The 144179-nt window shown below is 39.1% G+C and overlaps 1 protein-coding gene and 1 long non-coding RNA gene across 8 annotated transcripts; one reads left to right on the forward strand and one right to left on the reverse strand.

Moving 5' to 3' along the window:
• Positions 1-9130: 9130 nt before the first annotated feature.
• On the reverse strand, positions 9131-103702 carry LOC128945988 (uncharacterized). 6 transcript variants are annotated; one of them, XR_008483912.1, is made up of 7 exons: positions 23215-23257; positions 22333-22378; positions 19337-19450; positions 17736-17885; positions 17356-17435; positions 11831-12017; positions 9131-10172 (listed from the first exon to the last, which is right to left on the reverse strand). It is a non-coding gene; the product is annotated as an uncharacterized LOC128945988 (long non-coding RNA). The 6 variants fall into 6 exon arrangements; XR_008483911.1 differs by having other exon boundaries at positions 9131-10187; XR_008483910.1 differs by lacking the exons at positions 9131-10172; positions 23215-23257 and adding exons at positions 10529-11535; positions 103617-103702.
• On the forward strand, positions 33824-39611 carry SLITRK2 (SLIT and NTRK like family member 2). 2 transcript variants are annotated; one of them, XM_054289923.1, is made up of 2 exons: positions 33824-33955; positions 34970-39611. In XM_054289923.1, exon 2 carries the CDS (start codon positions 35013-35015, stop codon positions 37581-37583), a length of 2571 nt encoding a protein of 856 aa, XP_054145898.1. In that variant the 5' UTR covers positions 33824-33955; positions 34970-35012; the 3' UTR covers positions 37584-39611. The 2 variants fall into 2 exon arrangements, with proteins under 2 accessions (XP_054145898.1, XP_054145897.1); XM_054289922.1 differs by lacking the exon at positions 33824-33955 and adding an exon at positions 34359-34439.
• Positions 103703-144179: the final 40477 nt, after the last annotated feature.

Genomic DNA, 144179 nt, shown 5'->3' on the forward strand with positions numbered 1-144179 from the left:
GTTGGGAGGGCAGCAGTGATATAAACATGTTCATCTTCTTTCTCTTTTATCAAAAAGAACACATATAAAAAATTAGATAAATTAGAAGATGGAGTTGAGGGGATTATTGTAACAGATACTAACTTCAAATAGCTCAGAAATTGCAAACGTAAAGAGGCTTTTGTTCCTAACAAAACTGTCTATGCCTTGCCATGAACTGATGCACCTCTTTGTAGTGTTTGTAGTGTTCCCTTCAAATATAAATTTAGAAATAGAAAACATTCTGCAACACCACCACCATGAAAGTGTGCTGCTTAAATCTGTAAAGCTGGGCACAGAGTAATAATAACCCTGTGTAGCCTAGAAATACTGCACAAACCAGCAGCTGTGTATTAATAGAAATATGTTTGCCTCCAAAATTATTTCAGTGATCCAGCAAAGCCTCAAGTTGCCATGATTATTACTATACCAAAGTCAGATCAGAATGTGAATAACTTCAGTTTTTCACTTAAAAAAACCCAAACCTCACATTTTCTCACAGTTGGAAAATCAAGAGATAAGGTAGTTCAATGTGAAGGATATGACCCAGCTGGCTTTTTCATTTTTTCTTCATGAAGAAATGTTGCTAAATGTCTGGGTGTCAGCAATGAAAACAATTGTGTGAAGAAACTGAATGTCTTTGAAGAAAACCCTGCTAGTTGAGGGAAATTGTCAGTCTGCAAACAGCCATGGTCAGAATGCTGGACCTCCTCAATTTCACAGTTTGGGGATTTATTTTCAACAGGTTTGTGAAGGGTGGTCCAGCACAGTTCTTGTAATAACTCTTACAACGGCTTTGAGTGGAAACTGGAGGGCAAAACCACCAGCAGTGATGAAAGGAGGTGGAATAACATGTCAGCACATTTCCTGACAAAACAAAGCCTCATGGGGGCCACACTTGACCCCTGTTAACAGAGACAAAGGATAATGTGATTGTGTAGGCAATGTGCTTGTAAACCTGCAGGCAAATGAGACAGGGAACCCACAGCTTTGCCTCTCTGCAATGCTGACTTGAGAGAAAAATAGAAACGCATGAGAACACTTTGCAGCCTGGCAGGCCAGCATAAAGAGGCAGAGTCTGAGAGCAAAGACAATACTTCTTATTGTTTGATTCCTTCAGCATTCAGGGAAATAGGTCTGTGTTCTCTGAAAATAACAACAGGTCTGCTTCAAAGAGCTTCTGGTGTTGCACACATATTTCTTCTAAGCTGAAAACCCTGCAAAGTCCTGAAAGTGTGGCTGAATGCTCAGGTCAAAGGAGCAATTGTTACTTTCAAGTTGCCTTGAAAGTGCCATCTAAGTGACATCACTGAGACCAGGGCCTCTGAAGGATCCTGGCACCAGGGAGCTCCCACAGCTCCTGGGAAGGAATCAAAGCACTTGTCCAAGGAGGAGTTTAATGATATTTCCCTTTCTGAAGTGAAGAGCCCCCTCCTGACCTTCTAGCTGCTCATATTAATTCCAGCACTGCTATAACACATGCATCTGCCCTCGGGGGAAAGAAGGTGCCTTCACTGGAACATTTCCATACAGAGACTCTAAATGCAAATGGTTTGGGCTTGGGAGTGAAAGCCATGCATTAGAAACCTGCTCATCTACAACCCTTCCTCTCCTCTGGGCATAAATACCCCTTCTCTGACAGGGTCCTGCAAGCCCTAAATCCTGTGGGGCTGTGTCAGAGTGTCAGAGCTGTGAGCTACAGCCCAGTGTGTGCCACACAGCAGCCAGACCCAGCACAGCGCTGAGGAATTGCACTGCTGTGCCCAGCTGTCCTGCAATGATGTAGCACATCATAAAACCAAGGCAGGTACTGAAGAAAAATGGCTCTTAGGAAAGATGTCAGGACTTCTTTTGGAACTTCTTTAGTTCCTTACCAAATGGAAAATGTGTCAAAACTAGAAGGGATATAAGCAGCAATTAAAAAAATTACCATTTTTCTCTTTAATGAAGGGTATTGACTATTTCTCTATGGATATGCACTTTTATGTAGGCTCTTGTCTGGCTCTTACAGGCCCTGGATAAATAAGTGACAGGTATGTGACAATTTAATATACAATCAACATCTTCATATAGATTACTTTCCTTGATATCACATAATTCATAATCTTTATTGTAGACCATTCATCTCCTACCTAACCTTCATAAAAAATAATCCTGAATATTATTCTACCATCTTGCCTACATCAGAAGCAGAGCAAGGCTGAAACTAATTTGGGACCCAGAGTCCAAGACATGCCTTTAGGATTAGGCAGGACTTAATAGAACCGGCACGTCTGTGCTGCTAGGGATGACCTCTGGGCTATTTGTCAAGGAATGTGGGAAGCAGAGTGAAATAGATCTCATTCTGTGCCAGCCAGGACAGGAGGGGAGGTTGGGATGGTGCTTCCCTGTCCCAGGGCTCCAGCATCGAGGCCCCACCTTTACAGGACCATGCAGGAGCCCCTCAGCAGCACAGCTGAGCTCTGGGCATCCTGGTTGGACCCTCTGCTCAAGAAACTGCAAGGAAACAACCTCAAAAATGCACCATTGGAGGAGCTCTCAATATCTAACTCCATTCACCTCTCTTTTTTTAAAAAAGTTTTTGCTAAGTGTGTAATGGTGTTTGGAAGCAGAAGTTCAGATTCTCCTTCTGCCAAGAATTCTTTTCTTTATTTTGGTCAGAACTGAAAGCTAATTATTTCCTGCTTCAAGAGCAATAGAGTGTTTATTGGAATGTTCCCTACAAACCTATCAGAAATGTTATTGCTCGGTAATAAGTGAGCTTCCAATTAATTAAATTTAGCTCTCCATATAGACAGATCACTCCAGAAACTGTTTCTTTTTTTCCTCCTTCTGTATCAACATGAGTTCTACAAAGTAGGAAGGAGACATTCACCGGAGTTTAATATAAAATACCATGATCGCAGAATGTTAAACTCATGGTGAAACTCATCCTTAATGAATTAATGTTTAAAACTAAATAGATATATTATTAGTTTCACTCTTAAAATGTAATTTATTTTGGTACAGACTTTTCACTCACTTATTTTTTCATTTAAGTATTCTAAAATTGGCAGAGTAAAATTGGAACTTCCATCATCCTATAATTTATGCTGGGGAACATAATTCAGAGCAAAAATTAACAACAGCAGCCCCTGTAGATCGTGTGGTCAAACTGATCCAGATTTTTGTTAATGGCCCTCTCATCTGATTTACCATTGTACATGATCCTGTCATTCTCACATGCACCCTCTGCTGCCTGTCCAGATGGGAAATTTCAGATTTGTTCAGAGTGGCAGAGTTGGAAGGACACATCTGCTCAAATTCAAAAACAGAACAGCAGCAAAACTAAGAACTGGATGTAAAATTTAATCCAGGGTTTTAAGCATATGTTCTGTCTAGAGTTTGGTAAAGATAGTAGTTGTTGATTACTTGAAGTTTTACTAATGTTGGAGTAACATGGGTAAAATTACTGGATTGCTTTCTGGGATGCAAACTGAGTCACTTGTGGGCATGCTCATACTGTACTTACTGTACTTGCTTTCCAAGATCATGCCAGGTAAAAATAAGAATGCATAAATATTTATGCAGAATATTGCTAAAGGAGGCACAGCCAGAGCATTACACAAGCATTTGTATCAACACAAGTTCAGGGCACACTCATCCCATGAAAGGCTGCTGCTTGTGAGATAAAAGAGGAGATTTGGTCTCTGCAATTCTTCAGGTCTCCATTATCCGGGTGTTTCTTCAGCCCCACACCCACAGTTAGCAGGAGTGGTTATACTGTGGTCACAGAATTTATCAGGCATACAGAGATATTAGTCATACACATAAGATATAGAGCCCTTTATTAAAACCTGTTAGTGGGAAATTAAGTTTTGTAGATTTTTAAATTTTTATCTTTTAAATCCAGGTGAATTTGAAATGCCTGGTACTTTTAGAAGTTATGGCTTAGCTGTGTGCAGTCCTACCAGCCAGGCCATAATGCAGAATGACATTTGGGTTAGAGAAGAGCTGGTACTGCACCAATTGTCCATATAGATTTTCATTGAATAAGCTCCATTTCAGTGTCTATATACATTGACATCAACTATTTCAACTTTAAATGCTCTGTCCAGAAGATTACAAAGGCTGATGATATTTAATATGACATTTTAAAGACAAAAGGCAGCCATGCTGCGCCAAAGTAATGGGTTAGGAGAAGGACACCAGAGTGACACCATTAGTTAAATGTTAAAAAATAAAAGCTACTTTGTGACACATTCATGCAGAATAACAGGGATGCTTGTTACCTTCTGAATTACTGGGTTCATAGAGTCTACAAATTATAAGGTTTATAAGGCTTAATCTAAAGCATTAGATGGTTTTGCTGAGTTGAATTTTGCTCGCATTACAGCATGCCTCTAAGAAAAAAAAAAAAAAAACTTTAAAAAATCCTAAAGTCCTTAAGAAATCCAGAAAAGGCTGCCAGTAATGTGAAATGTGAAAGATATTACCTCTTTTCCTCTGTCTCTCTCTCCCTCCCCCTCCCCAGCTCAGATATGTGGAAGGTCCAAGAGTCTGCAATTCTCTGCCAGGTATCAAAGGGGAGCTCCCCCATCTGAGAGCAGGAGTGCTGAGCATGATTCAGCTGGGAGGAAACATCCTCTGTGCCATCATCAAATGATGAAAGCTGTGGCTCTGGATTGTACCAGCCTTTGAATCTCCTGCTTTCAACCCTTTTGAGGGAAAGGCTTCGTGTATTTGTGACCCCACAGGCATGTCCTTTGGAGCTGTAAAGGTTGTAGATGATTTTCATGCTGCACAAGTTTTGTGTGACTTAAATTCACTACCATGAATGCCTGGGAAGTGAATGCTTGGGACTAGAAATAAAACTGATGCCGAGAGTCCAGCTAGATAATAACTGTGTAGGACTTCAAACCCACAGAGTGTGCTTAGAAGCATCTTACAATGGACCACAATTTTTTTTTAATCACTTTCACTTTGTCCCTTGTGCAGCCCTACAATTAAAAAGTAGGTTATTATCCCTCTCAAAAACATATCAGAGGTAGCAGGAAGGGATACTGTTATATAGCAGAGGGAATGGGTAGAGTAGGATAAAAGAGAAACCCATCTCAATGCTGCTCTTCAGGTCTCAATGAATGTGAATGGAGATTTTGGGGACTTGGCAGTGTTTTGTTCTGAAGGTCAGCATGCAAGCTACTGGGTGACCTTTCTGTTTAATTCACTTGGATATTTTGCAGATCTGATTTTGTACTGAGGCTAGAAGAAGCTGAAATATGTAAAGATAAATGGCATATAATCTAAAGCCATGCAACAAGCAGCTGTTTCCAAGGTCCACCCAGTTTTGTTAGCTCTCCACTGCCTTCCTTGCTCCTAAACCATTTCAATGCCACTGTGCAGACCAACAGAAAGGTCTGACTATCAGTGCAACATGACTGCATCAATCAAAGTTGTGTTTCATTAAACTAAACCTGGGAATGACTAGAAATAACTCCATCATTTCACATTGCGGTGTGGAATTCATTGCAGATATTTGAAAAAATATTCTTGATAACAAATATGAAAGAGAGATTACTAAGAAAGCAGATGCAAATGCTACTTCATTGCTTTCTTAAGCCTTGGTAGTGAAGAGTCAACAACTAATACAAGTGCAATTAAAATTGGGAGTCATACTTATCAAAAGAGTGAAGCCTCCAAAATTGGCATCAAAGCAGTCCCTGCTCAGTGGGTCCCCAATGTCAAGGATTCAGCCTTTGAACATAAAACACAGAGTAAATGGGATTGTAAACAACTGGCACACAAAGAACACAACAGGCAAAAGCCAGGGTGTCCCTGACCCAGATGGAGGTGTATGTGCACAGCAGTGTGGCCCATAGCATTCCAGCACAGTTCTATATGTTTCATTGATTAGAATAAAAAGACAAAAATCGTAAGCCTTGTGATCCTGAATTTTGAAATGTTTCAGACTAGAAACACTCTTATTTGAAGGGGAACTCTGATGCAACACTTCCATTTTTGTGGTACATCACCCAGTGTTACTTGGACATCATAAAAATAATTTTGTTTTCTCAAAATATTTTTCAGAGATTCAGCTTGAAACTGCAAGCTGATGTTCAGATTTTTTTTCCTCTAGAATGTGGCTGCTATGAAGAAGCAGAGTTTATTTTGTGTTCTGTTGATCACCATAGTAACCTGTGCTCTCTGTATTTAATAGGGAACAAAAAGTTATTTATTTGACAGGGATGGAGTTCTGGGAAGCAATGGTTTATGAACACTGGCAAAATATTTTAATGGGACTATTTACTTCTCAAGTTGTTAATGTGTACCAGTAATTTGCTCTTTATCTGTCATGAAGACCTCAGAAGATGGAATTGATTGTAGTTAAAAGGTGTTCATTAGAGTTACAGCTATTTTTTACTCTTAGCGGTTTTTAAATAAAGCTGGACAGTGCCCTGTTGAGTCCTGATTGTTTTCTTATATGAAAGGCACAATAAAGGTATCTTGCTTGCTTTTGGGTTTCTTTTGTATTCTCAGGAACCAAAGGGATTCCTAAACTGCAAACAAAAGAACAACTGACAGATATTTATTAAAATCATGCTGTTTCACATCAGCACAGATCTATTTTTTTCAAGCCCAAAGGGTGAGATTGCCCACTAGTTTTTAATTGCTCCTTTATTGGTGCAAATTGATTTATTTTATGAAATGACTTTCAGTGTGCTAATTGATCTTTTTGCCTGCTTACTCTTAACAGGGATCAATCCATTGATCTGCCTCACAGAAGCGGCCCCACAAAATGCAGAGGTGGCACAGATGTGGCAATAACTGGAATCCAGTGTGGGGCAGAGGAACCTGAAGTGATTTTTTTACCCATCCCCTTGTTATGTGGGACTGGAATCAACTCTGCCTTCTTACTGAAACTTTCCTTGAGCAAATTCTGTCCCAGGGGGAAGCTGTAGGAAAGCAGGGTGGCTGCCCATGCAGGTTTTCCTTTGTGAAGAGAATTTCTGCACTTTCAGTACCCTATGGAAACACACCATGATGTGACATCTTCCCCAAAAGGTTTATAAAGGAATCCATCAGGAAAAGGTGTGCTCATTACACTTCTCGTCTCTACCTGCAATGAATACTTCATTATCAAATATCATTGTTATATAGCTATAAACCACTTAATTTTTCCTACCTTTACAACTTACCTAAACCACAATTACAAACACATATTTTTAGGCAATTTCCAGTCCCTCATATACTCTTATATTTTACCTATCTTTTCTTAAGCATTTTATCATTCTGCAGTGAACCATATTTTACAGTGAACAAAATTTTAAAGCTTGAATTTCACCAGTCCTATAGAAATTGTTTTACCCAGAAGACTGAATTTATTTCTTCTAACTCAGGAAGAATTTTGATGTTAACTCTGAGATATTAAAAGTATCAAAAAAAAGAAAAGGAAAGTACAGCTATTAATTCAGAATTTTCATTTTATTGGAAGCACAGGTCCAGTAATTAATATACTTATTTTATACAGTTAAACATACATTATACCCTGCAGAAGCAGATGCAATCAATACCAAGCAGCAAGCAGAATGTGAGTATTGATTGTACAAAAACCCTTTTCACACTCATGTTATCAAGGAGCTTTTCAAACCTCTATTCTTAGGAACACCATTTGGAGGATTGTGCATATGCATGTGTAAAATGAACTGCTATTATGACTTCATCTGTGCGTGTGTTGGCACTGCAGACAGTTTTGCTGAAGTAATAATTTGGTGGTATCAAGAGGCAGAAAATCGAATCACGGAAGCACAATTCAGATGGAATTGCTGAGTAAGTGCATTGTGGTTTTTTCTCTCTTGTAAAGAGATTAAGTACTATACCTGGATAATATTTCATAAATACCACACACAGAGTACTTATGAGACAGATAAGGCAAGGCTGGTAGCACAAGCAAAAATGAGAAGAAATGTTACCTGTGATAGATGCATTTTTCTACCACAAGGAGCTCACTGGGAATGCAGAGGTTTTGCCTCAAAAACCAGTTAAGTAAAATTTTAGCAATGCTTTTTAATTCCAAAACCTGCAGAATGCAGGGGTCTGGGTACGGTGTGATTGATGGTTTAACTTCAGAGACCAGGTTCAGAATTTTCAGTGGCTTTATAGCAACCTAATACTGCACCAACTCCACTCTAAATGTTCAAAGATACATAGGTCTAATTTTCAGATTTATTTAGGGCAAGTCTATGTAGGCAGGTGCACAAGGAGGCTTTCACTGGGTTCACTTTGAGATGGCCACCACAAACTGGTTCTGAACGACAGTCCAGAGCAATCATTCAAGATCACAAATCATTCATGAACAATATAACTTTTCTTAAAATATTAAGTCTGGCTGAGCTTACCAAACAGTCAGGACCAGTCCAAACACTTCAGCCAAGTGCACAAGCACAAGATACTTGTCTAACTTAAAGCACAGACAGGTAAAATTTCAATTGTCCTTGCAGCTTTATCTGAAAAACAGGATTTCAAAATCTACCTTTCACAAATCTGGGATGCATTTAAATTATGTGATATTGGATACATTGGATACAATATTAAAATCTTGGATGGGAAACTTCATAAATGCAAAGCATTAAATCATTAAAGCCCACTGTTTATGCTCTCAGATTCTGATGATCAATGTATGCCTATATCCTTTTTCCATAAAATAAAATATTTATTCCTGAGGTAACAGTGAACAGCTTGTAGAGAACTCACATATAGGAGTTGTGTATAAATTATGCAGCAAAGAATTTACAGATATTTCATTTCCTTTGCAAATGTCATCATTGGAGAACACTGGTGACAGATATCACACACAATCCACCTTTTGTTAATTTACACAGAGCCATAGTACACAGGTCACACATACCAAAGAGAAGACTTTTGCTCAAGAAAAGAAATACAACTGTAAAATGGATTTGCTTGCACAAAGGCATAGAAGTTATCAAATAAAGCAGGAAAGCAATATTGATTTTGATATAGGCACCCCTGAAGATACAGGCTTTGCAGAGTCAATAGTGTCTTGATTTAGGTTCTAACCCAACCCCAAAGTCTCAGACTCGGCTCCATCCACTTATTGATTTGTCTGGCATGCTGGTTTGTTTTTTTTTTTTTTTCCAGAAATGCTTTTCTGCTCTCAAATTTTAGCTAGCTCTCCCAGAAGAATGTCTAATACAGTCACAAAGAGCAATTCTGTTCCTTACAACTACGCTATTGACTATCTTAATAAAAAGGAAAGACAGAAGTCATGTCAGCTTAGCTTCTCACAGGACCCCACAGTGCTCCTTCATTCAAAAACAATTATGTAATCAACAAGCAATGGGTAATGAATTGCAAAATATCAGCAGCCCTTAATTTTCTATCAGGTATGATAAAAACTTTATAAAGTTGGGCACTTCTTGAGAAATAAAACACTTTGTAACTACCACCAATGCATCAGTTCTTTGATATTTTGCTACAATATCTCTTCTATTTTATTTTTTTTCTCTCTAGCTACCTGACATCTAAATGTCTATAATTCTAGATATAAAGACCACATGTCAGAAAAAAAAAAAAAAACACCCACAGAAAGAGAGCTTCAAGATGTTATTTTTTCCATTTGTAGGCAATAGTTTACCTGATGTGCATCTTCAACACCTTTGTCTTTATATGGGGAGGAAGGGGTTTAGATGAAAGACCACAAAGAGACAGTACAGCTCCTTTAACAAGCCTTAACAAATTTGTTTCTATTAAATTTCTACACTAAAATTGAAAACCTTTAGGTAGGGGCAAAAAAGCCTTGATGATGAAATATCAAGGAAACCGATAGAGGAAATAAAGCCATGCTTAGAAGAGATGAAACAAGTCATAAAGTTTTTCATAAAAGTAGGATGCAGGAAATAGAAGGAGACATAAGTGATTGATTGAGGTGCAAATGTATGTGTGGGCAGGAGGAAAGCAAAGGGTAAATTTGTCTGGGGAGTAAATCCATTTAGGTCATTATAGTTCAATATGGCCATGATCCAGCAAAACACTTGAGCATATGCTTGGTTTTAACATGACTCACTCCCAAAAGCTGCGCTCTGCTGACTTTTCAGACTCAGGTTTGAGTGTGATTTCATCAGCATCCTCTCTTGAATTGTGTCACCCCCCTTGAAAGCCTGTAAGACAACAAACTGAAAGATGGAATGGCTTTGGATGGGTTATCCACCTGAAGAATCCATTCTGGACACAGCAAACTGCACACTGCTTTCTGTAATGGAACGAGCTTAGAAATGGAAACCTATTTTTGCAAACAGAGAGGCAGAAAAAGAGGAATGTCAATTGCAGCCACAGGGGATGGGACATCAGGATTTTGCAAGCTTTTATTTAATGGAAAACCATGCTGAAATTTTGAGATGTGGCACAGGATAAGCTGATGTAAATGGCCCAAAATTACCATGCCTTTACCAACCACACTTATTTGTGTGGTTCCATCAGTGGTGCCTGTGCTTGCAGGACCACCACCTGTGCCACAGGAGTGCCCCAGGACAGGGCAGAGCAGCTCCCCTCTCCACAGTGCCTCTCTGAAGATACTTTATGCTGCAGTCATTAACTGCTGATAACAAGAAATTCATTCTTTGATTGTTCTCTCTACCCTAAGTTTTGGTGAGATTTCTGGCCAGGGCAGAGGAATTCTTTTTGGAAGCAGTCTTACTAAATCCCTGGCTCTGAACCATTAATTTGAGCTGATTATATCATGAAAAGACCACAAGTTTAAATTTTTAACCCATCTTCTCATCTGTAGGAGTTCATTCTTTTTCCTCTCTAAGCTCCAATGTTACATTTTCTAGGGCAGAAAGAAATAGCATCCTGGCTTTTCAGAAATGAACAAAGCAGAAAAGATTAGATACACAAGTCAGCATCACCAGGTACCATATTTATTTTTCTTAACTCTCTTTCCTGGGAAATGGAAATAGAAAGATCATAGCTTTCATTAAACAATAAAATTAATTTATAATTCTCAAGATTTCACAGAAAAGCATTAAAACATAATTATTGTAATGTCACCACAAATTTCACTTTGACTTCTTGAATTTTCCTCACTTTTGAGTAGCCTCTGAGGATGCAACAACTGACTTATATTAGTAATTTGTAGAATAGAGAGACCTGCTCATCTAACATGTCTCAGAGTTCATTTTCCTCTAGGAAGCTTTGCTTATACACAGGAGCAAACATCTACATAATAATAAAACCAGTATGTTCACAAGGTATTTTTTCAATTTTATTAATAAGCTACTAAGTAAAAGGTTTCTTTGAAACAATTCAGCAGTTGAAATTAAAAATGGTGTGTCATTTTCAGCATTTTTATGTTTCATTTATTTGTCAGACTCTCAGTCAGCAAGATGAGGTGGGGGATAATTATTCAGGGTTGCCAATTAACCTACTTAGCAGGTCACACAGGTAACTGGCATAGATTGTGTCAAATCTCATTACTGGGATAATAATTTAATCACTCAGTGCATTGACTGAAGGCCAGAGAATCTGGAGAATAAATTAAACAGGAAAATAAAATTAGTAGCTAGAGAGACATTATATTTAAATACATGAAAACAGTAAAATTGTAAAGCATACTGCTCACTAGTAGAAACCCAGTAAAGTCTGGAATGGGAGCTGGGGGTATTGAGAGTGGGGATTTTCAACCACAACTTCCAGCTTGAGTATAAAAATGGGTTATATGTCACCTTGCTCCTATGGATAAAAGACAGTTTAAGCCATGAGGAGGCTGCGAACACGTGTGTTATTCTTTAGCATTTAAATGGATATGCAATGCAATTACCTTGGCTGCAGTGTGGGAGCCCAGACCTGGCCAGGCACACCTGCTCTGGCAGCTCTGGGTGACAATCCTGGCCTCTCCCCTCCTCTGCATCCCAGCCTTCCTCAGCTCTTTGTGCCTGCATTCAGAACAATGACAAAGGAATGTCAAGTAAGAAGGTCACATAATGGATAACATAATCTTGCAGGATCTGTCAAAAAGGACAGGAGAGATGGAAAAATTACAATAAGTAATTGTCAAAGTCATGGAGTCTGTGAAAAAGCTTCTTCTGTACAATAATGCTCTGCATTTACAAGGTGACTGAGTACATAAGAGATAAGAACATAAGAGTCTGCCTGACAGTGGAAAAACATTTTATGTGCAGATGGAGAAAAAACTACTGGAAGGAACAATAACATCTTTCACGGTGGTTTTATACATACAGGTTACATACGAGTTTGAAGCTTGTATCTGCTTTAGAAAGAAATATAACCTTTTCTAGAAATTATCAAAGTTTCATAATTCAAAATATAGACTGGAGGAAAAAAACCCCACAAAACACTATTAATGCCAAGACTTAGCTAGTCCTGAATGTGTGAGGTGTGAGGCGTCCCACAGCGCAGACAAAAGTACATGCAACTCCAGGAAAGATGAGAATATGGTGAACTTGCCCTTGTCTTCATGGTCTATTTCAATGGTTTACTGTCTGCAAGAACAAGAGGGCCATAAAAGAAGCCGTCACTCCTCTGAGCAGTGGATCATTCAGTTTAAACATATCTCATAGATGTTATAGCCAAGAATTACAGCACACTGAGCACTGCTCCAGGACTTGTAATTTATTCACTCAGTAGGGAAAAAAGTGACTTCCATAGCAGCACTTTATAGGCCTGTAAAATAAAAAACAACCAGCATGAAAAAATAGCCACTGGGCCAGGAATGAGTGTTGGTTTGGCAAGGAATGAAAATTTGGTTTGGTTTTTCATAACAATGACCAAAACCACATGCTTAAGTTGGTGGATGTGACCAGATCACTCATTTATGCTGTCAAATATATTATTTTTTATCATAAATTGTCTTGTTACTGAAAGATTGTACACTAAAGCAGAAAGGCTTAGCATATCTATCCCAGTTCTGGAATTACAGAAACAACATGCAGCTCTTAAATGTCATTTTACTTGTTTCCATAGAATGTAAATGCTACAGTAGTCAAAAACTTCTTAGACCTTCTCTTTTGTTTTTTGAAAATACTAAAGCAGGGCAGGACTATTTGTGGATGCTACTCACTAGCTCAGGAGTGCCAGATAACAGAAACTGCATGCAGAAGAAAAATCACTTTCACCTAATTAGTAGAAAACTTAACACTGATGAGCTAAACTTTCTCATTAAAGTTTTCCCTGATAAAAAAGCAAAAAGCTTAAAGATAATAGATTTATTTATTTATTTAAACATAAAGCAAAAGTCCTGGATAAATTCAGTGTAAGGGCCTCTCAGGAGATATCAGCAGTTACAGAAGATCCACAGCTACCAGTCTGCTTTTCTGGTTCTTGTGAATATTTTCAGTGTTTTCAGCTCATTGCTATTTTTTATATATTATGTACAAAAACAATAAATGGCTAATTAAATTACACAGGCTACAGTCACAGACAAGAGTGACAGTGGGTTAGGAAACTCCATCAGAATACTGAATATTTCATTACCTAGGTATCTAGAAAAATCAGATGTTATAAATGCTTTGACAAGGCAAAAGCATTGTTGACTCACTCATTTCCATGACGATCTAGTGAGCCTTCCTTACAGAGGTTAGCTCAGGGCACTAATACATCCTCAGCAGAATAATTCCCATTTTGGGAAGTCAGGCTATATCCTGAGCAGGGTTTCAAGCCCAAGAGTGAGCACCAGTGTGGGTCTAGAGGTGCCTGCTCTGCTCTGCTGTCAGGGACCACTGCAGAGACTGGACACACAGGAACTGCATCTTCTTCAAAGGTGGATTTTTCAGCATCAGAGCAGCTCTGAGCGATCTCTGGAGAAAGGATCAATTAGATACTTTGGCTTCTCTTCATTTATTTCATTTTCTATTGAAATAATGTTTCCCATTGTTCTCTCATTTATAATTCACAGTCAGTAATTGTGATGAGCAGTAACCCCATTAGGCTGTTGTCTTAGTACCATGTTACAACATTCCATTTTAAAATAGTGCTTTCCAAGGACACCATTATCCTTCAGTTGCAACAATCACCTGTGTATTTGTTAACTAAAAATATAATGAGAAGTATTATCCCATATTAAAGTACAATAGTACAGTGTCAGAGCATTTTGGACAGACCTGGACTGGTTGAAATGTTACTCTACACCTCCTCCCAGCAGTGTGCAGGCTTGAATATTCCTGCTTAATGCCACCCTCCTTCATTCCCTTCCTTACTCAGACAAACCCTGACTTTCATTCACGTGTAGAGGTGACACTAATTCCTGGATGCCTGCAGAAATTGAACCATATACCCCTGGGACACTTTGGGCCAGGGAATGGCTGCTTGTCCGTCTGCTGAAAATGGCAACTGCTCACTGCTCCTAATTTCCACTGCAAGGAAAAAGGCAGGCTTTAATCAGAATAGGGCAGACAAAGGAAGAAGTTCTGAGCCTCCCCAGGGCTAAAGCAACACCTCCCCAGGGAAGGTAATGCAATGGTTACCCCAGCCCACCCCAAAACAGGACTGAAAGGGCTGCAGGGCAGCCGCTGTGCCCTGCTGCCCCTGCCAGCTCTCAGCCTCACCCCTCCTTCGGGAGTGCTGTCTCACTGCTCTCATCAGCTGCAACCTTGGGGACCCTTGGCAGAGCATCCACCCAAATGCCACGGCTGGAGGGCAGGGCACACTGCTTTTTTCTCCCCCTGTCATGATTGCCTGTTTCTCTGGACAGCAAAATGGGTTTAAATCACTGCAAGCTGCGATGAGCCTGGACCACTCTCTCCCACTCCCTAGGCAAGCATTTTATCACCAGGCTGTATTTTTTACAAATAGATACCATATATTATACTCAACACAGGGCACAGCAATTCCTCTTCAAGCCCTGGTGAGAAGAGCAGTGCTGGAACCTTGGTCTAGGACACAAATTATTCCCATATAACTTTCCATGCTGAAGGTGTCACTGGCTGCCTGCAACTGTGCTGGGCACTTCTGGCTCAAGAAGTGACAAGTCTTTTGGTTCAGGGCTGCAGAACATGGCTGGTTTTTTGTTTGCCTCTGTGGCTTTCCCACTGCTCACAGAAGAAAGCCTTTATCCCTCAGTAAATGCAGAGCTGAACTAATACATTGTCAAGGATTCCTTGCAAAAGCACAGTTTACTTCTCAAGATAATGCTAAAGATTCCCAAGTGTAAGAGCCTGAAACAAAATGTTGCTCATTTTAAATATAATGCAGTGAATAACCACGGACTTTCCGTAACTATCATCATTTAGTGAATGTATAAAAAGAATAAAAGCAATATTGAAGCAAATAAATGACCTCTGACACCAAGAACGGATTGCATTTCATATTACTTTACTTAACTGCCCCCTCCTTCCCCCACCAAACAGAAGCTTTATTGACAAAATGTGCTCTGGTGATTTGGTCTGTAGACTTAAAGAATGTGCAACTCTGGGAAAAACTGAATTATGGATTCTATTTGTCAGACAAGGAATGGCATGTAATAACTTAATGAACTAGAAGCTTATTAGTTGTAAAAGAGAGAAAGCGTTGTCTATCAATCTCTTTTATTTTTTTTAACTCAGAAATGTTCAGGTGGATAAGCATCAAACCCATTTCACATTTATTATCTTATGAATACCAGTACGTGCTAGAATCTCAGCAAGCTACAAAAATATATCTCAGCCTCTAGTTTAATGTGCATTTTATTAGTCAGTTTTGGAGGCTCTATTTGAAACCCAAGCCATTAGAATACGTGCTCACATATTTGGCACTTGCACACAAGAGCTACCCAGATTTCATCAAAACTGTGGAGTGAAAGGAATTCAAACACAGTGACAGTGACACTGACAGTAACAACTGTGTTTCAATAGCTATTTATTGCTCTGTGGACACATAAATACAAAAGGACAGTAAGATAATTTTAACAAGAAACTTGTAGAGAAACCAACCAGCCTAATATAAAATGAAATAATTGAATCCTTGGTTGTTAAAGAAGTTTTCTCCACTTTGAAAAGTACAATAATTTACCTCACTTATACTTTCCTGTGGACCTATTTATTCTGCACAATGGAGTGACATTCGAATCGTGATATTATGTGTGAATATGCACAAAAATTACAGCAATAAGGGAGTTTAAAATCCATTAGATGCTTCTCCCAATCTTAGCTGATATTATGTCTTAAAAATACATGATAACAAAAAGGAATTAGCCCTAAAAAATATATAAAATACATGTGCAAGTAAAAAAAAAAGGGCAGAAAGCAGGAAATTCCAAGTTCAAGCTAACGCATACAGAGATATATGTAGAACAAAGCAGTCAGGTTCTGATCTATCAGCCCAAATATTTCATGTGCTGCATAGATCCCTATGTAATTGCAATTTTAACCCTGCACAAGATCGATCTGCTTGCTTTGATTTTCTTTTCCAGAAATAAAAATAAGCAAGGAAAGAGAATCTGCATTAATTTATGCCTCTCGTAGGCTCCTGTGGATGCCTTTTTTGGTTTATTGGTTTGTTGGGGTTTTTTTTGTGTGGCCAGTCTAGCAGCAGATGCCTTACCTCCATCAGGCTGTTTAGAAGAACAGTCCTAGCCATTCCACTTAATCAGGTAATAGCACACTATTGACATATTAGACCAATTTAATACATTTGTTTTCTTTATCCATTTACATTTCATCTCAAAGGTCTCCAGTACAATGGGATTTTGAACTATTTGCGCTGAGCGCAATCGAAGGGCCAGTAATCCAATAATTTGATTTTCTTGCTGCAGAGACCAGGAGAGAGGGAAAACCATCTTTCTCTTGCTCCAGCAAGTGAGCTGCAGGCCTGCATTAGGCTTTTAGCTTCCTGTGTAAAACATACCCCAAGGGCAACAGAAGGCCACTTAAACACAGCTTGGAGGGCACCACTGGAACATGGCTGTGGCACGTTGGCTTGCTGCCCAGGAGTAAATTCCAACCATTAGCATCAAACACTCATCCTGAAGCTCTCCAACTGAAATTAAATGCCATCTATCAAATGAATAAACAATAATAAAGTAGCACAAGTAAATTAAAAAAATAAATTGCAGTAATTTATACAGTGGATCATCTGTTCTGGGTTGCTGCTCCAGACTGTTCGCCTCAGATTATCTTTCGGCCTATTTTTTCACTATTGGATTTTTGTACATGTAAAACAGCCCTTGATACACAAATTGAATTTATTAATACTCAATGCTACTCCTACTAAAAAACAATTTTAAATAAGGCTTGTTTTTCCTATGCAAATAATTTTGTTTAATTCTGCTAGTCATCAGTTGAGTCTACATGAGTTGTGTCTCATACAGACACAAGAATACAAACAACAACAATTAAACAAGCAAAAATGTACCTTTAGATATCTTAGCTGGAACTGCACATTCTGGTTTAGGCAGTCCAGGAAAATTTCAGACGGCTTCAGAATTTGGAAAGCTGTGAATTTAAAGTGAATTATCCCTTTAAAAGTGCTCAAAGGAAAAGCAACCATTAGTTTGGGACAGATTTTAAAAGGGAAATTTTTAATAAGCAGAATTTTATTACCTAACTGAAATTTTTGCCATAGTGACTGGGCTAAAACTTCACTTTTTGTGAAAAACAAGAAAAAAACCCAAAAACCAACTCTGGGAAATGATTATGCTTTGTCTGAATTGCAGCTATTACAGCAATAAATTCAGCCTTGTGCTGAGATGGGACAGTATTGCAAAAGAGAGCAAAGGGAAATATCTCACTTACTGAATATTAGTCTCATTTCCCAAAACAAGTTGACTCTTCCCAGGAACTTCTTTGCCAAAATTTCCTTAGGGCATGAAATAATTGGCTATTAACCAGTGTGTTCTTGACCCAAAGAATGGAGCAGAAAACATGCAAGTCTTGTCTGGATTACTAGAAGAAAGAAAAGAGAAATTAGAGTAGATACGCACTGCCGGAGCCCGTGGCTCTCTTCATTTTGCTCGTTGTGACTGGAGGCTTTTACCTGCATTTATAGTGGGGCGAAAGACCTGAGGAAAAGAGCAGGCAGGAAAGAGGGGACGGGAAGCTAGAACAACACAACCTTCTCCCATTTCAGATTTATTTTCCCCGGCCTGCTTGCCCTGCATTTAGTGTGGGGCTGTGAAAAAGGAAGGCTGCCAGCTCCATGGCATCATATTGCCAGCATAAAGGGCATCCTGTCTCAACTCGAGGCAGCAGAGAACTTATGAAAAAGGGCCTGCACACCAAGAGGAAAAAACAGCAAAATCTTACTTATCATAAATCCTGTGCACAGTCTTCGGAACAAGTGACAGTTTCCTTTTTTTCCTGTTGTACATGGGATCACCTGTAACCCACCAAAACCTCCGAGGTGCCCTGGGGCAGCCCACGGGAGGAGTGGCTGAGGACGCAGCGTGTGAGGACAATTCCCATGGCCTGGAAGGATCAAAACAAGTCGTTAGTATGCGCCAGGCAGAGCCAAGGGCTGAGCCTGCTGCTAACGAGTGCTGCACTGAGGGATCAGGTCATGGTTTTGCTAAATCCTGGGCTCTTGGTACACCTGGAAACACCACACCAACAGGCAGTGGGGCTCACACACCTGCCCGAGAGCTGGGGCAGGTGTTTGAGCCACTGGGAAAGTGTCTGCCCCTCGATGTCAGTGCTTCAGTGGAGCTGTGCAAGTCAAGAAGTCCTTCTGGGGCTGGTTGGCCTCTGTTGTACCTGCCCTGCTCCTGGACAGGTGTGTCTGGGCAGGGTGCCAAGCCTGGTGCTGGTTCATCGTGGTTCACAATGATCCCCAGTAATTCCCTGTACACTACAGGGGACAAACAGCAGCCACAAAGGTTCTGGGATGGGCTGTGATCTCGCTGGCATCACAGCAAAGTTGTGTAAGAAAGGAAGGGGAGTGGTCAGCTGTCATGGAGGGCTGCCAGGGATGGATCTTTAGGAAGCACAGGACAGGACATTAAAGCTGAAGAGATCCCCTGATGTGAGAGAGCAGCTGGGGCACACGGAGCTTGTCTGTGCCTTGGGGCAGGTGATGAGCCAGCTGACAGCTGGCAGCCAGGAGCAGAGGGCAGCCCATGGTGGGTGACACTGTGGTCAGTGTCTGCTACAGGCCACCTGATCAGGAAGAAGTAGATGAGGCAAAAAACTGAAAGCATCCTCATGCTCACAGGATAGCAAAGGTCAGAGCAGTGGAGGCACACCGAGTGCTGTTAATGAAGCAGCAGAACACACACACCCTCCACAATATGCTGCTGCTGGACCCTAGCTTGGCTCTAGCTGCCTTAAACAGGGGCTCTCATCCCCTGAATAACCACTCCTGTGCCCTTCAGAGGATGGTGAGCACTCCCTGTACAGACCTCCTCAGCAGTTTCCATATTTTCTCGTTGTCTTACACCCCACCTGAATGTTCTGCGGCAAAAGGAAAGTTTCAGTTCCCTCCAGCCTAAGCCTGCTGATCACTCTTTGATGCCCTGAAAATGTAACAGATGCAAACAGGGTGTATTAGCTGCAAATTTAAAGAAAACATTTCTTTTCATGTGGGCAAAGAGGAGATTGTTGGTGTAGGAAGTTGTGTTTACATAAATAAAGCTCCTCTATGATTCCAGGTTAGATTTCACTCTATTTCAAAAGCCTTCACCTTCCATATATCCCAAAGTGATATAGCGGTTTGGAAAAACTTTGCTGACTACTGTAAAAAGAGGAATAGTATCCCAAAGCTTGTGCTTCCCCATTCCTACACCTGTGTAGCAGGAGTTCCTCTGATTTTGTTCAGTCAGAATTCCCTGTATCACAGAATGTGGCCTGCAGAACCCATCTTGTCTCAGTTTATAAACAGTTTTACAATATCTTATGTGGTGGAAAGATTCCACAGCAATCAGAAAGTCCTATGCTATGTTCTAGGGATGTGGGATGATTTCTAGAGAATTTCAGGGAGGAACTTCAATATATTGGGAAGAGCTTATAACTTCAAACTCAAATTAGGACACTTAATTTTCTTTAAACCCTATGTCCAACTGTTCAGAGTCCATGAGTGCCTCAGGATCTTTCATCACAATACTCTTGCACACACCTACATAATACCAGTGTTCTGCTTGTTCTGTATTTCAGTAACTTAAATATATGACAAATTCTCTCATGGTGCAAATTTATCTTCATTGAGCTATCTTTTGATCTTGGGCATTAACTCTGATCAGCACTAAGGCAGAGGCAGTCTATCCAATTAGCAGATGAAGTCTCAGAAACTCAGGACACAGCACCTCTGTTCCACTGCCTTCCAGGAGATTTGACCTCAACAAACACATGAGATGAACCCAGCCACAGCTGGCCTGCTCAGGTGGCATTTTGCCAGTTAGCAAGGTAAAATCTGTTTTTGGGAGGTGCCAGAAAAGGATGGCTTTAGGTCCATAACTTGCTAAGTCTGTTAATACAGCTTTCTTCTGACTCTAAGCAATCACATTAAACACCTTGACTTTCTTAGCATAAAAGCAGCTCCTTATCAGACACTCCCTTGTATGGAATCAAAATAACAAATAACCAGCTTGTTTTCCAATACCGGCAAAAACAAATTATCTTTCAAAAGAGGTTGGATTTGTGCCCTTGTGTTATGCTGCCAATGTCATCAAGGAAACTTTCACTCAATAGTTACACTTGGAGCAATGAGCACCTTATTCTGTGTTTTCCCCTGCTCAGAGGGAAGGGGCTTCTGAGCCATTGTCAAGGTTCCTGAGCATAAATACCAAATTTAGTTCTGCATTGAATGTCAAATAAACCCACCACTTTGTTTCGTCAACAATTTCAAAGGCACAGGGGCAATCCATGACTCAGCTGCCATTAAAATTCACTATATGTGAACAATCATACCTCAGTGCTTTGCACCTCCAGTTAATCTGTTTGTGTCTGTTTGTGTCAACTGACTCCTGCAGCACCCCAAAGCTATGAGAGCAGGAATGGCAGGATTTGAAGATGTTCTGAAGGCTGGCTGAAATCAGTGACTATCCAGATGTGCTTGGATGCCTGAAACAGCATCAAATGAAGCTGTATTGAAGAACTCTAAGGTGACAGCAAGTATGAAATGCCTCAGTGTATTTCACAGGAGTGAAACACAGCTGGATGGACAAGGAAAGCTACAAGATCTAGTAATGGTCCCAATAATTTCTGAAGCTAAGCTTGACTGACTGTGTGGCTTCATTGACTCAGCACCTCCAGCGGGTCATTAGGGCTGAACCCAGTGGGTGCTCATGTAAACAGAGCACTGAAAGAAAAATGCAAGGACCTGTGTTCTAACAGCAGCTTCTGCTTGCCTGCCTTTTCCCCATTGGGAATCACCACACTGTGGCTTTGAGGGTCTGTAACAAGAGAGTTTGTGGGTATCAGACATGACAGAAGAGTGGGATCTTCAAACCACGCTCTAAAACTGGAGTTTACCCCACTTTTCTTCAGCATTCCTGCAGCAGTCCCTCCTCTGTGCTTCTTCCAGTCTGACTGCTATTTTTATTAATATTTTTGGTGTGACATGATTGATCAGAAGTCTACCTTGTTCAGTCTCTGTTCATTCTTGCTCTTTCCAAGCATTTTACATTCAGTACAACAGATACAAAACCAAGAGCCAGAGCTAAGATGAGAAGAAAGGGATCATAAGAAGAAAAGAATCAAGAAGAAAATCCTGCAGTCCATGGAGAACATTGCCATTTCGTGACTGAAGTGTGTTGTACAGCAACAGTAAAAAAGTCACAGAAAACTTCTTTAATCTAACAAGGAGCAAGGAATGCCATTAGAATGAGAAGAGCCATGTTATTATGCTGACATTGTAGGGCCTTTCTTGCACTTGCTCAAAACCCCTCCTGCCTGGATTATTGCTAAGGGTTAAGAGAATTGAATTCTACTAAAAATAACTGAAAACTCAGTTATTTCTGAAGAGATGTGGGAGAAAGGGCTGGAAGTGAACGCAACACAAGGAAACCTGGAATGGGGAGGAGGACTACAAATACAAATTTACTCCCCTGCAAAATCAATTCATCTAAAATTGAGTAAAAGAACAAGATGATATCTCCCTCCTCCCTCCTACAACACATTCTATTCTTCATGTATATTGACATTGAAGGGTAAGCATGATAAATAGCTCTATTTTCAGTAACAAAAAGAAGAAAGTTATGAGACTGACTCCAGCCTCAAACCTTGCATGCTCTTCTACAAGGAGACTGTTTCTGCTGGCAGTGTTAGGCAGGTTTTAGGGACCTCTTTAGGGGCACAGAGGGGATTTTTTTGCTGGCCCACAGGCAGGTCACTTAACTATTGTTATCATATCTATACAGAAATGTTTTCCTGTAGCCAAAAGCCAAAGGAGAGAATTTACCTTTCTGGATCAGCAGTAGGGTCCACAGCAGATTCATTATGGAAACCTGAAAATAAAATTAAAAAAAAAAAAAATTGGCTTCTGAAATTGCCACTTCCACCAAAAAATTTTTAAATGATTATGCCCTAAACTATTTTTTCCTTTACTCTCCAAACACAGTGTAGCCAACTGAAAATCAAATTCTCATTTAGTGCTTAAACAGTGAATAATGTTAGCAGTCGTTCAAACAAAAATAAAGATTAACTGTACAACTCACATTAATATATAGTAATATATTTTATATGCCTAAATTTTAACACAATGTCAAGCACTATGCTCATTCTTGTTTAAAATTAGAATTAGAGTCTGTCTATCAAAATGGCTTTAATAAACTCAAAAGTACATAAAATTTTTCCTGTAAAGGGAAAAGTGTATCTGAATATGCCAACAAAGATGAAGGTAATTTAAAAGCTTTTTAAAAATAGGATAAAAAAATATACATAAAATAAATCCAGTTAATCCTTTTCGGGACCTAATTAACCTTAAAAACGAAGTCTCCAGCCTTTCCCATGGATTTCAATGCAAGGGAGAATGTCCCAGGGAGAATGCCACAAACTATAGGTCCGATTTAATGGAGTTTTGATTGAGGATAAAGGCAGAAGAGTCAGCCTATGGTACCCTCTCTTTGCACTGAAAAGTGTCCAATTCCAAAGACAAATGCACTGAGCTCAGCCATCCCAATTAAAGTGTCAGATGCTATTCAGCATAAGCAAGGATAGCACAAAGAATGCAAAAGAATCAGCCAGGGCAGCATATTCACAAAGGCAGCACAGCAATTGGTGTTGGTTAGGGGACAGCAAAGCACAACACCTGTTATTTAAACAAACAGATGTACATACTTACATGTATATATTTGCTCATACAGAGCTAACACAGATATATATATATATATATATATATCACAAAAAAAAATGTATAAAAAGAAGTAAAATCACTTTGCTTTCTCTAGGATATTCTCTTGAATCTTTGTATGAACAGTAGTGGAACTCCAGCTGAAGCTGCTGTATCTTGATGTTGAAATAGTGTCTTCTTGCTGCAAGTAAAAAGTGTTAAAAAGAAATATTCAAAGACCAATTTTTTTTCACAGGCAGCTACAACAACTCATCAGGTATGCACAGCACACATACACCCTGATCTTACACTGCTGTCAGCCTGCCAAAACCCCTCATGGCTCTGGAGGAATTTCTGTGCTGAGATCGGGATCCCACAGGGTCATTCCCTGCAGTGGTGCCTGGCACACATCTCCCACTGCCCTCTCTGGAGGTTCTGCCTCAGTGCTCATGGCACTCTGCTGCATTCAGCTTAAATCACCTGAAAGCTCCAGCTTCCTCTCTTCCCAATGCCTACTACTTACTGTATTTTTATCAGAGAGGATGAGAGTGACAGAGAAATCCCCTGCCAAAGGTTATCTCTGAGTTCATGGTGTGTGTCCTTCTGCTGCCACATCCAATCAAGCATTAACACTGTTCCAGGCATTCTTCCCTGGGACTGCTCCTGTGGGGCCAGCAGGAATTTCTGCTGCAACAGGGAGGACAAGCTGGGCTGCCACCACAGCTCCATGTGGACACGGTCAGCCTTCAAATGGCTGTGAAATGATCTTCCAACTCCAGCTTTCCAGAGCTGCTGTTGTTTCCAAGAACTAAAGAGACACAGCCCATCGGGCTCTGCTCAGCAAGAACAAAGCTCACCCAGAGCAGTGGGAATCCCCCCAAATCCTCTGTGCTGGTTTGAAATGTCCCAGAGAAAGGCCAGGGATGCTCTGCTCCTCCCAGCCTCCCTGGGGCTCACTGAAGGAGGCTCTCTGGGGGATTTGGACTATTGTGCTCACACTGAAGGAACTTCAGCCCCTTCTGCAGCCCATGTGCATCAAAATTACAGGGGAGGCTGCAGTGTAATGCAGGGTCATTTCTGCTTCCTCTTATCTGACAGGAAATTCATTCCCAAAGCTAACACAAGACATTCATAAAGTCCTTCTTAAGCTCTTGAAGATCCACCTCAATTTCCTCTACAACAGCTGGTGTGAGTTTACAATAAATGAGAATAAACTGGTACACAGCCCATGCTCTTGTAATTGGCACAGTGATGGACTTGGAGCCCTTTTCAACATTTGAGAAGCCAGATAACCCAAGTTAGCAGCAAGAGGATCACCATGAAGCATAATTATTTTATAGCCCCTATTTAATTTTTGGAATATCAAAATTTATGACAATCACTAAAGCAGACTGATTAAACCCTAAGCGTAAACACACCATGAAACAGAAGTTGTTTTGCTGTCACCCCAAGTAAGCATCTATTTGCAAAGTACATGGCAATATCAAAGAGCTCTCTATTGATTAAACTTTGAAAATAAAATTGCACCACTTATCATATGCTGTTTGCAAAAATGCCAATCATTATAATACTCACATAAGCATACTGCGTCTTCCCCCTGAACTCGTTAAATTTATTACTGAGACTCTATCCTGAGCTGCCTACATGTGGAAAAAATATCATTCAGATAACGCATTAACATTTATAACCAGTATTTAAAGCTGTGCATGGTGCCATCTCAAATGATAAGGGTCTTGTCAGCATTTCCAGTATAAGCCTCATTTCAGGGAATGGAAGAAGGGAGGGAGTGGCAACTCTGCGTTTCAGCAATTTTAAATGACACCAACAAGAAGCCTGACATACAAGTTGTCAATCTAATTGTACTTATCTTTCAGAGATAGGTGCATCTTTCATGTCCACATTCAGTTTAAAAAATAGCAAAATTCTTACTACATCATTGTAAGCTACCTGGCAAGCGCTGTCATTCTGCTTGTGCATACAACATCCCACACAATTATAATTCTAGATCTAAGCCTTCATATTACAAAAGCTCTTAAGGTATGGAACAAAAATGATATGACCTCTCCTCACAGTTATACTTGCTCTCTAGAGGAGAAAGAAAGAGATAAGCAAAACAGCTAACAATACAACAATGAGGGCTGGTTCATGACTCATGTTATCAGATGTTCCCGCAGTATCAAAATACTAATGCTGAATACAAATTTTAATGCCAGAAAAGATAAAAAATAACAACAAGAATTTTTGGGGTGAGAAACTCGTAGGTGCAATGCATCTGACATGAGCCCAATTCTGCTACAGGTAGCATGTTAGCTGTGATTTGCCGAATGACACCTGTTAGCTGTTGAGGTTTAAGTATTCTGCCAAAAGAAAAGATGTTTAAGATATTTGTATTAGTACAAAAAAAAATGTCAAAAGACAAAGGCAAGAGAGGCTTCTGAAAGACACATCTCTAAAAAGGAAGGTATTGAAGTGCTTATACCTGAGATGATCTGGACCACTGGACAGGTCATAAGTAAATATATGCAAAGGAGGGACCTCAGACCAATAGAATTCTAAGTGCATCAGTAACACCTGCTAGAAATAATAAAGCCAAACACTTCTGTGTGCAAAAGCAAGAATATTTCTAATCAGAAAGCTCAAATGCTAACCAGTGTAATGGTTGTAAAGCAAAAACACTCTGAGCAAATATGCGTGCAAATGAATTTTCCAGATTCCAAGGTGCAGTTGATTACCAAGGCTAACTGAGCTGTCCTCTTCTCTCCCAGCTTTACTTGCTGCTCAGGCACACACTGGACATAAAAATCTCCTGCTGTGCAAAGGATTTTATTGCTTTACAGGAAAAAGACTAATAGATGATAAAACAGAGGCCATATAAAGGATGGGCAGTTGTTCAAGAATTATATGCTTTGGAATGGAAAGAAATGCCATAAGAGCTATGGAATGCATACACACACTTCATATTGAGGCCAAAACTGCTCCACTTCACATGGAATCTCAGGGGCTGGAAAGGCACCACACAAAGAACCAGGTCCATGCTGTGCAGCATTGGGGCACACACTCATCCATGGAATATCCCACCGACTCAGGTGTCCCCCACCACCCCCTGGCATTTAGGCTGGAAAGCAGCTGACTAAATATCTTCAGCATCCAGATTCCAATGACTGCAATAAAGCAGAGATATTATCCTAACTCCTTCCCTTCCTATCGTCCTTTCAGTTAATGTGCACATTTGGCATATTTCTGATTTGTTTTGGAATTAATCCATCAAAGTAGAGATGATTCTGAGGACCGCAGGAAAGCAACTCCAAGGCCAGGTAAACAGCAATATTAGAAATTTTGACATCAAGCAGTTTTAAACACCATCAGAGTTTGACCACTGTCAGTAGCTGAGGAGAATCTGAGTATGCCTATTTTCTACCCAAGCACCTACATCTCATCATAACACATCCTACTAGATACTCAGGATTTGTGTGTCTGTGTAATCCCCAGGGCAGAAGCCAGCTGGAACCCTGGCCCCATGAAGCCAAAGGGAGATTTGTCTGTGGCTGAAGTCTGGGTCAGGATTTTATGTATGTTTATTTTGTGCTTTGTGCAATAACAACTCAGGGAGCTACTTCAGATGCCAAATAAATTTTGAGGTTTCTGTGGAATTTGAAATACTTTATAAGTGATTCTCCCCGAAAAATTAATGCAGCCACCATTCTCACAAGTTCTAATTGTCTCATCAATTTCTTTTCATGCCACTTGCAGTTATACATCATGCTTCAAAGTCAGCATGTGTACAACCAGCCTCCACAAGACAAATATTATAGGGTATTTTTCAGGTAAATGATTACTGCTCAGAGACAGTGAAGTTACTGGCTAGAGTGATGTGGAAAAGACTGCGGAAAAGCAGAGAATGTTTTGCTTTACTTTAAAATTGAAGTATTTAATTCTCAGAGAATTACATTTTTTATCATTGTAAAAACTTGTGGGTCAAGATAATAGAAAAGTGGTTTACTAAAGCAAAGCGACAGGCTGCATGTGGAAAAAAAAGAAAACAAAAGATTTCTTCTCAGTACAGTGGTGCGGTCCAGCCACTTGCTAGGATGTAGGTCTTCATTAGTGGCTGCTCTAGAAAACAAACATCCTTGTAACAAATGTCATCTCCTCCCTCTCTTAGCTTTTAGTGCGGAGCAGACATCACGTTGTGTGGAATATCCCTTTGGCCAGGTCACAGAATCACAGAATAATGAGGTTGGAAGAGACCTCTAAGATCATCGAGCCCAACCTATGCCCTAACAACTCAACTAGACTATAGCACCGAGTGCCATGTCCAGCTGGGGCCAGCTGCCCTGGCTGTGTGCTCTCCCCAGAACCCTCCTCCTGCCCAGCCCAGTGAGGGCAGAATGTTGGAGAGACAGCCCCGAGGCTGTGGGAACACTGCTCAGCAGCAGCCAAAGCTCTGGTGAATTATTCACTCCCCTGGCTGCCAGTGCCCAGCCCAGCGCTGCAGGGGAAATGAGCCCCAGCTCAGCCATACCCGGCTGAAATCTCCCACCCACCTGGGGCAATCCTCACTCACTTCTCCACTGACGAGTGGGGAACTAAAATTGCTCAGAGCAGCACCTTTCAGCAGATTTGGTTCCAAACTTTTGTGAAGGGGGAGGACCTTGACTGACAGCCAGGCATGCACACGCCCTGTGCACATGCAGAATTACACTCATCTTAGAAACCAGGTGAAAAAACAAAAGCCAATGATTACCCAATTCTTTCTTCAGTGGGCAGCTATTCACAAACATCTCATGGAATTAATTTAATGGAAGGAACTTTTGGGAACACATGGAGTCAGAAAAAAATGCTGTTTCTTTTCTACTCATCTCATTTTTTTCTGAAGCAAAACCAGAACTACGTGACCTCTGTGCATAATGACAACTCAATGACACAGCTCTCATTCTGAATGTGGAATAAGAAATGCTCACTATGAACTGCTCAAAAATAATCCTCAGGCCATGATTATTCATAGAAATTATTTGGTGAGTAATTTCAATTAAATAAATTCAAGGAATCAAGAAAAATAGGCTAAACTAATAGAATGCATTATTTATGATGAATAATTCATTTGGAGGAACTTTCTCCCACTATTGCAGAAAGCCAGCTCAAGGCACAGGGCACTGAAGTCTCACTTAAGCCCTGTTTTGAGGTCTTAATTGGGGGCTTTCATGATGAATCACTCCAGGCTGGCCCTCTGCCCAGGATTGAATTTCACCCATTGCTCCTGCTCCTCACATATTTCTAGATATGTCATTAGCACAGTGGAATCTGTATTCTTTCAACTTCATTGCCATAAAAATGATGATATGGAGAGATTTCTTTATGTTCCTTTTACTACTAAAAACTAAAGAGAAAAAACTTCTCACATCTCCTCACCAGACTTTCAACAGTGAAAGTTCATCATACCCATACATCAACTGCATTATGCAAATATGAGCCCCCTGTCCACTGAAGTAAGGCAAGAAGACACAATAATTTAAACAAGACTCTCCAAATCATTAAAAACACTTGTGTGCACTTGTGCTTACATGATGGGACATTTCCAGTCAAAAACATTCACAGTATGCAACACATAGATTATGACTCTGAGGAAAGCTGAAAAAATGTACTTGTAAATGGTAATGGTAGAAATTACTGTGGACACACATTTGAAACACAATAAATAATACATCCATTGTTGTTTTAAGGATGGGAAAATAAAACCCCACACTTCTCTTTTCTTTTTTTTTTTTTTTTTTTTTTTTGTTCTTGTAGCTTAGCAATGCCAGCACAGAATATCTATCATCAGGAAGATTCATCTCATTGTTCCTATCAGAGGAAAAGAGCCATTGACATGATGAAACAAAGCACTTCCAAAAATATTTAAAGCACTCAATAAAACCTAAGTGCTGACTTTGAAGCTAAGTATTTGTTCAAAGATCTGATCCAAATCCCACTGAAATCAGTCGGAGTCCTTCCACTGACACCAAAGGGCTTTGGATCAGACATCCTACTTTCCTGAGTAGGATGAAGACACCCATAAATATTAATTGTCTCACAGTGCTCTGCTGGGTCCTTTGATAAAAGGTGCGAGTGGATATTTGTTTTTCTAGGCAAGAGAGAAAAAATCTGGGCTAAATCTAAACTAATGATCAATTCTTAATTGCACAGTGGTGAGTCTGTCAGTATCCCCAAAGCACAGGCTACCAGGGATGCCTTCTGAAAGACAGCTTCTTTATCGCATTTCCTGCTGAAACCGATGTTTCTGCCATTATAACACACTAAATTCTCTTCTTAAGACAGTCAGGATTAATGATACAAAAAATCAGAAGCTGGTAGTTCTGCTGTTGCAGTTTTTACCACCAGGGTAGAATCACACTGTGCTGTTATGAAACAGATTACCCCAGATCTATTGAAACAAATAATGATGTATTCTCCTTGCAAAAAAAAATCATGTTGGAGTTAGATAACGGGTCTCAAAAATGCCTAACCTTGGCCAGGGTCTGAGTCCTTGCAGGAAGCAAAAACTGAGGGAAGAGTTAGAAAGCACATTAATTTTAAGTCATAGTTCATTAAATTCTTTCATTTTTACAATAGGTAGTCATGAAGTGTCAGTGAACAGTACTCTGAAGTAGGCCAGCCCTCCATATGTTTGCATGGTTGGGAGAAATGGAGCTAAAAAGCACATCTGGAAACCAGAGAAATTCCTTACAGCTGATGGCACAGGCAGCCACTGATTGCCAGCAAAAGGCAACTCAGCAGACCCAGTCTGGAGTGTCCCTCTGCCCCCACACTGCCTCATCCAGCAGCTCTCCTTCCACCAAGGCTTCACCCCAAGGGTCTCCCTCCTCTGCCTCTCTTGGCACATGGGGCGGTGGCTGGGCAGCCCGGGATGGACACAGGGCCAGGAGGGCACAGGCTGCCCTCCCTGCCTCTCCTTCGTCCCTGCCTCTCCTGCTCACCCTCCTTCACCCTCCCCTGCTCATTCCTTGCCCAAAGAAAGGGGAAGCCAGAGACTCCTCTTTCATCCTGTCCTTTACAGCACTTCCCAGTGCTGCTGGATGAGATGAAACTGTGGATTACAAGTAACAATTATTTTGCATATTGTTCACTACTAAATCTGGGAACTTAAGAATTCCTTAAGAATTCCTTTTAAGTGATGGTCAAAAATTCACTTTACAGTATAGGAAAGACCACAAAAATGTACATAGTTATGGAAGTAGAATATCTCCAGCTACATGGAGATACACACATGCACAGAGAAAGCCAGAATACAAGATATTGTTGAAGACTGGTGATGATTATCTCAGAACCCTAAAAGCTTACATGGAGTAGGCATCTCATGTGCAGTTCAGGATTACAGGATGAGGAACATATGAGATCAGCAAACACCTACATTCACAAATTCCCATTGTCTTACTGCATGACCCATCATGTTGTGTCCATAGAAATCAATATTGGCTTCTACTTATACTATGTGAATAAACACTTCTTTACTTGCCAGCAGCATCTAGGCTACCTTAATAGATTCTAATGACCAGTAAGACTTATATCCTACCCTCCATCCAGCTCACAGAGTTTTTGCTTTGTTTCTTGTTGCCTTCATTTCTTTATTCCATAAGACTTGGTGGATATGTTTGTTCCTTCATTTATATACAGAGAAGCAAACCCAGAAAAACTGATAGGTAAAGATGTATAAGTAGTGTTTAGCATCCACCTGCAGATACAATGTGAAGAAAGAAAATTATCTCCACATTTTTCCAGACTTTTTCTTCTCTTTGATATTTACTCTCCCAGAAGGACAACAGCATGATGTGCACTAGGCAGGAAGGGTAATGATCTGTGCCAAATTTTATGTGCTTATGCTTCATGCTGTGGTCTGGCTTTTTTTTCCCCTGCCAGCAGACAGATAAAGTGGTGGCTTCAGGACTGTGCAGGAGCCAAGAGCTGCACTGGTGTATGGAAGAGCACAGGACTGACAGACTGTTTGAAGCAGGGTAAGGCTGGCACCAGGCAAGTATTCAGTTCATACTTGCTCTGCAGCTGTCTGGGAGTGTCCCCATGGGAAACAGGTAGGGGATAATTAAGGGCTCTTAAGCCAGCAGACAAGGATATTACAAGGATAAACATTTCCAACTGAAGACAGTTAGATGCAGAGTTGTAGAGAAAGCCCAGTCTTTTACCTGTGGGGGATGAAACCTATTGGAACAATTTACTGAACACGATGGCAGATTTTCACCATAGGCAATTGCTAAAATATGCCTGGCTATGTTATTGGGTTTCATTTTTTTTCTTTTTCCTATGAAGTGTGATCTAGTTTGAACAGGAATTAATTCAAATTTAGCTGATGGCCTGGGTTATGCAAGATTCAAAAGTCACAATGGTTCTATTAAGTCTCATAATCTATGCAACTGTACTGAGTCTTCATGACTCTGCACAAAAAGGAGCATTGAGGGAACACAGCTAAATATTTGGGACCTCCACAATGCTTACAAATCAGGCATAACCTTGAGTTTCCCCAAGCCCTCATGGGCTGCTGTACCAACCTGCCTCCTGGCCTTTTATCCCTGGAGGCTCCCAGATAGTCACAAACTAGAAATGTTCCTCCATTCAACATATAAAATAAAAAGGCCTTAAAACAGGTGGAGGAAAAAAGCTGTTCTTTTACACTCTGTTTTTAATTGAAGGGATTATAAAACACTTCAGGCATGCTGAGAAATCAGGACTTTGTTCCTAAATAAAAAGCTGAAGCTATTATTTTTTTTTTAATCCTTGTTCCTCCTCCTACAACCATGGTTATTATATGCATGCATTTGCAGTGTAATAGAATCAGTATCATCTCTGTGTCTTATTACTGTTGCAATCCCCTAACATGCTGTTCCTTCCATCCCACATGAATCTGGTAATTACTGCTGAGGCATGCCATGTGTACGCTCTCCCTTCCCAGGCAGCATCAGCAGTGCCACAAACACATTTCCCACCTATCAGTAAACACAAGCAAGTGGGATAGTGCATGTTGCCTCATAAGCCAGTTCCAGGACATGGTCCTTGCTCACCAGAAAGATGCACCTGGCTGAAACTCATGGACATTAAACAAATGTACACTCTGAGACAAGGGAAAATTGCACTGGAGTTACTTGTGCCTTCATTTTTGCCGTGTTGGAGTGAGCCCTGTGCTGGGCTGCTCAGGTGAGATGTGATGGAGGGAGGTTACAGGAGCCTCTATGTGCCCCTGTGTGGGCCAGGTGTGTATGAATATGCTCCTTTCTGAAAACAAAACAAAAAAAAAAATCAACCTGGGTCTCCTTTTACCTTCTCTTTTTAGGCTCATGCCCCCAGACTATGTTAGAAAGAGCTGAAAACAGGATTTGCTACAGCCTGTAACTAGTCCAATTTTGCTCCCCAAACACCATATCCTCATGTTTAGAGCAGAAAATAAGCAAAAAATCTCACAGAATAATAATCTGGCTGCTGGTGTATTAGTGTTGTAAAGCAGCAGATCTGCCACACAGATCTTTCCTGATCGTAGCAATTTTCGTTCCTGAATTCAGCTGGATAAAGAGTCAGAATGGAGCAGCTCTGAGTTCATTTCAGAATCCCAATCTTGTTGAAATTTACATAGCACCGCACCAAAAGTGTGCTCCAGTGTGGGATGCTCCTGCTCTTGTCACAACCTCTCCAAATTTTAGATAGGAAAACTGCAACTGTTTCAATCCCAAATGCAAACTCCAGCACTATTCCTGTCCAGGAGCACTGCAAAGGCATCTGTGCTGGCTGCTGCAGGATGTTACCTTTTCCAGCCTCAAGAAGAGAGATAAAAATAGAGAGTACATTTCTGCTGCTCCTAAAATGTGGGCTCTGATACATAATGGCTAAAGAATACCACGAGATGACAGTATCACTTTTGCCAATTTCAGAACTCTTTTGGCAGCAAACCTTTACATTCTAGAGACTAAGTGCATATAATACCCTATAAGAATCTGGCAATAATGCACCCTGCCCTGCTAGCACTGTAAAAATTCCCTGTAGAGTGCCTTTTTGTCCCCTCCCCGCAGTGTGAACCCAAAGTTTTACCTTTAGATAGAGACCAAGAGCAGCCATCCTTTCCCATCACATAGGAGCCCAGGACATGGAGCTTAAGCAAAGTCACAATAACCCAGATCCAACATCTTGCTCTTTTTAAAGGCAGCCAAACGCTACACCACAACATTTCAATGGGGCAGTGGGGCTAATCCAGCCAGTGGGAATGATGGTGTTAGATGTGGTTAAATCTGGCTGCTCAGTACTCGGGGCAGCGTTCCAGAGGGTGCAGGGGTTCAGGCTTGGGACTGCCGCTGCCTGGCAGCCCGGTTTGGTGGAAGGTGTTGAACTTCCCTGAACGTGTAGAGCACTAATGTGCAGGGCAGAGCTCGGCACGGCAGTTTGGGAAGGGGGCTGGCTGCTCCAGCCGGAGCGGGGGATCGATGCTGATGCCAGATCAGGATTTGCAGCACCGCTGCTCGGAGAGCCAGATTGTGCATGTGTGTGATGTGCGATGTGTTCTGTGCGATGTGCGATGTGCGCGTCTGTGCGGCGTGTGCGGAGGATGTGTGCGGGCTGTGCGTGTGTCCCTGTGCGGTGTGCGTGAGTGTGCGGTGCGTGCGCGGTGCCGGCTGGCTTTTGCCAAAGGAGCTGCTTGACTTGCTCTCTGTTTTGAGGGCGCGGATTCAGGGACTCGGGGCCAAGAATTCTCCGGACCCAGGTAAATCCGCTCGTTACCTTATTCCCCTTCCCGGCTCCGAGTGCCCGCGCTGTCCTGCAGGTGCTGTCAGAGCGCTCCCGCGAAGAGCGGCCGAGCCGGGAGCGGAGCCGGCTGCGAGAGCCACCAAGGGAAGGGGGGACGGCGACTGGGACAGGGGGGCTGGGAAAAACGTGTCCCCCCCGCCCCCGGCTGACGTCAGCGCGGCTCCGCGCGGGGCACCCGGCAAAAGCGCCGCGCCGCGCCGCGCCCCGCGCACTGCCCGCGCTCCCGCAGCGCCGCCGCTCTCGGCCCGCGCCCGGCCCAACTTCCCGCACAGCGGCGGCCGGGACGGGCCCGGCCGGGACGGGACGGCGGCGCCCCGCTGGGCTCCTGCTGAGGCGTGAGCGGGCGATGCCGCTCGCCGCCGGGCGCCTGGCTCCCGGGGCGCGGCGGCTCTCGGCGGCGGGCGCTGCCCCCACTGCCCCCTCGGGCGCCCCGAGAGCAGGTACGGGCGCGGGGGCGGCGCGGGGAGCGCGGGCTGGGGGCGCCGCTGCGGCGGGGAGGGTGTGCTGGCAGTCCGTGTGAACCCCGGGTTAAGACGCTGGCAGTCCGTGTGTTCCCCGGGTTAAGATGCTGGCAGTCCGTGTGTTCCCCGGTTTAAGATGCTGGCAGCAGCCGGGCGCGCCGTGACCGTGGGACGGGCAGCGGGGACGGGATCGAGATCGTGCTGCCGGCGGCCGCCGGGGCGGAGGCGGCGGCCGCGACGGGCGGGGGATCGGGCGGAGAGCCCAGCGCTAGGGACCCGGGTTTGGGGAGCTCCCCGACGGGGCTTCCCCCGCAGCGGCTCCGCAGGCGCTTTCCGAGAGGAAAAGAAGGGAGGAGTAGGGGGGGATTCCAGAGGAGTTGGGAAGTCGCTGCCTTGCAGCTCCCCTTCCCCCCAAGCCTTCCGACCTGCCTTCGCTCTCCCCGTGCAGCCCCTGCTCCCGGCAGTGTTCACTGGGGATTTCTTCTTTCTCTCTTTACCTGTCTCAAAAGGTTTGACTGTAGGTACCAAAGCGGGGATCGACGGCGCATAAAGATGCTGAAGGGTGCTTGGTTGCTCAGTTTGTTAACAGTGGCTGGGATCTCGTGGACAGAGAGTCGCAAACCTGCCAAAGACATTTGCAGCAAGAGCCGCTGCCCTTGCGAGGAGAAGGAGAACGTGCTGAACATTAATTGTGAAAACAAGGGATTTACAACCGTCAGCCTCCTCCTGCCGCCCCCGTCCAAGATCTACCAGCTGTTTCTCAATGGGAACGCACTGACCCGCCTGTTCCCCAATGAGTTCGTCAACTATTCCAACGCCGTGACCCTGCACCTGGGCAACAACGACATGCAGGAGATCCGCACGGGGGCCTTCAGCGGCCTCCGCACCCTCAAGAGGCTGCACCTCAACAACAACAAGCTGGAAGTGCTGAAGGAAGACACCTTCCTGGGCTTGGAGAGTCTGGAGTACCTGCAGGCTGATTACAATTACATCAGTGCCATTGAAGCGGGGGCATTCAGCAAGCTGAACAAGCTCAAGGTGCTGATCCTCAATGACAACCTCCTGCTGTCCCTGCCCAGCAATGTCTTCCGCTTTGTGCTCCTCACTCACCTCGACCTGCGGGGCAACCGGCTGAAGATGATGCCTTTTGCCGGTGTGCTGGAGCACATTGGAGGCATCATGGAAATCCAGCTGGAGGAAAACCCTTGGAACTGCACCTGCGACTTGCTGCCACTCAAGGCCTGGCTAGACACCATCACCGTGTTTGTGGGCGAGATAGTCTGTGAAACCCCCTTCAGGCTTCATGGGAAAGATGTGACCCAGCTCACCAGGCAAGATCTCTGCCCTAGGAAAAGCTCCAGCGATTCAAACCAGAGGGAAAAACACCCTGTCCTCTCAGACCCACACGTCTCGAGGCTATCGCCCACAGCCAACTCTGCCATCAATCCCACCAGGGCCCCAAAAGCCAGCCGGCCACCCAAAACTAGGAACCGCCCCACCCCCCGTGTCTCTGTGTCAAAAGACAGGCAAATATTTGGACCTATCATGGTTTACCAGACAAAGTCTCCTGTGCCCATCACCTGCCCAGCTGGCTGCATCTGTACGTCCCAGAGCTCAGACAATGGCCTAAATGTTAACTGCCAAGAGAAGAAGATAAGTAACATCTCTGATCTGCACCCCAGGCCAACCAGTCCAAAGAAACTTTACCTTACCAGTAACTATCTGCAAGTCATTTATAGAACCGATCTCACAGAGTACAGCTCGCTGGATTTGCTGCATCTAGGAAATAACAGAATTGCAGTGATACAAGAAGGTGCCTTTACAAACCTCACAAGTTTACGCAGACTTTACCTTAATGGCAACTACCTTGAGGTTCTGTACCGATCCATGTTTGAAGGGCTGCACAGCCTGCAATATCTCTACCTAGAGTACAATGTCATCAAGGAGATCCTGCCACGCACATTTGATGCTCTGAGCAATCTTCATCTGTTGTTTCTCAATAACAACCTGCTCAGATCCTTGCCTGATAATGTCTTTGGAGGCACTTCCCTCACCAGGCTCAACCTTAGGAACAACCATTTCTCATACCTGCCTGTGAGAGGAGTCTTGGACCAGCTCTCGGCTCTGATTCAGATAGACCTCCAAGAGAACCCTTGGGACTGCACGTGTGACATCCTGGGGCTGAGGAACTGGATAGAGAAAGTCACTGACCAGAACAACCAGCAGTCAAATCCCCCTGTAGTTATCAATGAAGTAATCTGCGAATCTCCCACCAAGCACTCTGGAGAGCATCTGAAATTCCTGAGCAAAGAAGCCATCTGCCCAGAGAACCCCAACTTGTCAGATTCTTCTGTCCTCTCCATGAACCAGAACACTGATACCCCCCATGTCGGTGCCTCACCCAGCTCCTACCCAGAGTTACACACCGAAGTTCCGCTGTCTGTCCTAATTTTAGGCTTGCTGGTTGTGTTTATCCTGTCAGTTTGTTTTGGAGCAGGTCTGTTTGTCTTTGTCCTTAAGCGCCGGAAGGGGGTGCAGAGCATGCCCACCAGTGCCAACAATGTAGATATAAGTTCATTTCAGCTCCAGTATGGGTCTTACAACACTGAGACCCACGATAAAACTGAAGGACATGTTTATAACTACATTCCCCCTCCCGTTGGACAGATGTGCCAAAACCCAATCTACATGCAAAAGGAAGGGGATCCAGTTGCCTATTACAGGAATCTCCATGAGTTTAGCTATAGCAGTCTTGACCACAAAAAAGAAGACCCTACCAGTCTTGCATTTACCATCAGTGCAGCTGAATTGCTGGAAAAGCAGTCCTCACCAAGGGAACCAGAGCTCCTGTATCAAAATATTGCAGAAAGGGTCAAGGAACTCCCCACCGGAGGATTAGTTCATTATAACTTTTGTACCTTACCCAAAAGGCAGTTTGCCCCTTCATATGAATCCAGACGCCAAAACCAGGACAGGATAAATAAAACTGTTTTATATGGAACTCCCAGGAAATATTTTGCAGAACAGTCTAAACCTGAGCATCCTTTACTCCAAGGAAAGCTACAAACAGAACCAGACTACCTCGAAGTTCTGGAAAAACAAACTGCAATCAGTCAGCTGTGAGGGGGGAGGTGGGAGACAAAAGAAAATTTTTTAAATGAGCTCAGCATCATATTTCTTTGAGTCTGAACTCAGTACTGATGTCATCTGTCGCATTCCCAACATCTCCACTTTTTTAAAATCAGAGAAGGAATGAGAGAGAAAAGGAACCCTTGCAGCATAGCAGGGATGTGGTGTTGCTTTTACAACGTTCCCTTTAAGTTATTTCTATATCTCTCTCCTTTTGACCCTTCTCTAGGAACTGTCATTGCAAATGTATCTTTCTGAAATAGATCTTGCATAATTTTTTTTGATTTTGAAGGAAATGAGGAAGGGGTCTTTGGGATTTCTGTTTTTTTTTTTTCTTTTCATTTCAAAATGGAAATTTAATGTATTATGTAGAAGATCTCCAAAGATCTTTTTTTCCTGGACTATGACTTTCTTTTGTAAATAATAATATACAGTACTGCTGTTTCAATTACCAACTATAGCCACTGGGCGTCACTTTTTTGTGTTAAAGTGCCTTTGCACTTTAAGTACATTATTACTTAATTGTTGCTCTTAGCTTTGATAAATTGAACCTATTTTAATGTGTTGTATTTTTGAAATTAAAAAAAAAATTGTAAAATAGATCTATATGTCAGCTGCATTAAATCAGAAGGTTTGATTTATAGGAAAGCTGCCCTTCTTTAAATGACTCTAGTTCTAGGACCTTACAGACTCAAATGTAAATTATTGGGGTGTTTTTTCCCTCTAGGTTTGTTTAGAGTGACTCACAGAAATCAACTGAGAGGATTTAGCAATGGACTAGAGGTTATCAAATGCCTCAGCCGGGAATAACAGCTCATTAATAAAAGATGTTTAACACAATGTCATAGTGAACTGAACAATTAATGTCCTTCTTAATACATTGCATTGCAGCTCTAACACAGTAATGTTCAATGGCTTAAGATTATTTTCATACTTAACAGAACATTACTCATAATATTTTATGCATTGGATTAGGTATTTTTATACATTTTAGGACAGAGTTTATATTTGTAACTTTTTGGACTGAAATTAACATGTCCTCTTCTTGCCAGATACATATTTTTTTCATAAGCAGGGACACCAGCAGGGGTCATCCCACACCTCATTAAATTTATTAACATACAGGCAAATGAACCAATGCCAAAGGTAAAATTTGAACCCAGGACTCCAGAGTCCTCCAACTGAAATCAGTGCGTGCATCCCACTAACTTTTGGTAGTCTGAATTGTGTCATTGTCTGTGCTTTTTGTCTCTAAAGCTGAAGTAATACCGCAATAATTCTAATCTGTTAGAGAAAATCACCTTTAAGTTCAGTGTCTTAAATGTTATAAAATGTTTGAAGTTAATTGAATTCCATTCTCAGCACTGGTTTTCTTTAGCCCATCAGTGAACAAATGCAATGAGTCTTCTCCTTTCCCATTAACTCAGGCCTGTTTTGCTTCAAGCTTTATGTTATCACCTTCAATTTGCTTTTCCTTCATGGAAAATATTGAAACCATTTTTATTAACAAGTATACAGTCAAACTTTATTAAACCTTATTAGCTTCTAAATAATTTTTAGATGCAAACATTATTGTGCAATTTAAACAAACAGCCCTTATTTACAACAAAAACAGTTTTGTTTTGTCTGTTCTAAATCCTTATGCAACTGGGATGGTGATCTGCATATAAAGTAGGCCAGGCTTTTCAATTCCTTATTAAAGCAATTGATGGGGTCTGAAAGAAGCACACTGTTTCCTTTTCATAAATAGGTTACTGCACATAATAATCCTTTATTATCATGCAGAGATTGAAGTGGCCTCTGCTGACTGATTTTTAGAGCTTTGCTATAGTTAATAATACAGTATCTACAACTTGGAGAAATTGTCAGCAATAGCATTTAAGCTATAAATAACTACAATCAATGTTGTTCTAATCAGGACTTTGCCAAAAGGAAGTTGCTTTATATTTAAGAGCTAAAGAAGCTTTGCATGTGTATTGCTAGATATCTGAGTCACTTAGTAAAATGCCTTCTAATGATTTATGTGACATCTGGGTACATTAATATGCTAACATGTCAATTCTTTATGTTTAGAATCCATAGCATCTATGGCTGTTCATTAGATCAGGTTTAAAATTGAAGTGCTACACTGAACTACTGAAGAATCAGTCTCCAAAATGGTTTCACATCAAGAGGGAGGTGAAATGGTATCACTTTAGTTGAACCTGGAACATTTGACTGGAATTGCATCCATCTTTGAGCAAGGTACTTGCTTGAAAGCTTCCAGTACTGATTGTCTTATTATGGCTCCTTCTCTTGGGTAATTAAAAGCATTTATTACTGAAACACTGAGAAAAGTATAAGTATTATTTTAAAGTTATTAACTCTTTCCAGGTACAAATTTAGTATTGCCTGCAGAACAAGTACCATGTTACATCTGGCAGCAGCTAGGATAATGTTATTAATTATACTCCAGTAAGCAAGAACCACTTACAAAGGTTTATTCCCTCAGAAAAAAAAGCTAATTTTTTCAACAGAAGTGTTTTCAGTGTTCTAGTGCTGGCAAACAACAAAGATAGGGAATTGATTCTGTTAGTAACATTACATTGTTTGGGTTTAGTTCTTTAGTCTCAGTTCTTTGATGTTTGCTTTGGTGGCTCAGCCATACTTTACAGAGCTTGCTGTTGCTTTACATTTCCTTAGGTTTCCTAGTGGAATTTATTTAATGACTAGATTTTATTCTACATCACCAGTGCAAGCTAAAAAATTATTATTGCTGTAGATCTTTTAGGTTTGTTTTTATACCCTTCAGCTGACATCTTTTAGGCAATTCTTTTCATAGAGTGTCTAGGTGAAAGAGATTTTTTTCAGTTACACTTAAAGAGATTTGTTTAACAGGGAAAGTGTGTCGGCAGCTGCTGGATAGAAGGTCTCCACATTTCTTCAGCTGTGCTGCCCTGGAAGCTGCTGCTTGTTAGGGGAGAGCTGCTTGCCTGAGTCGTGGCTTGATAATGAGTCTGAAAAAAAATTTCTTTCACAGTTTGAAAAGTTGAACTGTGAAAATTATGTAACCAGGTTAGCAAAGTTGTTTTTATTCCCTCAGGAAAATGGGGTGCAAATAGTTTTCTTTCTTCATAAGTTTTTTGTTGTGAAAGTGAACTTAATGACCTTTACAGAAACAGTAACAGTGCAGACTGAAGCACTGTTCAAACTATGCAATTATATGTAGTGAAAATGAGGAGTTCTACACTTCCAAAGCATGAATACTTTTTTTTTTTTTGAGACCTTTCTGGGTAAGTATTAGATAAAGTTTATCTAAAGTTTATCTTTATTAGATAAAGTTTATTTCCCTTTTTCTCCTCAGTGACAAAAAATGTCACTTTTTGGAAAAAGTGTTCTTTGTGTCCTCAGGCCTGCCACAGTGCCCTCCTGGTGGGTCCTCCATTCTGCAGTCTGTCTTCCACCAGATTTCACCTTTTTGGGCTCCAGCATTATCAGCTCCTACCCCACCTCTGTTACCTGCTTCCAAAGCCCTCACCATGCCCCAATCTTTCCGCTTGCCTCTGTCCCTGTAGGTTCTCCATTCCTTCCCTAGCAAGCTCTGCAGGACCCATTTCAGCTCTGAAGGGAGCTGCTGTCCCTGCTCCCCCCTGAGGTCAGTCCTCGCCTCCTGCCTTGCCATTGCTGAGTTGCCCTGTGTCAAATGAGACACCTGGTCACAGTGGTTTTCCTGGGAGCTGTGCTGGAGGAAACTCTGCTTAGCTGTTCCCTCTTCCCCTCACTGAACAGAGAACAGAAGCCGAAAATCACAGAGGGTTTCGGTTTCCACTCAGGATTCCCCGTGTGCCAGCCTCGGGAAGGTGCCATAACCTGTGTCCAAGCAAGAGCAAAGGGATGAGCTTGCTGAAACCACTGCCATCACATCACTCTTGGCTGGCATTTTGGTGAGCTGTCTTCAGCATGAGTTAATCTTGCCAAAATTAGCTACTAAAATTTTAAACTCAAACTGGTTGTGTGGTGTCTCTAGAGTAAATAGCAAAGATACCAGGCCATTCAAAGGGGATTTATTCCTGCTCACAACACAAGGTGTGAATTGGGCTACAGATATGCCTGCTTTCTTCCAGGAAGTGTAGAGAGGATAGATAATGAGTGCTGATAACAGCTAATTCCCACATAGAAAATGGTCAGGCTAGGCTGCCTGCAGCTAGCACACCCACATACAACATCCATGCCCTGCTGAGTATCTGCCTGTCTCTACTCCAAGACATTTTTTTCCTGTCCATGAGAGAATCATTCCCTGTGGAGTTTAAACCCTGCTTTGGTCAAATGCACTGACTTTTTATAACACCACCTTGTGCTATACAGTAGGGATTAGTTTGGGTTTCTTTTTCTTCCCACCACCACTTGAATTTGTAAAATAAAAGTCGCACTTATTAAAAGTTTGAAGGTGTAATTAGTAATGTCAAAATAAGGATACCAACAAGTTAAATTGCCTACAAAAAGTCTTATAGAATACTGAGCTTGTATAGGAATACAATAATTTTAAACTGCTCATGAGTGAAATGAGATACTGGAAATGTTAATGAAGCTTCTTAGGCTCTTACAGGCTAATCACTGATACAGTTTGTGATTTTTCATATTACTGTTTTTGCAGACAATAAACGTCATTTAACAGAGAAGAAGAAGAAAAAAAACTATTTCCCAAAGACCTCCCATAACTGTAGAACTTCAAAATAACATAAATTAACTTATGCAGATGATGTGACACTTCTTGTGCATTTCCCATCACTTTCTCTAAGTGTTCCAAAGTACAAAAGTTATTCTTTTCTAAGAGGATCATTAAGTCTGTTTGGATTATTGATCTCATAGCTTTTCTGGGCACAAGGCCAATCATTTTGACTAAGGTTTTTAATCCTAGCTAATGAGGGAGGTGGATTAAGGAGAAGGTTTTTGTTGTTGTTCTTTTGTTCTTGAAGGATTGGTTGGATTTCTTGAACCAGTAGATTGACATGTTTATGAATACAGATGAATAGATCGTTTTGAATGAAAGAAATGTTGGAGTGGCAGTCAGAGATGCAGTCATTCTCAAGACCAAATAGGCTCAAGAGTATGAGTGAAGTTTGAAAAACAGGACATCATAAAAGTGGCTTTCTTCCTGAGATCATAAACACAGAGGACACCGCTGTGAATACAGCAGCAGATCCTGGTACATGCTCTTAACCATTTGGAGGGATGAAATTAGAGGCCAGATGCACCTCCATTATCCTTGAGGAAGTGTTCAGGATTTGTTCTCATCCCTGGCTGGTACCCTGTGTGCACCCACCTATATTAGCACTGCTTCTGCATTACTTTGAGAAAGTAAACAAGGTGAAGTTTGGAGGGGCAGAACTATTTGCAGTATTTCTGAATGGCTCTTATTTCTGGCCTTTAAAATGAAATTAATTAACCATTGGTGCATTTAATGCCATGAGACTTTTAAATTCTCAAGTCCTTTGTAAACTAAGTTCCCAGCAAACTTTTTGGGTCAGTGAATGTAGCTACTTGCAAGTGAACAACACAAGAGATTGTGGATGATCTTAAGAAGGAAGTAGTCAAGGTAATGTAAATACATATTAGCAGTATAACAAATTACATCAGCATTACAAAGTTATGCAATATAATAACATCAGGATTATTTATGGTGACAGAGCAAGTGTAGATTTGTGTCTTGAAAACACAGGTTGTGTCTTCTTGCCCTGCTTGTGCATTGCTCACCAGAGCCAGAACTGTTAATCACCGGTTATCTTGAGAGAAGGAGGTAGAACAGCCTTTCTAAAAATGAACTCTGCATTGGAAAAAGCACAGCTAATGTATATAGACCTGTTGCAGTTATCTCCTCTTGAGATAAGACATATTTCCATACAAAAGCCTGGAAAAAAATCCCCTTGAGATTGCTGATTATGTGACAGAGTCTATTTTAGAACATCTTGATTCTAGTTCTGAAAGCCTCTCATCTGAGAGTTGGAGTTAAGGCATTTTTTTGCCATGCTATGAAGTTTTGTCCTTTTCCCGGGGGATTTGTTACAGATTTGATGCATGCCAGCATCTTAGCCAGAGAGCTGAAATGAACACAAATTTTTTTGGAGAACTGTGAAAATGTAATGACTACATAAATTTTCTTCTAATAACAGAAGAACATAAAACATGATGAGGAAGCAAAGCTGTCAGAGAGGCTTTTAAAGATTCCAGGGTACAGTCAAATCTGAGGAATTCAGGTGTAGCTGCAGAGTACATTTATTGTTTTACACCTGAGTGCCTTCTGTGGGATGCCCTGGGATTGGCAGAGTGACAGGAATCTCACTAAATAAGAATAATCCCATTGAGCTGCCCAGCTGTGAGTGGCAGAGGGGAGAGAAAAATGCCTATGTCCTTCTTGCCATCACTTAAAATGCCATTTGGGAGTTTTCCAGACTCAATACTCATTCCCATAAATCTGAAGTCAGCACACTCCAAGTTTGTGTTTCAAGATTATATTTTCAGTAATGTTTGAGTGATGCAACCTTTTGGCTATCACATCTCTTACTCCTGGGTGAGGCTTTACTTAGAACCTTTGGTTTATTCTGTCGCTTCTAAATTTTAATTCTTAATTATTCCTGACTGTGTTCTTTCTATGGAAGTCAAATAGAATCAGCAAAGTATTTGGTTTTTCTTTATCTTATTCACAAGTAGCCAAGTTCCTCATGTATCAGGCAGCTGAGACTTGAACAAGTCAGAAGTTTCAGAAGCTCATTGATCCACTCAAGTGAGCAAAGCTTTACCCACCAAAGCCTTACTGCTCCCATCACATCTGCTGTGTTCTGCTAAGCTGCTGATTTTATTCAGATGAATTCCAATTTGAAACACATACACACTAATAAGTATCTGTGTAAAACCCTATAATATTCAGCTTATAATAGAAAAAAGAGAGGGAGTTAGAGGTTGGGAAAAGCCTTTCAAAATTCTGGGGTTTTTTCCTGAAGGTTTCAGAGGGATTTATTATGATTACTAGGGAATCAAAAGGAATTCTAACAACAGTGTTGTGTAGGGGGGTTTTTTTGTGCTTTTTGTGTAAGATAGTGGAGGTGGGGGAATGAGGGAGAAAAAGGTAGATTATAGTTGTTTTAACTGTCAAGATGTTAACAGGAGACTACCAGAAAACTAAGGAGTTCAGAGTTTATGACTCAAAGAGCTTACAAAAATGCCTACTTTTCTGTGGAACATCTGAAGGGAAATGGTTCACAGGCTGCTTTCCTGAGGGCTGAGGGAACTAGACAGGCTTCCTTGGAGAGCTGAGAAATCCCAGCCTTAAAGTTAGAGCAGATTTACTGTCATTCAGATATAAGCATGGCTTATGTGAAGAGATAATGGAAGTGGGGAAAATGCTTCATGCTGCAGTTCACTCCTTAATTAGTAGCATGGTTTGTAGCCTGTATTTTCTGTAACCATATTTACCATCACATCCAACTCATAAGCTACTTACCAGAGCTGAGTAGATAATTCTTATATTTATTGATGTGGCCTTCCTTTCTGTAATGCAATGTTTACAAATTTGTTTGATGGTGGCTTAAGTTTGCCATGGCTTCTTTTTGCTCTCCAAATAATGCTTGGGGATAATTCCTAACAGTAGAGTCCTAATGGATATTTCATAGTGAAAGCCTAAAATTGAGCTACCAAGGACTTTGTTTATGTTATTTTTTTTTTTGTTTGTTTTGTTTTGTTTTATTTTGTTTTGTAGGTATTGAAGCAGTGGCCCTTGTTAAAAGCTCATTTGCTGGGAACTGAAAATAATGTTCTCTTTTCAGTTCTACCAGTGACCTTGCACAAGGCATACCTGTGTCCCCATGCTTTAATTTCTGCATCATTAAATAAGGAGGAGGATACTTTCTGCTTTAGTCTGGTGGGATTTACTGATGAGAAATGTTAAGTATAATTGTTTTTCAAAGTCTTTATAGCTTCATCTAAATGCAGTAACAGTGTACAGCTTTTTTTCCTTGGCATATGTTTTTCTGATCTAAGAATGTGGTGTCGACATGTCAGATTTACTTTTGTTTTCTGTCTTTGCAGTTAAAAACAGACCATGAAGATTACCTTGTACAGGGAAAAGATACTGTCTCCTTGTAAAATAATATGAGATATATGGAATAAAATGGGGAGGCAAAAGCTACAGTTTGTTTTTAAACCTTTGAAAATACATAGCTCCCCATCTCCTCAGTTTTCCCTCTCTGGCTGAGTTGAATCACCTTGCTTGTTTCTGCCCTATAGAATCCCTTCAAAAATAGTTCTCAGCATACCAGTCATTTTTTTTATTCACCTTTTTCTGTGTGAAGTCAGTTGGGCTATTGCTGACAGTTTTTATGCTGGCAAGCGAGCCAAGAGAGGCTCTGAGTGGCAGACAGCTGCTGAAATAAGAGCCTGGCACTCTGGGGAAACAAAGAAATTCATTCAACTTTCCTTGTCAGCCTCTTCCCTTCCTCTTTAACTTCTTTCTTTCTACTCTATAGTTACCATAATAATTCTCTTGTCCACTGAATGCAGACTGTGGGCATATTTTTCCATATATAGCCCAACCACATACTGTAAAATCCAGCCATGTGTAGGAAAGCCCAGCATTTTCCACAGCTAATCTTCCATGGCACGATGCTTCCATGAAAGAGAGCTGATTTCTAAATGTAGGACTAAAGAATCTGTGGCACCACATCCATTCAACACAACAGAGAATATAACTTCACCTCAGCTTTTAAATTTGCTTTTGATTAACCTGCTAAAATTCATTCACTGGCTAGGCCTTTTGTTCTTCCTTATGTTTGGATACTATGCCCATTTAAATTTTGAGAGTGCTAAGAATGATGCTCTCCTTTTCTTGCTGATCTATAAAGTGGGATGTGAACAATGTTCATATCAACATCAACAAAGGTTTTCCTGGTTTCTACTCTGCAAATGACTTGGGGTTTTTTGTCTGGATGGGGCAAGTGCTCTGATCCTATGCAAGTGCTGATCCAAGTGCTCTGATCCAATTTCATACTTTCACACTTCTAGATTATTGGCAATTGTTTAGAGGCTATTTATGTAGAACATAAGATACTTGGTACACCCACATTATTTCTGGCTGTGCAAGGTAAACCATCTGTCCTGGACCATCAGAAATACATCTAAAGAGGTAATTCAAAGTAGTCCTTAAAAATACTTGGTTTTCTTAAATTCTGAGAGAAATCTGAATCAAGGAAAATAAATATTCAGTGATCCTTTTAACATGTTCATCTTCAGCACTCTAGGAGATTATTTTCTCTCCTTAGAAAACAGAGTTTATTATTTAAGGAAGGATATCCAGAGCCTCACCTGCTGTAAACAGTGTTTCCTTCCATAAACATCACAGAACTGGTTTACAGTAGCTGAGGATCAGCTGTTTTGTTTTGTTAACCCCTTCACTTGAGCAATCAGCATTTATTCCAATAATGGACTGGTGCTGTCAGTGCACTCTGTTGTTCTTTTTGATTCCACTGCTGTAGAACCAGTGCAGTTTGCCACTGCCTTGGAATTTTTAGTCACATTTGAAAAGAAAGAGATCTTTGAAAGTTCAGCACCTAGTTCATTTTGGGATCTAAATGAATAATTTCTGTACTAAAACTCTTTGGCTGATATATTTATACCCTTGGTGCTTCACAAACCCTTTTAATTTTCAGACCTTAAGAGTTAGTAATACAACACAGTTAGGCAGCCAGGCATATTTTGTGTTCTCTTTTGGGACTTTTCACTTATTCCTAAAGATAAAAGCTTTTTAGCAGCTCTTGCATCCCTATTCTGCCACCCTCAGAATTTGGATGAGTCTGTAGCCAATTGTAATTGCACTGTAACCGTAAATGTCCTTTTTCAAAGAAAACCAGCAGCAGAGTCCTGAGATGCACAAAGTCACATCCAGAAAGTCACATTTTACCAAGGAAGGCCACAGCTGTCTCTTTTTCTTTGTGAGCAATACATTGACTTAATCTAAAATACATTACCTTATTATCATGCAAATATTTATGCCACATTAGAATCAGACAGGCTTTCTTTGCCATAGATAAGCTTCCTGTGTTACTGCAGATAATGAAAATCCAATTTCTGAAAATGTTCTCTTATTGTTTCTTTTTTCCTTTGCTTTTTATTAGTGAAGAACTTGCAATTATTTGCTCTTATTCAGATGTTCCAGAGGAAGAATTGAAGTCATATTTCCCACACATTAAGATTCTGATAATTGAAATTCACTGCTTTCTCTTCTTTCTATTGCCTTTAAATAAAGGAATGTACTAGGGAAAAAGACTCAGCTCAGTCTGGAATGATACAAGTGCAAGTCAGGAATAACTGAAAACAGTTTTGATCACCCTTTGAAATCCTCGATTAAGCAATTTTGCTAACATTCAAAGAAATTCACTGGAACCTTTTGATTTATTGCACAATAGGTAGAAAGCTGCTTTTCTTCTTCTTCTGGCTCTTACCCTGCCAATGGATATTTGTTCTGTAAGTAGCACTGACATGAAAAGTCTGAAGTTGTCCACTTTTCTCCCTTTGACCAAAGTTCCCTTGGTAAACAGAGTGCCATGAGGAGAGCGGCGTTAATCCTCTAAGTTTAGCTTTGTGAAAAAGCCACACTGAAAGCTGTGAAAGCTTTGAGGGAAATGAGCAAAACTTTGTAAGTCTTGCCAGCATCTTTCCAGAACACTTCCCATTATATGAGATTCCAATTTAATAATACCCTTAACAGTTTCTTCCATATTAATAAAATATGAGCATGGAAATAACAATGGCACATCCCCTTCACCGAAGGAACTCCGTTTAGCAACATGGATTGTGATGTTGATTGCAATGCCAGCTCTCTGATCTGTTGAATTTTGCTTATTAACTGAATTAATTGAACAGATAAATTGAATTTTGCAGCCTCTGGGCTGAGTAGTCAGGCTGAGTAACTGCTAGGCTGCTTCTGCAAAGGGGAAGGAAGGGACAGAAGAGGAGCTGTGGGGACGCAAGAAGGAACAGAAGGCAGACACAGAAGCAAAGTCTTGAAGAGGTGTTGAGGCCACAAAAATGAGAACTCTGCCCTCCTAGCAGTGTTCCCCACACTCACACATAGAGACAGGTTCCTACAGCATGACATTCCATCCCACATTCCACAGTCAGGTTTTGGTGGGTTTCAGCACAAGCAAACCAGACGCCCAGCCTGTCTGCTTCCCCTGGACCTGCTTGCAGGGCAGTTGTCCTGGATTGAGGTCTATCCATCCAAAGCTGTCTGCCCTCTCTTAAGCTTGGCTAATATGGTGAGGAATCTAATGGTCTGGTAGAAATCCCATTCTAAGGGCTTGGGAATTGGGTCTGGAGAGCTCTGTGCTTCAGCTGACTGGGAAAGTGGGAAGGGAACAATCAGCTTTCCTCGAGAGAGTCCTGGGAGCCTGCCTGACACTCCTCATCTCATTGCACTCAATAAGATGTCACTATCGTTAAGGAAAAGATAAGTAAAATGTCTCAACAAGGGCACAGAGGAAGATAAATATTAAAATGGTTATATAAGAGGAAGTACTTGGTGTTGGAGGTCAAAGAGGGCTCCAGTGGTGGAGCTGCTGGAAGAGGGACTGACATCCCTGAGTGCAGCCCTGTGTGCTGCTGCTCTGTCTGTGACACCAACACTGCTGCTGCCAGAAAAGCACAGAGCAGAGGTCTCCCACAGTTTCCAAAGGTTGGCTTTCTTACATCCTTACTCATCTGAATTGAAATTCTACAAGATTTTCAGAAGTGGTGAAGCTCTACTGGGTGAACAAACATTATGTAGTCCCCACAGTTCCATATTCCTAATACCCTGTTATTAACTAAGAACTGTTTCCCATGGCATGGAAAACATGGGGAACAATTGCTTAAAATAATTTAGCTCTACTCTGTTAATATTCCAGCACATGGTACTGTATTCCAGTACATTTTGCCTCCTCTATAAGTAGCAATGTTCAGAAATCAATCTGCTTTTAAATGGGGGGTGGGTGTGAGTTTGGGGCGTTTAATAAAAGCATTACATTTCTAGACTGAGATAAACTAAACTCTTCCAAATATATGAACAGGACCATCCTGAAAAAGAGAAAGGGAGATGAGACTCCCTGATGATCTCAAAAAGTGAAAGAACAAATGAGCCCTGTCTTCCTTATTAACTGACCCTGGCCCCAAGTGCTTTTTGATAGCACAGATGTCAGAAAAATCACTGGACCCTCTCTGCCCTGAGAAAAAAGTGGGTCACACAGCACCACCATCAATTTTTAAACAAAGTTACTCCCTTAGAATCGGTGATTGCTCTTAAAAATTGTGCACTGCTCTACCCTTTTAATGCAGAGGAATTATTATCACTTTACCAAACATGGCAGTACTGTGCTCTCTAGTCCAGTGCAGGAAGAGATTTAAATTCCAGTGACAAAAGGAGAGGGTCCTTTGAGAGATGCCCTGTAAGCATTGATGCCTCCACAGATGATTCTCTATAATAAATGTTGCCTTTTTTGCTGCTTGATTTTGTCATTCATGTGGGATTCATGCCATTTTAACAGTAGCTACCTAAGCATGAGGTATGTTTCCTAGTTTAATTATCAGTGTAGTTTTTATAGTTAGCAGAAGAAATCGGTCCCATCATGAGTTGATTCATCTCACCCACCCCAGCAAATTGCCATTGTCTGCTCACTGTGTATGCCTTTATGAGTTAGAGCAGTCTCCAAGGTAAATTAATAGCTAAAATCCTACTGAACAGGAAATAGATGAAAACACTAAAGCAGGTTTTTCTTTTTTTGAGTTACATTGATATGGATCTTCTAATTTCTTGTGGAAACATGAATTTCCTATGCTTTAATGCCAAAGTTAAACTCTTGTCAAGAGAAAAAAACAAAAATATAGAAGAATTTTTTTTTTCATGAGGACATATTTTTAGTGTTGTTCAGCCCCCTACACCTCCTTCCTTTATGTCTACTGCCACAAATTCTCAGTGTTTCCTGAGCCTTAAATCTCCTCCACCCACCCCTATGCTTGAAAATATTCAGCTCATATAATGCTGTACCAAATTTTCTGTTTATGTCCAGATTCCTCCTTTGAAAACTATAATTTTAGCAAGGTTTAGCTAATCCTGGGATCCCACATAGATTCCTAAGATACAGATCCTCATGTCCTTTCCTATCTCCTTTCAGGCAATTGGGCTTTTTCAGATTTGTAGTCACAGTTAAAACAGAGGAGCCACAAATGAGATTTTGTAGCAGACTAATTGTCAATGGCACCCCACATCACACCAGCAGAAAAATCACATCCTCTGCAGCTATTAAAGGCCTCGTTTGGATATATTTACAGAGAGAAAGATCCAGCAGTCTTTAGAGTAGCAAAGATGCTTGTGCATCTCATGTATTCAACTTAAGAGAAGTACAGGAGAGAGAAAGATTTGGAAGATGCCAAGAAGTTCCTCCCATGAGGGGGCTCAGAGTGGGTTTGTACTGAATGGTGAGCAAGCAAGAGATTCCTCCAAGAGCTGAGTCTCTGTGTTGATCACTCTGAGGCCGCACCAGCCATGTGCAGTTGTTGTGAGTATCCAGCAAAGTATTTGAAATTATTCTGCTTAGCCAACCATGGCTTTATGATGTGCTGTTTATCATAACAGTTGCTGCTTACAGAGAGTGACCTCACTTTGCTCTTACTCACCAAGACAAATCACTCCATCTTTTCAACATGTCCTTTTATAAATAAAAATGCCCGGGAGCAAAAGGTGGCATTTTCAAAAATCTTACTGGTATGAGTGTTGAATCACACCATAAATTATCTCTGTGACATCTGATCATGAAAGAAATACATGTATTTTTTTTAAGCACCTAATGCTCATTTATTTTCAAAGCTCTGAGCAGTTCTAGAAGGTGCCTAAATGGTCACTTCAGAAGCACAGACATGAAGGGCTACTGTTACCTAGACAAGTCATGTGAGTTTACAAACTTGGGGGATTTATCTCCCTTGTCAGCACTTTGACACCAATCCTTATTTGTCCAGACAAGCAGTGCCTCAGTCAGTTAAGGAACGCACTGTTCCAGGAGGACAGACCATCCTCCTGATCCCCTGGGGGCTCCATCCCAGCTCCCAGAATGACCCCAAGTCTGAGCAGCAGACTCAGTGCTAGCAGGATTTCCAATGTGCTCACATTGGGGAAAATGTTCCTCTGCAGCCACCCCACTCTGTACAGTACGACTTCTCCTCACTCCTATTGCAAAAGTCAAGTAAAGATCAATGATCAATCAACTGGGGATGTCTGGACCCCCTCCCCACACAGACCTTTCTCCTTTCACCCTTTGTGACTGGTGCTGACAAAATGTGTAATACAATGCATAAAACAAGAGCTTTCTTGGATGGGCTGTGTTCTTAATCACACAATCAACACCATTAGTCTTCATTTAGAGAGCAGTGGATATATTCTCTATAGCAAGTACATAATAATTCTTTTTCATTACTTGCTCTCTGCAATAATAAAGATGCATATTTTACTTTTCTGTTTTGTGCTAAGCAAACAGCCTGAAGACAGACAGACACTGCAGCCTGTATTCTTGCTGTAGGTGAGCCCTTCTTGTCTCCTGCTGCATACACACTCACACTTCTCTGCTTTATAAAATAAATGAACCAATAATAACTACCTCTATTCCTCATTTATGTTGGCTCCACTAACAGAACACTTTCAGATATCAACTGATCAAATGGGGCAGTTCATCCATGCAATAATTGCATAATTGTGAGTTTTATCCAGAAGAACTCTAAGGAAGATAAGGATTTCCCCATGGGAAAGTTATACACAAGCAGAATGTAAATGTGGCAAATGCACAGCAGTGCATGTCATTCTCTTCCTTCCATAGCGAGAATCAAAACCTGAGAAACCAAGTAACTTAAACCAGTTCTTTGGCATTCATACAAATGGGTCATACTAATTACAGAATTGTTTCCTTATCACAAAAGGGTGAATGCACCCATCAAAGTTAGTATAAGTCAGTTGCACCATTCTGTTACAATTCTGTATCACTAAAGTCCATGTAAATTCAGTAGGAGCAGGAGCAGAGACTTTGAGCAACAGGAGTTTATTATAGGAAGTTTTAATTTAACTGAATATCCTCCCAGCAACAAAACTGTAAAAAACCACTGAGTTTATTGCTGAAAAGAGAATTTTAAACATACAGTATGTTCCAAACAACTAGTTTGTGGTCTTGAATAATTTCCCTCTGAAACTGAAGCCATAACCATCCCATTTTATGCCATGGCTAGACAAGAATCTGCCTTTTGGTATTTATGGCACCAATTCAATATCTTCAGTTTGTATTCCTGAAAAATAGACAAACCCTTTTTGCCACTGACTGACTTTATCATGGCAAAATAGGTATATGATGTTTTGTATTTAGCAAGTTTGTTTAGTTACTTCCCATTTACTTAATCTTCTATTAAATTTATTACACTTCTTACAAGATTTCCATGAGACTAGAAGATTTAAAAACTACTGCTGAGCCAATACAACAAAAGTTGTATTAAACAAAATAAGGAAAACAATATCAATAGGCCCCTGAGATAATTATCTCTGATCTCTAAGCAATTATTTCTGTTTTTTAATTACTGATAGAATGAAGATGTTTGAAAACAGAAAAACAGTTTATCCTGCTTTTTGTATTGTTTTCTAGGCAGGGTAAAGCTACCTAATACACAAATATAAACATTTCAAGCAAATATGACAGAATGAGGGCATTATGGTTGTGATACCCTACATATATTTGAAACTCAGGGTAAATTTAGTAGGATTGCTGCAGTCTCTTGAAATGCACACAGTTAATACCATTCTCTAAGTAAGAGAGGAAAGGGCAGAAATCACTTGTTAGTTGAGTATGAAATAAGGAAACCCATGGATAATTCAGAATCCCAACCTGCTGTGGTGAAAATCCAGCCTTCCAACCTCCTTGTGCTCACAGAGTTGGTGCTGCCCAGCGCCTCTCACAGAGCAGGGGCTGTGCAGCTGCAGGGCCAGAGCCACTTTAACACACTCTGACATGGCTGGAGTGGCAGCCCCAGCCTCCTTGGAGGAGCATGAGACCTTCTGCTCATCTCAGGGACTCATCCAGCTTTCCTGAGTACCTGTGCACTGATTGGAATGGACTTTAGACCTGGCTGCTGTCTCCGAACCTCTGCTCAAAAGAGAGACTAGAAATGTTGAGCCAAGTCACTGAGAAAAGACTCTCTGTGTCACATCTGATGCCTAGAACAGGACTAAAGAGGATGTTGGATGTGTCAGGGTCAGGCATGGATGTAAGAGCTGTAATCCTGTGTCCTACAGTGGGTTACAGAGGTTAGCTTACAATGATCTTCCTTTTTTTGCTGCATCTGTTTCTCAATAGAATAACTTTCAAAATAATTAGTTCTTTTCAGTAAGAACCTAATTATTACGATACATTTGATAAAGCCTATTCTATGTCCTTAAAGGGGCAACAGCTATTTAATTATTTTTTCCAGATAACCAGTTAACAGGGTTTTTTAGGGTCACCAGCATAGCAGAAGAGTTGGTTTGTCTTAGTCCAAAGACATAAAGAAAGTGAAAATGAAAATGACACAGCAGCAGCAGTGGCTCCATTAAGGACAAGGAGTAGGACAAGGAGTAATTACTTCAAACTGAAAGAGAGAAGGTTTATATTCAATATTAGGAAGAATTACTCACTATGAGGGCGGTGAGACCCTGGCACAGGTTGCCCAGAGAAGCTGTGGAAGGGCTGGGGGTGTTCAGATCTCTGTCCCCTTCAAGGCCAGTGTGGATGGGGCCCTGGACACCCTGGTCTGAGTGGAAGCTGTCCCTGCCCATGGCAAGGGGTTGGAACTAGATGGCCTTTAAGGGTCCTTCCAAACCAAACCATTCTGTAACTCCACATGAGTATTGTATAGATATATATGGTGTGTTTAATACAATTCTTTCTACAGTATCAGCAATGTAAAGGAGTCATTATTTTTTCTGTGAAGCTTGAATCTTTATAGACACACAGAAGGAGACTAAAACTTTTCATTAATATATAGGACTATAATGAAGCAAGCCAAGTGTGAATTTCCTACAACTGATTTGGATTATACTTACCAAATCAAGAATTACTCTATGGAGAAGAAAGTTTTGTGAAACAAATGTATAATATTTCCAGAATAAAAGGAGAATCAGGCCTACAGGTTAATTTTAAAGCATGTTTTAAGAAGCAAGCAGACCTGATCAAATGTCAAGAACCCATTTGTTCATGTGAGATTTGCCACCAGAAGGCTCTAAAATCAGTCAGGACTTAGTTTCTATTTCACAACTCTTGATCATATCAGTGGGCTTCATGCTGTTAGATTAACTTGCACACTGAACTTTCTGAAGAGAGAAGGAAGAAAAAGATAAGGGAGGAAAAAGTGAAGAAAAGCCTAAAACAAAGGCAAAGGAAATAAAAAGTATCTGGAGATGGGGAATAAGATCTGTAAAGAATAAGTATTGCTAGGATTTAAAAGAAAATTAAATAATGGAGGTTGGGGAAGATGCCAAAAGATGGTAGGGGAAAACAAACATTCCTGATTAACGAGAAAAGAAAATGAGAATTTACTGGGACTAGCAGAGGGAAGACAAAGTACTGAGTATTTAGTTGTCTCTAGCTGGGGGATAAGACAAACATCAATGCATAGATTTTGCCCTGCTAGCTAAGTAGTGATTAATTCCATTCCATTTAAGCATTTTAAAGTATCCTTTACTTATTGACAGAGGTTGTGATCTTCCTGCTTCTGCCTCTGTGGAAATGCTGCTGCAAATGAGGTTGGATCTACTCTTTGCTCAGTTGTATTTACTCTCCTTATAAAATTAATTAAAAATTGTCACAAGGTCAAGGGAAAATTTGATGTTCAGGCTATCCTGGATCAGATCATTACTGCTAAAATTATTAAGATCCCTATGGAACTGCAGTAATTTACACCAGTGGGGAATTAGGACTCTGTTTAAGTACAGCCTAAAGCAGATACCTGATTAACTATTACAATTAAAAGTGACATAACTTCATTGAAGTGAGAATATTGTCTGTGCTGAGACCAATGGAGTGCAGTTATGTGAATCAGGTTTTATATTGCTTCACATTAACAATTAACATCAATCTACCTTTGCTTTTTACACTAAATGTCAAAAACAGCAATGTCGCTCATTTAAGACCAAATTTCCCCTAGTTGAATAATACTCTAGTTTGTGTTTTTCTTAAATTTTGGTATAATTTTGCTTTGATCTATGAGGCATCTTTTAATGCACATTGTCCAGACCATAGCTCCACCAAAGAGCTGATGTTGAAATACTGCCATGGATTAATTTTCAGGGAGCAGAGGCAGAGTGCAAGAATATAGGAACACTACAGTGGCTTAATCCTGTAGTTCACTTAACCTTATAATCCTTTCTCATTTCCTATCAGTGGCTAGCACAACAGTTCTTTAAAATCTCTGCTGTAATCAGTCTTCCCCACTAAGTATTTCCTTACTGGGATAGGCATGAAAATGAAACACAGCTTATTACCTCTTCCAAAAACAATTTTGAACATCCTTCTTATTTTATGCATTATTAATTGACTAGACTCCTTTTGAATTTTTTGCTCCAAATGGCTGGGTTTTTTTTTTACAAATAAAGGTGTGGGGTTTGTTCAGAGTTCTCAAATTACTCATTGCTGAGGGAACATTTCCCAGTCAGGTATCTAATTATAGTGTTTTACATGTTATTCTCCATCCCATTCCTTATGGTTGCTAATGTCTTTTTGGACTTCTGGCCATCAGTAAAGACTTCATTAAGTTGTCTGTACCAACATCCAAATCTCTTTCCTGAACTGAATAATTCATTCTGAATCCTTTGCAGTTTCACAGATGTTTTATGCTTTGCCTGGGCTGATGGTGAGTCTGGTTTGCTGTCATGGCCCTGGTGGAGCTCATCCATCAGCCCATGGTATCAAACAGGACCACGGGGCCACTGAGTCTGGGAGCTCTTCACCACATAATTGATGTTAAACCAGAAAACCAGTGTGAACATCTCTCCATCCCTCACACATAAATCAGTCTTCCTTTGTGATAACTGACCCATATACCCCTACTCAGCAAATTTTTCTGCCTTCCTATTCTTCATCTTTTTCAGGAATTGTTTAAGTATATTAAGAAATTTTGCACCTAATACACCAAGTAAAATTCTTGGCTTTATATTTAACTTGTCAGGAAAAAAATATCTTAATTTTCTGGCTCCTTACATATAAAATGCCAAGCTTAATATTTACATAACCTGGAAGACACTCTGTGAAAATATAAATACAATTAAAGTCAAGGAAAATGTGTTCTAGAATTTTTATATATTTTTTAATTTTTTCCCATAAAATATGAATCAGTATTCATGATGAATTTATTATTTTTTAATTATTTTTTTTCCCCCCAGTAACAGAATATGTTCTGATAAAGACTGATTTTAGACTAAGGTACTAAAAAATGCACTGAGATGCATTATGGAACAATTAAAGTGCTTTAGAAATAGACAGCAGAGGTTACAGCGCAGTATCAAGGTACTGAGAAATCACTGGTTCACTTTGCTCTGAACTTAACTTTCCACTGGTTTTACATTTTTCTATCTTAAGAGGAAAAAAAAAAGGTTAAATTGTTGTTACAGGTAGTAAAGAGAGAATGCAATCTTCAGATATGAGCTTTAATTATTAAGGCCTTTTTGGCCATCATAACCAGAATCAAGCAGAGCAGGGTGAATAAACTCCCAGGCCCTTCCTGCATTACAGAAGATAATAAAGTGGTTGTTCCTGATCTTTACAGCCTCCAAGATCCCTTGACCAACATTGCTACAAGGAGAAGACAAATGCATCATGGAAATGGGGAGAGGAATCAACCAGGCTACCTCAAATATGAGAGAAATAATAGAAAACCTTAGTAAATTGAGTTTAAAATCTGATGAGAGGTCTGGAAACCTTCACAATATATCAAAATTCTAGCATCTCACTAAACATGCAGATAGAAACTAGGAAACTTCCTACAGCTTCTGTGTGCAACTCCCACAGATGGAATGGCATTTGGTACAGGAACACCAATATTTTTATAGTAAAAAAGTAAACAACAAAAAGATAAGATTTCCCTTCCTGTATTTGACAACCCAGGAAATAAAATTGATTCAATTTACAGAGATTTAAACAATTTATAGTATTTGATGAAGATTTCTTATCTGGTTTACACTAAAAAGTAAAGAATGCATCTGTAAAAGCATGTAAGAAAAGGTTTAATCCAGGTGTCTGAAGAGCATGATGATGCTTCCCTGGGAATCATTCACAGGTTTCCTTCTTAACTGTGTGTATTGCAGGACTAAGCAGAACTGCAGGGAGACCATTCACAAATAATGCATGATTGTCTGCTATTTACAGCTTGTTGAGTTCATGGGATGTAAATAATCAGCAGAGCTCTGGGAACACTAAAAACATTCTTTTTGTTTGATATTAAGCCATGCTTTCCACTGACCAAGGGCCCAGGGCTAGGCTGTGCCCCAGACCCTCCTCCCACCCTGCAGCACTCACATCTTGAGCAGGGCCTACCTGGGGCTCAAGAGGCCTCTCACAAAGAACTGTCCAGAGTTATTGCCAGGGGCACCACCAGGCCCTGCTTGGATCACAGGTGCTTTGCAGCTGAACACGAACTTTGCAGACATTTTTTAAAATTGAGCCTTCATAGTGTGGAGTTTAAAACACCCTCACTCTTCCCTGACCTCCAGGTAGGTCTGGGTCAGACACAGTCCAAGGAAATTGCACAGTGGTGGTGCTTGCAGATAAAATAATCCATATAAAGGCTATAACCTTCCCTAATTTGTGCTAGGAGGATAATTCAAATAAGCTTTATATAAGATGACAAAGGAGATTTATGGCACATTTGCAAAGTGAAATGTCTTTGTTAATGAATTGAAATCTGTAAAACTGTGCTTGTGTACACATGATTTTGTTGAGGTGTAAGATTTGCTTCGGTCTGCAAAATTCAGAGTGGTGGAGAGGAACAGCACAAAATCAAACTACCTGTAAGTAAATTAATTCATCCTTTGGAGGCAAGTGATCATTCACAGCTTTTCCTATTTGTACTGAACCATTTGCTACTATCCATTATCAAGTGTCAATCGTTTTCTTAAGGTTGAAAATGTTAAAACACTTTGCCTACCTGCCAAAACCAGCCAGCTACAGAATTGCTTTTGAATAAATGGTGCTGTTTTTTATAGAAAAGATTTGTAAATATGGGGAATGAGCAAGTGAAATAGCAATTTTTGCCCTAGATTCTGAACTGCCCAGTGGGTGTCCTTCACATTTAAAAAGCTTTCCTTCTGCCAGTAATGCTGAGTCCTTACATATGCTCCACAATCTCTGTTTTGTTATGCACATGGCTAACTGCAAATGTGAAGGTTTTTAAGTGGGAAAAATATATTTATTTTGGTTTAGTAGCCAGCAAACCATGTTTATGTGGCACATTTAAGCTAAACTACACTAAGTTATTAAAAGAAAAGAAAAGTGAGATATAAATGAGATACATGATCAAAGATCAGATTTGCTGCCAAGCCACAGAAAATAAAATTGGTTAATATTAAACTCTAGCTATCATGTAAAAAACACTCAGGGAAACATGTACTACGCTAAATGTTGCCATGCTTCTGTGGTGAGATCATTTGGACAGACAGATGATAGAATTATTTTATACAAAGTAAACCACCATTAACAGTCACCATATGTTAACACATATTTCTATCTATTTACAGCCAATTAAGAGCTGCGTTATTCACTTATTTTCCCTTCATGCTAGTAAAAAAGAAATAAGTTAAAAAGGAGCACTCAAGCTGACTCTAGTACAACAAACCTCAACCACATTTAGTTGAAATTACCTTACCATTTGATACCTGGGTCACTCAAGGGGATATTGCTATCCCTCTTGAATGGCACAGGCACAGACTGAATCCTCTTATTAACAAGAATTGAAGGAATTCATGGAGAAAAAAGATATTGGTAAGCATGAAGGTTGTGTATCTCTGCAGTATCTGCCTAAAAGTTATGAGCATCACTGGTTGAAAATAAAAAATGGCCTTATTTATCAGAACAAGTATCTTTGCACCCCGTCCCTCAAATGCCACAAACAGATATCTAAAGGATCATATGAACAAGTTAATAGTGTGATTCTTCCTCAGAATATTTGCTCAGCCTCCAAAAATTCAAATCACTGAGCCTTCCTAAGCCACAAATACAGAAAGGTGTTGACTTCCAGCACTAGGTCTGATAAGAAATAAGGAGCAAGACACCCTCATGATTTAACAGAGGGTCATTAATATAAATGTAGTGGCAGTGGATTTGTTACTGAGTAGGTTGTAGAAAATAGAAACAAAAAAATCACTGACTCCCATAGGTTGTGCCAGAATGCTACAGGCAATAATATCAACTGAAACATTGAGGTCAGCAGGAATGAGCAAAAGGAATCACAGAGTAACAAGCAATGTTATTTAAGCACAACAAAACAGTGAATGTCAATGCTGCAAAAATGGCAGAAGTCAGGTTGGAAAGAGCAGCTAAATGTGCTGGGGAGAGTGCCATGCAGCAAAAAGCCATCATTTTCATACTACAGGAATACTATTAACTACTAATTACAGCGTCTTAGGTGTGTAAAGAAACACATATTCAAATACTCCTGCAAAGAGCCAGAGGTGCTACATTTTCCCATTGTTGTATAAGCTTTGTATATGTGGACAAGACCTGGCAGTCATTGTGCATCCAGCTCTGGCACCAAATTGATGTGTATAACTTTATGGGAAAACCTTATGGATGATTTTTTGATTATCACACCTTAAGTGTGATTTTCCTTTATTAATTATTAAATGTCTGAGAGAAGAATCCACTGAAGATCCAATGTGAGTTTTTAGAGTTTCCAATTTCACACCATCCATAAGGAGCAGGGTTTCTGTTTTCATTGCTGTCTCCAGAAACAAGGATCAGCTCCTCTCAGTTGCTGTCAGCTGGACTCAGTGCTGTCTGAGCATTCACACCATAAACTGCAACAGCTTTCCTCTCCTGCGCTTACACAGGGATGCTTTTCCAGGGAATGGCTCTGTTTGCATTTGCTTTCTTAATGAAAGTTTAACATTTCCTCTCTACACTGCTGATTGATCTCTTACCCAATCCCTTCTCCAGACTTTCTCTCTTGCCTGCATGGCCTAGGATTCCTGAGGGCTGGCTTTAGCACTAGAGTGGAGCACAGATGACATTCAGTAACTTCACCCTCTCTGTATCCTCCAGGACATCCGCCTCAGTCAGCACTGAGCCCACTTCCCCTAATCTTCCCCTTGCTACTGATATACATGAAGAAATCCGTCTTCCTGTCCCTGAAATCTCTTGCCAGATGTAATTCCAAGTGGACCTTAGCCTTCCTGTGTGCATCCCTGCATACTCTGAAAACATTCCTACATTCCTTCCAAGTGGCCTTTTTTTCCCACCTTCTGTAAACTTTATTTTTCAGTCTGAGTTTTGCCAGAAGCTCCTTGCTCATCCATGCAGGTCTCCTGCAGGAATGCACTGAAACCTATTTCCAGAATATTGAAGGAGTGAAATATGTGCATTGTAAAGTCTAAGATATTTTCAAAAAGCTGAGCATATAGTCCAGAACAATTTGAATATTTCCTGATTTGGCAACTTCACAATGATCCCAAACAATATAGTAGACACTTTCTAAAACTACTGTCTATTGTGTATATTTAATACTGACATTAAAAATAGTTCCTGGCAGCAGGCAGTTTTAGAGGCAGGTTATCCTGATTTCTCTTAAATTAAGTGTGATTTAACAGAATTCAAATAGTGTGTTCTTTCCAGCAAAAGACATAGCCAAGTGACACCAAGTAAAAGACTTGTTCTGTTTCCTCATCAGCTCAGCCTTGCTGGAAATAAATGCACAACACTTAGCTAGGTCCTTGGTAAAAGAAATAATGCAAGATGTCAAATAACTGGTGGTGTGAAGTTTTTACTGAAAAGTGTTAGTATCCAGCTACAGAGACAAGAAAGCTCAGGCTGAGTTTTCCTGCTGCCTCCCATGCTGTGGTTCTGGCTCCATGAGACATTCCACTGAAAGCAAACTCATTTTAGCATAGCCTTATTTCTCTTCAGGAAAATGGTTGAGTCATTTCAACTGCACCTTGACCTGGCTGATTAAAAATAGGAAAAAAAATTCTCCTAATCTCTTGCAGTGGATTTTTAATGGATGGGTCAGTACAGTATGAGTGTAATAAAATCATCTAGCAATCACTAATATGCATAAAATTTAAAAGGAAAACAGGTGTAACTTAGAAGGAGTAAATAAATGGTCTGAAATTCCTCTGGGCTTCAAATCGCTGAAGTAACAAGGGTCATGTGAGAGCAGCCTAAAATGAACTGAGAATTATTCCCAGACAAAGAAGAAATTTTTGCTAAAGAGAATTGTACTTCTAGTAAAATTCATACCACCTGTGTGTTACAAGGTAAAAGTGGAGGCCCCTGTGGACAGTAGCTTACTCTGAAAAAATGTTAATGGAACATTTATAAAGCCCTCTTATCCTTTTCTTGATGATATCAGATGAAAATAAAGAATAAAATATGACTTTCTTCTTGCATTAATTATTGTATGGTTTTAGTTATCTGTTGTGAACACAATGATAGTTAAATACCCTATTGATATCTGATAAATTGTTCATTTTTTAATAACCGGTAAGTCAGCATTTACATTTGATCTTCCTCCAGCTAATACTGAATATGATCCATTTGTACTAAACAAAATCTCAAGGACTGGAAGATATTCAGGATCTGCTGGCAAGGTCACATTGGCTGAATAATGCATTTGATTTACACTGTAATGAAAAATTAGTGTCTCTTATCTCAGTGAAGTAGGTGAATAAAACACAGTTTTTAAACAGCTGTTTTGTACTCTCCTGTGCACTCGAGTCCTTACAGAAAAGTTCACTCTACATAAACAGGAAGCAAAACCTGTGCTAACTGTGGTGTCAAAAACCCTGTCACTCAAACCTTATCAGCAGCTGAGCAATGGAAATCAGCAAATGCAGCCTCAGCCTTTGAGAGGGGCTCTACCAGGCAGGCAAGAACTGTAGGCAAGGAATTGTCACTTCCAGGTAAATAGCTAAAGATCTGAACAAGAACAGCACGTTTGGATAACCATTAGGGGAAAACTACTGCAGCTTTTGGAGGTGGAAGATATTTCCTTTAAAGCTTCTTGCAGTTCTTTGAAGAAGTCAACAAGCATTTGGGCAGCTGTGGTGTGGTCAGTTCATTGTCCTTGGATGTTTGAAAGAGCTTGTGACAGTGTTCTTGAAAAAGGAAAGAGAACACAATGAAAGAGAACAGTTCTATTGCAGGTCAGTAATTCATTGCAAACTAACAAATATAAAGAGACAGCATTCACAGCTGAGGATGGTTGTCAGAGGCCCAATGGCATCCATTTAGTAAGCACATGCTATTCAACATATTTATGAATTAAATAAGGGAGATAAAACATTTCCAGGTGATACAAATTATCTGGGATCAGATGAAATGCAGTGTTGATTGCTGCAATCAAAAATAATAACCTCAGCATTTAAAAGTATATTATTTGAATTTTTTTACCAGGAGGAAAAATTGAGAAATTTTAGGAAGTTCTCTGAAGATCCCTGTTATAAGTCCAGACAAGCAAACAATGTTGAATACTAGAGAAAAAACTGAGAACAAATCAGAAAACATAGTAGATGACTGGTGTTCCATCTGTTTTGATTTTTGCATGAAATTCTGATAACAACTTGAAGAAGAACACAACAGAATGAGGAAAGATACAGAAAAATAATTAGAAAGATGATCAGAAGTATGGAACAGCCTTTACTTTGAGAGAATAAACACACTATGACTTACGATTTAGAAAGAGATGATATATTACAGACCAAAATAAAATCCTGAAAGATGGGGACTTGTTAGTTTGCATGTTACAAGTAGTTCCTATCTGTATAAATGAGGAGGCAGCAAATTTAAATGTAGGATTTCAGAGTGTCACAACTACTGTTGTGAAGGTCACAGCAACAGGTTTCTACTCAATATTTAAGAACAAACTAAATTCAGAGATCTGTAATCAATGAGAGCCTCATTCTGCTCCTGAGCTCTTTGTGACTGCAGGAAGAAGGAAAGCATCACTCTGCATGTGTCCACTGTAATTCCCATCCCTATGTACCCATTGCCATCCCATATTCACTACAGGCCACTGACAGACACTGTAGGCCTTTACACTTCCAAAAAATTTAAGTTTTGACCTACATTTGTGCTAAACAATATCCCACACCTTCAAACAAAGGGCAGGTGAATTATTTCATTTGCCTTTGTCTGAGCATTAGGGTAAGCTTCAGTTTCCCCAGTGATTCTGTGCATTTCTGTAAACCATGTCCTTGTTGACCAGAAAGGCTTTATTAACCTGCCTGTAAACTCTGTAGGAGTTTCCAAGTTTACAGTGAATTGGAAAGCACAAAAGTTTTCTGTACCTTGCAGTGTAGTCAAAGTCAGGACTCATATTTTGGCTCTAGGTGCTCATTTACAAATGAGCAATTCATCTTATGAGACAGAGAGGAAACAGCTCCAGGTTTGTGTCACAGGACTACAATGTGAAGAGTTTCTCATTGACATGACTCTGCTTTAGACTGACTAACAGCACGACTGAGAAAACAGAGAAAGCAGAAGCTGAATTTTTCTCTGACTTTCCACATTGTTCTGGCCAGAGTGAGGAGACTGTAAAAAATAGCTAAATGTGTTTAACCAACCTAAAACAGAAAACAGAGGCATAAGACAGGACAATGAACACTAAGGAGGAAGAAGTGTTATTTATGATGGTTCCAAATAATTGCTGTTCTCAAAGGATTGAGCAATAAGTGTGAAGAAAGCCTAACCTTAGTCTATTGTGCTGTGCAGATGCCTCTTGGGAGAAGAAACAAAAGTCTCTTTGATCATTTGAGGCTAGGCAAAGTCCAATATACTGATATAGCTGTAATCTCATATTGGCAGGTCATGGCAACCTGGCATGTCTGCTCCACAGAACATCAATATTCTCTCAGAGCACTGAAGATATTATTGTGAGATGCCTTGTAACTGGACCAGCCTGTGTTGTGTGTTTCCAGCTGAGACAGACTACTCCTAAATTTATGACATGGACAAGACAAACCTTCAGGGCCTTGCAGAGGTTTCTGGCTGGATTTTGTTTTCTTGTATCAAGACTGCTAATATCTGTAAAAGGGATAAAGTACCTCTGAAGAGACTGACTGAGAAGAGAACACTTATTAAAAGCATAAAAATGTCAAAGAAAGCAGCTATGTACCTTGTTTCCAAAGGATACAGCATTATTTTCAAAATAAAATGAACAAAGTATATTTCCTGGCATGTAGCCTAGCAATAAACATGAATTTAATAACATTAAGAAATACTATTTTTAACAGAATCAAAGTATTGATTGAATTCAGAGACATTCAAAATATGTCTTTGACTTTGCTGGATGTTAAAGCATCATATTCTGCATACACAGTGTATTCTGGGGAAGAAACTGAATGTTCTTTACAATCATAATATGTTTAATCTCTAACCAAATACACACAAAATACATTTTATAATAAGGTTTTCTTCTATTGAAGAGTCAATTACAAAATACTTCAAACAAACAGTAATGTATCTTAAAATCCAGTGCTTTACAACAGAAATAGCAAGTCTGAAGTCTGTTGCCCTCATTTTTGTGAGCAAATTTCTGCCCTGGTATTCTCTAGATTCTGTCTGCATAAATGTTGGTGTATACTATTATTTGGGTCTAAGGGTGCACCTCTTTCCTTTATGGTGCGCTATGGAATAACCCTCCAACTGTTAATTTCCTTCTGTAGTTGCCAACATAAATTATATCCCTCATGGCAGTTCAGTAATGTGTTCCTATAAAAGCTAATATAAAGTCAATAGAAACTAAAGAATGACTCCTGTTGATCCAGCAGACCCTGTCTCTGTTTTCAAATAGAAAAAAAACAGAAATACTTTAGGATATTGCCTAGGTTCTTATTTTAAATGGCATATGGATTTAAAGGCTATATTTTTAAAGTTTGGAAGCAAACACCAAACATATAAATGTTTTTATTAATACAAGTTATGGATATGGATCACTAGAAACATTATACTTGGGTAGTGGCAGCCAAGAGTTTAATTCATCCAAAATAATGGAATGGCCACTCTGCCCCTCTATTACTCCCACTGGTTATAGGTCTAGACAATGTCACATCAAAGAGCAGCAGTTAACACCAGGGCAGTCTGGCACAAACCTGGAGCTATTTCCCTTTTCCTTCACATGATGAATTGTTAATTTACAAATGAACACCTTGAGCCAAAACATTAATGCAGAGTTTGCCTGCATCCTACTGTTTGGAAGAATTGTTATAATGACAAAACCAATTAATATTACATAGGTGCCTGTCTGATGTGATTTGTCATTGAATAATTTAATTTGTTAGTAGTTAATATTCACAGACTACGTTCTTCCAAATTAAATCACACTTCAAGATGCTCAAATTCTATTACCCTTTGTGTTTGTTAATAGGGGCTGTTACTCAAAAAAAACCCATACATTTCATCAAGTCAGAGCAAATTTCTGGGAAAAGGGAAGAGATTTAGATGAATGGCAGTCAAACAAAGCCTGTGCTTTTACTGTTCAATAACAGTTATTTCACAAAGAGGAAAGTATATTTTAAGTTTGGAAATGTCTCAGTCATTGCCATTTTTGTACCTGTTTTTTCTCCTGCAATGGGACAGGCTTGCAATGTCAACACAAGTGTGGCACATGGGTGGGCACATGTTTGCAGCTTCCTGCAGAAAAGGGATGGCTGGAACACTGTGCCCACACCATCAGTCACTCTTGTGAGCTCCCACCCATGCAGGGTGCAGAAATAATGATTTGCAGCTAACAAAGGTGCCACCTTGAGAGTGATGGTTAGGAAGGAAAGAAAATAAGCAAAATATTAGATCCATTTCTGCAGAGCAGAATCTGTGTTATAAAGCAAGAAAGATATAAGACATATCACAAATAAAGCTGGCTACAAGGCACAAGAATCCCTTCAGCACTCAGAATGCTAATCATTTGGTGTATTATACTTGAATATTAAGACAGAATTATCTAAATTAAGGACCTGACCTGAAAATCTTTTCCTCATCACTGTAATTACCCAAGGAGATGTGAGAAGGCTGCATTATGCCAGCCTGCAAAGAATTCCTAAGAATTTCAAAGCACTTTCAATATCTCAATCACATATTTCAGCTCCTGAATACTTTTCTTTGTTTGTTTTGCCTTTGGTACTCCCTCTCATACCAGAGCTGCTCCTGATTTTGTCACAGCTACAAAAATACAAAAATACACAGGAGTGTATTTTTGCCTCTTTTGCAGGAATTAATGCTTGATTTGGTTTTAACAGAGTTTCCAGGCCTAGATGAGCAATAAAAGTGTTCTGAAGAATGACACCCAAACACACACTGCATGAGCTTTAGATTTGGTTACAGGGCACTGTACACATGATTATAACATAGCAGAGCTTTGAAGGTCACGTTTTCACAGTCTGCTAAGTAGAATCCTCATCAAAGCTATTGCAAAAAACATTATCCAAGATTGTGCAGCAAAGAACACCTGATGATTATGCTCTCTGTTTCATGGCTAAACCGGTTTATTTTTCACTATACTATAATGAAAAAATCCATACTTTAGACCTTCAAAGCTAAAGACCGGGGAATTCTGGGAGCTTTGTTTTATCATGAACTTTTCAAGCCAGAGACAAAAACTTTTTGCAGTATACATAAAACAGGTCAGGGATGCCAATTACAATATTATTCCAGTCTTCTCAGCCTTCAAGGGATTTCTATAAAAATCTTCTTCAGAAGCTAATACCTGAGTGCTTTATTAGCACTTTATTTCGAATGGCAGTGCTCATCCCATTTCACTTCTTTCATTTTTATTTAAATTTCCATGGTTCAGATTTCTTTTTATTCCCCCAAGCACTTTGACTATAGGGATAGATTCCTTGCAGCCTGACAGGAGAAATTTAAAAACCCAAACCAGTCTAATTAAAGATGGCCAGCCCAATTTGTATTTGTTAATTGACCTGGAGTGCAAGAAGATATTTTATTTTGTGTAGGCAATCTATTAAACAATTTTTGATTAAAATGTGTTGACAACAACCAGAACACATAGGTGACAGAAATAAGGATAAAAAAATCCTCTCCTTCAGTGAAAATGTATCCTTTCCTAATAACTTAATCAATTTAGTGATGCTTCTAGGGAAAAAGATTTCTATGAAACACTTCAGCAGATCACCCTTTGTTCCATTCATTCGAGCCTTTCATGTGTCATTATTACTTAGTTTTTAAAGATCATATAAATACCATTGTCCTTTCTTTTTTAATAGCATGAGGAACTTTTCAAATCATAGCTCATTTCCTATCTTTCATTATATTTTTTTCAAGTAAAAACACTGAGTGTTAACAGGTAAGAGAGAAGTCTACCATTAACTGTAAGTTAGAATTTTCTCCTGTTCTCTCCATTTCTGAGGTGTCGATGTCTCATTGAAAAAAAAAAATTGCCTTTGTGCTTTCTTTGTCAGTACCTTTCCTGGATGTAAGAATTTGACATTCAGTGGATGTACCAAGGAAACCAATCTTCCCAAAGTACCACCAAGTTCCTTCTAAATGTTTTTTTGATTGCTTTACTGAGGCCTTTCTTTATTAGTTTGTTTATAGGTTTGGCCCAAAAGATGTTTTTCTAAAGCGTAAGCTCAAAAGGTAAATATGATAACATGTCAACAGTTAAACAAAAAAAAGTCCTTCCTAGAGCAGGGATGAGGGCTTGAAGATATTTTCTTGATCCAGTAAAAATTAGCTACCATTTCACTCTCTTGATCTCTAAAGATCCAGCCACAGACCTGATCCAAGAGCCAGGACAAACCAGTATCACCAAACTTCCATAAATCCCATTTATGAACTTCAGCACTGAACAATATATAAGTCAGAGTTTCCAAGTGCCTACAGAATGGGGAAAAAGTAACCACATACCATGTGAAAACTCCAGGGGTGGAAAACCAACATTTAGAGTCATCATTCTATATTTCTTAACCTATTTTGTAATGGATAACCCGGTCTCCAACCATCAGGAATGGTTAGCCCTTAATTCTCCAGAATGATTTAGGGTTTCTATAAATAAGCAGCAGTTTTCTGTTAAGCTCTATCTAGTCATAAAGGCACAAAACCTATGACAGAAAATGTGGTGTTTTAATAAAAGCATCCAGCAACAGTCTGTTCTAAAAGCTGATCATGAGACTTATTTTCTAATGAAATTATGCTTATGCAATTGTGTTAATTTGTGTCTCTCCTGTCAGCAGTGAATTATGTGCATATCTCATTTTTTTATTTCTTAATTATTTTATACCAGAAAGAAATTTATTACATCTTTGAGAATAAAGATGCAAGTTGTGAACACAGATGGTGGTCACACAGTCATTTAGTACTTCTTTAAAGTTCAAGTGCCTGAGTTCTGACAGAGCTTTTTCCTTGTACAGGAAACATATTGCTAGTGCTCATATTCCTACTCAAAATGTATAATAGACATTTGTATGAATAAAAATACATATTCTTTTTCTTTCCCTAATTGCAGATATTCCTAATAGTTCAGCTGAGAGGTACAACTTTTGGGTCTTTCCAGATCTTATTAGCCCTAAATCTCTGGGTTTAGGATGGATTCAAAGCTGGAAAGAGCTCATTTCATTTTTCTGCACCTTCACTCAGCTTCTTCTCTGTGGGAGTCTGAGATGATTCCTGCTTCCATAACAGGCTGAGATTACCTCATGTCACCAAGCAGAGCTAACAGTACATCAAAGAAGGTTCCTACATAAAATGTCCAAATGCTTAGTGTGAGAGTGAGGAGTTCTTTTTTAAAGCAGCTACACATTTCACATGTGGAAAAAGGTTTTGAATAAATGTATGGTGTGGAGGGCACTGCAATTGGTTAATATTAGAAGCCATAATTGACAGCAGTGCCCATAGGAGCGTGACACTCAGTCCAGGGATGATCACATCCCACTACACCAAGAGCCCTTCTGGAAGGAGGAAGGGCAGGATCTAAGCACAACAAAACTCAGAACTCCTGACTACCCCTTGTACCCCTCCTCTGTGGCAACAAAGTCCCAGTAAAACTCTACACAGGCATGGTTGCATTCTCCTTTATCTTTAAAGAAATTTGTTCCCAAGAAGGCCCCAACAGTGTACCTCCATCAGCATTGTAAGAGGTGTTGCAAATTACAACCTTGATTCTCCAGCATAAAGGATTGGAAATGCTCTTGGATTGACCACCAGAAGAAAATCATCACAGCCTTACATGCAGAGAGAAGGGCTGAGGACCGGGACCTTTGTGAGCAGCCATCACCTGGAGATGAAAATAATACATTTGCATTCCAAGATGTTGACATATTCCCTTTCCCCCATAGCCCATGCTTTCACATATGAAGAATTTTCTCCCAGAACCACCTACACGAGGACTATCCACAGTATAAATGCTCAAATACTTGCTCTTTCAGATACTCATATTTGCAAAATGCTGTTTTCCATTAACTCCTGATGTAACAGAGTCATTGCACTCCACTCCTATGGAACATGCTTAGTGAGCTCTTTGGACTGCTGAGGCTTTTCTGTTTTGCAGTCAGTCACACAGGTGACTTTCATTCAGTTTACTGAATTAGTTACAAGATTTGTGTTGTGTCTCCTGTTCAAAATTTCATACATTCTGGGTGCAGCATGTGAGGCACAGAGATAAGATCTTGGAGTGTCAAGGGTGTAAATATTCCCATGTCTACAAAATCAACCATTTATATGTGAAGGCAGATCTAAATGTCCTTAGAGCTAAGTACAGCTGCCACCATTAAAAGTTAGCACAACAATGCAGTTTGCATGCCATAAATTACCTCCCCATGGATAAGCAATGTCAGTGCAAGAATAGAACGTGGCTGGTGATAAGCAACAAGGAAAGGCAGTTTTGGCACATAAAATGAAGCAGATTTAATCCCAGTTCCAAAGGGTATGAGATCATAAGTGTCCCATTTACATACAAAGAAGGGGTAAGAGAGCAAGACAGGGAAAGGAAATTTTTTTAATATAAATAAATAAATATATATATATATATACACACACACATAAAGAGAATCCTATGGTAGACTGGAGCTTCAGTTAAGGCTGATAGTGCAAGAACCACCCCAAAGACAAAGGATAAATGGATTAATAGATTTTAATAGATTCTGGATTAGGAGAGACTGCAGAGGAAGAACTGACCCTGTGTTCATAGCAAGGGAGGCATTTCACATCCACACACTATAAAATACAAATAGACAGGCAAATTGTGAAGAGATGGAGAAGAAATTTACAGCACACACACATCCCCAAAAGTCAGCAGTTTTTCAAAATGCTGACTTTTACTGATAGCCACAATCTTACATACAAACAAAATTGTCTTCTTACCTGCAATGAAATAGAACAACAAAACTCCCCCCCAACATGAGCATTTTAGTGATAATTGCATAAAGGAATTTATGTGTGGAGAGATTATATATCTTTACTAAAAAGTAAATAAAATACTTTGGCCCCTTTGATGGCAAAATAGTTGCAACCATTCAAGGGACTGTCCTAACACAATTACAGCAGTAAAACCTCATCAAAGCACAAAACTGGGAGACCCATCCTAACCCTCTCAAGTGCACTTAATATAACTGTTTGCAGAGCACAGAAAGCTGTTAACACAGAAAGCTCATCTAGCTGATCTGTGTAAGAACAGAAGGACTTGTAAGCTCCACATGGGATATGTGTATTTGGAGAGATTTGTTCAGAGGGAGACTCTTAGCACAGAATGAAGCATTCATTCATTTAAAAATGGAGGCTGAAAGCCATTGATTGAGACCCTGGGTCTGAATAATGATAATTCTGTGGGTTAAGTCAACTGTTAGGTGAGTTATATGTACAGTGGGTGTAGGTCTGAGTAACCACAAATAATATTGGCACAGGCACAGAGCAAAGGCAGAGCAGAACCTAACAGCTCCAAAAACATCTTGAGTAACCTTTCTGGCAGGCAAAGGATGTTTACTCATGTACATCAGAGTAACATCACTGTGAACACAAAAACCTCAGTGTATCATGCAAATGAATGGGTCAGTGGACTCCTTTAAATATGTGCATTTGCCTATGAGGTTGATAAGCAGCTCTTTAAGAAGCAAGACACACAAGTGGTTTTCATTTCCAGCAGTGTGTGGGGTTCTAGGCAGACAGATGATGTGTCTCTGATCTCAGAAACAAATAACAAGAAATATTCCCAATAAGGAACACTCACAGTACCCCTAGAATGAATGTGGCTCTGTGACGTTCTTCACTTAGGCATGTTGGGCTAGAAACACAAGTTCATGAATGGCAGCAGAAATTATTGCCTTGAAACCTATGTCAGGCAGTGATGTGAGTTTTGGTGAAGAGCACTCTATATTTGGCTAGCAGACTGAGAAGGCTCTGAGACAGTATTGCCCAACATGAGATTGCAGAAGGCCAAGGTCAGAACCAATGACCACAAGGGGCATATGAGAGAGAGACCACAAGGTCTCAGTATGTTAGCTTTTATTGCCTCCCATGTGTGACCACTTTGTTGTGCAAGAGGTGCTGTGTAGAAAAATGAAGGGAACAACTAGTTTAGGGACCTGCAAGTGGCTGCTTCATGATTTTGGTTCCAAATGTTGAAATTCCTGTATGATGCTCACAGAAGGTAGCAGAGGACACACTAATCCTTACAAAAAACTCCTTGGTACTTGTGTTCTGCATGAAAAGAAACTCTTTGGATATTTGTTTATTTTTATTCTATTTTTTTGTTGAAGGAATACATGTCAGCAAAAAAAAAAAAAAATTATGGCACAAGGATTTTATTCATTCTCATTAACTGGAAATATCACTAAGAGTTCTTTCACAGCCATTTTTAAAATCATTGAAGTAATCAGTTTGAACTTTGCAGAACCTTACTGCCACTGCCAGATCTTCTTTCCTCTAGATTTATTCAACTTCAGGCAACCCCAATGCTGTATTACTAAACATCACCTCACAGACTTGTGACATTTTTTGTTCACAAATTATTGGCTGTTTGGATTAATGAAGCAAAGCAGCCACCTCCTAAAGCAGTTCGTGATCAATTTGCTACCTGCACAGAAAGTTCTTTGAAAAGTAAAGTACCTAAATCCGGCTGAAAAGATTAATTTGCATAAGAGTTTTCTCAGCTATTTGGAGCTAACCAGTAGTGCAAAGTGAGAGGATCCTCATCCTCTGCTATTTATCCCTCCCCCTCACTTGAGGGCTGGAGATGCATTAAAGTTGGGGAAAGCGTTGTCTCACTCTGACAGCTCCCAATATATCCAGGGGTCCTTGCAGACAATAGCCAGACAGTCATAAATTACAGCAGGGTATAGGTTGCTCTAAATTACTGTACATTTAAATAAGTTTAATGATGGGAGAATGACAGCCAGCTCTGCGGGAGAACCCCCATTCCAGAGCTGAAAAGACCTTGGCACAAGAGAGAATCTCGCTCTTTTTCAGTGCTCTTACACTATTTTAGGAATCATCATTCTTCCATGCTGAGAGATCATTTTCTAAGTCCTCTGTGTTGCCATAGCAAAAGACGGATTTTTTTTTTTCTTCCAATGCTTGACAAAAAGAACTTGCGCAATTATAGAGGAAAACAGCATAAACGACAGTTTTAAAATGACTACAAGGGTTTCCTATGGCTTCACTTTTTGGTCTCCAATAAAGTACAATTTAGTCTTATCAAGGATGTGAAAATATGTCTGAATTCTTCCAGTTGTCTTCAGACCTGGGGATTCTGAAAAGTGCTAATCTTGCCTCATGACTGAAAATTTTGTGAACTGGAAGAGAATGGCTGGTGCTTTCTCAGGGAGACATGTTAAGGGATGCATTCCATTCCCTTATAGCTGTGGTTATCAGCTATAGAATCAGGACAGCTAGCAATCACAGAGAGATCACAATACTAAAGTAATCAGAAAAGAAATCACAACTTTCTCTACTTGCAAGAGCCTAAATATTGGAAAGGCATACTTGGAACTGTCTAATACAAATACATGTTCCTACACTTTAAATTGCCCCAAAATGCTTCAAAGAGTTAAAAAAAACCAAAACAAACAAACAAACCAAACAAAAACCAAAAACAAACAAACAAAATAAAAACCCCAGCACACTTGCAATTATAAGAAGATCAGTTCTAAACTTCAGATCATTGACTCCTGCATGTACCTGGGGTCAAACATTAGAATTTCACCCCATGCTATTAATGTGCAATAGCAAAAGGCCTCAATCACTATAATCAGTCTCTTAGCACAGTATGTAATTAAATATTCAGCATCATTGAATGTTAGTTACACAAAAGGGGTCAGAATGCTGCAGCAGACACAGAAACACTACAGCCTTTAGTTTATACCAATTTGCATTCTAAATAGGCACTTGACTTTTCCTCTGTGACAGTCTCACAATTGATCAGATAAATATTTTGCAGTAAGCCACAAGAATGTAGGGGCATAAATCAAGGTGTCATTTTAGAGACTGAGAAATCTTTAAACAACCAAAAAAGAAATACTATTGTTTGCAATAATCCATTACTTCCAAAGCAGTAAAGTCTTGATCAAACTCTGTGAAACTTCAGCATCCTGTGTTTCAGTTCATGCCCTCTAACTCTGGTCTCTCACTGGACAAAACTGGAAAGAACCTGGTTCTGTCTTCTCTTCACTCCCTATCAGATATTTGTCCATGCTCATGAGTTCTCTGCCTGAGCCTTCTCTTCTCTAGCCTTGGCTAGAACCCCACCTCTCCCAGCCCTTCCTCACAGGAGATGCGCCAATCTCTTCATCACCCTCAGAGCCCCTCAGAGCACTGACTGCAGCAGCTCCCCTCTCTCCAGCACTCCAGTGCTCAGCAAAGAGAGGTTTTGCCAAATTAAAATTTTCATTCTGTCTGCAGTTTAGCTGCTTAGAAAGTGTGCAGTTTAGGATGTCAATTAATTTTGGTGTATGTTAATTCATGGCAAGAAATTTCTGATGTGCTTGATTACATAAACTCTTTTAAGAGTTACTGCACGTCTTAAGCAGACAATACAAGACATTCTTATCACTTAAAGGGTTTAGAAATTTGAATAAGCTACCCAAAGCTGTCATTAGTAGCTGAATTTATGGTTGCAATGATACAGACTAATTTTCGTCAGAAAAAGAAAATATACATTGTCATTCTCCCAAAACTACTGTGGATTTCCAGTCACTGATTTGGGAAAATTGTGGGGGATTTTTTTGTCTGTTTGAAGCTTTGTTGTTGTGTTGCTTTTTGGCTTTTTTTCCCTTAAATTTCCTGACATAAGTAAAACAACTGGACACCAAGGGGTAGTTTTGTTGTCTGGGTTTGTTTGGTTTTTTTTTTTGGATGAGGAAAACCCATTTTGCATTTCTTACAACATTTTTCTCCAGAAGGAACTGACTCTCCTCCTAATTGAAAATGAATTGCCATTACCCACCAACACCAGTTATTCATTAAAGAAACTGTATTCCCTCAGTGATTTAAAGGTTGCAGGTGGACTGAAAAAGCAAATTAGAAAAAAACATAAAAAACAAAATGTATATGGCTCTTTTCTTTCCATTGCAAACAAACAAAAAAACTAGTAGGCAAACTTGTACAACTTCAATTTACACCGTATGACCTTCACTTCTTTGGCATATTTGGGATGACTGAGAAAGCATCCTAGGAATTTATGAGTTGGTTTATGTGAAAAATGATTTGTCTGAGAGCTGATCCTTCAAAACACTAAAAATAAACAAGCCCACTTTTCAAGCTGTGCTAAATACTGTCTTTGAATGCAAAGCTGTGTTTATCTGGGAGCTGAAATCCAAGACAGAACTGGACTAACATGGTGTCCTGATTGTTTTCCTTACACTGCACACAACAAACAATATCTGCTTATTCATTTATTTTGTGCCTCTCAGTAGGTATTGCATTAAAAAAATAAATGGCAGGACACCTGATTTTGCTTGAAAGTTACCCACAGGGGGTGGCAGTTTTGTGATGAAGAACTAAACAATGCAGCTCTCCCCAGGGTGTGGGTGTTTTATACAACAAGCGTGGATTGTACTCAGCCCCTTGGTTCCCTCTGAATACAGAGCTGCACTGGCCAGGCTGCTCCTGCTCCTGCTCTTGGGCACTTCCCTGTGCCTCTCACCAGCTCTGGGTGTACCATCTGTGCGACCCTTCTCATTTCCAGCCATTGTGTGTCTTTGTCATTTCATTGCAATCCATCCCCAGGGAGGCCTTTGGGAACAGACTCACCAAACCTTTTCCAATATGAATCTGTAAAGTTTCCCTGATATAAGAGAGGTATAAAATACAATTTGTGGAAACAAAATCTCACTTGTCAGAAATTTCAGGATAGTACCTTTGAAAAGTACCTTCCAAAATCAAGCCTGTGTTTGCTACTTAATTATACATGAGCCAGAAATACAAACTTGGACTCCTCCAAATGTCACCGAGGTCAAGAGTTTGCCTTCCCAAATCAGATCTTTATATGCCACGTTGACGCAAGGTGGGCCAATTTTATGTCTCTCTGAATACCTTTATCTTCCCACTAGTATTCCAAAGCATGAGCAGAGCAACACTCATAATTAACAATTGTGTCACAGTCTATAAAAGGCTCCCTGCTCAGGAGGCTGAAAACTGAGCAGAAATGAAGCCAACACTTGCTGTTAAGGGCCCACAGCTCCTACGCTGAGCAAACATGAACAAAAGCCAGAAAACTTGAGAGGAAAAAAAAGAAAAAAGAAGTTGTAAAAGCCTAATGATAGTTGATGGAAGTTTGACACATTCAGATGTGCCTTCTGATTCATACATGCATAAATGCCGCATTTAATTTCTAAAGAGATCTAAACTGTAACTTTATCTCTACACTAGTGGTAGTCATACATCTCAGCTTTATCTATTAATACATTCTTCCAAAAAAGCAACTCCCATCCCAGTCCTTGACTCTAATTTAAGGCACAGCTGCTATTTTCACATATTAGGTACTTTGGATTTTGTTCCCTTGTCACGCAGAACGTGACTCAGATAGTGACTGAGAGGAGCAGCACCACCCTCTTAAAATTAAAATTAAAACTCTTTTGCATTTAAAGGAATGAATTAAAATACTATCTAACTGTCTATCTCATGGGGATAGAAAGGTAAAGAAAGGACTGTTTCAGTCCTACATTTACTTTCTTTTCATGTTATTAAGTATTATTTTCCCCAAGGTGACTGGGCACAGAGACAAGGCTACCTCTGAATCCCAAGTGCCTGACCCTTAGTATGATTTGTCTTGTCTTGTGATTTGTCCAAAACTCCAGCTTTGATTATAAAAGCAGGAAGAGGGAAGAGCATCTTCTTCTTCAACCATCACTAGTGTTTCAGGACAAAGCTAATAAATGTCTTAAATATAGGAAATATGTGTATAAAATCCATGTGCAACTTGACTTCATATGGTTATATTAAGAGCAATTACAACACTCATAAGATCAATTGTGCCCTTAAGCAAACCACTGTAAAGCAGGTAAATCCTCCAAAAGCGACCACAATTTTAACTGAACAGTTCTGTAGTTCTCCTCTGTTTATTACAGTATTAACTCTATGATTTTTTTATACCCCACAGGAAACCTCTTAAATGAAAGGCAAAATGAACTCATCAGGCAATCTTGGAACTCAGTAATGAGATATTTCTCTGCTATGGAAAGCATTCATGTTCAGTGACAACTCACCTGTCCACAATCTAATGAAATGTACAATCACTGAACAGCAATCAAGGACATGACTAGGTGGGCCAGTTCTGCCAGAAGTTGTCCTATCCCCTGTTTTAATCCAAAGTGATCATTGCCTCCCAAACCATTACTAACAGCTAATTAAATAATTAATTAAAATACTAATTATAACTATTTAATTAATAAATTCTTTAGAACTATCCATTCCACAGTCCATTTATTGCAATACTTAAATATGGACATATGGCAAGGCACAGGACTCAGAACTGCTGGTACTGGTTCTCTGCAAACCTTGGATGGTGTTATTTTTTCATGCAAGCCATTTTTCTGTAACTCAGTTCACATCTACAAATGGTAATGGCATTTATTTCTCATAATTTATACATCTACCTTGTCTCCTAGAAACACCAGTTATTTTTTGCATGCAGAGTCTCCCAATAGACACATATTTAACCCACCCACATATCCTATCTAGCCTTAATTAAAGGCAATGACAGTCTCTTTGACCATGTTTCAGCTGATGCTGGAAATTACTGATGTTAACTCCAATGTACCTGGTTCCACATTTGCTGTTTCACCCAGGCTGGCTTCTGTCAGCACATGGGATTTTTTTGCTGTTTCAGCCACTATGGACTGAGAAAGTTTAGGTCATGTGCAGGGAGGCATTCCAGTATTTCTGGAGAGGGGTGAATGTGTGCATTCTCCACACTCACTCTGATCTTGAAGGGTGTGAGTTATGACACCTAGACAGAGGGCTGAGCTCCACAGCACCAGCTGGAGAAACTTTTAGTCTTTCCCCACCATCAGGCAAAATGAAAGCTATCTCATACATCATGCTGAGTATGGCAGAGTCATGATTTACTTGGTCCTACTACGGTGAAAGATAATTACACGAGTGAGATTTACTTCAAACGGCAGGAGCACTGCATTGCTCAAGTCAGCGATCTGTGCTCTTTTCACTTGGAATGAGAACCACCACAATGCAGCTCTGCAATGGCAAACCTGATGACTGCATGCAACCACAGCAGAAAATGTACAGAACAACGCATATATAGAACAGATTAAACTTGCATTTACTTTGAATATGAGGTTAGGGCACAAAATGCAATCATGAATACAATGGCAATGGTTACTTTTTTTAACATTATTATCATTAACTGACAGCAGAGACATTCTGGCCTAATTGCCTATAATGAAGTCTCTATAACAGATTTTTTGTGTATGTTTTCCATGGCTGATTTATCAAATAGAAATGTCTGCAGGGTATTTGGCTAGTCAAAGATCATTCAGGCTGCCAATGATTTGATGGAAGGACTACAGTGACCAGATGACATAGCTGCTGTTTCACCCTGAAGTCCAAACCATGGACTTCTTTATCTTTCTTTCACTCTCTCACCATTACATTTGTATTAGTTCAGCTCCAGTGAAGTCTGTTTTGATGCAAATTTTAGTGCTGACTGTCCATCATGACTCTTGCTATGTTTAGAGCAAAGTCATAACATCCAGGGACAAAGAGAGGAAAATCACAATCTCCTCTTCTACCTGGTCTTAGCTGCTTTCTCCCACACAAATGTCTTTGTGATCACTGTGATTACTTTTGTGATCACTGCAGCAGTGAAGAATCTGAGAAAGCAAAAATGTACAGCTCAGCCAATGCCATTGTATAATTAACTAAAGCCATTCCTGCAGGACAATGCACTGGAAATCAATGGTGAGAAGTATTTTGGTAGACATTATGGTTTTGATTGCTTCCTTTTCAAAAGGCAAAAGTGTTCTTTAAGAAATTAAATTTCACAGGTTTTTTCAAGATGAAAAAAAATTAATCTAGACTATATGCACACAAATAGGGGCAGAGGTAGGTATGCAAGGGATGGGATGGAGTGTATTAAAACCAAAGGAATGACTTTCACAGCCATAGCTCAAGACTCAGTCTTGAGCTGGACATACATTCCTCTCAAAAATTTTGCTTCACCCATTTTTAAACTGCATCAAGCAGGTGCATGTCAGCATAAAACATTGCTAGAGCTTGAATTCATAAATATCAAAACTTACGGAATCTGCAGACCTCAAGAAATTAGATTACAGTCTATTTATACTCATGGCCAGGTTCTAACCTCTATTTTAATAGCCTCAAATTACAGTAGGTTTGCTGGCACAAGTAATTTCTCTGTTTACATCAGTTTATTTGAGGTCAGACTGCATAGGAGAGAGAAAGAATGAATGGATCGGTGTAAATTTGTACTATAGTTACAAGATATTGAAGCAGAATGTGAAAACTCCCAAATTAAACCTGTTCCAAACAGACCTTATTTAAGATACTTGTGACAAGAGAAGGAATCATAAAATGTCAGCAAAATAAAATTTTCCTGCATAAACTTGTCATGTCACATAGGCATTTATTTTTGCCCTATTATGCATGAGCCCAAACTTAAATTGCCACCTGAGAGTTACTAAGATTCCAGGATTAAGCTAACAATCTTTTAGCTATAAGAAAACCCATACAAGTACTCTCCATTTAAACATATATATTAAGCGTACAAATTTTCAAGTATATGACATATAAGCCAGTAATTTTATATCAACCTAATTAGCTCATCAAGCCTAAAAAATGCTTTTCTAAAAGATTTTGGTTACAATAAAATGAGTTTTCAAGTTAAAAGTATCATAAGCCAACACAAACACCAGCCAGATGTAAGTATGAAAAATGACTGACAAAATAACATTCTCAACTTATTGTAATTTCACAATCTGTATTTTTAGGAGTTTTAATAATCAATCTGCATGTGGTCATCAAACAGCTGAGAGAGAACATGCATTTTCCATTGCCCAACAGCAATCTTTGAACGACTGAATCACTCTTTTTCTCTACCAAATAATCACTTCAATAAACTTCAATGCAGGATCTTGGTGGATTAGTGGATGGTTCGAATCCATGTCTTGGTGCTCCATGTGGTTTGCTCAGAAAAGACTAAAGGCAGAGATGCTTCAGGAAACAAAAACACCACCCTGCTCCCTAGAGGAAAAAAAAAAACCAGCTTTCCTATGGTCTATTCTGGGATGAAGACATCTTAAGGCAAGAGGAGCATGGTTAAATTGGCTTTTCTTTGCCAGATTGTTGCTTTCTGAGCATTTAGAAATACAAAAATTGGAAAATAGAAATAATCTGAGAGCTTGCACAGCACCCAGCTGAATTATGAGCACTTCAGCAAATACTTGCTCTTCTTTGTTGCTCTGTGGGAGCCAGCCTCAGGAGAGGATTAGCATTCACAGTGAGACTCCTGCAGATCCACTGCTACAATGCAGGAATTATTTCTGCTCATGATAAAAATTATAGTGGCCCCTAAAGAAAAGGATAGTTGTAAACTGTGCTGCCAAAAGCTGATGGAAATGAAGTCCCTATTTCTTCCTGAGAAACTCTGCATGATGTGCCAGCTGTGCAGCAACATTCCCAATATGTCCCAGCAGCCACACTGCTGGTTTACATGTCAAAATCTCTTAAATGCTGAAAAAGAAATGATCAAACCTTCACTTTTAAGATAATCCCTACTTTGTGACCCTATCCTGCAATAATACCATGCTGTGAGTGTAATGCAAAATGATATTCATTGTTCATAAAGTCTTAAATATGTGCAGGATGTGTTTCAGAGCTGTTGTCTCTAATCAGCCCCATAAAGCCTGGCAATATTCTCTTCAGTAAAGACTGATGTGATTACTATTCTGATGAAATTTTGGCTCTATCTACCTCTGAAAAAGACATGAGAAATACACAGGAGTGTTAGCTCAATTTGCCAGCCTCTAAAGGAAACAAAGTGCAAGAAATTGAGAGCAGCCCTGAGGAGAAGGACTTGGGGGTGGTGGTGAAGCTTTTCCTGACCCTGCAATGTGCACTTGCAGCCCAGAAGGACAATCATAGCCTGAGCTACACCCAGAGCAGCATGGCCAGAATTCTGAGGGAGGGAATTCTCTCCCTCTTTACCGTGCTCTGGTGAGAGCCCACCTGGAGCACTGCATCCAGCTCTAGGCTCCAGCACAAGATGGGACCTTGCTGGAGGCCACAAAGATGTTCAGAGGGCTGGAACATCTCTCCTGGGGAGACAGGCTGGCAGCTGGGGCCATTCAGGGTGGAGAAGAGAGGGCTCTGGGCAGGCCTTAGAGTCCCTCATGGGATGGGAAGGGGCTACAACAGAGCTGGGGAGGGAGTGTTGTAAAGGCATGGAGTGATAGGACAAGGGGACATTGCTTTAAGCTGAAAAAAGACAGGCTTAGATTACATTTTAGGAAGAAATTTTCCCCTGCCAGGGTGGTGAGGCCCTGGAATAAGCTGCCCAGAGAAGTTGTTTGCCCCATCTCTGGATGTGTTCAAGGACAGGATTTGGAGAAACTTGGTAACCTCATAACACATCCCAAGGCAAATTTTTCCAGATGGATAAGGGTACCCAAGCTCCATTCCTAAGTGCCCAAATTTTGATGTCACTTAAAAGAGCAGAACATTTTCACTTTGCATAAACAATAAGTTTTATGGTAAATCCTTCTTCCCCCATTCACATAAAGGAATTTTAATGAGACCTTCAACATTTAAAATAAAGATGTACTAGACTTCTAGCTAATTACAGTAGACAATTAGCGCAATTAGCTATCTATTAGAGCAAATTATACTTTATTCAAATGCAATGTCTCAATTAAAAAATGAAATCTTGCAATTGATGATGAAAATAAGACAAAAGAAATGGCTAAAATAATGATCTGCATGGAGCTTCTCTTAAGGTCCTCATTTACCTGTTTTCTTTACTGTCCCTGTATTAGATAATGCACTTATAACCAGTTATCAAAAAAGAAGATTTTTATAGGCTTTGAGCTCTTCTTACTGTACCATCATTTGTCTAATCAAAGCAGCTGAGTCTATTTTAAGAGAAGGTTTTTGACTTAATATCAGACCTAACTCCAAGGAGTTCTGAATACAGAATAGGTGGAGTACATCACATTCCCTTTTCTTTAAGCAGTGTAATTTCCTTTAGTATGTGTACAAATTCACATCTCATTAATTTGGATGCACTTATTTTTCGCTATTTACTATGCAAATTACTAATTAATTCTTATTTATATTGTATTATGTTAAAAAAAATCCTTTTCAGTTAATAGCATCCATCCTAAAATGATGAATAGTATGCAAGGTAATATTAACTGCATTAGTTATTAGAAATAGCTGGAGAAAAATTACATGGTAATTCTCCATTACTTTAAACTGAAATTCATACTTTCTAAAATGAGCAATGTAAACATAATCACATTCTATGTCAAGCAAAATATGTTCAAATTAATTTTGAAAACATTGGATTTTTAAAATAAAAGAAAAATCGTAGTACATTTTTTAGTATTCCCAACCTGCTCTCAAACATTCATCATTTCCATCATTAACATGTATGAAATGTTGGTCAAAGCTGGTGTCCTTTGGTAAAAGAGAACATTCTAAACTGAGTTCCCATTTCTCCACAGAGAGTGTAAAAAAGATGACTGCAGTGAAACAAAAGCGCTCAGCTGCACAAGAGGCTCAGCCAAACAATTTCCCTCACTGAAAACTCTGCTCCAGCACAGCCCAAAAGTGGGACTGGAAAACTAAAGCTCCTATTTCCAACCAAAAGTGTTCCGCACTGATATCAAAGCCATATCTCTTTCTGAAAAATGGATTCTGCTGGATGTTCAGTGTTAGACCAGAGAGGTCTTGGAAAGAGAGTACAGAATATTTTAATTGCATACTAAAACTTTTTTTTCACCTGATCTCTTTTGAAAATGCACTAAAAAGGAAAGAAGGAAAGCAGTGTCATCAAAGTTGATTGTATTGGGATAAAAATGTTAATGAATATTCTAAGATGAGAAGTTAATAATGATACAGCTTCTTACTGAGTCAAGCCTGAGATTTTACACCTTCTCTTTGTCAATCTGTTACTATATTTGTCACTGACTTCTAAGAAATCTAGTCTGAAAGGGAATTTAATCTTCAACAAAAGTTCTTGCAAATTACTATTAATAACAACACCTTTTTACCCTAATGAGCCTACCCAAAATTAGCTCAAAATACATCATAGACTTGAATATTCAAACATGATGAGACAAATGTTCCCAAAGTTAATTCTAATCACATAAAATATTAACTCCCTAATTTAAAAGGAAATTCCTGGATTATTTTCTGAAGAAAACACAGATTTTCAGCATTATTAGTGATTTCTAAATCTTGCATCAAATTAAGAGTTTTTCTACATGTTCTTTGCTATCCAAAATTAAAGACTGGAGGCAAAATTTTCAGACTCAAGAAAAAAAATTTAACTCGATTTTACTCAGATTTTTAATATTAAAGTAGGTCCACCATCGTTTAACTTATCCATCAATGACTTGGATGAGGGGGCAGATGCCTCCTCAGCAAATGTGCTGATGCCACAAAGCTGGGAGAAGTGACTGCCACCCTGTGATGGTGTTCACAGGGGTTTTTGGATGAGGGAAGAGACGAGGATCTGACTCCATGTTTCAGAAGGCTTGATTTATTATTTTATGATATATATTACATTAAAACTATACTAAAAGAATAGAAGAAAGAATTTCATCAGAAGGCTAGCTAAAAATAGAATAGGAAGGAATGATAACAAAGGTTTGTGGCTTGGGCTCTCTGTCCTAGCCAGCTGACTGTGATTGGCCATTAATTACAAACAAGAACATGAGACCAATCACAGATGCACCTGTTGCATTCCACAGCAGCAGATAACCATTGTTTACATTTTGTTCCTGAGGCCTCCCAGCTTCTCAGGAGGAAAAATCCTAAAGAAAGGATTTTCCATAAAAGATCTCTGCAACACAACCCCAGAGGGCTGTGCAGCCCTTCAGAGGGAGCCCAACAGGCTGGCGATAGGGGCAGAGAGGAAGCGACCGAAATTCAACAGGCACTTCATTTTTGTGATAAAAAGGACAATGCAGAAGGGCAAAAGCAATTCTTCATTACTCCCTAAGCAGTATATTGGACACAGCAGAAGCTGCAGTTACTGAAGACCCATTTTCAAAATAAGAACAACTCTTCAATTCAAAATTGATTTCAGTGTCTTTGGAAGTATGAGGAAGCCACACACACACAAACCAACCAAATTAATACTCAGTTCAAAGGAGAGAATTATATGAAAAAGAAGCAACCTTCAGAGAGCAAACAAAAAGGAACAGCTAAAAAGCTGTTCATGATAGAAAGACTATTAAAAGACACTATTATTGTGAAGCTCATGGTAAGTGTATAAAAAATTTTCAAGACTATATCCAAGGAAGGGGGAAAAATATGTTGTTTTTAAACTGTGAATAAAAGACCCTATTAGAAGTAGAAAGCCTTTAGAACAAAGCTGTAGTTATCACTTAATTAAAGAGGGGAAAGAATGCTAAGGGCATAAGAATATATTTAAAACAATAAAGCAGGGTTCTGAGGCTTAGCAGGCAGTCTACATATAAAAATAAGCACCACCACAATTCAAAAAAACTCCCAAACACCAAACCAACTCTAGTTCTGGAATGTAAAGGAACCCACCAAAGAAACCACAGTGCCCATAGATCCCTGAGATGTAAACATGGGGCTGCAGTTTGTGCTGGCTGATGCCACAGAAGGAAAGGCTACAGTATGGGAGCCTCCTGCCAAGCAGAACATTTTCTAGGACAGGATGTCTACAGGCACCTTCCTGTGAATTTACCCATTTCCTTGCATTCCTGACAGCTCTTGGTTATCACCAAAATAAAATATGGACCTAGCATTTTGTATTGAAAACCACTTAGAAATCATCACTTGATGATCTCACTCCAAGACCTCAAGTCTCCCATGGAGTGGGGCAGGACACCAGTGAATGCACAGGTGCCTTCCTTTGTTGAGCATTTCCAAACCCTGCTAAACAGTTTTGGCACAGCTCTTGAGATCAGGAGATCAGCTCAAAACCTGGTGGCCACAGCCCCTGTTTGCAGTGGCTTGCCCAGGCTCCTCAGCAGGGTTGGACTGATGTCCTTTAACCAACTGACCCATCCCAGCACCTCTGGCACTCAAGCAGCTGGTTTGTGCACTTAAAGATGAAATCATGCCCATAAACACAACAGAAGTCAGGTTTACAAACCATATCAGCTTCATTCCTCCTCATTTATATATTTACATTTTAATGCCTTAAAAAGATGAAACTTTCAAAAGAAAATCAGAATATTTGTAAAGTCCTTTTTTGGTCTTGTTTTATTTCAGCTAAATTGTGGCTCTGCCTACTCAAATGGACATATTTAGAAAATATAAATGTAGCAGATGCTTACAAATATGCCCTACTTCTACAGTCAACTCTTTACACATTTTTATTAGCTAGTAACACACAGAGCCTCCATGCAGTTTTTGAGGTAGAAAAGATTGGGTTTCTTTGAAGAGCAAACACAGCCTTGTAACAAGGAAGCACATTTTCAAACAGAGCCTGTGTGTATATCATGATGGGCTTCATTGAGGAAATATTTGAAGAAAGATTTTTATACCCAGTTCTCATAGACCTGTGATTACAGGGAGATGAAATCTAATTTATTACATTATTCACAGGAGAGAAGTTCTGGTACTTTTGGCAGGTTTCTCAGCATGCAAACAAACAAATGACTGCCTCCATTGCCCAGCACAGAATTTCCTGTTCTTTGTTTTTGCCATAAATGTCTACCCTTTATAGCTGCTCTGGGCCAGAGATTTAAATAAAATAAGAAAGAAGACGGAAGTCAGTGGAACAAGGGTAGGAAGAGCCATAACTAGAGGAGCAAAATATTTGTGATTAATGAAGGCTTCTGGTAACACAGAGCTCACAGTAGTAATTATGTAGCATCAAATATAGTTCCAAAAATAATAGCAATGTACTATCACTGCTAAAATGCACTCCAAAGACTTACTTGTAATACTGCAGAGGCTTAGGCAGAGCACATGGAAGACAGGAAGATCTCAAGATTAATTACTGAGATTAGCATCTTCTTTTTAATTCAGTGTATGGGAGAGACATAGCAAATCTAAGTTTTTTTTGCAAAATATAGATAAGCTATTGACTAAATCCAGAAGATTTGTGCAAGCACTCCGCAAAACACAACAACTCAATTTACCCTTAAAATATATATTACAGTTTTTGTTCTTAAAGCAAATATTAGCATAATGACTCCAGATTTTTATAAGGGAAAAAAAAAAAAAAGACCCTAATTACAATGGTAGTTTTTGTCCTGCCATAAAATAATGATACAAACATGGGGAGAAGATGCTGCTGATTGTAGGTACAATCCAGGATGCCTGGTTTATTTGCCAAGCTGCACAAGGGACTGTCTTTTATAGAATAATGTAAGAATGTCCATAGGAGAGGTCCAGAGCAAGGATGAGGCAGAAGGTCTCAAGTAACATGGGATTTAAGAGATGGTGGTAATGAGTAAGATCAAAGAGGGTGCTAATTGTGAAGCTGGATATAAGAACATGTGAGAAAATTCTACAGGAAGCTAAACTTACAGAACGCTGTTGTTTGTGGAACAGTATGTTGCATATTACATTGTCCTTTCATTTTCCTCGTGAACAGGGATTTTTCATGGAGTATTGAACAAATCTGAGAATGCACTTACAAAGTCCATCAGCAGCTGAAAGCCCAGACCTCCTTAACTGAATCCATGTAACTCCTGGCATCCAAAGGAGGACTGATGACTTCCCGAGGGCTACTGGGAGCACCTGCTACTAGGAACACCAAAGAAAGGAAAAACTTAGAGAAAACCAGTCACCAGAAAGAATTTCTGGGATTTTGGGATCTACTCAGATCACCCAGCTTTTGAAAGATAACAATGTCAAGTGTGCATCTTTTTGAAACCACACACAACCAGTGCTAAACCTTCTTATAGAAACCATCTGATTCTAATAGCCTTTGCTGCCTAAGATGAAGATGCAATCTCTTCTATTAATTTTGACAAGTTCAGCTTAATTGTTTTCATTATTCTGTCACTAGCATTGTTCATTTTAAATAGGTACATCAATTGGAAGTGGCAGTAGCACATTAGTTAAAGGTTAGTTGTTCAAGCAGCATGGTGTATTGAAAAGAAAGATATACTAATTTCATTAAACTAAAAAGGCACCTTTCCTTCTAAATAATCTATTAGTACAACAGGACCCATCTAGCATTTCAATTGGCAAGATTATGACAGCTGAAAGTGTAACTTGAAGTTTCTCTTCTTAATTGCATCTTCCACATTACTATCTTATCTCCCCCTCATTTGGTTATTAGATTTCCATGTATTTTGTATGAGCCACTTCCTGGGTTGTGCCTTCACCCTGTGCTTCACTGACTCTCTTGACTTTTTTCTTCTTGTAAATGGTTTACAGGGAGCAGATTGTGATTTATTTAATAAAACCTCACAAATTCTCCAGCACAACAGCTAAAGAAGTTTGCCATAAATACACCACACACGATTTGAAGTCATTAGAAACACAGTTCAGAACAAAATGTGATAATGCCTTTAGATGTGTTAAATTAGCATTTAATTTAAATTTAACAAGGCTGTTGTATAGAATTGAACATCATTCAACTGTGAGAGAAGCACATCTGTGAGCTTGATGAAGATACATTTACTATAATTCAAGCCCAGTTAATTTATTGTCATGTCAACATCTTCACTATATTTTTCCTTTTTCAGTTAAATCTGTTGCCCCTCATTATTTTCAATATCAGTTCAGTCCAACCATTTATGTGCATTGGTTATTTAAGGCTTGCACTGTGGCTGGTTATATGTATACACCACCTGAGAGATCACAGAGGGTTGGTGTGCAAAACTGGCTGTACCTCAGAGAAAATGCAGCAGCCTCTTAAGAGTCTGATCACAAAACTTGTTCCATCTGGTTGGTAGAAAACATTCTGTAAGCTTCAAACAGTTTTGCTTTTTTTAAAAAACATTAGTCTTTATACAAGTGCTAGAGAATTTTTTTATAAAATGATATTTTAAAAAGTTTTTTTCATTTGATGGTATTGCCTTTGTTCCAAAAAACTTTTTTACAAATTATCAGGGATTAATATATCTTAAATACTTTCAAATTAATTTAGAATGTTCTGATTTAGCTTTAAATATTACATCCTCATCTACTTTTTTTTTTAAATCCATTTCTGTTTTCATATCTACAGCATTTTTAGGAACTACAGCACAATAATATACAGATGGAAACTTGTTATGATAAACAGGAAAAGTCTTTACAAAATGTTTGATGAAAGAGTCAATTCCAAGAAGCAATTATGCTTAAAACATCTTTTGAAAAGTAATAGGGTATTTTTTTCTCCTGTCATGCCACATTATGATCATTAGAACGAGATAGAAGACAGGGAATAATTGTTAAAAAGTAAGATTTCCCATAAAATCCCTATTCTCTTGAAACACAAAATTCAAGTTTCAACTTACTCTGGCATTTATTGCTTTTTTCACTTTTTATCAAGCTAGTGAGCAATTCAAGGTTGAGGCCTTTTCTGTGCAGTGGTCACATATTCTCTAAAGCTGGTCCTTATGCTGCTTACACTACAAGCATCAGATAGAAAGCCTGGGAGCAGATGGGATCATTTATTACCTTTTGTTAGATTGAGACCCAAGAATTGCTGAGAAAAACCTGCTGCCAAACCCTGAACTCATGTAAATGCAACTGCATTAAATTACAATAAAAGACATCCCTTCTAATTAGGCCTCATTAAGTACCTTTTTAGCAATCAGATGGTATTGAATTAACTGAGAGTACCCGACCTATAAAATCTAATTCAGACCTAACTAAAATCCATCTTGCCTCAGGCTCTCTCCCTTTTTTTTGCCACATGTCATAAATGATCTATTGATAAAAACAGAACTTGCCATAAATAGCACAGCCATTGGGATTTGCAGAGTGTGACACTTAAATATCTCACCCACTTGGGGCACATAAATTATTACCCAAACTTCTGTGGTCAAATTTTACTGCATTCAGTGCCACAAAGACACACGACCACTGAGGTGCTCGTGCCACACTTTATCCTACAAGTGGCTGAAGCCCACAGGGCCACCCTCCTTCCCAGCCTTGGACTGATGCAGCACAGCTGGTCTCCTGCACCCCCTCCCAGATTCTGTCATTCCCCTCCAGTAAATCAGTGGTAAATCAACCACTCTGGCAAGAAGGGGAAAACTCTGAGCTGTCAGGTTCTGCCCAGCCATCAGCTCCTCTAAGCCACAGGGAATTTGCAGCCAGATTATGACCACTCTCTGTCATCTAAGTGATCGTATTAGAGAATCTGACCAAATAGAATGAGGCAATTAAAGGCTTAGTTAAATCTGATTAAGGGCATGGGAAAATTCTCATGCATAAGGGAGACTGCAAAAAAAGACTTATTTACCTGGAGGCAGACCTAGAATAGTTCTTTCTCCCTAGATTAGGGAGAAGCTTGAATAAGGAATGAAAATGCCAGCACAGCCAGAGCAGCAGGATCAGGAAATTTTTCCAACATTCACACAGAAGAATGAGGATTGTGAGGTGGAACTCAAAATTATATATATATAACATAAAATCACAGGGAGAAATAACTACTCAGGAAACGATGAGTACAAACAGATCCTACAGAAACTTTGACAAATTTGTTTAGTTCTTTGTTGGATATCATTATTTTGAGGAGGAAAGAGTACAATTTTTAATTTGAAGAGGTTATGTATAGCTTTTATTAATTTTTGCACCTTTCTTAAAATCTAGAATTGTATCAGTTAAATATATTTATGGTGAGTCACCTGTCTTTTTTGCAGTCTAGGAAATCAGAATTCTTAGTACTGAACAGGAGCTGTTTCCTCGGGATCTTCAGGCCTGAAAATAAATTTTGGCAATATTTACCCACTCTAGCTAGACATGTGGGTCATATAAAGGAGTCCCATCTTTGAAGTATTTGTCCTCTATGTATGTTTTTGAGATCAAGTTACATGCTTGTGAAGAGGAACATTCTTATTATTCCTGCTTTACAACTTAGGAGCTGAAGTACAAGGATACTGTATAAGGTCCATGTATAAGAGGTCCATGTATAAAATATTTGAATCCCCAGGAGATACTAATTTCAGGGAATCATAGAATGGTTTGGGTTAGGATGGACCTTAAAGATCACCCAGTTCTCACCTCCCTACTGTGATGTAATGTGGAACTCAGTGACAGCAATGCTGGATTTTCTAGATACTAACACAAGGATCAGCTTTATCTTCTCTTCAAATGCATATCTCTGGCTCCTGGGAGCAGATTGGCCCTGAACTGCTCTACAAGCATCTTCTGTGGATGATTCTACTTCTTTATGAGCTTGCCACAGTAAAACACTGAATTTCTGGTGACAGGTGAATGTCCATATTCTCCATGAAAAGAATATACAAGGAAATTAAATAACCCTGAATAACTTCAGAAAAGGAAACATAGCCAAATCAAGTGAGATAAGTGGATAGCTACAGAAATAACAGAGAGTGATAAAATAAGCTATTTGCTTTTCAGAGCATTATCCTTGGCAATTAAAACATCTCTGTGAAGAGCACAACCTCAGGAAATGCCTAGCAATTGTTTCCAGCCACTCAAACAGCCATTCTTAATGTTTATACTTTAATTGCTTCCTATAAACCTCTTTACCAGCTCATAACTCCATAATTCTGCTACATTCCACCAATTAAACGCAACAGCACTAATACAAACTTCTGTCAGTTCTTTAATTTGTCACAAACATTTCTCTGCAAATCCAGTCTGGTGATTGACAATTTGTCACCTTCTACTGCGCTTTGGCTTTGAATTTATCCAACTTCCTCATAAAGCCTCCTTTGTAAGTGCTGCCAGCTGGAATTGCCACCTCATGGCCTTTTTACTATTAGTTCCGTGCTATTATATGAAAAGAATTTAATGGCAGATCTGTCATTGACTTCAGCAGTATTGGAATAAAGCTACTTACAAGGTAAGTGAAAAAAGAATTAGTTCACATTTGGTGTCATGAAAAGCCCCATCTTGACGAGACAAATTGGCATAGCTTTATGCATAAATGCCTTCTTTACTTGGATAATAACCTTTCAGAGGATATTAGAATTTTATTGCACTTTTAAAAACAACTTCTACTGAGATTCATTCCAGCTGATACTTACTGTTTGATACTGCTTAGTAGTACCAGAAAATAATACCAACATTTTTCAGTTTATATACTCACCTGGAATTATATAAGGCTTTCCTCTTTAAAATTAGCTTCTGTCATGTGAATAAAGAGAAAGAAAAGATGTCTGGGTGAAATATCCCTGATCTAAGCAGGATCATCACTGCTGTTGCATTTCTATGCTATATTTATTATAGTATTATTCAAGGCACTGGGTGCTGAATGCTCTTCAAATATATACAGTGGGGAAGTTTTGGCCCCAAATTCCTTACAGGCTCCTGCTTCGTACCTAAACTTCCAATAAAAAAAAAAATAAAAAATTAAGCAAGACACAGTGCTCTACCTCAAAAAAAAATTCAGAGCAGAAATGCACACAACCTCCTGTTAAACACCTAACCAAGCATTCCACTCAGGGAATCATAGAATTACAGAATGGCCTGGAATGAAAAGGATCTTTAAAACCATCTTGTTCCAACACCATGCCATGGGCAGGGACACTTCTGCTACTCCAGATTTCTCCAATCCCTGTCCAACCAGGCCTTGGACACTTCCAGGGATGAGGCAGCCACAGCTCCGCTGGGCACCCTGTTCCAGGGCCTCACCACCCTCACAGGGGCAGAATTCCTTCCTAATATCTGACCCAAACCTATTCTCTTTGAATTTGAACCCATTCCCCCTTGTCCTGTCACTACCTCTCCTTACAAATTGTCTCTCTCCATCTTTCTTGTCGGATCCCACCAAGGTACTGAAAAGCATAATTATATCACCCCAAAGCCTTCCCTTTTCCAGGCTGAGAAATCCCAATTTGTTTGGAAAGAAGCCAAGTAATCTTTGAACGCTTTTATATGTTTCATGTATCTGCTGCATTTGCCTGTTTTGCAGCTGGGAAGCACAGCCCAGGACCTGCCTGGGTCATGTGCAGTGCAAATGACCAAGCCACCCAACTTGGTGTCACCAACTTCTGCTGAAAAAATAAGAGAAAAAGAAAAATCTAAGGAAATTCTGTGACTGTATAAAGAATAAAAAGTGAAGGATGGAAGAAAGTGGTGCCATCACAACAGCTTAACAGAGGTTTGATAATACAGGGATGGCATTAAAGTTTCTAAATAATTTCTGTTATGTGTGACATGGGACTTTTGGACAGTGTCTTCCTAAGAACCTAGCTCATTTTCTTCTGTTGAAGACACAAAGCTAAGGATTTGTACCCACATTAAAGGCACTGTTAAAAAGACATGGACTATGCAATCAAATGTCTAACTGTAAATGAATTATCACTATGAAGTTTTCTGAAAGTTCCAGTAATCATTGTTAGCATATCACTGTCTGCAATCAGAGCTATGCAATCAAAGGACTGCAATTCTCCCTATCCCTTCTTTCAAAAGCAGAAAATAAGCTTGATCTTCCCAAACACCATCCTGATTTTAAATTGCAAATGTAGATCTGATGGTCTGGTTTTGTATTTCGAAGAGTTACAATTAATTTAGATTTCATAACTGCTTTTTCAGCCTTTTGTATACAATAAATTTTTAAAGAAAAAATAAAGCTATTAAATATGTTCTTGATTCATTAAAACTGTGCTTACAGGCCTTGAGGGATGTTTCTTTAAATAGTTTGCTAAAACCCAAAATTTCCTGCAGCAATATGAAGCTCAGATTCTTTTTGCAGTTGATCTATTGTAAAACATTCACCAGATTTTCAAAGATCTATCGGAAGGAATTCTTGTGTTCAAAGTACATAAGAAAAGATAATTTCTCCTAATTAAATTTTGCATCCTTTTCCACCTATAAATATAAATAGAGATAAAAAGACACCTTTTTCCCCCCATATAAGGTACATTTGGTTACTCTATTCCTCCTTTTTTGCAGTGTGCAGGATCACTGGATTAGACTTTGCAGACTTTGTAGACAGAAAAAAGTGGATGGTGTTTGAAACATCTACTTAGATTTCCACAGTTGCTATTACAGGTTTAACCAGATTTCTTCAAATTGACCTTTGTAGAACAGACATTGGAGCCACTTACGGAACAGTACTTTACTAAGAGCATTTTTGTTCTATTTATATCCACCCACACAGCGTGGAAATTGCTCATTTAATTTCCCCACAGCTTTGGAACACCAGGTTCCACAGAGCTTTGGAACATCAGGGCACAGGGACCAGTACTCTCCGTCAACAGGTAGAGTTAGGGAGCACAAAGCACATGCAGAAACCTAATTGGGAAACTCAGGTTGTCCTTTGTACCAAAAAATGCCCACAGGACATGCTGTGATGACTCTCTGATTTCCCTTCTTTGCCACTCCTGATATTTGTGCTACACTGGAGCCTATGGCTGCAGAGCTTGCTGCCCCTTCTCCAGCAACAGCAGATTCCAAGTGTGTGATCACACCATCAATCCTCCAGCTCACACCATTGCAACAGATGGTACATAGAAAAGCTGGGTGTATTTGTGTGCTGAAAATGTAAATAAAAATATATGACACTAAAATGCTGACATCAGGGGAAATTGTAATGAAAACCTATTAACTTTAATGGTCATGAACAACTATTATCTTTAACTGTGCAAGAAATTATGTTACCAGAATTCATTACATATCCATAGAGGAAAAAAATAAAAACCCACATGACTTTTACTATAACGCCTATGTAGTGACCTGTAAAGGGAAAAAAAAGGGAGGTGGAATGACACTAGATGCATAGGAAGAATGCATAAAACCACACATATATTTGTATAGCACAGTTCTCCTAATCCTCAATCCCATACTGCTCACAGGTACCATGATTATACACAATACAAGGGACAATTCTGCTATTGGCATCATGAGCCATCACCAGCAGCCTCCTAAAACTTGGCCTCACAGAGCACTCATTCCCACTATTTTCTCCTAAGGAAGTTGTCTCCTTCTTATTGCCAATTTATCCAAAATGGAACAGTTAAATCTATTTTAAATCTCTTCTGCTGAATTCTAATTACTTTGATGTTCACTGTGTTGTGGTGAGTCCTTTCTCAGGAGCGAAACTTTTCCAAAGGTCTGTGAGTCAGAGCAGGGTTTTCATTTGGTATCAGGCCAACATATAACAAGAAACAATCCTTTTTATGGATCTGTTTGTGAGCCTGTAATGAAATTATTTATGAGCACTGCATGTTTCCAGTTCTAACACCTCCAGAGTGGTTCTGAGTCCTTATGAACACCATCTTTACTGCTGGAGGACTAGTGCCCAGCACCAGCTACTTTTGACATGCACTATTTATATCAAGTATTTAATATAATATATAATATAAAAATTATAATTTATAATATGCAATTATCAGGTTACAATACTTGGCCCACAGAGGCAACATCACATGTGCCTTTTGTTAATCTAAATAAAACAAACAAAGAACAACCAAGGGCGATGGCTTTCCTCAGTTCATCCAACACATCACAAACTGTCCAGAACAGAACCAATTCTTTTGGTTCTGTTTTGGTGCTCCTAAATACCTTCTGGACTTTCTTGGCATTTGCAGCACGAGGAGTTCTCACAATCCCTGACACAGAGCAGCTGTGTAATGCCTCTCTAAAGTCCTGCACATGATCTGAGGCAAGAAGAATGAGCAATACACAGGCTGCTGCCTTGTTCCACCCCAAAGAGTTGCACCAATTAAGCTCAGAATTGCTTTGGAAAGTGGTAAAAGTGGAGTCTGTCCATCTTCCTCCCATCAGTAAAAAAAATCAGCACAAAAGCTAGGTTTCATGCAAACTAGGAGACACTGCTGGATTTAAATGTATTTTCATGTTCATCTTCCATCAACAGCAACCTGGGGAGACCTTGGACATTCCTCACTGAGCCACTAAACACAAAGGATATACACCAAGAAATATACACAAACAAATTAAAAAAAGGAAACAATATCATAGAACTTCAACCCTATCAGAAAAAAAGTACACTCTCAAAAATACTTCAGGTATTTTCCAAGGAATAACAACAATTCAGTTACTTGACATCCTAATAATCAGCTCCTTCCTCATATGCTTGTGGAAGTTTAACAGCAAAGTCAAGCTGTATGTCCTTCACTCTGTTATCCTTTATAAAGATACTTTAATCACTCTTCATTCCACACTTGGTGCACTACACACATAAGCACAAGGAGATTAGTAAAATCAAATCTCTTTGTCTTTTAATATATGCAGCAGTGCAAATAAAAATAGTGAAATGAACAAGGAATAGAAAAAAACAAGGAATGGGAACAGCTGAGAAGAGAATCTCAGACCAGGCAGGAAAATCCTCAAGGACTTATAAAAACTAAACCACTTCAACAAGCTAATTCACAGAGTCAACTGCATAAAGTGAATTATTCAATCAAAACCCAGCAACAAATTGTGTAGCAACAATAAAAGATTTCCTTATCTGCTTCTTTGTTTACTGTCCACTTCACTTTGTCCTCACAATTTAAAAGTAAGGAGAATGAAGGGAAGGGCAGAAAGAGAATCAGCTTTCTGCTCAGCACTAATAGCAGAGGCAGAAGCAGATGCTACTTCAGGGATCAACCTGTCACCTTTAACTTTGCCTCTCCTTCTGCAGCAGATGTGCAAGCAACACATACAGCAGCCATAAACTTTAATTCAAAGTAGTTTCAATTTTCCCAGGAGTTTTGAGTATATTTTATGGTTTTTTTCCTGTGACCCAGCCATGCTCAGTCTCCCCTCTGATTTGTATCACAGTGTGGAGGAAATGTTCTGTGTCTACACAAGAATCCATGGGCCAGAATAATTATTCCAAACAGCAGTTTCTGCTGTTTTCTTATGACAGATCTTCTGTGGTGCATGATGTGAAATTCCACACCTTTCTTTATTTGAACCATTCTGAAAAATGAGCATAATTTCACTCCAAAATCTGTTGAATTCCAATAATTAGATGGATCACTGCTGCTGAGCCCCAGCCTGACATCAACTAAGAAGCAACACATTTACCTTTCACCACTGTGTCAAAAACCACACAGCTTTAAGGTTTGATCCAATGCTAATATAGCACTAAAATTGAAAGCCCTGATTCTTACTGGCTTGATTAAAAGATTTATCTATCTATCTGTAAAAATATGTTAAATCAGGTTGACAACCCTAAAAACAGGTGCATTAAGAACAAATTAGTTCTTGCTCAAACACATCACTGAGTGATGCAATTTGCAAAAGTGCTGAGCACAACTGGCCCTTTTGCTTAACTGTAGCTATAAAGCTCAGACCTGCTTCAGCAGAAAATGAACTAACCTATTGTTAGGTGTTCCTCTCTCCATAAATTTGTTTGTTTAACTTGTTTCTTGTAGCACCCATCACTCAGATGTGCTTTCTTGCTTGTTTGGAACATCTCAAAGTCTAACAAGGTAAAACCTAAAAGAGAGAAGTGCTTTTCACTACAGTATTTCTTTTATCTCAATTTCATCGCCTTAACATTTCCTACTGCAGTATCAGCCTTGCCATTTTCCCTACACTACCTCTGGCCAACAGGGAATGTCATCAGTTAGAGCAGTCAGTTTTCCCCTTCCCTACAGAAATCAAACGTGTCATCTCTGCAGTGCTCTCAGTCTTCGCAAGCCAACAAAGTCTTCACACCCCTTTAAACTGGACAGGTTCTGCTCCTAACACTGCATGTGTGACAGGGGGTTGGTTTACTGTTAATTACAATGTCTTCATTTTTCTAGCTGAAGAAAATTAATGTGGGCATTAGGCAAAGAGGAAGCTTGATGTAGAATTGTACAATTTCAGCAGCTGAAGGGACTAGGCATTTCAAGTTTCCCACAAAAGATACTGAGGATTTTGCACTGAGACAAATGACATTCCATTTTAGGTTGAAGCTGTTCAAACTACTGCTGTAGATACCTTCTGGGAGTTGAGGGATTTTTTTTTGGTTCATTTGTTTGTTTTAAATAACAGAACTCCACTTGTTAACACTCATTAAAACCATCCTAAAAAATTATTTGATATTTACCAATCATATCATGCTTCTTTTCCTAAATAACACCAATATACCCATTGACCCAGCTGAGAACAATGGACATCCATTTGCATGAAACTACTTATTTTATATTATTTCATATTCTATATCTACTTTTTCCTCCTGTAAGTACTATTCAAATAGTACTTACAGGAGGAAATAGTACTGGGTTTTCTGTTTTGTCATTGCATTTTTAAACAGCTTACCCTGTCACTCATTAGAACCTTTCAAGTGCAGCTCTGCCCAAGGGTTCTAACCTACATAGCATTCCTGCCATCACTCAGGCACAGAAATCTTGCCCTCACCTCATCAAAGACAGATCAAACACTTTGGGCCAAAGCTCCAGTTGGTGTAAAACTGCAGGGCACCTATATTTAAAAGAAATCTTTCAAGCAGACCTTTCTTTCCAAAATGTGCATTAGTCTCAGCTGAGAACACAAACACCAACACGTCTGGAGCTCTTTTACTGTCCAAACCAGGTGCTAAAAGCACAGCATGAGCAGCACACTCAGGCACCACCCTGCTCCCTGAGGTGAATTATTGATTTTGAGGTTCCACTGCAAATCATGAACCTTCACACAATCCTTGTAGCTGACCAACAAGACGTTGATGAATTTCTGTTCCGTAATTAAATTCACCTTCGAAGCAAAGATGCGGAATTTAGCGTAGCACAAAGAACAACCATGCTTTGAAGTCTAATCTTGCCTAAACCAAGATATGATTTTGTCACTGAAGATTATAACAGTTATGCACTGTTCACTTGTCATTACAGATTTACTGCTTACTTTCTACAGCTTTCCTGGGGAAAAGCATATTCTTGCCATTCTAATGCCACAGTATAGTTTAATAGTTTAAATATAGTATAGCTCAAGATTTTTTAACGTGGCAAAAGTAGCTGAAGAAGAGGCTTTGAAAAACATTTCATTTCTGCAATGAATTTTAGAGAGGAAGAGCAGGTTAATGAGTAGTTAAGGAGCCATGTAGGAGCCAAGTAGAAGCCAAGTTCTGAATCTGGCCTGCTAATTGGCCCTAGGAAATGCTCACACTCTTACTATAAAAGCTTCTTTGTACTTTTTGTTTTTCAGATTTAAGTGGACATGATAATGTATATCTATATAGAGTATTAAGATCCTATCATTTATTTTTGTGTGCCAGGAACCCTCCACATTAGTACCAGAGATTAGAATCATTCACCTCACCAAAACTCAAGGTTCTTAGTGGGTCATTTTGGATGAGAAGATAGCATTAGGAAGGAGACAGTGTAATTTCAGTACTTCCATGAAGAGTGTATTAAACAGATGTCAAAATTAGTTGGATTAGGACTACTGAAAGAGAACTAAACCATTTCTCAGAATTGATCCTTAAAATTCCTGGAATAATCATTTATGATGGAGCTGGATTGCAAGCAGATGATGAAAACACGGCAAAAGGCATTAAAATGTCCAAGAACCAGAAGCCGGGATGTGAAATACCAGCAGTCAAGTTTTAAGTCACAATCCAATCCAAAATTCCCAGGAGGTCAAAACCGGAAAAAAAATAAAATCAAACTAAGTTAAGGAGAGACATTTCTGTGAAAATGTCCAATACATTATGGTACCTTTTAGTTTTAGAGCTTCACGCACATAGAGCCAATGTGATTTATCTCAAAATTTGAACTTTAAACACTTAATCATCATTATAACAGTCACAAGTTTTTTTAAAAAACAGATCCTGGTTGTTAAGTCAGACCATTATCCCAAATTAAATTTTCCATATTTAAAACTCAAGACTTTGATTAAAATGGCATAGGAAACAGCCCTACTATTTTTTTTCTTACCAGTTTTCCAAGTGATTGTCTTATTATACTAGAAATGTGAGGTATCCTATTAACTGGGAAAAAACACAAGGCTGTGCTGAACTGAGGGATTATGGCTACACATTTCTGTAGACTGATTGCACTGGCTCACAGTGATGCATTGTTCAAGCACCTCACATTCAGCAAAGGATGAAAAACCATGAAAGGCAAACTCTTTTTGCAGAGGCAGCATCGTGAAGCAGAGCGGATTCTGAGCAAGTACCTCATGTGCATTGTTCTTTTGTGCTTTGCCATCATGCTCAATTTTCCATTGCAGCACTTTGCCTTTCACACAGATGGATATTTTATGGAATTTGCTAAGGACGTTGCAAGGCCAGAGCAGAGCATGGACATGAATCTAATTTGGTTTTTGTTGGTGGTGCCAAATGTTTGAGCAAAAACTTTATTCTTTTACTTTCCAGATTGTGTTTCTTCATGCCCATTTAGAATAAATAATTTCTATTCTTTACATATCTCATCTGGTATGCAGCTCTGAGCTACTGTCTGACTCTAGATTTGCTACACTAAGCCCTTTCTGGGTTGGAAATGCTTCCAACACAAGCTCATAGAAATTTCTACCAGCCTCAGGCTTCATTCCACACATAATAGTCAGTCTGATGTTAGGAATACTTGTGCCACTATTTACATGAAATCAGAATAAATTAGAAATAGACACTTGCAGTACGAGAGATATGATTTTTTTTGACCCCTTTAATCAAGTAGAACTTGGTGTCAGCTCATTTTAATCTTTAAGTTCACCTAAAATTCAAGCTAGTTAAGGGATAACATATTTCAGGATACCCCAGAATGGAAAATTCTCTTCTGCTAAACTGTTCTAAGATCAGTAAAGTTTTTACAGAGCTAGAATCTGATGAAGACATTTCTAAATGCAATCAAATCAACTGATTGTGCAATTCTAGCATAGTCCAATACCTGAACAGCTTGCATACCACAGTGGTATTATCAGCAGTTCATGTGAAAAAGGCCAAGACACACATTCAAAGTATGAAAATCTCAAACAAACATGAATTTCTTTTAAAGCTGGAAAAAGCTGTGCTCACATGTGCTACAACTACAATCAGCCTTCCCAGCCCTCCAGTGGACTCCACGATGTTCCGCCCTCCCTAAGGCAGCCACCCACATGCACTCAGCAGAATTGTTTGTCCTGTGCCTCATCAAAACATCTCCTCTTCCAGGACATCACTGACTCTCCTGGTCAAGGAAATCACCAGCAGAAACCACAGCAAGAAGCACTGCAGGCTCTGTTATAGCCAGTTTGTGCTTCTCAATATTGGCAACAACTGCAGGAAAAAAAAGGGAAATAATACCAGATGGATTTGACAGTCCTTTTCATCAGGACAGCCATGAAAGGATACTCTTCTCTTCCTCTAAATGCCATTTTAATGCTGCTACAGTTCACTGCCACAAACTCTGATAAGAATACACAATTTGCTTAAATGCTTAACTGACAAGGAAATCCAGAATTATTTAGGAGAACAAAGGTAGGAGATCAAACATTTAAAATCTGCCACTATCCAAAAGGGTCACACTACTCTGGCATGGTCTATATTTCACACCTTTCATGTGTAATTGTTTGATTTAGTGACACAAAGTTTATAATCTTGCAGCTCAAAAGGAATTTGCATTAATAATACTAGAAAGACAGTTAAACCTCTGCTAGCTCATGCTTCAACAGACATTCCTTATTTAAAATATTCTGACATTGGAGTGTCAGTTTCCCATCTTGGCAAATGTCATCAGTCAGGTTCTTTCTACTCTTAAATTACCTCAGTTTCTTCCAGTTAGTACAATTGCTTTAAAACAAGGAAACAAATCCATATTTCTTTAAAATTCTAAAGAATCATTTGAATTATCACCAAGTGCTCTGTCTTAAAAAATTACTTAAATTTTCTCAGCTTTCATTAAAAACAATCCTGAAGGTGTGAGCACACATGCAAGGCCATATTTACTGTGTGAAGAAGGATGCATGGAAACATCCAGCCTGTGAATCCTCACCAGGCCATATGGGTAAGGTGGAGATGCTAAGCTGTCAAAATCTAGGGTCCCTACAATTACACTTCTGCACAAATGTAGGCATCTAGAAGGTTTTACAGGTGTATAGACCCTCTGAGATAGAACTTAGATGAGCAGAAAGGGGCTTGTGCCCTTCATCACATCTATGCGACCCACCTGTGCTCTAGAATTGGCAAGCTCCCTCCCCCATGTGAACTCTTGCGTTCCTATGACCTCCATTTCAACCTACTGCTGTGAAAGGTACTCCCCAATTTCAAAAATATAATTTTCATCCAGATTTTCTGAAATTGGTTTCTCATCTGTCATGTTTGATGTTACTGTGTCCTCTTCCTTTATATTGCAGATTGAAACTTGTTTGATTCAATTTCCATTGGATGAAATATAAATGCAGTAGCAAATGAGTAATCTAAGGTCAACAGAGAACCAGCAGGAAAACAATATTTTTCAAGACTGTATGAAATGGAGCAGCTCACATAAACAGCATATTTAGCTTATTCCAGTGTCTCCTCTTAATGAACCCTTTAGAAAATAGACAAATGCATCACATAAAGCTCATGCTCTACAGATATAGGTCACACAAAGAGGACTCTACAGATCCTCCATGGTTGCACTGGGAAAAGCATTATCAAATTTCACTGTCTTTTAGGCTGTATAAATTCTTCCAAAAATGCAGGGAAAATGTCACCTCGTGTTAAATATTGATGCCTGCTCCCAAACAGTGAATCATTCTCCAAAGTAGCATTAGGGTAGATGTATATTAAAAACTGTCACTGCAAAGCTTCATTCCTTTGTATAGGCAACATAAACAATGCTGAATATACTGCAGAACACACAAGGAAGGACTCTTCTTTGCTGGAATATTTTCTCACCACATAAAATTCCTGGTAATAAAAAAGGCACAATTTTTTCCCATCAGCCTCTCTTTTTTTTTTTTTTTTTTTTTTGCTTTTGCTGTTTCTCCTACTTCTAAATCTCCTGAAGCACCAGTAGAAAAAATATTACCCATAAAGATCTGAAGTGGCCATAGTAATTGCAGAGCAATGCCAGCTGCAAGATCTAGGTCTGGGGGCCAGGCTGTTCCTCACTTTTCAAACCATTTAACTCCAGCAAGCAAGCACACCAAATGTGCAAGCAAGCACACCAAATGCACTGCAATATGTTAATCTAGCCACTGCCCTGATTTAATTGGCCCAGAAAATTGCTTGAGGTGTGTGGGACTCCAATTAAGGCTAGAAAAGTCTGGAAACACAGTCTTTGGTGGTGGTGGATTTTTTTGTTATTATTTTTAAGAAACCAAAACCTCGCTTAGCCAAGACTCATGGGCTTAATTAGAGATGAATTAGATTAACTTGCTGCTACTTAGTTGAATTATAGCTCAGCAGACTTATTTTAGGTGGCAGGTATAAAATTTAGCCTTTTTCTATCTCTCCTTTTTTGTCTCTGTCCCCAACAACCAGAACTTCCTCAATCAGCAAATTCATTCAGTTGAAATCAGAATAATTGTCCATCTCTGCCCTTATCTTCACAACTTGAGGATACCTACTGTAATTTGTCCTAACCAAATGAAATTAATTTTAAGAGAACAATGACCCTTGCCTGCTGTGACCATGCTATGGCCGGTGAGCCTGCAGTTGGAAATAAAGTTACTGTGCACTGGAAATATCCAGCTACATGTACAGACATAAAGGTAGGGAGGTGACTGCACCAGAACAACAGGCAAATTATCTAGTTTGGTCCACAAACCAGAGACAAAATCTTATATGAAAAGCACAAATAACAGCAACTCAAGTAGCAGCTATGGGTGACATATGGGAGCCCATTTCCATTTGGACTCCCAAAGGGAGAAGAGATTTTTCAGAAGTGCTCAGACTGTAACAGAGCTCAGCACAAGCCATGGCTAAAACCACAAAGCTTGTCTGCAAGCATCTAATGTTCCCTTTTCAGGATCCCCCTGCATCATGGAACAGGAGGTCAAACACACTCCTTCAAAATATCAGTAAAAATACACACTGAGGTTTACACAAAACAGTTTATCTAAATTAGCAAATGCTCAACAACACTGACTTTAATTTTACTTATCCATTTCTGAGCTTACTATTATTCTAGACGACAGCAGCAGGCACGATTTCAATACTTACATGATTCATTTTCATTAAGTTGGAATGGCATCATGTTGTTATTGTCTGGTTTTTTGGGTTTAGTGGGGCCAGCAGAATGTTCTTCTGTTGGGTTTGGTGGTTATTTTTGGGAGAGGTTGTTTTGTTTTAAACAGACTGTTCTCCAATCCTGTTGTCACAGCAACAGTGGACATAACTAGCTGACACAATTTTTTCCTCCAAACCCTCAGTGCTATTCAGATTGCAGATTGAATTTAATAAGCCAATTTAACAGCCTTCCTGAATCTAATTGCAAGTTGTCCTAACAGTATGAGATTATCCTTTTCAATACATTCTGAAAGATTTCAATAAATTCTTTTCATATAGACTAGTGAGTTTTCTTTGCTTAACTATATGTTAAGAGCTTTCTCCCCTTCATATTCACACAGATAAGAATTCACCCTTGTAAATTTGGATCTTGACATTTGAAAAAAAATGTCGAGGATAGAAACATTTAGAGATCTATGTTTCACAGTGACAAGCCTGAATTTCCAATATTATACAGTAAGGACATATACATTTGGGGTTTCCTTTAAGGAAAAAAAAATCCACTCAGTCCACCAGATTTCCACCTGATTTTTTAGATTTGACTTGTAAGGAGTGGATATATTCTAAGTATGAACATATTCATCTCAAAACAATAAAATTTAGTGCAGTGCCCTACCTTGAGCAGGGGCAGTATATTGGTGTAATAATGTGGTGGGCCCACATTATTACACCAATATACTCTGAATAACACATGTCTCTTAAAAGACCTCTAAAAGTCAGTGGTAACAGCTCCATGGCACTGTCAAAGGTAACCACAACACTGAGGTGCAGCACTGCTTTAGTTGATACAGATGGATCATTCAACCCACAGCATTCTCCATAACCCCACCAGATCAGAGAGCCACAGCCAAGAAAAGAGGGTATTTAGCCACACAGAGCCATGACACTGAGTGTGCAGTTTTGTTTCACTGAACTTACTAATACTGAAATTTATCTGAAAGGTGCCTTTATAATTTTGGAGGAAAAATATGTTATATGGACTTTTCCAATCACAGCAAGAGTGGGCTTTGGGTTTGCTAAGCAGAGCCTGCAATGACAAAGTGATGTCTTGAACAAAAGGAATAAAGGCCTTGAACAGATGCAGCCCAAAATTCTGAGTGTTTGCCCTTCCAAGGAAAAATGATCATGCCATATATGTCTAAGGCATCAGAGTTTGGCAACAAGTAGCATCAGGTCACTCTTAGGATTGGAAGTGATGCTCTGTGCTAGCATTTTCAAAAGGAAAAATTGCCTTTTAACACAGACACACAACACCCTTTCCAAGTCACAAAGAACATTGTTTTCCTGTAGTATTAGAAGATTTTATGAGAGAGATGTGTGAATTCATTCTGAGTGTATCTACTGTGCAGTCTAAACAAATCACAGAGGGCTTTGTACAGAAATTAGGTTGTACAGAAATTAAGATTTCTTGAAATCTTACCAGTTCAGACACTAAAAGCTCTCAGACATACTAGAACAAAAAAGAAAGAAACAAAGAGAAAAGAAAAAAAGAAAGTCAAATTAACCAGCTTTTGGCCAGGTTTATGCAGTCTGTGGTAAACTTGGTGCTGCTGGGGTGAGATTCAGAAGGCCTAAGCTAGTTGTATCCCACAATAGGTTTGACTTTGGATACTGTTTCCTGGTCTTCCCTGCTTTTCTTTTGAATTATTGGAGTTCAGAGACCTTGAAAAGCTGATTTAGTTGACAAACTAGAATATGGATCTCTGTTATTGCAGAGAATTAGTTCAAATCAATATGACTATGATGGATCTTAATGATTTTTCACAATGTGTGCATGTGTACACTTAGGAATTAATTCGAGGTAATTTATTAAATTTATATACTTTAATTTTTAAATGAGACCTGATTCCCCATGCTAGTGGTTTTCATATCTGTTTTTCCTGTCAGACTCCGCTACTAAGGCTCTTCAGCTTTGTGTGCTATTACCTTCTCAGTTACCCAATTAAATAAACACTAATCAGCTTATTTGATAAACTAAATTATAGTTTCTGTACTGGCCTAAGTTTATGACAAAGAGATATTTAAGATGTACAATGTATTGTGCTAAAGTAAGCAATGAACTACATGTTATCTGGAGATAGATGCCTGACTAACCACTGCATGTTTCATGTGTTTTTTGGGGAAAAAACTGAAGATCATCATGTCATTCACATTTAAATCTAGAAAATAGAAAAGATAGATTATGAAAAAAAAAAAAAAAAAAAAGCCTTTCAACACATCTTCCATCTTAAAATTAAATAAATACCCCTTTACATACAGCCTGTTAGGGAACATCTGGTATCAGTCTTTGCAGAACAAACTGACAACATTCATCAAGAACTGAAGCAGCCAGAAGCTGACTTTCAAATATGTATCATTTTAAATATGCATCTCTGCTCAGGTTTTTCCCAACTAATCCATCCCTTTTGATAAAAAAGATCTGTAAAGGTAGGATTACATGGTATTAGTGGTGATGCTGTAGCTGACACTCTCTCAGTAGAATGAGCTGGTTTGTCTCTTTTGGGTTTCCAGGCCTGGTGTAGGATTTTTCTGATTTTTGCTCCACATGGGTTGCATTCCCCCTTATCTCACACAAGAACCAGTCCTGCCCAGAGCAGTTTGGGGCAGAAGGGTTGAATTCCCCTTGAAGACAGAAGAGACAGGACTGTCTCAAACTGCAAGTTGCACCAACCACAAAAACTGCAAGCTTTCCACCCTGCTTTCCTAAATCCTCAACACATCACCAATTGCCTAGTAATGAGAGCAAGTAATTTTCAAAAGCAAGTAAAAAATTCACTTTATGCTAAGAATTACTATCTGGTCTATCCAAAACAGTGGAAAATCAATATCTGGCCTTTGAAGGAATCTGTGGGGCTTAGGGTTTTTTCTTTTGTTTGAATGACCAAATCAATGCTTAAACACAGAAGATCATATAATTTTAATAGTTTCTTGGCCTTGATAAAAATGTTTTTAAAGCAACATAGCCTTTTCCTTCAAATCAGTCGTGTTGGCAAAGATGAATGTTTCAAACTCTGTTTTGAAACAGATCTACAAGTCAAGATCCAAGGAAATCACTGAACATAAATCAAGGCAGACTTGGATGCACAAAGTGTATTTTGAAGAGGACTCCAGAGTAAATCTAAAGTGATGCTGCTAAGAGTGGGCCTGATCAAGCTTGACAAACTGTTTCTTCTCAAAGGCACGAGAGTGAACAGCAAGGCTATGGGCAGCGTTTCTGATGGGATCCCACAGACCTTGCACATGTCCCCCCAGAAATAATGAAGGGCCTTACTGAAGTGTTTTAGGATGAACAGATGATGAAATACTGATTATTTATTCTCAATCTAGGAACATAACATTATACAAAAATTCTTAGACCTAAGCAGAAGCAGTACTTACTTTACAATAAGGCATGGGGAAAAATTTTTAAATTTAAAATTTTACAATCTTTTAAAAATCTTAAATCAGTTCATCTGGAAAAGCAAGACTCAATGGTTTTCTAAGAGATAAAAGAGATACCCAAGCACAAAAAAGAAATCAACTATTTTTCCACTCATTTAAAACATTTCATGCCTCAACAGACTTTCTTTTTTCTAAAGTTTGTTGTTTCAAAAGAAAAGCCCCAAATAAGCAGTTATAATTTTCATTTGAACTGATCAAAACTTATTTTGTCTTTGTTTTTGGTTCAGTTTCTGAAAAAAAAATTCCATTTTTTCAACATCACCAATTGCTTCAAGTGTTTAAAGTGTTATTTGCAGAAATAACCAAGTGTTTAAAGATTTATTTGCAGAAAATTTCTTGGAAAAACAACTTTTTAGCAATGAAGCTTTAGGAGATCAAAAATCCACCTCTGAGATTCCCTGCAGGGCCTTTGCACAGTACTGGTCAATCACTGAGGTCAATCTCTCCCATATGAGGTATCTAATATTAGATCTTTAAATCTATATTTAGAGACCAAAATCTTTGGCCTGATTTTTAACAAGATGAGCATTTCTTGCCTAACTGCAGAAACTGAAGTTCAAACAATTTGCCTTACACTCTCTTCTCTCTCAATGTCATGAAAATGAGAAATAAATGTAAATGTAAAATGGGAAATAGAAGACTTCTGAGCTTCCAAATGCACTGGGAGGATAAAATGTCAAGTCTGATGAATCCTACTATGATGTACATTGTGAAAAGTTTATCAATAATATATAAGGAAAGGATTAGAGGCAATGTCACTGTAACAAAGTAGATTAAAATAGTTCTAACTGCTTCAAAAAGCACCTTTCCTTCTCCATCTGCCCCATCAGCTCATACCCAACCAACCACCACCGATCATTATTCTCAGCAAGTAACAGGAACAGACAAAACATTTCTGCCTTTCATAATATTTCTTGCATTAATAGAGACTAAAACTCCAAGAGAAATGTCACTGTTCTGTGGAGGAGCTGTGGGCTAAAACAAGAACACTGGCTTCACAAATGACAATGTGACTAAAGCTGCAGTTCCTCAGCATCACCATTAAAATCCCTTTCTCCATCACATCCATGCATGCTTCTTCTGAAAGGTGTCCTTATGATATCTAATATTTTATCTAGGAAACAACAACCAATCCATAGAAACATCCACATTTTCTGTAGCATTGCCACTGGAGTTTGGGAAACACTCACCAGAACCTCATTTGGTTTCCAGTACCTGAGCTGTAACCAACCCAGCAAAAAGAGAGCAGTTAATAGCAAAATATTATCAGGATACTGAAGATGACATGTGGGTGCCAAGGGTACTGATTATTAAACAAAGTGATCAATTGTCAGGTAGGATAAAACTACAGACACATGGCTGCCCTAAAGTTAAGAAATTTTCTTCTCTCCTTCACACCCTTCTTCTAAGCTGCTGGAAAAGATGTGAAATAATGGTTTTGACACACTTATCTTCCCCCCAGACCAGATGTGCTGATCTCCCTTAGGTTCTTTACACTGAGGGAAGGCAGATTTTAATCTTCCCGTGCCCACTGTGGCAGCTGTATAAACACTTCATTATCATAAGAATGGTGATAAGTATGTGCCATTAAAACTGGGGAGGGGGAGCACTATTTTTCTGTATCCTTTATATCTCACTGCATTTTATGCTATGAGTAGGTGCTAAATCGGGAATGAATAAATGCATTTCAAACCCACACTTGGCACCCAATGTAGGCTTGTTCTCTTACAGATGAACAAAATTTTTAGATTGACAATTTTTGCATCTATTCAGTGCCAAGGCAAGCATGTTGTTTAGTATGAATTTGAGAAAATATAGCAAGAAAAGGGTTTTTTCTCTAAAAAACAGAAACCCATATTCTTAAAATTCTTTTCATTGCAGTTTTCATTTGAATAGAACTCAGGCTATGGCATGTAGTGTCTGTTAACTCTGCTACTAGTGTGGCAACATGGTGAATTCTCTTTCAGGAAGATTCTGAGTTACTTTTTTCTTTGAGGCCTTTAAAAACTAAATTCAAGTGCCTTCCTTAGCTTTCTCTTGATACTTCACTAGAGATGTCATTACTGAGAATTTACTGAGTCACTCTCAGTAAATGGTGAGTGCAGGCTTATCTTTTATGAAGAGGAGAAGCGAGACAGTTGATCTTCTGCATATTTAAGAATTTATTTGATGTCAAATTAAGAATTTTCAAAAAATGTACTTTGCCCAGCCTAGAAATCATCCCAAGATAACGTCTACTCTGCCTGCTGCTCATTAGGGATACAGACATTGTTCCTGCTCTTCTAAAGTACTGAGTTGTAAAATTGAACTGGAAAACTGGCATCTCATCAGTTTCCTTGGTTCCTTCCTTTTCATATACACACATGAGCACATAAAGCATTTTCTGTAGGCATATATATATATATCTTTGTGTGTATATATTTATATAAATAGATACATGTCTAAATATATGTACGTATAAATAAATGCTTCTTTCCTGCACCAGCTGTCACCTCTGAAGCATATGCCTGGCCAGAAAAGCAGACAAATGCTTTTTGAAGCAGATACATCTTCTATTTCCATAGTGTGTTGGCAGGAGGTGGTAGTAAGGATTAAGAAATTGGTTCTATTCTTGCTGAGAGCCAACTGGCTGGGAGGATGCTTTGGGGCATTGTGGATGTGATACATTGGTAGTTCCTGAACTGAAGAGAAAGAATGAATTTGTATGTGGATATCTGAAATCTCTGTCTGTTCCATGCTCATCACACAGCTGCCTCGCCTTCCTCTCTGCAAGGATACTGCAAATCATGTCTAATGGCTCCAAGCCAAAATCTGACAGGCTTTTCTTTACCTCTGACATATGTACTGTACAGCCAGGCTCTTTACAGCTTCTTCAAAATTAAGAAGGTTGAATTTTCTCTCAGATGTCAGTACAAAACTTTCATTACACCGATTTTAATTTTTCTCTGGTTTAACGTCTGCATAACCTCTTTGCAAATAGCAATGTGTCAGGGACAGAGGAAATTAAAACTTGGACAGAGCCTTTTAGCCAAGCACCAATAACCTCGTTAAATTGCAGGTAGTAATGTAGGGAAATCAGGAGGAACCACAGACAATTCCTGCTAAGATCTCATCCTCATTTGCATTCTACACAGGAACTGGGTTCTGGATTTTCAGTAGGTGAGTAAACATAAAGACCCACTCAGGTGTGCTAACATTCCACCCTCTACAGCCTGCAGACCAGATGCTGCTCTAACCCACTCTGGTTTGTTCAAGACCATGGTATCATGGTTTGGTCTTTAGTCTGAGCCTGCCACTAAACCAAAGTATTTCCTGCCCAGGAATGAGGTGATTACCTGTGACACAAGATGGAGTTACTTGTCTCTGGTGACTGTATGACATAGACTTGGTCAAACCTGGAACTGAGCCCTACACATTCCTGTTCCTATTGCCTTTAAGGGTAGAGGCCTTCAGTTACCAACACAGGCTGAGTATGGGGGCTGGAAGCACCTGACAAAGGCTGCACACTCTACTAAACACACTGCTAAAGCAGCTCTTTGCACTCAGATTCTCTGGTTCTGTGCTCCAGCTGCATCCCTGCCTGGAGCTGTCCTAGAGCATGCTCCACTCCCTGCACAAACACCAGACACATGGAGTGTCTTCCACACAATTGATAACTTACACATCATCCATATCTAATCCACAAATAACCCAAGGATGAAGGAGTGAAATTTTTGAAAGAAGCAGAGGAAAGACAGGCTAGAGAGCAGTCAGCCTTTCTATCCAGCGTGGAAACACATCTCTCCTAACCAATCCTACTATTAGTTAATGACTGCCCAGTGTGAGCACTGTGCACATGTGAAGAATTTGCTTCTTCAAAGGCTGTTGAAAAATTCCTGTTCACATCACAACAAAAACCCAAAGTCCAGAGTAATCACAGGAGCATGACTTTGCCCACAAGCATAAGGGAGTGTTCCAGATAGCACAACACATCATGGACCATCCACCTGGCAGTGAGTGCCACTGTGAGGACCGTCTGACTTTGGTCACTGGTGACAGCTGCATTAGCTACTGCCACAGTGCTTCTGCAGGCAAGCAATAAAATGAACAAGCGGCAAAACTTGGCATCAAACACCCCTGTGTGGGAGATCCTGCTCACCACACTGCAACAGCCCTGAAGTTCCTCTGTGCTGACTCCAATTTCACAGCACTGTAATTGAAAGCAGCTTCAGGTACTGTCACAACTGATCCTTGTTGACAGTGATCAAAATTATTGCATGAACCATTATGGTTTGAACTGAACAGGCTGTACCTATAACCAAGAAACAAAGCAATTTCCCATCTACAACACAGTGGGCAAAATGGAAAGCACAGGCATAATGACTGCTAGTGAGTGGGTTACATATTTCTTATTCGTTTGCCACAGCTTTCAAATGTCATAACAAAACAGAAGACATTGACATTTCCCCAAGAGCACACAGAAAGTTCTTAGTCTCCAATTACTGCAGAGTTAAGCTAAAAATCGTGAGTGCAGTAAACTCTATCTGACGTTTTTTGCCTTTTAGATTAACTTTCAAACGCTCCTGAAAATGGACAGGCATCAATTTTCAAAATGTACTGCATTTATTTGTTTTTGGTTGGCTCACAGAAAATGTACACAGGCACGAGCCCTGACAGTTACCATGGCCTCTTTGCTGCAGGTAGAAAAAATGTCCCTCCATCAAGTTAAAATTGATACAGAATGATCTTTTCTACTGAGAAAATTTAAATGGTGCTATCTTGAAAAAAAATTACACCCTAAAACATCCTGCACAGTGAGTAGTACTCTGTAGAGACAGAACATGCTCAAGAAATCAGAATCATGTAAAGACCAAACAAGTTATCCAGCTACAGATACCTTTCACAGAAACTGATAGGGTGAAAGAGAGCTATGCAGCTCCTCAGGTCTGCACTGACAAGAGAGGAATTTCCTCTTTCCCTTCCTTCCTTTCTCCATTCATCTCAGAGTATATTTTGTTTAAAAACTGGAAAAACTTGATCCTGTGCTCCAGATGTCATATCCAATCAGATGTGGATAGAAAAATATTAATCAAAATTTTGCGGCTCAGTAAACCACCTCCACAAGACCTTACATAAACTGGAGGCCATAGATTGAGATTTATATTAATTTCCACAAGAAGATGGCACCCAAGTGGAAAGGTATTCTGCTGTCAAGACCCACTGAAACTGTAATCCTAATATTGGCTCTTCCCTGAAACCAACAAACAATTATTTAACACATCACAATTCATCCTTATTTCACTCCTAAAATCATTCAAGTGAATGAAAAATAGAAATCAAACTGTTTCTGAACTGAGGATTTCCATGGTGTTAAGAAGGAAGAAGGAGATTCCATAGGACAAGCTCAGGGAAGGTGCTTCAAGGTTTGTCTTTTTCTCTTTACCAGGACAGCTGGAGGAGTTGTTGACTTTGGGATTTATGAACTTAATTATTTATCAATACTTCAATTTAACAGCTCCTTAACAGCACACTATGGGGGGAAAATATCATCCTTGTTATTAAGGGCCAGAAACCAGAAACTTTCTTGTGCTCCACTGAAGTGCTACTTCAGAATGGATTCCCAAGCACCTTCTAAACAGCAGGGTTGTTGCCTAAAAGGAAGCCTGACTAGTTTGGTTGCTGTACAAGACACAGATGGCTATTCTACACTCCAGAGAGGGCTCTGATCACCAGACTGTAGGGAAGTGACAACTCTTGGCTCTTCTGCCAGTCAGTCTTGGAAGAAAGCAGTGAAACCTGTAAGACAACAAACCCTACAAAGGCTCCTCCTACACTGTCTGAGAGACTGGAGTCCTCAAGGAGCAGAGGTGACAGGAAACCTTGTTTTGCTGCCCCTGGTAGGGCCTGTGCAGAGTCTGTATCTGCTCAGTCAGGACTGAGCCAGCTTTCAGCAGCACACAGACAGTGACACAGAATTCAGTGTTTCATGCAACTGGAAGGAGACTCAGAGGTCAAAGAACTCTATATGGAAAGTTAATTCAAATATGCAGTTTGCTAGCCTGTATCCATGTCCTCCAGATAGCCCCATGCAATGTAATTGGGTCCTGGAAAACTAAGATCCATTGCTGCTGGGAATACATTGAGAAAGCAGAAGCTAAAAAGTGACCTCCTAAAGGCAATTTTAGAAGCACAGCTTGTATTCAAAAATCCACATCAAGTTTTAAGTAGAGTTTCAGATAGAGGCCATGAAGATCATAATAACAGTTACTAACTGGTACATCCCAACCTTTTGGTGACCTTCTGGAGTATGGATCCTGCTGAAATTAAAGCAGTTACAGAATATATTACATAAACATTGAAACACTCTCAAAGGCACTGAATGCACACTCAGGTCAGGTGAAAAGAGAAACGAGAGCTTGCATTTACAATGCCTTTTCACTTAAAGAAGCAGATACAACCTTGCATTATCTTTAAGGACTGCTATAAAACACACTTTGAAAGGCAATCTTTCAAGGGGATGCTAAAGCAATGATGTAATTATTATGCAAGTAATTGAGCAGAAATGTTTTTGCAAATAATAAGAAATATCTACTATAATCTTGCCATTTCTTGGCATGAACATTTATAAGAAAATCCTTTTTATTTCACTGCATTTTCTGTGGATGGTTCAGGGTCAGAACAGAACTTGCAGAGGAAATGAAAACTGCTCAGTTAAGTTTCAGATATTTTAAAATCAATTAAAACTGTTTCAGGACTTCAGTTTTAGTCCCTCACCTTCTACCTAAGACTCTTTCCTCATCAGTTCTATACTATTATAAGTATGAAAAAACCCCAGACTTTGCTACCTGGTGCTGGATATTGCAAATGAAATATTCCAGAATGGTTTTCTCAAGCTGATAATTTACTTTGGCTTTTAACAAATTGACAGTTAAAACTTTTGCCATTTCAGCTACCCTTTTTCTACAAAACACACTTCTCAGCACACCCATGGAGAACAAGTTCAAGAGGTGTAGACAATTTATTTACACCCATCTGAGTATTGTCAGCTATGCAATTTCTGAATCCTTTCAGTCACTAACCAAGTTTCATGTTTACTGGGAAGCTGCCAATTCTGTACTCCTTACAAAAGTTTTGACAGGATTTTAGCATTTCTGCTTTAGGCATCAAGGAAATTTGAAGTCATAGATATAAATCTCCTGAAGCATTTCTTAATGGAAAGCCTAGCAAAAGGAGCTGAGGGCTGAAGTACCACCTAGATAGCAATATCCTTCAGAGTGCCAAGTGTGTCACTGTAAGCAGTGTTGTAAACCCTGTGACTTTTTGAGACTGTGAATGAGACTGACTGTTCCTCTGCCCTTGTTAAAGGAAGCTGTCCCCACTCTGGACAGGCACAAACCAGAATGGGGATTCATATGGAGAGAAGGAATGTATTCCTACAGCTCCCAGATTGAATGACAGATTTTTACACCTACACACTGAGAATGGTGGCCCAAATTCCTGGTTCCAGCAGAAGCGAGGACATTGATGAGTTTATTTTAGTGATTAGAGTTGTTTCTTACTTTACTAAAAATGTATCACAGAGGTATTGCAGGTGACTTGAAACATGTGATTTTAAAATATGTGTTATCCTCCTGAGCTTTAATTGGTCTGCAGCATTCATTCTTGTGCTTTCACTTAAAAAAGCAAAGCCATCTACAACAGAAGTTAAACAAATACATGAATCAGGTCTGGGAATGGTCCCAAGAGAGGAAACATGATAATGATAGGAGTGTATGAGATATCAATAATAGTGTTTATGCACTTTACAAGGTTTTACTGGGTAATGACTGCTCCAGCCTAAGAGATGTCTAAAAATCCAGTTAGGAGTGTGACACCTAGGACTTAGTTTAGGGGACCGAAGAGCAGTTTTTCTGGTGCTGGGTTTTTTCCAAACCCAGTCAAAAAGAATAGATGCTGTAGGTTTCTATTTTTTATGGTATCATTTGCCTGGCATGTAGGCATCTGACATTTAATTACTGCCTCTGAAAGGAAGAGGGTCCACACCCTACTTCTCAATTAAAAACCACTATATCCAACCCCTCTGAATGCTGCCTTTGTTTTCTCTTTATTCTGTTCTTTTAATGCATAATTCCCTTCTCTTCCTAGCTTTAGCTGATTTTATCTACCTTGAACACAGACAGTGCCTTTGCTGTTTGCTGCAGGCCAGAGGAGCTTTCTCATCTGGGAGCTGCCTGGCATTCACAGGGGCTGAGGCTTGTCCTCCATCCCCAGGCAGAACTCCAAATTCAGAAATGACTGTGCCACCAGGGACAATCAATGAAGAATAGAAAAGTCTGTATGTGTGGGACTGGGGCTGTAATTCTCTGTCACAAATGCCAGGTTTTCCTGCAAAGGATATACAGGAAATGAAATATTAAAGCAAACAAAAAAAAATCCTATGTTAGCACTTGACTAATTCCATCATTCACAAACAAGGTTTCCCAGGTGTTATCCCACACAGTGCCCACAGCAAGGAGTCAAACAGGTGCAGTTTAAGAGTCTCCTGATCTCTCAGATCCAATTTTGCAGTTGATGCAATTGTTCCATTTGCACCTTTATTAACCATTGCAGCACCTTGTAAAGCAAGTCAGCATAAGCCAATTTGGTCTACTTTAGGTTTTATTTTGGCAATAGACCAAACCAGTTCAGCTACAGAGGGCTGCTTGTAGAGCCTGGGCCGCTGTTCCTCCCTCCCAAGCGCAGCATGAATTATGCACTCCCTGCCTAATGGTCCAGCAGCTCTCTCTCCCTTGGCTCAAGGCCTCTGGCCCTGCTCCTGATTGCTGTCCACAAAGTTCTCTCTGGCTGTACAGACACAAGTAAAGAGAAATCCCATGTCCTAGGAGTTTACTGTCTAAACAGGAGTGAGGGGGCTGAGAGCTACTTTTAGGAAGAAGGGCCTGAGGGCGACTTGGAAAGCCTCAGGCAACCAAGGGAGCAGTCAGGCTGAGACAAGGGGAGTGCAAACCACCCAGCACTCAGCAGGGAAAGGGGAACTCTGAACTCTGCTCTTGACCAGAATATCTCTAATCATTACCAGAGCTCCATCTTAGAGCATGAGGTGCTACTGGGAGCTTCTGTATGAGGTAACAAAAAGATAAGGTGAGACCTTCACACATCTCAAAAATCAGGCACAGAAAAAAATGCTTTACATGTAATAATTCCACTCCATCATTGCTTATCTATCATCAATAAAAATCAAGTTTTGAAAGGCAGTCTGTCTCATTTCTTTTCAAAGCTGTTTTTCAACGTGTAATCAGTGTAAAAGATGCTGCTAAGGTCTTGAGAGATAATAATGATTTGGCCTAGGTGAAAAGCCAAGCTTCTTCACCAGAACCAGTTTTTAAAAATTTAGGTTTATATAAGAGACACTTTGGACATGTGGAAATATCAAGCATCTCTTATTTCTTGTTTTTCTTGACACAGATCATTTTTCTCTTGAGAAGTTGTCAAACTCAAACTGCTGACTGCCAAGAAACAACAAAAAAATCCTTAACAGGACTGAAATTATTTTTTCTTGATTGCAGCATCTCAAAACCCTCGCTGCTTTCTCTTAACTAAGTGTACTTAAAAAATGTCCTTTTAATTTAGTAAAGATCCTAAAGTATGCTAAAAGTAGCAAGGGAGGAGTCATAGATGGAATTTTCTTTTCCTGGATTTAACATCTTCTGGAAGATGCCTGAGGTGCTGGACGACAAAAATCTCATGGTGATTACAGCTTTGTTTTCCTAAATAGCTCAAATCTCAAATTCATCATGACTCTGATTTATCAGACTGCATACTGACCCCTGAAAACTCTTCAATCCTTAATATGTTCACTACCTTTAAGGTAAAAATGCAGGGTGTTTTTTTCCTTTGAATTTACTCTACATTCCACTCATTTTATTCTAAGGGCTCAAACACTGATTGGGTGTTAGCAAGTGACAGCACCAGCAATACAAATGTACATCCTCTGAACTACTGGCAAACAAAGAGTGATGCAATCACAAATTGCTTCTGAAGACCTAAACCATGATGATACCAAAAAGCCCAGGGCTAGCTCCAGCTAACCCTTCTTATTTTTAAAGCAAAAACAGCAGCACAAACTTGTGGCCTCTGAACACTGCTTGGCAAGGTAAGTGCTGAGGGCTCACATACAGGTCACGTATACTCATGCATCAACACAGAGAATGAACACACACAAAATGACATTGCAGAATGGGCACAGTCAGACCTTTTAGAAGATGACCATCTGTGATAGCTATTAAAATTTATTGCATGGTGTTATGTTGTTACAGGTGTCCTGGTAACTTTCGTGAGATTGAGAGAAACTGACAATTTGTTTTCAGCTGCTTACCGATATAACAACAGGTGTTCAACTAATAAAATCAAATATTCCAGCCAAGGATATTTCTAAGAAATCTGCCTTCTGTCATGCACTGTCAGGTTTCTATTGTCAAAAAGAAAAAAAAAAACAGAAAAACCAAACAAAAAACAAACAAACAAACAAAAAAAAACCCAACAAAAAACACCAAACCTTTAGTCATAAAACTTTAAAGTTATTTCATATCAATTCTGAAGTTCTGACATAGAATCTGAAATTACTCCTTGCTGATTGTGTACCGTTTAGTCTTTCTATCCTAATTTTGTTTCTTACTGCTGTCTAAAGCTGATTATTTTCGTCATCTCTGATCCCAGCATCCCTTAACACTTAAGCAAGAATCCTGTTTTTCTAATAAATACAAATCACACATCTGAATTAACTCAACCATAGTTATTGAAAATATGGAACTAAAAATTTAGCACTTGACAATTTGGAACATTTCTGTTTAGCACCTATGGAGGCATGTACATGACTTTAAATAAAATCTACATTTTAGTCATAAATTGCTATATTTCTTCTTCATAAATGGAATCTTACTATGCACATCATATTTTACGTGAATAAAAGCAGCCCAGGATGATCAGTGTTGACTGAAGGGACATGTGAGACTTTTGAGACTTTATCTCACAGGATGCCCCAGCAGCATCCAGAAAGCCTTTCTGCAGTGTGCAGTGACAATGTGGCACAGCTCCATGGCACTGCTGCACCTGCAGAAGACCTTCCTGAGAGGTCTCAGAATAACACAAAAGTTTCTTCTTTGTGTGTCCAGCTTGTTTCTAATAGCTGCAGAAAAGGCATTTTCACTGCAACAAGGAATGCTGGACAAAATGGTGACTGACCTTAAAAAAACCCATTATCTCATAAAACCTGTTAAGATGTTTGATCTAGATAAACTGACTTTTAAGCTTTCCTATAATTATAATTTCTATAACTTCTTTCCAATATTTTTTCCTATAATAATCAGTCCGTGATGCAGCTCTCTCTAAATAGTGAAATAAAAATAAACACCATTTATCTCACAAAAATCCTTATCTCCAAGCATAAATTGTGTTGATTGTAAATATCCCACTAAGAGAGAGAGCAGGGAAAAGGTAAAATGAAATTGTATTCAGTTCTCTGTGTGAATGAACCTAGCTAATACATTCCCTATAACTGCAGAAATACCTTGTTGGGAGGGATTTTTTTATTTTAGTTTCATTTTTCAATTTTTTCTGCCTTCAGACATGTCTGTTTGCCCTGGGGCATTTTCCCACAAGGTTCATCCTGCATCTTGTTTGCTCATTAACAGCAGGCATGAGAGGATCCACACATGGGGGCGAAAAACCTCTGCTGCTGTGCTCGACATCTACAGGTGTAGTGAGCACCACAACAACACTGGAATGAAAGCAAAGCAAAACAAGGCAAAAATATACCCCAGCTCAGTTCACTCTTCAACATTTCTGCCAGCTTTGCTGTATATTTAATAATTAAATCTAACAAAATTTTGTGTTGCTGTGAGACAGTACCAAGCATAAGCACTATGATCTCTGACACAATCAAGAGAAAAAATTTTGTTAAAAATGTAAACTGGAGTTATTAGAATTAAATATATCCTTCTCTTCCATCAGGTACAATACTCGGCAACTATGGCACTTTGTTTTTAACAATTAATTGGCTGGTTCTCTGGGCTTTTTATGGAAAGACACTTGAAGGCTTGATGAATTTTTAGGGGGAGAAAAGGCAAAAAGACAGCACATTTCTGATTCCTCTATGAATCAGTAAGAATTCACTCCTTGTATTGTTGGCACAACATTGTGTAATAAAAGACAAATCATCAGGGACAGGGAGCTGGTGTTTCAGCAGACCACCTCCTTGAAGCTGGCTTTTTAAAAGAGTGATAAAACTCCTTCCCACAAGAAAACAATTGTTTCCCATACCTTCCAAGAACTTGTTGGAGACAGAGAAGTGAATGCATGAAACATAAATCATAAGAGTAAGCCAATGCAGAGAGTCAGCACTCCATTCCTCTGATATTTACATCAAATATCAGAAGAGAAACCTTGTTTAACCAAAGCCTGTTCATTCCAAGTAAGGAATAGAATGGATAGTTAAGCAAGAGCAAAATGATTACAAGAATAGTACTGAAATTTAGTGTAGAAACTGAGATCACTTCAGGACAATTTCAAGTTCTTCCTCACCTCTTCACAGATCTCCAGATTCCTCCATCTCTCTCTGTTGCTATGGGCTCTTAGACGTGCCTACTCAACTGCTTTATCCTTAGAACCTCCACCTGTAGCTACTTCACCTTCCCATATATTCTACGACTCTCTTTGTAGTGGCTTCCTTACAATCCAGAAAAGCAACAGAAACATCCTAATGATTTCCCAGCAGCCTCCTGTACACCACAAACCTCCATGCTCCAAATAATGTTTGTTTTCTTGCATCTTTCAGTGCATCAAGCTGCAGAAGGTTCAGTGCAGCCCTATGGTCACATCTCTAATGCACTTTTTCTTCATTACCAGGGTGAGATTCAATACCAGGCAAACTCATATCACCTTTACTTTTGATACCTTCTGTCAACCAATACAGGATCAGACCTGTTTATTTTTCTTATCACTCCTTCAGGAAAATGTTTATATTTATAACCTTTAGCTGTTGTGATTAAAAGCAGCAGAGCTCCAGCACAGGTGCCACATGCCAGCATGATGTTTCCTAAAAGAGCTGCTGCCTGATTTGCAAATCAGCCCTGAGAACTCCGAGATGGGCTGCAGAGTTTGCATCCTAATAGTGGCTGAATTGGTCTGTTCTGCTCTGCTGCTGTTATCATCTTGATCGGCCCAAGGATATCCTTGTGGAGGCTGTGCTGTTTAATATCCCAAACCTTTTAACATGGTAATGTAATATATTCCAGCTACAAGTTTGCACAGTATTATTGAGTACCATCTCAATAATGATTCAATATAGGGAGTTTTTTCTGCATGGTCTTGTCATCTGAGGCAGGGATAACTACAGCACCAACAAGTGGACAACCTAGGGTCAAAAACATGCATTTCAAACAACTGATTTCACCTATTATAGTGTGCAAAGTCTCAAAAAAACACATACTTTGGTCCTAACAGGGCAAAGGTACTGTTACTGGGATGCTGGTTCATGCAAAAAGAAAACAAAATCTTCACAGGTGATACACTTAGCTGAGTTCTGAAGAGCTTTCAATGAGAATTAACAACACACCTGCATTAGTGATCTTAAGTACTCCTCCAGGTCTGCAGGAGAATCAAATTGAAAATAAAAGTATCTGGTTAGGTATTAAAGAGTGCCTTATTTGCTTGGAAGAAAATATTTTTAGTGACACAAATGCATTTGACATTTCCTAGTAGGAACACAATTTATCTTTTAAAAGATCAAATAATAAACATATCATATTTATGTGCCTGTTTACCAAAACATAATCTGAGGTTGTACAAGGGTAGAGGAAGAGATGTATTGCTCTCTGGCATGACTCAGTCTCTTCAGTGAACAACACTGCTGTTTGATGAACAACACTACAACTGCAGTTTGATGAACACTCAAAATTTCCTCCCAGATCTGCAGTGGACACTTGATTTGCAGTCATATTTTGATGGAATCTGATCCCTTGCCACAGACATGGAACAGATATTTTCAATAAATTGTTTAGGATTTTACACTGAACAACAAATATTTGGGAAAAGTGGAGTATGTATAAAGGACTTGCTTCCCAATTTCTTACTTAAAGTAAAATCTTTATGAAATTGGCATTTTTCTTTAAAAGTGTCTGGTTTGCTTATTGACTTCTGCCTCTTCTATTTCAAACTTTGGACAGCTCAAAAACCTTAATATTTTGGCTTTTCTGGGCCAGGGAAGGTCTGAGGTGACAGCAGATCAATGCAACATTTCTGTAATGTTTTCAGTACAGACAGAACGTTCCTGCCTTTCCTTCCACATCTGCCACACTACTGCTCATCTGGCACGGAGACTGCAGACTGCAGCTACCTTCCGATGAAACAAGGCAGCATTTTGGGCAGGGCCCACACTGTGGGTTTTGTTGGGGCTGGGATTTGGGAAGTAAAACTACAATAACAGATAAAACAGGTTCCGTGGTTGCATTCCTACCAACAAAAATGCCACTGTAAAGTGCCTAGAAAAATGGGACATGACAAAAAAATATATATAAGAAAAGGTATATTGGAGTGAGAAAATAAGCAAGTGAAAATAAGTGTACACCCCAACCAACGAAACACAAAAAGTCACATGAAAATCTTAGCTCAGTGTCATCCCAAACCACTAACAAACATCCAGCATCACCAAAAATGATCACTGTTTTGTTTTCAAGGTACACATCTCTGAAGGCTTGATATATATAACTAAACTCAATTCTTTGCCAAGCCAAAATCAGTGCCCAAGGGTATCTGAAATATTCTAAAGTAGTCTGTCCCATCAGATTTGTAAAATACGCTGCTATAACAGGAATCTTGCAAACAGGTACCCATCAGGGTAAACACAAACTCAAAAGTAAATGGAGTGGAATCTGTCAAGTGGCTCAAAGGACTAATTATGTTCAAGATATTAAATTCTGAGGAAAATAAGTGGTATTTGTGCACGACTTAAAGGACTTCCCAAAAGCACTAAAGCATGTTGCTACTTCAGCTCATCATTTTGCTGCCACATCAGGCAGCAAAAAGGAAAAGATGCATCACTAGCAAAGATTTCACTAATTTTATGCTCATAGAAATTTCAGGGACTCAGGATGAAGCAGCCAAAAAAATAAATTAAAAATATTTAGTAATCGATTGAAATAATACTGCACTACTTTTTCAAGAGCAAAAGGCTGACAATTCTGCAGCAAATTTTCTGGAAAGCACTAAAAGTGTAAACAAAGTTATAGAAGAGAAAAATGAGAACTCTGACATATCTGATTAATGTGTGGTTACTGGTTTAGATAATCCTATTTTCTTGGGAAACTTATTGCAGTAATCATCAGCCACTTTTTTTCCCATTCATTTAATTTCTTAACAAACTTATGCAAAGTACATGATCACTACTCTTCATCAGAAAGCAAGTCAGGTTTTCTAACTTTTAGTTGCTGAAGCAAAAACACCAATATAGAGAAAGTGGCAATACTTTGTTTAATAATATCTTGGAACAACTTGTCTTTATGACCCTTAATTGACTCTTTATGACCCCATGCCCTCAGCAGGCTGTGACAAGAGTGTAACACAGCAAGAGACTGATCACTGGGGGTAAAGCGGAAACTCCATCAGGCCATGACATCAGCAACAGCAAAACTTCCTTTATCCCCTCAGAGAGGGGCTGGCATCTGCCTCCCCTGTGAGGTACCACTGCTGTGCCTACAGCAAACTCCTCTCCACTGGGATCACCTTCCAAGCATGGCACAGCTGATGGCTCCCACCCTGCTCTCCTCTGGTGGCAGCCCAGCTAGGGATGGTCTGGAACTGTGGGAACACACACATATCCCCAATCTGCACATTGGCCTCCATTGCACAAATGGGCACATTCCACTGTACAAACAATGAAGACAATTTCTTTGCAAGCTATCAGCAATGCAGCTATCCCTTTGTGAAAAGGAAACTAAACAAGGCAAAGGAAATGCCTATATTTTGTATTTTGTAAGAAGTAGCATCACAGGGAATGATAAATACGCACCCAACTTGTTCCAAATAAAACAACATTTTACCTACAAAATGGTAGGTCCTCATCTTCATAAAGTGACTTTTCATTTACTCAGCCATAAATTTGAAGTGCAATAAAAGAGTTCAATTTTGTAGACATATCAGCCTAAATACGACCAAATAATGTAACTGCACCACAAGTAATCAATTTTTTTTTCAGTCTAAACACCATATTTTTTTGTTTCCCATTTCAATACAGAAAGACAGTGATGGATTATTACCATTCTAAGTCTATAGTACATATCCTGTGTGGTTGCATGTGATAAAGATTTTTTTCCTTTTTTCCTGTGTATGTGCAGCTCCATGCCCAATTATTTGTGTCAAAATGACAGTACAGTGAGTTTCTACAATATTACCTATGCTGCAAGATCCTCTGCTACAAGTGATTTTTATGCTCTTTGAAATCTTGTGGTTGGTTAAGGGATATGGTAAAAATGCATGACTGAAAAATGCTTTCAGAGATTTATAATCTATTACTTGGATTCTGAGGCACATCTCAGTGGCAGAAATAGGGCATCTGATGCCCTTCAGCTACTCTGAGATCACACAGAGCTCCTGCCTGAACATATCCATAAGGCTCAGAACTGACTTCCCAAAATTAAAGAGCAAGCAGGATTAATATGGAGTCTGCCTCTTCTGGCTAACGATGTACTGGAGAATTTCTTTGACTTCAACTCTCTGTGGACAAGCAGCTAGCAGTATAACTCACTCGGGTTTCATCTCAGAGATGTGTCTGTGTGTCTGTGGCCAGGCAATGGAAACTGCAAATTCACCTTTCAGCCTTTGTTCCACGCCTTCCTCATGTACATTTTGGCTCTGTGTGCTCTCTGCAGAAGTGAGTGCACAGGACAAGATCAACAGCACCCTGCCTAAGAACTCACCACTGCCAAACATTCAATGTCAGTAAGATTTGATGGGCTTGAAAAGAAAATTAAAATCCCCTCCAAACCAGGAGTGCTGCCTTTCAACCTGTATAGCACTATGTCAAGTCTTTTGTGTAATTCATTTCAGTGCCAACATCCTTCAGACACAAATTTAAACTCTACATCAGCATTACTTAGAAATTTTAGTACCAGTGCTCAAGCAAGAGCAACAGGAAAATACTTATGTTTTTTATATTCAGAATCAAATGGTTGTATAAGAGACACTGAACTATAATCAAACTCTAGCACAGATATTCATTAGCAATTACATTTTTTACAATTTTTGAAAATGCAAGTCATGAAAATCAAAAGCACATAATTAAGAGCAACATTCAAACAAGGGCTTTTATTTACATCTAGTCAACATTTCTGACAAACATAATTGCAGACTTTAATAAATATGATTTGATTTATTAAATATGCATAAAAAAACTGTGATATATATGGAAAGTTGGTTCAATTTCTTTCTGGAGAAGAGAATGTATTAAAATCAATTAGGAAAGGATGAGTTGGCATAGGGACCCAATAAAGAAACACATCAGTACAGAATTATTAATTAAAAATAATATTCCTTTTTATTCAGTTCCTTAATTATTAAATTTTTCATAAATTAGTACTGCTATATTTTAATCAAACGTATTTGTACATTTGCAAATATTTCTCAAATTTTGAAAACAATAACACACCATAGTAATTTGAATTAACTGGTTTTTGCTATGCTTTAGTTCAGTTTTTCTTTGGTATATTTTCTTTCCACCATCTGCCATAACCATTCTTAAAAAGGGACTCAGTGAAAGGTAAAGACTGGACAGAAACGCAATTCACTGGAATTCCACACAAACACCTCAGGAAACATTTTTAATTAAACAGAAGCTCCAGATGTCTCCATTTTGACCAAAAAAGCTCTCATTTTGGACTTTTGTCTTTTCCAAACCCACTCAGGAAAATGAACCATCTTTGCTTTTGAACTTGGAGATACATATAATTTTATTCACCCAACACTAAAGTGAGGGGGTGGCACCAGCCCCTCAAACACCTCAGGCTGCCCAAGAGCTCAGAAAGCCTTGTTAGGCCTCATTGGGCTTCCACAGCCTCGTTAGGCCTCAGAGGCCTGGTTAGGGTCCCCACAGGCCTCATTAGGGGCCCCCCCAAAAAAAGCCTCATTAGGGGCTCCCCATAAAAAAGCCTTGTTAGGGGCCCCCCTACAAAAAAGCCTGGTAAGGCCTTGGCCATGAGGGGCAGTGCCTGGGCTGGGCACCCCTCACAAACACAGGCTGCTCCTGCTGCCTAACGAGCTCCTGGCCTTTAATCAACAGCCTTGGAAGATGATCTTCCTTCCCAAAGTAACAACCCACAATGACCAACATTATTGTGATTGAACTTCCAAGGAAAGTTGTCAACCCCAACTGAGCGCAAGATGGAAAATGACTGTGACTGAAACTGTCTTGGGCGCCTATAAACAGTGAGCTGCAAATCACTGATTGTTTGCTGATTCATGTAAAAATTAAATTAAAAAACACCAAAACAGACACACTTTTTTATACACATAATAGGCCCATGTCTACAAAACCAGTAAGAGAACATTTTTGACTTTCATGTTCTAAGAAGCAAAAAGCTCCATGGATCTGAAGGATTAGAGATGCTTCAGAGTTCCTTGTATGTGAGGAGAAAGTGTTCCTCATATATGCATGAAACCCATTAGAGATGTGAAAAAGAGGTAGGGTTTGAACAAGCCATTTGATTTCAGGTGAAAGGACAATACATTATCATCCCTTTTCTTTTCCCACCTTCACTGCGTAAGGCATCACTGAATTTCATCTGGGTAGGATCAACATATCTACAAAATATATGGAAGCTCCATCACTGGCACAGGTGCCTCAGTGTCATATAAACTGCTGTTGTTGAATACACAAATGTAAAAAAAATAAAAAGCCCAAAACCAAGCCAACAGCTTTTTCTTCCTCACTGGTTAAACAAAAATCAAATCCAAAACAATATTTCATTTCTAAGAAACATGTCTGAATACATAAAAGCAGATTGGTTTTCAGTAAGAAAATGCCATTTTTACAAAGTAATTTTTCAGAGATTTGTACAAGTTATTTCTTCAAATTCATGCTCTCTGGCCAAGTTGGACAAATTCCTTGATGTGGTCATTTTTCAGCTGTATGTTTATTGAATCTAGAGGTCAACGGTTAGAGGAATTAATAACCTTGATCACGTTTCACTGCTGTCAAATAGCACATTAGATGGAGTTTTAAAATTCCTGTAATTATCCAAGAACTGTAGCTGAAATTAACTCTTCCTCCCCCACCACCAAAAAAACATAAAAGGAGGGGAAGGTTGGGAAACAAATTTGTTGGTTTTCAGATTCATGATTTTCTGTGGAGAAAAGGGAAATTGAGGAAACCAGAACAACTCTGGGATACTTTATTTTTTATCATGAGGTTGGAAATGCTGAATCACTTCTGTTCTATATATCTGTGGCAGCAAACAGAACACATGCTTATGAATTTCACAAGGAAGCCACTAGAAATTTTATACTGACAGATGCTGAAGCACCTCGTTTTACTCATGTTAGTCCTGAAATTGGAAAGGCACAAGTTGTGATAGAAATGCTGGCTACAGGCATCAGACCTCAGGTCCAGAGAGAATCTAGTCACAAAGGTTTGGAATGGTCCCAAAGGTAATAATCATCTGACAAGAATCAAAACTTCTTAATTTAGGCTGGGTACCAAGTTAATTTGGCTTGATTTTATCTGGTGCTGGTCAGAAAACACCATGCAGCACAGTTTTATGTGATTTTATAAGGCTGGATCTCACCAGGCCTGAATACCTCTGCACTGAGCTAATTTTCATGGCTCACCAGAGTCTCTGTGATTACTTGCAGGAAGGACACAGGAACTGGAAAAGTGCTACAGGTTGAGAAAAGCAAATGATTGAGCAATTTTAGGCACAAAACAGCATTGCTCTGTCAGATGCCTGCAGAATCACACCAAAATATAGTCCTGTCATTTTTGGACACGTACATGTCCTACTTTCCTCTTAAACCCATAAGCAGCCCGAGTTCTGGCTTGAGCTTTGAAGAGGACAGAATCTCAAAAACTATTCCAAGCATTTTACAAAATGAGTGCCTTTTATAGGATGTTCTCCAGAGGAGCTCCTTAACTCTGATACTCCTGCAATGCTATTTTAGACTCTTGGTCAGATGTTTGGTCTGTACAAGTGTCCTCTGTGAAAGGACAGTGTTTGTGCCACTTGCTAATCTTTTTTTATTGTTGTTTCTTCTATTTCTTTTAAATATTGCTTATTTTCAAAATAATTTTAGTATTTTTCCAGGAAGGCAGGAGCTATCACCAAGATAGGAATTTCTCAGCATATTTATAACTATCATGTAGATTCTCTGAAAATACAGAGTTCTTTGATCTAACTCAAGCTAGCCAAAGAGATAAGAGAAACAGATTGATACTGAGCTATTCTGAAGCTTGGGGAAAATGAAACAGATATAAATCAAAGAGCAAACATTGTCCTCTGTGATTCTGGCTTCTTCTGCAGGAGTCTCATGCATTATCACCAAAATACATATTTGAGGTATATTCTTCACAATTACTTGAAATTTTCTAATTAAACACAGTTGTTAAAAACAGAAATAAATACAGAGCAATAATATAACTATGTCTGACTGTTGAACAGCATTTGATTGCTCATTTCTCCTCACCTCCTAACCAGGGGAGTTCTTAGAGGAGCCTGGGTCACAAGACTACTTCATGAGACTGACCCAGATACTGAAATTATAAAACGGTGATTAAAAAATATAAAGCAAATCACTAAAAATAAAAAAAAATCCTTGTTTTATTGTTCTACTGAAATGGAAGTGGTAACTCCATGTCTGAGCATACTCTGGAATTCAATTCTTTGCCCTAGTGTACCAAGAGCACCAGGTGTGAACTGGACATTGGCAAAATAAGTTTGAAAATTCTTAAGTCATAATAATGCTGTCCAGAGACAATATTTTAACAGGAATATCAAATAAAGGCATCTAAATAGCTTAAGCTAAGGTCAGATAAACTAGGAAAAGGATTAGATATTGCCATCTGTGCTAGGAAAGGACTAGACTTAACAATGATCATGGCTCTTCAGTCTTATTTTATCCATTGATAGAATCATCCAACCATAAGAAAGAAAAAGTAGTAGTTGGAACAAACCAGCCATAAGAAAGTAAAATTCTATGGGTGAGATGCTGTAAAAAACACCACTAGAAGAAACATAATCATATTTCATAAGTTTTCATGAATATTCAGTACAATACGAAATTCAGTAAGGAATTACTCAGTGGTGCTCTGGGAACAGCAGAAATAGTTCTGTAAGTATTCCAGGAGAAGAACAATTTGGCATGCATTATGTAAAAGAAACTTCAAGTAATCTTTTAGTCTGAAAGTCCTGGCAGACTTCCAAGGATCAAATATTTGGGTAAAACCATGTGCCTAGGGACTGATCAAGGGTATACTTCTAATGATAAAATCTGACCATTGTGAAGACTAATTATTATAGACTGAAAAAAAAAATAGAAATGCAATTCACAAGGCTGTGAATAAAGAAGGTACAGATTCATCTGCTTATGCAAAGGACAATTTTTCTTACATTTATGGACATTAAGTTAGGAAAAATGTTGGTATGTACTTGCAAGGAGATAAAATAAGGACTGTGATGCAGACTGTATAATTATAATTCTTTTTGAAATATATGACTACACTGCATTTTGAGAGCTATTAGGGACAGAATTGACATCATGATAAAAGCATAGTGTTCTCCTTAGAGAGCTTGGCTTTCTAGTGTGTAACAAAGAATACAATGGTGTAAAGACGTCTTAATGAGAAAAAGAAAACATTTCTGTCATTATGCCATAAATACAGCATCATCATTTTTAACCTCCAAAAGCTTCTAGTAAATCAGTTAATGGCTGCTTTGTAAGGAATTGGTGGAACAAATAAAATTATAAGGAGGTTTCCAGCTAAAATGATCCTGATACCCAAAGCACTTAAATTCGCCCATTTTTCTTCAAGAAAGAAAGAAAACAAGCTAGCAAACAAACAACAACAACAAAAAAAACCCCACCAAAACAACAAAAAAAAAAAAAACCAACAAAAAAACCCCAAAAAAACAAACAAACAAAAAAAAAACCAACCTCACTCTAGATTGCTAGATTGTAAAGGATTTAATCCTGTACCTCTTCAGTTCTCAGCAGTTTTAAAAATAACAGTACATACTAAATCTTGAAACTTATCTATACTGGAAAGAATCAAGATCCAGGCAAAACAGTCTCAATAAATTATCCCTGATCAATTCCTGACAGTGCACCCTGAGCAACCCTTAACAAAAAGATTTAGCCAGCTGGAGATCCTTTCCATACATGCAAAAAGAGATGGAACTGGACCCTTGAAAAGAATCAAGCCTGGCACATATGGTAGTCACAAAAGGTCACAGGAAAAACAACACAATTAAATCAGACATGAAGTTGAATTATACATGAGATTACTTTAATCTTGGTGTTATAAGAAGAGCTGCTGTGCAGTGTCAGGCCAAAGGGCCAAACAGCTTTGAGATTTGCCAGTAGGGCTTGTCCAGAGAAGAGCATGGCAGTGACAGTGTCTTTATGTGTGGGCATGATCGTTGTATGTCTGAGCAACTGATTGCATGTGGAGCTAAAAAATATTATTGGGGATAGGATTATGGGTTTCCTGAGGTTACAACAGGCATGTAGCATCCCCCAAACCCTCCCCTTCCTGCCTCTCTCTCATACTTCATAAATACAGACCTAACTAAAACGCTACCTGCAGGTAGATGATCTGATCTGTCATATTGTGGTTGTGACATCCTGCACTACAATATGGCACCTGTAGTGAGGACACCACAGAAATCTGGATTTTACAGACCCCTGACGGGGAGGAGCATCAGTTCTCAGGTGACCCCACGGACTGGTTGGTCACTGTCTCCAAGGGGGAATAGCTTGACACAAGTACTTTTTGATGACCAAGTGCTAGAATCTGTATCAGCAAAACCTACAAAAACGTTGAGATCAAAGTTTTATCTTTAAAGGGACTCAATTATTTTTCAATCTGAGGACTCTCATTTATGTTTTTCTATTTCTTTTACTTTTTTTTGTAGTGTCCAGTGGAACGCATATCAGAGCTGGGTATAAATAGGGTGTGTCACCCCTTTAAAATCTGGCAGCCTCAACAACTGGGAAAAGCTTTTTGAATTACAATACCATGAATTTGCAATACCAACAGACAAAAAAGAAAAAAAAATTGTCAACAATGTAGATATTTGCTACTCAAGAGGGCAGATGGCAGAAATTTCCTATGTTCTGATATAGTGGCAGCCCAAGAGACCAGCTCCTCCTCCTAGAAAAATTCTATATTATAGGCAAGGTAGAAAAGCACAGTAATTTTGATCAAAAAAAGCAATATTTTTTTTAAGATCTTTTGGGTCTATCAAAAATATCACAAACCACTTCTCTCTCACAGTCAAAGAGTGCAAGAACCACTCTGTGTTTTGTGAAGGTTTTCCGGAATTAGAAAGAGGACTGAGATTATACCAGAATGAAATTTATTGAATTCTTAACCCAAAATATCAAAATGTCTTTTCATTTTGAAAATATCCTTCCATTACAGTTAAATTGTCCCATTACGGTTTTGTCTTTTAAATAGCAAGGAAAATTATATTTTAGGTGAAACCCTTTGGTCTTGGTTCCTCATCAAATTCCATGACATTTAGACATTCTTGGTAGACAAATATTGGTATAATTAATAGTTACTACGATTTCCCATAAGGGTAAATGCTTACATCTATAAACTTTATTTAATGATAAATTAACATGCAAATTAAGATAGGTCTTAGCTACTGGGCTATTACAGTAGTTCTCTCCTAATCATAACTATTGATAAAGTAAACTGAGACATGAAAACAAAAAAATCTAAGTAGAGGAAAAAAAATGTCAGTCTTCAAAGTAAGCTGTACTTCCCTAATATAATGCCTTACTCATGTGGCATTTATAATCAAAGAATAACAATGGCAAAGAAAATTACTACACATGTGAATATCTGATGCTGAAAAGAAAACTGATTGATAAGAACAATATTGAGAGTTAAAATCACCTAATCACAATCAGTAACTTTTAGTCTGTAATCTGCCCACACTGCCAAATGCATATGAAAAACTTTGAAATTGCACTAGTTCATTCACAGAACATGCACCTGAGAATCAAAACACAATGGCAAAAACTTCAGGGTGCATTACTTTAAATATTAAATGAATAGAAATTAAAGTATCAGAAGTCCAGAAAAAGGTATATTATACTCCAAAAGAACTGATCTTTTGAACCTTTGAACTTTATGTGAGAGAGTGGTTTGCTTTCAGATGTGTGAAAAGTTCTTCCACTGCCAGCAACTATTCTCCTCTGAAATAATTTCTAATGCTCCACTGGTGGAGAAGGTCAAATACTCACACTGGGGAACCTGAAAACTGCAGCTTGTCCCTTTAACCTTTTCCCTAAAGTTTTTGGTCACACCAGAATCTTCTGCAGCTACTTTTACCATCCTGTAAATAGGTAACTAACACCACTTACCTGCCTTTTGAAGATATTTCCCAAGAGGAAATATCTGAGATACAACACTGATGAGTGTCACCAACAGAAATAGAGTTCAAAATTATTTTTATTGTACTAATAAACATACAAATTTCAAATAAAATCATTTTATTCAAAATATAAAACCTATGACTGCCTGAATGAAGTTCTTTCCACTGAGAATTACAAATGTAACACAAACTGTGTCAACATCACCTTTTTTTCTAGACAGCAAGTTTTTTAAGCAAGCTGCCTCAGAGGCTGAAGGACTTTGAGCTCAGTGTGGGCAACAGAGCTCCCTAAACGCCAGGAGATGCTGCCAACAATACCTGGGAGAACCCACAGTGAGGTAGCAAGACATCTGCACACACTTTGGTCACACTGAACAACATGAGCAGTCACAGATAGCTTGCAACTCCTATCCCTCTAAGCATCAGACTTGTCCTCTCCATCACAAAAAAACCAAAAAATAAACCCAGCAGTGAATTATAAAGTGTGTGGGATTGGTGACAGCCAGAAACAGCTTGTTTAAGGACCAAAAATTAGCGTATTGTTTGTGACACTTTCTGGAAGAAATATTCATAGTTGTCAATCATTTCTGATTGTCTTAACAACCCAAATGTATTAGAGATTGGGAACTAAAATATTTAAGCAAATCAGAAATGGAAGTGCTATTCAAAGCAGTAAAATACCGTGACTAATGTGTCCTTTGCAAAGAACATCACCTTCAGAAAAGGCAAAAAAGGAATCAGAGATACACAAATTGATTTTATGATCATTATTTTATGCAGAAGGACATGAGGGCCCTTTGAAGCTGAAAATTATTCTAATCAAACTATTATTACCTGTTTTCATCCTAAATCAATTTCCTCCTTAGGCTTTAGCTGAAATCAGTGAGGTAATAGACGTCAGACATGCAAATTCAACAGGAGAGAAAGTTCATAAGCACTTGTTTCTTAAAAAGATTTATTACAAATGTTTTTTCCCTGAAAGCCTGATGATGGATGTACCAAGGTTTGTAGCTGTGTCTAATAGGGGTGGACAATGTAAAATATAAGAAACAGTGCCCTTTCAGATGAAAGGCAAAGAGCCAAGCTTAAGCTCTTGGAAAATAATTACAGCTCATGTACAAAGACAGCTACAATTTACTTTGTTATTGGATTAAAATGTTGGTAAAACCACTTTCCCCAGGAAAAGAAAGCCCAGCAGATTGACAGATCCTGGATTCTAACAGAAGCCTCTAGAGCAATGTGACAATCCAGACAGGCAACCTTCACACTCAGTGGACAATAATTTCTCTTGAGGTAAATCAGATTAATTTGGAGGTTTTTCTTACTGTAAAAAACAAACAAACAAACCCACCAAAAACACCACATAACCAACCAAACAAAAACCCCAAACAAAACCCACTTACTATTATCAACATAATACAGGATAAACATTTTTTATCTAATTGAAATTTAACATGTGACAGGCACCAGTACGCAGAACAGAACCCATGGCAGGTCCCCACCAGCACTTTTATAATCTGCAGGCACAGTTTGAAATGACCTTGTTTATAACCATAGCTGCCTTTCTAGCAGAAGACTTTAGAGTTCTGCTGGTTTCCTTGGCAACAATTAGTAACGCAAGAAAGATACAACATAAAAAAAAATACATTTTACCCAATCCTGTTTCCAGTAACTGTTAATTCCCCTCTCATATCAAAGGGAATTTTACAAAAGAATTTTTCCTCCCATGTCAAGAGTAACAGATAACACAAAACTTTACCACAGTAAAGGCCATTTCATACCTCTTTAACCATCACACCTGATACTGCCTAGACTACTACAAAACAAGTGTTAACCTTTTCAAGAAGTTTTCTGCTTTTCATCTGTGCAGGTAAGCACTGTTGTATTTCCGGGGAGATCAAGGCAGGGAGTTTAAGTAAAATGCAGATACTTCTCTGCATTCAGCTCTTAACCTTTTTGTCACCATCCTCATGTCCTGCTCTAACACATGGCACTTCAGCAGTGGGGAGCAAAAAGCACACTTCACAAGAGGCAATTCAGCAGGACTGAGGTGGCAACTTCTCTGTTTATTTTTCCTCATTATTATTCTTACACCAACTGCATTTAGTTTCTGCACAAGTGTCACACTGATATCCTCTTTTCCCCCAGTGCAGGCTCTCACAGCCTGCCTTGGCTGCTTGTAAAGATTCACCTTCTCAACAAGGATGTCACACTCAAAAGGGAAATGACTGCTGAGTTATGAAATCTATGTGGGTTTATCCTCTGCTTGGCAGAGTCAGCATTTACATGGACAAGGAATATTTGGCCACATTGTAAAGCTTTCACCAGACCTCAGAAAGAAGCAGAATACCTTAAAACTTACAGATGAAAGGAAACATTATGCAACAACCACATCTGTGTAAAGCAGAGCAAATTCATCTCCCCACCCTCCCCCAAATAAATAAAAAAATAAATGAAATCAAGGATTGGCAGAGAGTAGGAGGAAAGAGTTAAAGATAACAAAGAAAGTGAAGATTAAGTGAGTCTCTAGCATGAAATGCATTTGCAGCCCTTTACTGACAGATCTGAAGAGGGAAAAATAGTATTTATATTGCTCAAGATTGTGTTTACAGCAAGATGAAAGGGACAGAACATGGAGCCACAGCGCACTTTTAAATAGAAAATAACATACAAAGTTCATTAGGTTTTTATAGAAATTACTTACACTTTCTATATAATTTTCCATCTATAAACTAGAGATTTACATTTCAATCATCCCTCTATATCTCCAAAAACATTTTCATATTGTTACAGAATATGTGGACAAATATCAAGTCATTTTTCAGAGAACAAAAACCAAATGAAGCCTCCAGTCTATTCAAAACCCTGAATCTTCACCCACAGAATTTTCTGTTTGTGCAAGCCCATCCATTAACATAAATTTAACTCCAGACTATTGAGCCAAGCCACATGTAGTCAGCAATAGCAGAATACACCTACTCTTTCTAGGCATTTCCAGTGAATCAGATGCACAAAGCCTGGAATATTACTAGCAACCTTTAATAAAACGCACCAACAAAAACTCTGTGGCTTAGTGATATCACAGAGCAGTTAGCGTTTTCAAAATGTAAGTCTAGAGAGAGCATAAAATTACACCATGAACATGGAAAACAGAAGTGGAAAGAAATAAATTGTAGCAAACTGACCTTCCATGTACTGAGTCCAGTGACAAGCAGATCCTGAAGGCACATGCAGCACTCTCAGAAAAGGTATTTGCTTTGTCCCTGCTTTTGACTTAGGACCTGCAGTTGTCCTCACACATCTACAGTGCAGTGCAGGCCAACACAGAGAGCTCTGAGCTGGCTACAAACAGGTGAGCCCTGTATGCTGCAGGATAAATGCAGGAGTGAGGTGCTAATTATCAAACTGCTTGCAGCTGCTAGACCCTGTTGGTCACCCCTCTGTGCCAGGTGGAAGCAGCAGCCCCCAGCTGTAAGGTTTGACTCCTCAGCCAGCACCAAACTCTGCTGTACAAGCCTGTGCTATCTAGAACTTCTCAACAGACATTGTGCTGTTTGTTATTTTTCACAAGGATCCATCACTGGCAACATGAAACACTCTCATCTTTCACCTTCCCATTCTTGAAACAATGTCTCGCATAAATGCTCAATTACAAAGCAGCCTTGAAACATAACTTGAGAGGCTGAAAGCCAAATGAAGAAAGCAACCAGGAGTCATACAAAACCATCAATCATTCAATCCAGAGTATTTGAACATTTGTATATGAATCTGTATAGTAACTCCTGTAAATGCAGCCCTTTACAGAAGGAGCATAGTGTAAATTGCCAACACATATTTAGAACTTTACTGGTGTGAAAATACTGTACAATAGCTTCAATAACCTTGCTGTCATCTTAGAGACACAGTCAGTTTTGTATCACTGGGGAGCACACACAGAAGATGAGATAACCATCCATTACTCCTTCCTCTAGCTAGATCCTCCAGTTTTAAACAAGGGTTGTGGACAATTGCCTTATGAAGACAGATTTAGGCTAATTCCCACCATCTTAACCCTACAAACAGAAATTACTGTTCCAATGATCAGATTGGATTTGATCTTTAGCTCTCACTCAGAAGTGCTGCCTGTAGATGTAATTTGCAGGTCAAAATTGATGACAAGTGTAATTTTGTGTCCTTTAACTCTGTAACAACTTTGGGTTTCTGACTACACCCATTCAGATGTCCAATTGACAAATTCCATATAGAAGTAATTGTGATTTTAAAAAAGGGACTAAACCACAAAAACGTGCTCAGCATTTTGGCCTTATCCACATAATTTCCCTATGGCAATGCTATCCAAGAGTGGAAGAATCCCCATTTTGATGGGCTAAGATACCTAACTGAAGTTCTCTGATGAATTTTCATTCAGGCAACAGTTCCATGGTCTGATCTCCACCTGTGCCTCTCTTTTTTGGCAGTTGTGGCTTATGCACTGAACTGACAGGGCAGAACCAAGGACTTGCACATCAATTCCTCAACCACCCTGCTCCTGAAACTGAACACAGAGCAGGCAAAGAACATTTCTACTTTGCTATTTAAGATTTTCTTACCAAAAATGGTTCCAAGTAAAAGCTAAAATTTTGTGACAGTAGTTAAATAGTCCAGGAAAAGCATTATCAAGCCATTGAAGGTTTCAAAATATCCCTAAAGGAGAGAAAAAATAGTACTGGATTATAGGTAGAAGACATTTTTTTTAAAGAATACAAATATTATCATTACAAACTGCAAAGTCTGTGGGATAAAGAGCCCATACAGGGAAATTCAGTCAGCAACATTTTTGTTATAATAATTTTTGCAAGAAACAACACCTTCCTTGAATTTTGCTTTTACTTTTACTAAAAAAAAAAAGAAAAAGAAAAAGGCACTTCTGGACTGCAATTTTAGTTATTTTCATTACTACTACTACTAATAATAATAATAATAATAGATGTGATGATATTTAGAGCAAACAAGCAATTTTTGAAGGACAAAAAAAATGTAAAATCCTGGGTAAAACCTATTTACAACAAGGATTTTACCCCTGGAAACAATGATGTCAGGCATTTAGCTCAGTTTCAGTAATTCTATTTCTCCTAGTAACAGGAAGTGCTTCAATGAATTTAACTTTGTTAAGTGGAGACAAGCCTTGTTTTGAAAGTTATTCAATGCATCTGGAAGATGACTAATAAAAAAGAGGGGGAAAAAAAAGAGGCATTTACTAATGCCCTAGAAATTGCTCATCCTCTTGAACCAAAAATACTGAGTATATTGAGACTGTTAAGATTTAAAAGAAATTGCTCACAGAACAGGAAGAAAACTGGAACTGCCAGATTATGTTAAAGAGTATCCCCAAGGCAGGACAGCAGGAGTACAGCAGAAAGCAAAGAGAGAGACACCAGGCACTAACAGCAGCAGGTGTATAATGGCTAATGCTCATCAAATACATTTAATTCTCAGTATATTCCTGACCCAAAGGCATCTTTTCCTGGGGATCTCTGGAGTTGGAATGATTCAGTCTCTGCTTGATGAATGAATTTGAATATGGGCAATTTCCTCTTAATTTATGTATCCAGCAATGCACTGACATTCCAAATATGATTTTTTGAAAATAGTTCTGTAAAGCTCAGCAGAATTACAAATCAAGACATGGGGAGGGAAGGGTTAATTCTGGCTATTAATTTTGGTGCCTGGGAGTCAGAATTCCTCCTAAATGGTCACTGGAGGAATGATCCAGACCACCTAGGCTATGGGCTTAGACTTCCTGCCACTCAGGATGTAAGATGTGTGAGATGCAAGGCTACTTTCACTCTGTGTCAAAGATCTGACAGAACATATGTGCTTTCCTTGGCTGGGAGTGCATGAGTGAGTGTGAGTGAGTGTGAGTGAGTGAGAGTGTGTGTGTGTGTGTGTGTGTGTGTGTGTGTGTGCGTGTGTGTGTGTGTGTAAAAACACCACTGACCTCAGCACATGTGAGCATATATCAATTAATAGCTTGCTTGCTAACTTAGCAGTGAAGAAGCTCTTAAGGCAGTTGCAAAGAAAAAACAGCCGGGTTTGTTCTGTTTGGAGGTACTGGCATAGCACAAATCTGTTTCTGTAAATATTTGAAGAGCCTGAATTCAGTGGCTCTCCCAGCCCTAACCCCAGTTGTGACCTCATTGGGTAGAAGGCTTGTGCATGCCCAGGAAGAGCAGACAGAAACATCAGGTCTGGCAGTACAGTGTGGTGCCCTTGTCACACACCAGAAACTGCAGCAAAGGCAGGTTAGGCAAAATGCCCAGAGCCAAGGACAGTGGGACATAAATAGGAACTGAACTGGGGATAAACACTCACCCATTAGCTTGTTAAAAAATAACTTCCTCATGTTCTCTGTCATTAGCTTCACTTGCTTAATGATATTGTTTTTCACCACTGGTATCTCTTACTCCTTTAACCAACAAAACAAGGCTTTCATTTAAAATAGAATATTCTGTTTGGCTCTGACAGATACAGGTCCACTGGTAGAGTCAGGAAGAATAAAGGTCACAGGAGACATAATGAGAAATCATGTGTCAGCTCTGTAGGGTAGTGTTGCTATCCCAGTTTCACTAGGGAGGGAAGGAAGAAGTAGGAACAGCACTTAACATGTAAATTACAGGCTTCAGTATGGCTACAGTGAGAAGGAGCACTGCAGTTATCATCAAGAAAAATGACTTGGTAAATGAAGATACACAATTCTCAACAAGCAAGTTTCACATGAATTACGTTGTGGAAGGACATATAAAGGTGCTGACTTTGGCATTACAATTTAAAAGGAAACAAGCAAAATTTTACTTTTAGTCCTCAAAACCAAATTAAGATAAGAGCTGTGACAGCATATATCATGATTAATTCCTACATGACATCTACCATAACACAGAAATATACTCAGCTAGATGTAAAAAAACAATTAAGGAAATCTGCAAGAGTCATCTTCAATAGGGAAGAAACACATAAATAGGAAAAATAAAAAAATACTCTCAGTGGCCAAGTTTTCCTGAGACTGAACAACATATAGTACATCAATTCATCAACTTTCAGATTATGCACTAAATTTAATATTTCATCCTTTACAAGAGGAGATCAATTTCAGCAGCCTGAGGTACTGGTGCATTTTACAGACAAGTAAGAATGCAACAGAGATGTCCTATAACTGTTACTTCATTACACATTCAAATATTTCAGATGTGTTTGAGGTAAAAAAATATCCATAAAACTTAGTCATGAAAAGCTGTCATAAGAATTTTTTTTTTCATGAAAAGCCCTCTCAGGAGCATCTTGCGCCCTAATGCTGCACTGCCTCTGTGGGCTTATTGCATTAACTCAAGTCACTGTTGTAAAAAGCATTTAGTTTAGCCTCTATAAATTCTGACACTAACTTAGACTGTAAAGAATTTTCCCATATTAAAATAGAAAATCTACTATTAATCATCAGATTATGCAAAATCATATTAATGTAAATATTTCTAAGTTTAGCAAGTGAATCACCAATGGAAATTGCATTAAACTTAGATGACTATCATATCCAAACTGCTTCAGATTTACTATTAAATTTAATATTTGCTTACTAAAATTACTGTTTTCAATGCTTATAAATAACAGATCATGTAGAGGTGTTAATTTGAGCAGCATTATTCTTAAGACGTCTTGTTTTCTGCATGTTATAAAAATGTTTTCAGTAAAGTGTTTTGCACAATATTAATTAAAATACAAGCCAGAGCTCTTTCCTCCTAACCGAGCTCCTGTAAGAGAGTAGCTTCAAAGATATGAGACATTAATTTCACCTATGAAAGAACAATGATCTTCATGAATAAGAACCTACAAATCTGCACACAAACCAATTTCTGAGATACAGGCTACTGGAGGTATGGGTTATAGAATGAAGATACAGTATCACAAAAACTATAATTATTGTCAGCAGACCACATATGTCAGTGATTGCACAGTAATTTATAATAAAATGACATATTTACTAATGAAATGCTAAAAGGCATTAACCTCTATCAGGAAAAATAAAAGTATGTCTTAAAGCTTGTTGAAATTAGATGCTCTTATATTATATCTTTATATCTTTTCAAAGAGATCCATAATTTGCTATTCTACTGTTAAACAAAATAGAAAAAGAAAGACTTTTTTTTTCACTTTGATGATACAGAAAAATAACCCTGAAATTCTAAGGTTGTCTTGAAAAGGTTCCTTTTTCATTTATATCAGGTTTCTTTTTTTACATTTCTTTTTCTTGGCAGTTATATCAAGGTATAATTTATTCTTTCACACAGTTTATAGACATTTTGATAGAAAGGGGGAGGAAGAAAAACCCCAAGGCCAGAAGCAATTCCATTGGTAAGATCAGCTGAGGTTGCTTTGGGGAAAAGCAAGATTATCACATTTCTGTCCAAATTTCACTCAGTGTATGTAAATATGCCAAACAGTCAAATCAGCAGCCCTTTATTTCACACAGATGGATCAAAACACAGCAGACTTCTATTGAATGAGTTACAAATTTTACCTAGGCATGTTGATCCTACATGTCCCTGGAATTTCTGGACATCTAATTCCAAAACCAAGCAGCCCCTCTTCTGAACTTCAACCATCTCATGCAGAACAGATGAGTCCTCTAGAAGTTTTCTCTTTCAGGCTCTACCTCCCTTCTCTTCCATATCTTCTCTGGACCCATTCCCAAGTTGGTTTTTTTTGAAGACTGAATATTAAAACATTAGCAGGTACTTTAAGATCCAATATTGATACTTTCCCATTTCACCTGGAAACACCTTCCTTTTCTATGACAAAATTGTATGTAGTGTTTCAAGAATTAAACCATACTGACAACTATGGCTATTCTGTCATCAAAACTTGCTCTTTGATCTTTGAACCATTGATAGACTCTAGAAGAAATAGCCATGACTTTCCCATGTAATATGATGCTGATACATTACTGAATTTTAATATCATTCATCACTCCATCCTTCAAAGTTGTTCAGGAGTTTACAAAACAATAATTCTATCTCTACACATGATTTCCAACTTTGTGCTCACTGCACCTTTAATACTTTATACTTTGTGCTACAGTTCTCCAAAGAAAATACCGGACAGTTTTCACCTCATGAAAAACCCTTCAAAAGTTTCACTAATAATTCTATTACCTATAAGCTTTCTAGTAAATGAGATTTAAATTCTCTCTCACACACTAATCCAGGTTAATAGGTTGAAATTATGTTTTGTACTACTTGGAATTTTAATTACCTGATTCATCACTGGCATCAATACCTGTGTAATGCACTACTGAATCCGTTTTCTACTTTGGAAACAAAGAGGCTGGACTCACATTCAGAAATAAAATTAAAATTAAAATAAAATAAAATAAAATAAAATAAAATAAAATAAAATAAAATAAAATAAAATAAAATAAAATAAAATATGCAGTAATTAAAGATCTGATATATCTGAAAGAGGGGGTGGGGGAACAAAAAAAGGAGAACAATAAATGAGATTTGAGCATAAACAATCACAAAAATGTTATCACCACATATCGCAAGGAAGATACACATATCAGAAAACCAAGTCAGTTCTATATTCTTCTTCATGACTTCAGGTTACAGTCCCAAGACAACAATATACCAAAGATTTATTCCAGTTGCAGTTTTTATCGTAATTATCACCCTCTAAAATATTTCAGGTGTGGATTTATTCCATCATGTCAGTGTGCTGTGTCCTCTCAGCTCCTTTCAGGCTGAATACAGGAGTTCCTTCACTGCAGTGTCCTGACAGGCCTGTGCCAGGAGCACTCCCAGAATTACTGATGGGCTGCTCTGCCAGTGCAGCGCCCTGTGCCTGACTGATGGCAACACCTGAACTCTGGATTTTTGTCTCCAATGAATTATAATCCGGTTTGAGGATGAGACATTGAATTTCTATGCCAGTTTCAATGCCACTGAATGGCTTCCAGGCTATGACATGATCTACATAACTAAAATTATGGTTTCTGTTCTCCCACTAAATCCCTGCCCCATTTCTAGCACATATATACACCAAGAAGTGCTAACAACACAAGTTATGATTTGTCATTAAAAAAGGCCAAACCACATCTGTGTAAATTATTTTAGTTCCATAAAAAACAGCTTTATTTTTTTCCTAAAGAGCAAATTTAATAGATTTAAATCACTGATAAAAGCAACATCTGTATCCCACAGCCCTTGCAAACCAAGACACTCAGATACAACTACATTATCTAAAAGCCTGTGCTTATTTGTAACCACTGAGGAAATCAAGGTAAAGGGAAGTTATTGACTCCTGAGATAATAGCTGAGACTGTAGTTTCTTCCTTTGAGTCTTCCTTGGAGTAGAATTCTGTGGTGTCAACCTGGCTCTCAAAGTCAGAGGTAAGACTGAGCATGAACATACTTTTTTCTAGGCTAAACACTAAGAAATAATTTAGCAACTGTATGTTTCTAAGGGATTAAATAAGTAGGGTCAGACCTACAAATGTATCATGTAGACACCAATCTTCAAATTTGATGGGAACAAGAAACCAAAAATCATGCGCATCTGTCCTTAACATTCAAAGATAAGGTGTATGACAATAACAACAAGTGAAAATCAAACACAGTTACTAAAGTTACAGACATGTAGTGCCAGCAGTTCAAAAGGATGAGGAAGGAAATCATTTATCCAGCACAGTTTGACTTTAGACATGCCCTTCAAATACTGAGAATACAAGAGCAAACAAAATCAGAATATCTTCCTACACTGTGTGAGTTATAGGGTCAATATTGGAACTGCTGGCCTGTGCTATGCACAGGGTCAAACTATGAGATTATAAGGGTCCCTTCTGATTTTCAGATGTATCAAGCTATGAATAATTTAAATAACTTTCCAGGACAAACAGAAGAACTGGAGTTGAACAGCTGAGCTGACAAAATATTTTTATCCTCATGCCCACCAAATGAATTTAAGTAGTATTTGCAAATATCTTGAAAAAGATATCTATTCCAATAAATAGCAGTTTTCACAGCTTTGCCATGGTCACAATAGCTGGTTTTGGTGTTTCAATCAACTTACTACAGAGATTCATTCAAGAGTACAGCTGCATGGAAAGCTGACTAAAACAGGAAATTCCCCTTGGCTGAAGATTTTTCCTCTGTTTGCAAATGAACACAGTAAAATTAACTGTGAAATGGCTTATTTGGTAATTGACTTACAGATTCTTGGCCCTAAGAACATGAAGCCATGGTTACATATCCACTTTAATCTGGCATTAGCCCAGGATGCTGCTGGAGAGGAGCATCCATCCAGACGTGCAGAGCAGGCTCCCGCTCCTGCTCCATGAGAGGCCTGGGGCAGCTCAGTTAGGGGCTGCACCAGTGCTGCTGTGAGCACAGCAGAGTCAGGGAGATGCTGTAGCCATGGCAATTGGAAGACAGGACTGAATTCAGGTCAGATTTAAGTAATGCCACAATCATGGTCTGGGTCTCTACCAGCCCTGTTGGCTGAGGAGCCCAAGGTGAGGGCTCAAAGGACAGGAATATTTGCTTTCTCACTCACATTAACTCTTTTCCCCCAACTCAAGCAGTGGATGCAGTGACCTCAAAAGGTCATTACTTTTGTACTTGTGACCCAAAGAGTTATTCAGTTTAGCAATTCCTTCATTACAATTCTCACTGCATCACTGCAGAGACCCAGAAAGCAAGCTGCTGAATACAAACATTTGAATTAAAGAAAAAAAATCAAAGTCTGTCAATAAAGTCTTTATATGCAAACATAAAGAGAAAACAAACACTCCTGTCTTCATTCTCCAAAGGAACTCTGTTTTGTGTATTGTATGTTAGGAATTCTATCAATGGGCATATGGGTATTTTAACTATGTTCATATCATAGTAAAAAGAATAATGTCCTTTGTGGGGGAACAAGCACTTAAAAAGCAGTGTGTTTTGACAGGGAAACCTTGAAAGATAGTGCATAAAACAGTAAAGATTTAGATAACTTTCTCCTCACAGCCTTTAAAGGACATAAAAGAAGTGAAATAGCTTTCTCAGGATCCAATTTGGATCTAAGTTATTGATTATTACTACATAAAAGAATGTAATGAAAGACCTCCAGGATCTTCATAATGCATTTAAAGTCTGTTAAACTGCAAAACTGAAAAACATCTGGCAAAGCAGAAGAACTGCACCAATGCGTTCATCTGATCTTTAGGTGTTTTTTTGTCTTCTTGTGTCCCACCTCACTAAGAAGCTGTGAAATTCTACAGCTGCTGTCCCTTTTTTCAGAACGTTTCTGGAATGAAGAGAGGAGGCATCATCTCTGATCTAACAAGGCTTTCTGTTTACTATCACTATTTCCATGGCCAAAATACTTACGAGGACTTGACCACTGCACCAGTAGAGATGGCAGAAAC

The sequence above is a fragment of the Melozone crissalis genome, unplaced genomic scaffold, assembly GCF_028551555.1.
Source record: "Melozone crissalis strain CALT ecotype California unplaced genomic scaffold, PUWL_Pcris_2 ptg000068l_1, whole genome shotgun sequence".
Taxonomy (NCBI): Eukaryota; Metazoa; Chordata; class Aves; order Passeriformes; family Passerellidae; genus Melozone; species Melozone crissalis.

Bases quoted from the DNA above. Each gene is read 5' to 3' on its own strand.
- SLITRK2 (XM_054289923.1), top strand. From the start codon at position 35,013: ATGCTGAAGGGTGCTTGGTTGCTCAGTTTGTTAACAGTGGCTGGGATC.